The 144,179-nt window shown below is 40.8% G+C and overlaps 1 long non-coding RNA gene across 1 annotated transcript; it reads left to right on the forward strand.

Moving 5' to 3' along the window:
- Positions 1 to 26,202: 26,202 nt before the first annotated feature.
- On the forward strand, positions 26,203 to 76,600 carry LOC115345912. The gene is made up of 3 exons (XR_003924960.2): positions 26,203 to 26,383; positions 51,457 to 51,553; positions 75,199 to 76,600. It is a non-coding gene; the product is annotated as an uncharacterized LOC115345912 (long non-coding RNA).
- Positions 76,601 to 144,179: the final 67,579 nt, after the last annotated feature.

A 144,179-nucleotide genomic window follows, 5' to 3' on the forward strand; every position in this document is an offset into this window, starting at 1 on the left:
GTCTGAGTTGTCTCCTCAACCTGAACCTTTCGCGTCTTCACTTGCATCTTAATCTTGAGCTGATTTGTATGACTGGTAGATAGGTACCACTAAAATGTGGATCGTGAGCTTCATCTGTCATCCCTGCTGCTGTATCATTGACTTCAGTGAGCTTCCAGAGCAATGAGTCTGGCCCACAAGAGGATGTGAACTGTCAAGAAGACAAACCTCTTTCTCATCCATTTGAAATGTTTGTTGGAAAGAATGCCCTAAATATTTAGCAGGTTGTGTAATTTGAGAGGCAATGCAGGGTTTTTTAATTTTATTTTTCTCCCTACCTTTCCATTTTCTTTATTAAATAGAGGAGAACCTTGCCTTAGGCCCAGTGCGCTTATGACAGGGAAAAAATATCTGCCAGAATCTCCATTATTGCTCAGGCCTGTATATATTGTTATTGCTCTTGTATTTGTAATAGCGAAAGGTGACTATGCCTCTTATGAAAAATTCTGCTTGCAGAAAAATACCCTCTTCCCTGCACCTTTTCCAAACCCAGCACGGTGCATAAAGAATCCAGGAGGGTTTCTGTTAGTTAAGTTAATGCAGCAGGGCTCATAGCAGCCTGTACGTAAGGACTGGACATGTGTGCAATAGCTGGGCATTGCAGTGATGTACCTGAGTGATGCAGCTCTTGGAATCAGGAGGGAGCAGAGATGTTTTAAGCCAGTTTAGCTTCCTCTGGCTTGCACCGTTTGGGAGTCAGTGCAGCTGCACGGAGAGCGTCAGTCAAATCTACTACAGCCCACCCTGGTTTCTCGTGGACAGAAGACCTAATGTGGAGCTTCAGTGCTGCAAATTTCAGATGTCCCCACTAAGGTCCTCTATTTCAGCACTTCCGAAAGGCGGCCAACTGATTGCTTGCATCAACCACCAACAGAGATCTTGCCCCTTCATATTTCGACTGCAGGGAGCTGCAGTGAGTCAGGCTTGGGTGGAGGGGGGAGATCCTCCACCCAGATTGCCAGCTCAAGCTTGCCACTGGTTTATCTTGTGGTCTTAGGCAACGTGTTAAGTTCTGCTTCTGGAAGACCTCAGTGTTAAACTCTTAAAGCAAAAGCACAGCCCATCACCATTATATATTAATGGCTTTCTGCTACCTGTCGAAGTCAGGTGTGTACTAGGACCCTGAGAGGCACCCGTGTCGGTATGTTAACTGAGGTGTTTTACATTTGATGTATAAAAAGGCATGGCATAACGCTCATGGATAATGCTGAGTATGGGAATATTTTCGCCGCACTCAGCAGGGCCATGCATATGTGTGTGTAATGGCAAGTTCCCAGTCTAAGTATATATGTAAAAGTTCACGTTTATGCGCCGCTGAATTTGCATAGTACTGTCAACACAAGTCAACATTTTAAGGCTTTTGGAGCGTTCTTAGCATTCCTCCCTTGTGCAGGATGATTCTGAAGCAGATTCTTGTTGACTAGGATAGTCTAGGCTGCAGGTCCCTGGCAGTGGTGTCTTTCTCCAAGTGCCAGCTCCAAGACTGGTTGCTGGTACCTTCAAAGGATGAGAAGTCAGCACCTCCTTTGGCTGGCAAGGCTTCTGCGCAACTGAGTGCTTCTCTTTCCCAGCAAAAGGACTGTGCTTTCTGCCTTTGCCCTTGCCTAAGGGTGAGTTGTCTTTATTACACTTACCCTATGGGCACAGGAAGTGATATTATATAAGAAATTGTTTTGCAACCCTATTTCTACTAATCATTGCCACTCCTACCATAATAACAGACAGATGCAATATACACGATTCATGTTTCTATTATTTTTCTGCTACAGTTTGCATGTGTTTTCCATTTAATTACAGTATATGAATTTCATATCTCTCATTTTTTCCATTCTCGCATTCAAAGTTGAATTTGATATCTGTGATATATAGATAGGCCTGTGGTAAATTGTTTGATGCACTTTACACTCTTAGGTCTGAGTCTCTGCAAATCTCTTAAGTGCTCTGAATATTTTCCAGCTTTGTTGGTGATGCAATAGTATCTGGGATACTATTGTAGTAGTTTCTGCACAAGACATAAGAGTAGCTTGAGCATTTAAAGAAACTTTGCTTAACAACAGTGACAACACCAAAACCGATCATAACCATTGATAGTTGTTAGAGTACTCTTTGCACCGTTATATCTCGAAACAAATTGCAAAGGTCTTTGCAGAGGGAGAAAACTGAGGCGTGATGTTAAGAGGTGACCAGGATTCTACCAACAGAGTAGTGACAGTACAGAAATAAAACCAGACTTTTGCGACTCATCTACTCAATGGGAAGCATGTCTCAAAATAATTTATGCTTGAAGGACTTGTGGTGTGCTACTCATCGGATTCTTTCTTTACCAACATGTATTACCATGTTTGAATTGAGCACATTGTGAAACTTGAGAAAGGAGATTTCAGTTCAAGTTTTACACGTGAGAGGCCAGCTAAAATAGAGAGGAACAGGATTTTCTGAAAGCCTTTACTAAATGTTTGTTCATACTGTATTTTAAACTGAGTTATTGGAAATCTTACTAACAGTGAGGCTCTGCCTCCTCTGTAAATTTCCATGTCTTTCAGAAAGATTTGAATTATGCTGCCACATACCAAGAAGGAAAAAACAGCGTAAAAGCATTGGTTTAATGGACATGCTTTGGATTTACACTGGCATCCTGAAAGCAGAATTGTTCCCTGTGGATGTAGAAGTATCACGGTAACTCTCCCCAGGTAATATTCAAGTCTTATTTTTCCTGCGTGCAGTGTCTGATTGTAATGTCTTCTACAGATCGATCCACTGTGTAAATGACACATTTTTTTAAAAAACTGGGTGAATGCCTACTTAATTCACACATAGCCCACAAAGGTTTTGAGGGCTTGATGTACTCTATTGAGTAAATAACTATAAATAAAACAGACTATTAAAAAAATCTTTAAATGTGCATTATGCCATCAAACTATGCTCTTTGGAAAGAGCTGTGGTGTTTGGGAAAAATTATACATGTTTTTAACAACTGTCCAAACATGTATTTACACATACTTTAAGATGTACACAAAGCTATCTCCATGGCAGCTCTTGGGCCCCAACAAGCTTTATTAATCATTCTTTGAATATAGTATTTTTAGTAGCTTAAATACTACAAGTAGACAGGAGGCAGCTAATCATAGGGAGAAATGCTGATTTCAAGGGATCCAGAAGATGAAGATGTCTTTGAACTTAAAGGTCAGGACATGTAAAGTCAGTTGAACTTACTTCTTCCACAACCCTCAGTAGCAGATGGCAAAATATTGTTACGGGATGTATGGAATATACCTGTGTGGTAAGTGGACAGAGATTTGTAGATCATATAGGCTTTTAGTACCTGGTTGTTCAGCCAGGTGAATAAAGAGACATTTCTCTTGCTGAGAACTCTCCTAGGTCAGTTCCAGCTGGAATTTGCACTAAGGCTATTATCACTGAAGGGTTTTTTTAATTCCTTTTATGTCATCTATGACCTGCAGATATTTTGGGATTCTGGATTCCCTAGACTCAGAGGCATTCAGTGTCCTAATTCCTGTTCAGTCCTTGAGGACCAGGATCTGTGGGCTTCTTTGGGCTTCATTGTTTAATATGGGTATAGTATGATACTTGAAAGACAAAATTTCTTTAGATAAGAAACTTCAGAGTAGAGACCTTACTCTCCTGCTTGCCTGCGATGTTATCAAGCAATAATTCTTGTTAAGTAACAATTAATGTTCAAACATGATCAGGCTGGTGAAATGTCTTTTTGGCTGCAGAGGGGATCTGGCAGTCTCCCTCTGCCTGCCTTTGGATCATTTTATAGACCTCATTTACATAAGCCACTTTACCTGTGATGGGGTGAGGGTTTGTGTATGGGTCATCAGATTCTCCCACTACCACTGAGGAACATGAGACACCATCTCGGACTGAAATCTCGCCTGTGTCCAAGAGTAATGCCCTACAAAAGTATCTTTTAGTTGGAAAGCTCTGGAACCAAGTTCTCTGACTCTGTATCAGCTGGAAAGTTGTTTTGGATTTCACCAGCTTGTTTTATCACATGCTAGAGAGCTCCGGTGTTAAGAAGACTTGTCTTAGGCAATCCTCTTAGTGTTCCCGTGAGAGGTGGTTATATTTTAAATATGGTAGGTCTATCTGTTGTCCATCTCTCATGGGCAACTTGATCAGGCCCCATGGGGCAAAGTTAATAGAATCTTGTAATATCTAAAAAGCCCCTTTACAAGCAGCACCATTTACTTTTTGGTTGTGCTGCTTATTTGCTGATTCCCATCTCCTTTCAAAACTTTCTAGGTACTCCTCTGGCACTCTGATTTCTTTATCTGACTTGTTAGGAGTGAACATGGCCCTTAAGGACTCCTTTATTTTTGGACAGTTGTCAATTTTACCAATTAAAAGAATGTCTTTGGATAGTTATCAGAAGCTGGAGCTGAAAACATGTTTGCAATTACTGATGACATAGCTGTTTCTATTTGCTGCTCTCTCTTTTAATTCCAAAAAGTGATATTTTTTTTGGCAGTAGATATGAGAAAATATGTCACTGTGTATAATTACAAAATGCTGTTCATTTCTGTCTTGTAACTGTGGGGGGTTAGTTGGTACAATACATTTGGTTCATTCTTGGCTCACTCAACTGCATGACACACATTTAAGTGTATTATTAATTGTCATGTTAATACTCATTACCATGTTGATTTCCATAGGATCATATAATTCTGCATGCCTCCAAATTGATGTTCAAGTGTATATGCAAGCATGAAAAAAACCACTGAATGATTTCCTAGGACTTTCTACTAAGCCTTAAGTAAAATCACATTCTGTACATTTTCCTCCGGGAGACTTGGGGTTTTTCAACAGACTTTAACCCCACCATGATATTTGCTACGAAACAAGATTCATCTCTGTGAACGGGCTTTGCACAAAGCTGCTTCAAATGTTCCTTGTGCTTTCAACCAGATTCTAAATACAAATCCTCAGTACTAGCTTTACTTTAATTTCCTAGGTTGCATCTGCCATCTCATCAGAGCAATCTGACTGTACAGCGCACTGAAGAAACTGCATAATATTTCTAGTGGCTTGGATTTTTCACTTCATATATAACAAATATATGAATAATGGCTCTATAAGTATGTGAATTTTTCAGTAGATGGCAGATTGTTTTGCAAGAGAAAATTCTACTAGGAACAGCAACTTGGAAACAGCAAATTTGTGGGATAAGAGGTGAACCTGAATTTAAATGTCTGTTGCCCAGGGATTTAAAAGAAAAGGCTTGATACAAATATTTTGGGCTCAACCTCCTGTAAGCACAGACCATCCTTACCTGAAGCCTAGTGAAATCAGTGGGAATTTTTCATTGTTTTTGAATGAGTATTAGACTTCTAATGCATGTGTCTGTATGAAAACGAGAGGGCATATAGCGCCTGAAATGCTCTTTTTTTTCCAGAAAATGGGCCCATCCAACTCAAACTTGTCCATTTTTGAAAACAGCTTTGATTGTGAGGGACTGCACCTGCTGCAGTTTGCAGATGGTTGGGTTCTTCTCTCTAATCCTGATGAAATTTTAAGAGGTTTCAGAGACATTCATTATTCACTTTTACTTCCCTTATCTTAGAGAACACGCAGCATTTGGGAAAGAGAGAGGGTGGCTTTAGCTTCTTGCCTCAACTGGTGGGTTGTCACTCCAGAGCAGGCATAAGGGCGATGTCACGAAACCAGGGTGGGGTCACAGCATTGAAAATTTTATTGTAGTGTAAGAATAGCTCCCTGCCAACGGCCCTGTAGAGCAATGTATTTCAAGGTCAGGTACGCTCTACAATAATCTCAAAACATGCATGTAAATAAATTGTATGGGCTTAGCTCTGCTGTCATCAACATTTTTCCCCAAGGAAATGCCAGAGCTGCTGTGGAGAAAATGCCACTGACTAAGAAGCCCCACACCTGAACAGACTTAGAGCTACTCTTCTCAGCTGGGATTTGGTAGTCTCGGTTCTAGGTGGCAGCATAGCCCTTCCGAAACCCTCTGCGTTCTGTGGGGTACACTTACCCTCTGTAATTAAGTGCAGAGATACCCGAGTGACTTCTAGATAGGCTGGCTCTGGAAGCGGCGCGGCTGCATCAGCCTGTTCAGAAAGCAGAGCTAGTAAAGCAGGGGCACTGCTGCACCGACACGTCCCTGCTGCTTCTGCGCGTGAGCTGGTGTCCGTGCAAGGCTGTGGAGGCACATCTGCTCGTTCAGAGATAGCTTGTTTATTTGTGCAGAAGTTGCATATTTTTCTGTGCTTCAGCTTCACTTACCTAGGGTAGGACTCTCTGCGCTGTGTCTTTTTGTCTGATAATAGTATAAGCAGTTTCAGGCATAGATGAACTCTTACCAAGCATTTGTGTATTGCCTACGACCATGAGCTCTGCTCTTGTAAGAGACACCAGCATGCTGCTACATTATTATTGTTGTTGTTGTTGTTATTATTATTATTATTATCATCAACACGTTGTATTCAGAAGTCATAAGGCTTATTTTAGGATATCAGACCTATTTGAACACAGCCATTTAGAAGTGTGAGGTCTAAATTAATATATTGATAATATCATGTTAGGAAGGATATTTTGAACTTTGTTTAAGCAGAAATTAACATTTTCTCTGAAAATAGTAATGGAAAGAAAATGGTGTGGTCCACCAAGGTATATAATTTAGACCTGATGATAGAATAATTGTTTTCCATCAAGCAAACCAAAGAAGAATCCATAATAAAATTTTACAAGTTAGCTGCCACCAAGAATAAACTCAAGAGCACTATATGAAATGAACTGGGTGTTTTAACTGAATCTTCTCTCAGGACAATAACTCTAATGTAGAGCCAAGGTCTGAGGAGGTCACCTGCAGAAAACCCTCCTGGGGCATTTCAGAGGAGAAAGGAAATATTCTTCTCCCTGTCAGGTTCACTTCATGTCCTAATACGTCTGGGGATGTGCATTGAAAACGTAATACACAGCCACCATTCTGAATCGGGGTTTAGATAACAAGGGTCATTAAGAAATCTCTGAGGATGACAAACTTAACCCTGTATGAACTTAAAGATCATATCCTGCTACTAATGCGAAGAGTAAGTCTGGTTGATTGTAATTGTGACTGAACTAAAATGTCACTTACCATTAGAATCAATTTCATTTTTTTTTAAATTACAGCTTTTCTCTAAAAATGTATGTGAAAGATCATAACTGGCATCTACTGAATGTAGTCTATAGTGATCTTTTCCAGTACTATATGAGAGAACATCTGGATTTCCATGTATTTCCAAATATTTGCCATATCTAAGATTGTGTTTGCAGGAGTGGGGTGTGGTAATTCAGTGCAGGATCCCAAATTAAAATACCTATTGAGAAATCTCTGCATTTGTCATCACAAGTATGTTTCTAAGTCCACAGCTTCTGCTAAGGCCCTCCAGGTAAACCAGGGTGTATCGCGACTCTTCCTGAGTACAAAGGATGATGCGTGCTTTCCGAAGAATGCGCAATACTCCTCGTTATGAATAATCATAGATACTGCTTTGTTTTCAGCACACTGCCTCACAGCTGGATGCACTAGGGCGAGGTGCTCCAAACGTGTTTTCGAGGATTCCTGTGTTAGCTACGTGCAATATACAGTGGAGAGGGTTTGAAGTTGCCCGGCCAGTGACAGTGTGAAAGATTCCTGACTGTTGGCACTATAAGTATCATTCCTTGAGCATTCTCAGACCTTTATCAAAATGGCCCAGTTTAAGTCTGCCTGTATCAAGCATGGAGGCCACTTTAACTCCCCTTGCCCAAATCCCCACGCTCCATCCTAGAGGCATGCCTTTGAGCCTTGAGCCTCAGCTCATGTAAATTTTTATAGCTCCATTAACTGGGATGTCATCAATTTGAACAATTACAAATTACAATGATATTAAAATACCCAAGCAGCACTTGCCAGAAGTCAGCAAGGACGGGAATTATCACATTCTTTGCTCTCCAGTCATGCTGGGGCTCTTCGCTTGGTTCCTGTGGCTCGTGTCTTGCATCAGGGAGCCGGGTTGTCAAAGATCTGATTTGCATTTTTGCTTCCTTGAACTCCTAAAAGTTGCTCGTATCAGTGAAGGAGCTCAGCTAAGCATAGAGTTTTCAGTATATTGTGTTTACTTAAGGGGATTTAGGTACTTATAGAAAACGCTGTGTAGATAGAGACTAACTACAAGGATTATGGGTGAATTTTTTTTAGCTCTTCTTCTAACTCAGTTCAATTCAGTGAGGCTTTTTGACTTGATAAGCTGTGGAAGTCTTTTGTTCGTAGTAAAAAAAAAAAAAAAAAAGATAGATCCCTTGGGTATCTTTCATGGACAAGAATGATAGAAGGAGCCTTCTTTACTTTACAGCAGATTCAATTCTTTGTGCCCATTTGTCAGTAGTGTCCATCTCTGCATCTCTGAGCTAGTGTCAGGGTGCTGCGTACAACAAAGCCATCGCTTTTCTCCTGGGACCAGGCAGAATTTTTGTCTCATTGGATTTTTTTCCTGAGAAGCCTTTTTTGATTCCTGATGATTGGATGAATCATAGCTTTTCATTTTTCCTTCTTCTTTTTCTCTTGATTTGCTCACAGGACATAATTATATTCATTTTTAGAGTGGTCCAAGCTGTAGTAGCTAACTGAAGGCACTATGCAGCATAGTCTTTTGGGGATGTTAATAGACACATAATCACCAGGGAGGGACAAATTTGAGTCCCTGGGAGATGGTAAGCCCTGCTTTTTGGAGGACTTGTGGTCTTGTGATGAAATAGGCTCGGACTAATTCTCCTCTCAGTACGATAAATCAGGAGTGATTTCCTTGGACTAAAAAAGGGGTTGCAAGGAGATAAAACTTGTGATAAGAGAATCATTGCCCTTCTCTCTTAAGAACAGGCAGTTGGTTAAATTCCTTTGCTCCTCAGATACTGTTGAATGTCATGGAAGCGATCATTCAGTCTGTGGGGAGTGGGATACAATCAGGATGCTAATGTGCTCTGAGTGCAGCTGTTTTTTCCCTCAGTGTCACTGTGCTTTGACTCACCTTTGCTGCCAAAGTATTTGTTCGCTGCTCTTCATTTGTAACTCAGGCCTATACCTACGCACATTTGCAACTGAGATTTGTAAGAGACAATTTTATGCTTGAAAAGGGAGAATTACTTTACAACTATACCTCTTGTCTGTGCAAATGCTTGACAACCTCACAAGAATTCCTTTCACTCTGTGCCTCTGGTTCTCTTTGTCAGTAAGAAACAGAACATGTATAGTTCTAAGTGCTGAAAATCAAATACTGACGTGATGTATTAGCTTCTTTTTTCCCCCCTCAGTGTTCTAAATGTGGCTCTACTTTGAAATTAAGTACACTACAGAATATTCGGTTGCAGCACATTGCTGGCATACAGTTTATAAATTGTTAGTGTTTGGCAGCCCTTGGTTTTTAAATTCCTACTGATCACAAGTAGCTGGCACTAATCAGCTCCAATAGACTTATGGTACTGTGTACCTTCTTAAATGGCTGGAGTGGAGATATACATCTAAAACCCCCATATATAATAGCCACATGCCAGAAACACTTTACTCTGAGCAGGGTTTTTATTTTACTTTTTACATCTCTCACATTTTACATCTGGTTCAACAGTTCTGAAGGAAACTACATCTGATGTGATAGCAGGAGATCTATATCACACATCTCAAAACCTGCCAGAAATGCAATTTAAATATAGTTTTGGACAGAGTAAAAAAGTATTATTGGTATCAGATGTCTGGGCAGTGAGAAGTTGAGCTCCGTCTCTGCTTGATTTTTTTCGTACAGAAGGAAATCATAAGGTGAAATCCTAGTTCTGCTAAAACTAGTGAGAGCTTTGCCGTTGATTTCAGTCATCAGAGTTTCACCTTGCAGCTGTAAAGTAACTGCCAAGTTCAAGCAAAACTGTGTAGCCTGTGTGGCAAAGGCAGACTTAAATGTGGCCTTTTGCAGAGATGAGCAGGTTTTGGACTGGTTTTTCAGTGGGGATAACTACCACCTGTACCGTGTCACAGACTTCAGAGGGATCTTCTCCAGTATTTGGATTCACCAAAAGTTTGGGCAGGGAAGGCTGGTTCTAGTATACATCACTTTATTCCAGTTTATTTTCACGGCGCGAGTGTAGAAATATCTGAAGTTTCAGATAATTTAGTTCAAAACAGTAGGAGTTTTAAGCCTTGGTCATCTGAAAGTGCATATACCACCTGAACTGAGCTTCTGAAGTTTGTGGGAGTCATTCATCAGCAATGGATGGAAAACACAATCTGCTGGCTGTGTCTGTCACAAATTAGCACCTCCTATGGCTCGAGTCTGAAGGGGCTGCCTGCACGTCGTCTGCACATGGCAGTGAGTTTAGTTGCTTGGAAATAAGATAGCCTACGCGTCCAATAGGTATAATTTTGAGACTGTTGGTACTTAGGGTTTGCTGAAAAACAGGCCTCACTGATCCAGGACACTGAAACCTGCTAATAACAGCTGTCAGTCAAAGGTTTGGGAATGTATTCGGCCACTTCTGTGGCAGTGATATGCCAAAGCACCTATGCAAGTAGCCCAAATGCTTTTTGTTCTTGTGCTGGGTACGTAAGACATGTCGTTGTGCAGAGTCTGGGACTGTCTGAACAGGCAAACCAAGATTCACTTTGTTATGAGGATCATAATTGTTATTATTTTATCACTCTGGAGCCCTAATGAAGGACGGGGGCCCCAGCGTGATAGGCTCTGTAAGAAGATGAGCTTCAGCTCTTGCTTTGAAGCACGCTACATTTTTGTCTCATTACTTCTGATCATAATCCAGCACCAAAAGAAATCAAAAGCTGTCTCTGAATTCAGCGAGAGCTGAGGGCACACGAAAGCTCTCAGGAAATGCTCGGTGTGTTGTCAGGATCAGGCCCGTAATGTGTAACTCCAGCCTAGAAAACTCATTTCCTTTGAAGCTCAGTTGAGTGTTACTACTACACATCAGCATGTTGCACCACACAGAGTATATCAAATTTGATGTCATTTTTTTCCTTCCTTTTTCCCTGGGAACCTGTAAATATCCTTTGGTAGCAAAACCAGAGAGGAATAAATTCTCCTCGATGTATTTACAAATGTGAGAAGCTTTTCAAGTTGTATTTGCAATTCTCTTTCTTGCAATGACCTCTATTTTCATAATCCTTCATGGAATATCATGGTTTAAAGAGCTTTCTCTCCCTGCTGTTTTTGTTAAAAGGTTTTTGGTGTGATATTTGGAAAGTCAAATTCTGCATTTAAATGTTGTGTTTTCACAGATATAAATGAAAGAGGCCATATTTATCTTTTTCCCTCTTTTCCCCTTTTCTGAGAACATTAAGCAATTCCCCTCTTCTGCATGTATTGTTACCTAAACTGTGAGAGCAAACAGCAGCTTTAATAGTAAAGCAATTGTGATTACATCTTGCTTGTAATTACATTTATTTCCTCACATATGTCCAAAAAGGCAAGCATTAGTTTGGCCTGTATAGGCATGTGCTAATGGCAGGAAAATCATCTGGCAGCTTGACAGCAAGGAAAATAGCTTACAGTCACTTAAAGTCTTTCATGTCATGGACACTTGCAAAGACTCTGAGCGCTTGGTTTCTTGCTCGCATGCTTTTAAAATCGATTGCATTTTGGGAGAGGGGGAATTTGTTATGTGCTGTGGATTTGCATCTAAATAATCAAAATATGAAGAGATACAAATGGCAAGGTACGGGCGTGTGATCACAAATATGAAAAACCCAGTAATGGCACTCTACGGGGCTGATCTACAAATAGCCGTGGAGCCCATGCTTCGCTGTATGTTAGACTGGCAGAAACACCTGCAGCTGTCTATGGAAAAAAGGTGGACAAATAAGAGTCCCTTGTTACGGGATGGACTCTGAGACTCACTTGTATCCCACGTACAGTCTCATTGATTTAATTGACTCTGTGTGTACAGGCCAGTGCAATTCAGAGCGACCTACAGGGTCACGAGTTGTTCCTGTTAAAACAGGGCTTTGCCAGCCACTGTATTTCTGGCACAAGATGGCCACAGTAGTAAGCATTCTTTTTGCTTTTTAACAAAAGTCTGGCTAGAAATTTTACAGGCTGATTTATGACAAAGCTGAAATCACATGCGTATTCTCAGTGAAAAAAACTTTCTTATTTGAAATGATATGTGTAGTTTTGCTTTTAATTTCAAGCAGAAAGTTTGCAAAGATCTTCAAAAGCTGTATATAACGTTCAAGTGAGCAGTGTCTGTGGTAGATCCCGAATACTCTCCGGGAAGAGTGAGTATTTTTCACTGTTCATATAAGCCACAAACTAGGCCAATTTGCAGCAAGAGCTGAAATTGGAGCTGCATTTGTATCTTCGGTCTGCTCTGCTTGCCTTCCTCTGCTGTGGCTATCAAGAATCTCAACCAATTCACTGGTTTCTCCGTTGGAATAAGCGAGGACCCAGCTAGAACAAGAAAGCTCTCAAAAGGCATGCCTTGATCCCGTGTTAGATCCTTCCCAGATTTGTGGGCGCACACAAGACATTTGACTGCCAACATTCATGGTCTCCGAGTACACAAATTATGGCCACAGCTGTAGAGATCATTATTGAAAATTTGTTCATGAGTAGGTGAATACATGAACAAATGTTAATCTGCACACCCAATTCAGCAACTAATTGCACTGTCTTGCAAATGCGTCCCATTTGATGTTTTTCTAGAGAGGAGATGCTGCATAAATCCCGTAGCCCCGTGCCAGATGATGAGACAGGCTGACAGACAGACAGACGGAGCTCGGCTGGTATAAATACACCTAGCTTCACTGACAGGGGCTGGCAGTCGCTGAGTTACAGTTACCAGATGAGGAATCAGCCCACGGTTTTTTGCTGAGTAATTAGGCTGGGCAGCCAGGGTAGCCAAACAAATACTCATACAAAGCTGGTTCTGCCCTGCAGGCAGCACGGACAAAGAAACAGCAAAATAATAATAGAAGTTGTTTACTGGGTCTGTTACTGCTGTCTACAAGGGTAAGGCATTTTCTAGTTTTCTTGGGGCAATAAAGCTCCTAGCAAATGCTGGGCACACTTCTACTGGCATAGTTCTGGTCGTCTTTGTAGATGTGCCTCATCCTTTAGCTGCTCGCAATATGGGCGGTCATTAAATCTTTTAAAATGGAATTTGTGAGGGTAGCTGAGAGCCACTATAGGACTAAAACCCAGGGGGTTTTTGTTTTGTTTTGGTTTTGGCTACTTTGTAGCTTTATTGTGTTTATTGTTCCCTGTCTCTCAAACCTCCCATTGAGCTAAAAAAATTCAATAGCAGGAGCACAGAGTAACTATCTTTATAGTTACTAAATATCTTTTTCCTCCCAGAGAAAGAGCCTAAGCTTTCTCTTCCAAGCATTATAGGCAACGGTAGGATTATTATTTGCGATGGCAATTTGAGGAGGAGGCAACAGAGGAATTAGTATGGATACAATGAGTAAATAAAGGTGCATGATCTGTGTTACGCTACAGAAGCGAGGCTTCTCTTCTGGCTGGAATCAAGGTCAAATTACAACGTCTGAGCACTGGGTGAGGAAAAGCAGAAGGTTGGGCTGGAGTTATGGTCTGTTCCCCGTGACAGAATTTAGGGAGTGCTGAGAAATCCGGCTTTAGATCTATTTCTGGATTTGTATGCTGTGTCTCTAAGAGTTATGTTAGCTTTTTCCATTCTGCCGTCTGAAAATGTTAATATTAGGGGATTTTTTTCATAAAAACAGCAACAACATGGAAAATATTAACAGGAAACATTTTAGATGCTACAGGAAATTACAGCTGTGAAGAGTGTTTCATACTGCTTTAGCAGAAGATTGAATGAGGCTTCTTCCCATCCAAACTTTTTAAATCTGTGAAGAGGAGGAATGTCTCTGACTCCATGTACCTGCTCCTAAGTGGTATGAAATCTATGAAGAACAGGTATTATTGTCTGCTTTGCTTTCACTGGCCAGGGAATCAACAGCTACACTTAACCTTTTAAGACTGCCGAGTTGCATAGTTCTGGGAACCGTGCATGTAGTGAATGGTAGTTACTAGTCAGAGGTGACGATCTGCTGTCCCAGCCTGAGCACTACGCTGCGAGGGCTGTTCTCAGCGGGACTCAAGTGTCCGGCCGGCAGTACCTGTTTGGTCCTGCCTAGGATCCTGCTTTCCGAAATGGAGGATGGTCTGTCCTCTGTCCCTCACATCAGGAAGGGCAGTCGGTATTTCAGAACTACTCTCGTGGGACAAGTGGGCCGTAGAGCAACCTAAGCCTCCAGCTCACTAGCAGCCTAGACCTGGCAAGTTCAGAGTGAGCAGTGAAGCTGCCTGAGCAGCCGGGTGAATGAAGCTGTGCTGAACATTGTTTTGTTAGCTAGCTAGCAGAAGTCTAGTCTGGTTATTTCAATATTAAATTTGCAGTTTCATAATTTATATCCCTGAAGCATTATTATGACTCATATCGGGTGACTGGTTTACTCTCAGATCCTGCCCATGTTCCTACATATGTGGTTTATTTTCTGACTTGGTTGACCTAGAGAGAACATTGCTGCTGGATGAGCCTTTCCATGAGAAGACGATGTGCTCGCTTCATCCTGTTCAGAAATCTCCCTAGACTTAATGCACAGAAATAGCAACGGAAAAAAAAAAAAAAATCAGGTTATCCTGAGAGAAATCATCTACTTTGGAAAATGCATAAAATCAGAGATAACCTCTGCTGGTGGAGTGCCTGTCCTTGTGCCTGCGTGAATGTAGGGAATCGACAGAAGGGTGCCTGTGAGCTCAATAGCTTTGCTCTATTTGTAGTCTCAGACCAGCCACTGCGCTGGAGAAGTCTACCCTGGCAATGTGGGAGTGTGTACCGTTCTCATCAGGATCGCCTGCCCTCCCTGTATATCCGCTTTCCACACCCACAGGATGGCATCAATTCTACATGTACTCATATCCAGAGAAGTGCTGTGCTCTGCAGTCTGCAAGGGGTGGATATACCTGATCTGCCTCAAACTAACAAATCCCCCTGTGCTTGGAAATAAAGCAAACCTCAGAAGGGGGGAAAGTTCTCTCTTCTGAGATGATCAGATGCTATAATACAGTTTCTTTTGAGCCGTATTCTGTTGGGCAGACAGCTATTGATGTGGTCCCCATTGTCACTTAGGTATTTGGTCTATTCATTATTTTCGTTTATATTGTTTATGTAGAGCACCTAGAGGCCTGTGATAAGCAAATTTCACCGAATAAAATAAGCCAACTTTAGTAGGTCAATTAGCATTCTCCAAAGATCATACATTTTAGCAGGGAGTTTTGCAGTTTACCACTGTTGTCTAAGGAGAAAATGGAAAGTAGACCCCTCCCCTCTTACACAGTGTCAAATATCAACTCTAAATTAGAATGTTTCTTATTCTTACTGAAACTGGGAATTCGTTGTATGAGCTGAGTAATCACAATGCCATGCTCTGATTTCATTTCTGGAGATCATCCAATGAAAACAGCCCGTTTTTACCTACTGGGAAGAAATAGGCAAATACAGTCATGTCTCTAATATGTGTACACAGTATATCAGCGCTTTCCAGGTTGCTTGCTAAATGCAGCTTAAGAATGTTCTAAGATACAGACAGGGAGATTTGTAATGAGACCTATCCAATGTATTTCTAGTGTTCGCTGTTTGCTTTATAGTTGTAAAATCAATAAAACTTAGGTGTACCAAAGAATATAGCTCAGTAATACAGCGATGCAGGCTGATGGAAGTTGTTCTGATGGTGAATTTATTTTAGATTTGAACATTATGAGCTGCCTTCTTTCCCTACTTACACAACTTCTAGCTGTTTTATTGCCCTCTTCCCTTCACTTGGTTGTCCTCTTTAAGGAGTCCTTTGAGATGCTTTTTTCTTCTGCTTAAGTTTTCTTCGGTCCTTTCATGATGCCTCTCTGCTTGAAGCTCTTTCCTCGTTCTAGGTCTCTTTTGACTATGATTTTTTCACTACCGAGAGTCCTAACAAAACCCCAATTATTAATGTAATCCTGCCTCAAGAGAGACAATACAACATTTGTATTTTGTGTGCCACGCTCAGATTGTGTCTTTCATCTCAGTTGACTAAGGTCAACCTGCCTAAAGTTGGGTATTTACCTTTATAACGCTTCATCTGAGTAAGTAGTCTAATTTTTACTCACAGTTTCACTGACTACTAGTTCTTGACTCGAGAGAGCCTATTGATGTGTTTCTGGTTTGCTAATTTAGGCTTAAACTTCATGTCATACTCAGCCAAACCAAGCCATATGAGCTGTCTGTCTTCGTAGTCTGCCTCATGTCTATTCTTCCTGTAGGCTGTATTTGTGAAGCTGACCTTCGTAGGAATCAACCTCAGAAACTCGATTTTATTTTTTTTTTGCCTAAGCTTATTCTGACCAAAAGGCACAGAAGAGGTGTATGAGTGGGCAGGACGGTTGGGCGAGAAGAACAAGGAATAGTAGGATTGCTGCTGTCTGGACCCCTGTGTTCAAGATTCAAGATCCTGGGTGAATTCCAAATATACACAAAAATGGAGTGTGGGAGGATCTATGCTAGGGTATGATCAAATTTGTATGCTGGAGTTCAGAGGTTTAGAGTCTAGAGTTACTGGAGGTTTGCCTTAAGAGGTTTCAGTGTAAGTGGTCAGCAGGTCTGTGCGTTAAGGAGACCTTTATCTTAACTCTGGCACTGCAGAGATGGCCAGTGATTCTGGAGCCTTCAGCCCATGTCCTGAAAGGTATTTAGGTTTCTGACTGCAATTGATTTTGGTGTCTTCAGTGATGATGCAAACATGAATTATTAATGAATCAGTGAAATTAGCACAGCTCTTGTTGGTCAGAGTAGAAAAACAAGCTGAAGGAAGGAAAGCCACTCTTTTAAAGATGTCTAGAATGACTATATTAATGCGGCAATGTGAAATAAGTTTTTCCAAGAAATAAGGGACATAAATACCTAGAGCAGTTCTCACCCCAGCAAAAACATTTGATTATTTTCTCTTGGTTGCTGATGTTGTTCATCAGCCTAGTCATACAGTGACTATTTCTCTAAACCAGAACTTTTCCATTACAGTCATGGATATTTCTGCTTCCTACCTCATTTGTTCACCAGTCATGCAAAAGGCATCATATACTACATTGCAATCCAAATATTCCATCTCTAGTGAGAATACATAAATTGTTTTGATATGTGATCACCTTAGACTCTGAAAGCTTGTCCTTTGCTCATGCCACAGAAATCATCCTTAAAGATATTGCACGTTACATACAGGTTGGAAGGTCAGCTTTGGTGGTGGCTTCAGAACTTAATGATTCTCATCAGTGCTGAGAACCAAACCAAGAAAATCAGATACGTAACAATCAGCTCCAGCCTAACAACATCAGCTACATCCAACTGCTAATACCGTATTGATAGACTTTTAATCCCGGCATGTAAAATACCCAACCCAAGTCAAAACAAAACTGAGAACCAACTACTACCCTAAATCTAGTGAGGTTTTATCTAATTTTTTTTCCTGGGATATAATAAATTAAACATAGTATGAAATGCAAAGAGGTTACATTGAGACATATAATATTTGAAGGTTTAATTCATTTTTCTAGTGTATAAGACACAAGGCTATTAAATTTTTAAAGCGGTGATCTCCTGAAGTCCCTACTTTATGAGGGCTTTCTTCATAAAGATAAATGGTTTCCTTGCCAAATCAAATGCAGATTTGAAACAAATTAAGTTAATGTTCAACGGTACAAGGTAGAATGGATGGGGGAACTGTTTTATTTTGCATTGTAATAACCATATACACCTAAATCAATAGCTGTGGAAAAAAAAGGCAATAATATCACGTAACTGCAGGAAATGAAATATAGTGAGATGAAGGGGGGAGCGGGTTGCAGAATGAAAGGATTTGTATTGGAATAATGACATTTCATTAAAAAGGGAAGGAGTGCTATTGAATAGAAGTCCATACCAGTAAATTCTATTTCTTATAATAACACTTGAGATGAGTTAAAGTTGCCCAAGTATTGTGATAAAGCATCTTGCTGGATTCCTTTCTTATATTATGCTGTAATTTTATGTTAAAAGAAAAATTTGAAATGTTAAAGAGGCAGTGCATGTTTTCTAAAGTGCTTTCTATTTCTCCTAATGTTTCATTTAACTTGTTATATTATCCTGTGCTCCTGCAATCTGAGCAGGAGGAAGTTTATCAGTTTCGTTCTTCTGTAAACTCGTATTAAAGAAACAAAACAAAATGTGAATCTGGCAGTGGTGAAAGGTATTGGATTGAGAGTGCTGGGGATTAAAGTCCTCTCTTTATCTGCAGCACAGGCTCAGGCTGGTGAGTAACAATGCAGACTGATAGCGGGATGAATCTGGCCTCTCTGCAATACCGAGCATCAGATTCTCAGCTGGTGTAAATCATCAGCAGCCAGTGATGATACACTGGTTAACGCTACTGAACAAGACTGGCTGCAATCTTTTTCAAAGTATCTTAGAAAGAAATCCTGGTTCTCCTGGAGTCAATGGCAAAAATCCCATTGATTTCAAGGAGATAGGGATTTTAACCTTGTTTTTTCTGTGTGTCATCCCTGAAATGTCCCTGAAAGACTCACCACGTAGAAAGGAAAATTTCCCATGTGCTGCACTTCAGTCATTTCCCTCAGTTGCTTCATTCTGTTGAGATTGCCCACAAAGGGACCAGTCCCACTGACTGGGCAACTGAGAGACACATGTGACTGCTAGAAATCAAAATGATACCATACCATTTAAGTCACATGTGTCGGATCAAGAGGAGCTCATTAGAGGGACAAATTAATTTTGTTCTTTTGCATGAAGAGTATCTGCCGAAGCAGGAACTTGGGTATCAGTGTGTGGGCATCTCGGTCGAACCTCTGCCAAATGATCATCTGGAAAATCACTTGTAGTATTATTAAGAGGTGTATAGGATCGTAAAGAAAGTAACATTGACGGTTTCATAATACCTCTATATCAGTGATACAAACATTTTGGAATATGGGTGTCAGACAGCTGTCTCAGAACTTCTCTCTACCATTCCTCATATAGTGTGTGCAGACTACATGAAACGGTTATTATCCCTTTCAGGGGTTTTTGAACCCTGTCTTCTTTTGCAAAAAATGTCATAAAAACCCCACGGCAGCAGGGTCTTTATGAGATAGCAATAGGGCTAGACCTGTATTTGTACATTAATGAAGAGAGGTTTTGGAACTCAATTGCCGTTTACGGAGTTGCTCGCTGTTGGGTATAGATTAAAGAGGAGCCCATCGTCATGAGAACATGGTGCCTCTTTGTGTCATTCTCATGCCATATCAAGGCTTCTGTTTCCTGTGGTGTATTTCTGGCAATTACAGAAATCAAGCGATGCTTTACTTAGATTTCCTGGACTAATTATACAAAATTACCGTGGTCAGAAATGCATGAAAATTCAGAGGACATTTGGATAAAACTTGGCTTATCATTTAGGGCCTTAGAAATTGTTGCATCTTGTCTCCCCATCATAAAAGAGGCATTTTCGTGCACATCCTGTGACTTAAACTCTTTTGAGCAGACATCTGAATAATCCCCTGTGCACAGTTAAAGGACAAAACTTGTCCATACGTTCACAGCTCCGCATCATCGTGTCCCCAGTACAATTTGCATCTGTGCTTGTTCCTACTCATACCCTGCGTAACCAATGAGCCGTCCCTTTGTGTTGAGCCAGTGGGGGGGCTTGCTTTGAATTATTTTTATAGTCATAATGAGCTATGTGCTTGACTTGTTGGTTCATTTGTTTCAATAAGGATGGGTCAAGCTTTCTCAAGCAAATTTCAGATCTCATTCAGTTTGAAGAGTCTCGTCCCTAAGAGCACTCTAAAATCGTATGTAACTGTACTTGAGGTTGTCTCAGTTCCTTACCCTGCTTCAAAATAACATCCAAAGAGGAGCTTGCTGAAGCAAATCAACTTTTCAGAACTGCATATTGTGAAATTGGTACCCATCTCTATCAGCAGGAATTGATATCATATCGCTGAATGGTCCAGGGTTCATCTGGATTTGTAGTAATATACTTATTAATATACATAATAATGTGAGCAAAAAGTATCTGTTTCAGGAACATTATTTGTAGTCTCTCCTTTTGTAAGTTCATCAACTAAGGTGTCACTAGATTTTTGCCAAGGGGCTAGGGGTGACTGATAGCATCTAAGGATTTGGCTGTCTCCCACTCAGGAAGGGAGTGAAATGAGTGCTCGGTGGAATTAAATATTTTTGTAAAAATAAAATTAAAAAAAGGCAACCAAATATATCGAGGCTCTCATGTAAAATGCCGCAGGGGGGTTCATTTTAGAATATGTACAACTAATCAACCTCTGATTTGTGCATTGCTATCACATTTTCTGGTCTCTGTTTCTTCTGGATAGGACACTTGGGATGTGATCCTTTCAAATTGCCTTTTAATTTTACTCCCCATGAAATTAATTATTGACAAGTCCTAGAATCTGAGCCACTCTAACCAACTGTTCATGGATTTGTCATGTACGCTTACCAGTAAAATTCACAAGTCACACTGTACTGTAAATTATATAAGTCAATTGGAGAACAGTAACAGTACTGCATGGTTTATCTAAATAATAAACCCAGTTTTAATGGTAAACATTCACTCTGAACTTTCCAAGAACATCTTGTAGCATAAAAAAATTTACTGCAGAAATTCTCAGATAGTGATTTTAGATAATGGTTAAATATAAGAATTTCACTGTGTTGCAGGAACAGTAAAAAAAAGATGAAATATATTGAATAAAGATTTTATTGTGAGTTATTTGCTCAGCTCTGTAGCACCATCAATTTTTTCTCCCTATATAAAAATAATGAAGTCAATAAATGTGTTTAGGTGACCTCTGAGACTTACAAAAAGGATGTTATGAGATGGGTGAATACTGGATACAGTATTTCATTCAGATGCCGAACAGCTGTTGTGGTAGACAATGCTGGCATCCTATTTTTCACCATTGATGCTAATGCAAATTGGTTTTTGATTGTATATATATTCTATTATATTGCGGGAATGTGAAAAACGCTACGAGCCTGTCAACCCTTCTGTCCCACCTGTTTATGCAACTTTCTAATGTGTAATTACAGGTAGTAAATCAGGAAGCTTGGTGACCAGTATGAGAGCCTGCATACAGATTTGCCTAGCCATTGCTGACAGCCAGCCTGGTGGCTGAATTTGGTTGCAGCCTCTTTCGAAAACCCATTGGGCCGTGGTGTTGTCCTGATGATTCCAACGGGCATGCGACAGAAGTATAAATGGTTACCTGTTTTGGTTTTTTTTTCGCTGGAAATGCAGATTTTATTCAAATGCATTGATGAACATCTGGACTCTATCCTGACCCTGTCACCGTGGGCTGTTAATTGTTCCATCTCCTTTCCAAATGAATGATCCCAGTTTTCTGCACATCATGTCAGATACTAGCAAAGATTTGTTGTGGCACTGAATTGCTTGTGTATATTACAGAAAGTCTCCCATGAATCACAAAATGTGAGGGGATGACACTATGTGCTTTCCTTAGATGTGTGGTGCTCCTGTGAAGTTATCTACCTTGGTACCTGTCTTATCGTCAGTGCTGTGTTCACAGGAATGGGAAGCGTATTTTTCAAGTAAATACACAAATTAGCACTTTAGGATTAATTCTTATGCAGATTTAATATTTATACCGGTTGCGCCTCTTTCCTTTAGAGGATGAAGAAAAAGAGAGGAATTATGCGTTAACATTAACAATTAACAGTATGATGAGAATTCTGTGTTAGCTTAACCACATTTTCTATATATTTTCTCTGAGTTCAGTATTTATTTTCTTTTCAGTCGACAGCTATTCAAAAGGAGGTGCACACCTTGTCAATTACGGAATGACCTCCTTTGTAAATTGACTGAGAGTGTGTGATTTGCCCTGGAGCATCTTTTTTAAGTAATTAGTGTAAATCAGTCAATAGATCTGTGTTAGCAACACCTTAAAAATTGCAGTAGTTTGGAAAATGTTGCACTCTATTATATGTTATCTCTTTTAAGTGCCATTGGTTTAAAATGTGAGAAAATTATCCGTTTTTAAAAATAGATCAGTAGTACTTTGATTATGCAGCTTTTGATTTAGAGGGCTTTATGCATTTATTCAGTAGACAGTTGACACTGTACCTGCAGTTTTCTGCTTACTTAAAAAGTACTTTCAAGGTATTGCTCCATAAACTGCTCACGCTGAAAATAAGGATATAGAAGGATCCTTTTGACCTGCATATGTGTGACCCCTTCCAAAACAAAGCTGCCCACACTCTGGGATGTTCCAACAGCTCTGTATGATATGTTCTCTATACATTGATCCTCTGCAGTTGCTGACCTATGGTGGTGGTGACCCAAGGCTCTCTTTTTAGTATGGGAAGCAAGGGAAGGATGCTGGTTGTAGGCAAGGGATTGAGCTGAAGAAGGTGTTGGCTACAGAGGGAGTTTGCTTGGGGGTGAGGGATTTGTTAGTCAAAAGACAAGTTCCAACGTCCATTTTAGCATGTTAGTGAGTCACTCATGACTGTCAGGCTCCAGTGGCTGTTTAGCTTCTTGGGTGCAGCTCTTTCATCCACAATTCATGGATGCTTTTTTGCCCCAACCAGTTCTTTGCCCCCTACTGAATTCTTGCTTGTGGAGTCCAGCCTTTTTTTTTTTTTTTAAGGGAGGGGGATATCATTTCAGTCTCTGCCTTTGTCGGATTTTGTGGTTTTGCAACTCTGTGTTTCTCTTTTCTTTTCAAAGTAAGTCTGCCCTTCAAAACCTCAGGGAGACTGACTCCAGTGAGGCTGACTGCCACGAGAAGTGCTCTCAGAAGTACATCTAGAAGCCTTCACTCCTTCATATTCATATACCAGAGTCCTCTCATTTCTTACTTGTATGGATAATTAAAAATGGGGGTTTTGAGTAGTTTAGAAAATTTAATCAAAACTGAAAATAGTCCGAGACCCTGAGCAGGTGCCAGCTTTGAAAATGCTGACCGCTGTAGGTCCGCCACTCCAAAGATGAATCTTGCCTGCCTATCTAGCTGTGCGCAGAAAACAAGCTGTTTAGAGGAAAAAAGCCAGGGATTTTTTTTTTTTTTTTTTTTTTTTTTTTTAAAGAACAGTAATTAAGCAATCATAACAGCCCTTTAAATAAATACAGCTTAGATTTACATTTTAACATGGACTTCTGGTGTTTGTTTAACTTTATTTCTTTTCCACCCCATTTTAACATAATAGAAAATCTACAGCAGGCTTTCTGAATGCTTCCACTCCTCCAGCCTGTCACAGCCTGTGTGCTGTTCATCGGAGCCCTCCAGACTCAAGCTGGCAGGATGCCTAACGTTGTCACCCGCCTAGGAGAAGCGGGTTTAAGCTGAAAAGCCAGCCATTTAGAAAGATGCATTGTTTTGCCCATCCCCAGATCGGAATCTTTTAAAGCAATTAAAACTTAATTGTGATCAGAAATCATGTATGTTCGTCTCAGGCCTCGGCTGTAGAAAGTTCAGTGTTCTCTGGAGTCAGAGATCTGGGCTGGTTTTTCAGAAGAGCTCAGCATGCACCAACTCTTGTTGAGAGCAACGGGGGTGCTTCTTGAGATTGAATGCCTTTGAAAATCTGATCATGTCACTTTATTTATTTATGTAGATTTGTGTATGCACAAATATATACAACATGCCCAGAAACAAGCACGCACACATACATGACAGCTCTAGGGTCTGGATTTTCAAAGGAGCCTAGGAGAATTCAGGGAGAGATGGGTGCCTAATTAAAATTCATATCGTTCCTGCCTTTGGCATAACCTAAACCTACAGCTAAATTAATACCAAAACATGACTAAAGGGCGGCAGGATAATTCAGTAAAACCCACAAGAAGCAAGCCAGGCAAATTAACCTTCCTTTCACCAGCCTTACGTTTTCCCATTTCTTATTTTCAAAGATGGAAGGAAAATGAGAAATGAATGCCAAATCTCTTTAAAATACTGCCCTTAGATGGCATGCTTTAGATTGTCTGGGGCCAGGACCTATCTCTGGTTATGTGTTTATATAGACAGCAAAAGGGGTCTGATTTTTGTTGAGACTTCACTGTACTGTTGCACTAGTGTACAAAAACCACAGCCAGGTAACAGGGCAGTTTTGGGTACTTGTAAAATCGTACTGTAAGCTGTAAAATCATAGCAGAAACAGTGCATCTTTCCCCTTCAATATACTGCAAAACAAACAAACAAACAAACGAACAAACCCCTTGGTTTAGGATTTCTCAGAATCTTGTTCCTTATCTACATGTACAACAAGAAAATCCCGCATCCTAGGAGATGATTTACCAAAGCAATAGTTTTTGTGATAGTGCACAACACAGTTTACATTCCAGCCTTGGTCCTAGGAGGGAGGAGGGCACCCGAGTTCAGTGCCCAGCATCTCTGCTTTATCTAATGCATATACTCTAGACAGCCCACCAGAGTAGAAAATGGAATACATTCATAAGAAAGGCTTTTACACCACCATGAATCTTTGCTGCCCAGGACATATCCTCAACAGGTAGTTTGGAGAAGGTCTAGAAGATGATAATTTTTGTTCTCTCAAGACCGCTGTGGGGAGGAAGGGATTTGAACGCTGCTCTTTCCTAGCCTGGGTGAGAGCCAAATTAGTTTGTAAACCTAGAACAGAATCGCTCCCCCAGCCGCTGAATTTTGAAAGAAAGTGGCTGCAAATACATTTTGCAAAAGATGCGATCTCGCTCTTTCTGTTTTCCTTAGAAAAAAGGCTGAGAGGATTTGGCCTTTCAGGAATGTACAAGAGGATTTTTAATTCATGTGTCCTGCTCAGATTTAGTAAGAAACCGGTACCAAATCAGTCCTCCTGGGCTGGTGCTTGGGTGTGCACAGAGACAGGAATTGTGGTATGGGGTGACACATGCAGGTAGGTGTGAGTTTGGTACCTCTGACCAGATGTACAGCACCCCTGGAAGGGGTGAGAGTCTGACTCACAGTTTTGCACTTTTCCTCGTGGATTCTGCTTGAGCTGTATTTCACCCGGGGCAGAGCCCTGATGGAGAGCGGTTCGAAACTGTTAGGGCCAAATGTTTTCTTCCCTATTTGTCAGTGTCAACCTGTGCTTTTCTCTGTGAGCTGCTGCTTTATGAAGTTACAGAGAATGAATCCAAACCACTTTCTTTTCCAGAACCGGTCAGATTTGCTGCAGTTCTCTCACTTGTGCTCTCGGATGGTAGTGACAGTGGAGAATGGATTTTTAATTAAAGGGGAAAAAAGTATTAACAAATACCTTACATCAAAGCAACTGGTCTCTAACCTAACTAGCCTAGGATGCTTGCCCCTGCTAGGCTCCTGGACAAACACACTTCACCACTGTGATCTTAAGAGGCTGAAGTATCTTTCAGACAAGCTCATTCCTTAGACTTAATTAAAACCTAGTTCACTCCTTTATTCAATTTATGAGGCCTAGCCAGTAGGATTAAGCGATTACAGGCAAAAAGCCCCATTTGTGAAACACTCATAAGCTCAAGCTGCTAGACTGCTCAGTTGTACTCCATTAAATTAATAAGGAATGAATAGACTGATCCATTATGAATAAAGCTGTGGGGAGCCTCAGCATTGCCTCAGACTCTCTGCACACTCCTTAGAGAACATTTGTGCAAAATGATTATGTTCATATTCATTCAATTGGAATTCTATAAAAGTGGAATGCATAAATTACTCTAAAGATGGGGAGTTTATCTTAAACATTAACTATGTGTGTGAATTAATAAGACTATTATAAAACCATTAGCATTCAGTGTATTTACCTACGTATGCTGCATACCTAAACTAAATTCAACAATTGTTCCTAATTGCTATTCTTGTTGTGTGATCAAGCTGTGGTTCATTTTCCCTTGTAGTCATAATATTTATGAATTACAGTTTTTCCTGTTAAAACTTCTGAATCCCCTTTTCCCCCCCAGCTTTACATTTGCTCCTATAGTTTTTCAGAATATAGTAACATACTGGGCCATTAACGTACTGGGAAGTGAAAGAACAACAGAAGCTTACAGATATGTTAAAATAAAACATCAAATAGCACCTGCAAGTATACATGCTGTCAACCAAACCTTTATCTTTTATGGAGTATTAGGCAAGGGAGGATGGCAGCAACTCCTGGGAGACTCTTCCCTGAATCTACTGCTGTTCTGCAGGACCCAGCAGAATCCCAGTTTTGAAATACAGAGGGGTGCAGAATTCATCCACCGGCCTTTGCCATGTTGTGAACACGCACAGTCTTTCTTCTGGCAGAACTCCAAGTGGCTTGAAAGGTAAAAAAAAAAACCCCAAACAGACCCCCAAACCAAAATGAGGGGGTGGGTTGGTGAAAAAAAAAAAGCTGTTTGTAGAGGACTTGTCAAACAAGGAGTTAAAATCAGCTAACACAGGTTAGTTGATACGGTTATGAAAGCAAGCGCTCAAACAGTGAGTAGTAGGGCTATGCTGCAGGGTGAAAGAAGGGCTCAGGGCTGAGCTGCTAGGGCAGCCACTTTGAGCAGGCAGCTTTTCCTTCTGCCCCGCTTCTCCCTTGCTGTCCTTTGACACTTTCTGACAGAGCGACCAGAGCGGTAGACCCTATGGGGTTGTTGAGTTGATTTGCCGGGGACCGGGCTGACGCAAAAAAGACCGCGTTATTATGACTGATTCGATGTGATCTCAATGAAACGGCAAGGAGGGGTATCTAGGCATGGTGTTATTTTCAATGCCGTTCCTGAGCAGAGCAAGGAAGTTCCGTGTTAACATAGGTTAGCTAGCACGTCTGACCTTCATTGTTCCCAGTGGAAACAGTGACAGTCTATTAGTCCTCCACAAGGGATATCACTGTCTCACAGCAGCTCTGAAAATCCCCCAGGACACTCCTGGAAAACAATAATTCAGCAAGAGTTCACACAATGTTAGAGCTCTGTGAAATGTGTGCAACAAATCTTGCCTGGATGGAGAGGGGGATGTGGTAGGAAGGGGGAGAGGGATCGTTTTGAACTCAGCTGCATTTGAGAGGAGACACTAACCTTGCAGGCAAGTCGGACCAGGTGGGAGTTTTGCAACAGGAAAATCTTGCTAATTCTTTTGAAATGAAAGAGCCAAATAGATAAAAGAAGGTGGAAATTAGTTTTTTAGCTTAATCTTACTTCTGAAGTAGAATATCAACCTCTAAATCTGAATTTTAAAGTGAGAGACAAAGAATTTAAACTAGGAAACGCATAGGGGCTAAAAGCCAAAGAAACCGATTTTCAGCTGAACTCTTAAGAAATGGAGTGACAGAGTTTTAATACAGCTTATAGAAAGTAGTAGTTGAATCAAAGTACGATTGCCTTTGATACAAAAATAATGCTATGCATGGGTAAGTACATCTGTAGATTTTGACACATTGGGGTGGCCGCTAAAATCTTTTCATGGCTGTACCTTTAGAATCAAAGGGTAGGACTGAAGAAACTCTTAGGTTGGCTACTGGATTTCTTAGACCTGATCTTCTCATCTTTGGTTACACTATCCTTTCCGACACATTTTACCTTTCAAATGTTCCTGTACCCTTTGGCCTGCAACACACTTGGGTGGCGTGTCCTGGCCTAAAATGGAGCACAGCCTGTCAGTGCTTGCAAAGGGATGAGTGATGCCTCTACATAGACGTCCTGATCCAGGTGCCCTAGGAGGACTCCGGAATTCAGTAAAGATACGGCATGGGCTACGGGCAGGGATAATCTCTGGTTGCTGTTTTGGAGAGCTTTCGATTGGGAGGCGTATCTCAAGACACAGAGTTACTGGATGTCGCTAGGGCCCCTGGATGGCTTAATCCGGGCTTGATCGAAAGGATTAATAAATGAATTCTTGACTGAGCCTGCATGTGAAGTCTGTATTGGAGAAAGGCTTATTCTTTGGCCCAACTCCAAGAGAAACTAATCATCATGAACTTCATGCAGATTTACGATTATTCTTTCTATAGAAAGGGTTAGGCCAGCACTCTCTGGCAGTAGTGAAAAGCCTGCAGAAAAGGAGAAAGCCAAACATACACAGAACAAACATTGTATATAGGTTTGTTTCCTTGAAATCCTTCCCCTGGATTTTCTACATTTTCACGGAAAACTGATGTACGAGTACTATCAGGTATTAAACCAGATAGAATCGTTATGTTTGTCTCAACTCCAGGAGACAGAAATATCATACAGTCTTATTTTTTCAAGGGAGATGATATCGCAAAATAAAGTGATAAGAAAGAAAGTTACCGTGATAGTATGAAATATGTCCACTGGCTGCCTTCAGCACAGTAATCTTTTATGTTCAAACTATTACTCAAAGTACGGATTATTGAAACGCTGTTCTTCTGTGCTGCTCTCTTGGGTGATCTATGGAAGCTTGTAGAAGTCAGTGAAAAGAATCCTATCATTTGTTTGTTCCTTAAAAAAATGGTAATAAAATAATACATCTATTAAATTTCAGTACACATGTATACATGTATTGGAAATACAGTATGATAGCAGGGGTTTAAAAAGATGCTGTTCAATAATCAGATTTCTGATAAACTTTTAGAATATGCAGAAAAAAAAGAAAAACCGCAACCTGCTCATCCAGGATTTGGGGCTTTCTTTTTTTTATTAAAAGCAGGTTGAAAACGGTTTTGTAATCTATTTCCAACACTGCATTTGCAGATATGCTTGGATTTGTTAGGTTATCTCCTACCCATAGGATTTTGTTAAACAAGGTTGTGGAACAGTCATTAAAGTGAAAACCAAAGCTGGGTCCCAGAGTTTTTCCTTGGCCTTGAGATAGCTTTTTGCTTTTTCTTTTTAATGCTAAATTTTTCACATTAAAACATGATTTTCCTGCCTCTTACACAAAAAGGACATAATGGAGGGACAGAGATAATACAGGGGCTGTAGAATTCTTTCATTTTATAAGGCAACAGACCAGTGGTCTGTAAGATCCAGTATCTATCCCAAAAGAAGATTAAAATCACTTGGCCAGCCAGGCAGTGCAAGATGGCAACAATTCTTCTGTGATCCCTGCACGTGATTAGTGTATTTCTAGAACCATGGGGACTGTTAATCCTTGTGACTTAAGCTAAATAGTCTAACTACAGATGTTACTACTTTGTAGATTCTGCGTTATTTGGATCTCATTAATGTGTGACATGGTTTATGAGGTACATGATGGGTGATGTGTGAATGGGTATACAAGGACAGGGGAGTGCCTCCCACTTGTGGGGCTGTATAAAGGCTGAGTTCATTTTGTGCACGTGCAGTAAGGGTGAGCGTAAATCTCCTTAATGCAGGAGAGTTAGGAAATTGCTTGCTTCTAGCCTGGACTTGCCTTAGAGGCAAAATAGGGTGTGTGGTTAAAGCACAGCAGTAGCTGATTTTCTGTTATTGCTGATGGTACTCCAACTTACTGGAAGATGCCTTGGTTCATGCCAGTGTGGCCATTCTGAGGGCACCAGGCAGCCCTTTTCTCCTGCAAAAGCCCCTACCCCGATGTTGACGTAGCATTCTGTGTAGTCCAGAATACCTGCAAGAGTGTTGAGTAATAACCAGTGGAGGGGAAGGTGCTTAGTAATTGACAGTGGAGGAAGGTGGGCACCTCTCAAGACAAGACTATCAGGACTCTCAACCTAGCGTTCAATGAGATGCTGCAGTGATGCGTCTGTTAGGAACAAGCTCCTTTGTACTCCTTGGGTCCCCTCACCCAAGCGGTCATCCCTGCGCTGACAACTGTGGCAGGTCTTCAGGTCTTGGATGTGTTTGACTGAAAGGGCAAATAGCAATGCCACTGTTCCTCTGTCGCAGACAACAAATACTTCATGGTAGCGTGGGTCATCCCAGCCTGGGTGTCATTTCTCCTTGACATGAAATCTAACATCAACTTTTTGAAAGACAGATTTGATAAATGGTAATGGCAGATACCATGGATAATAGCCACGTGGGCATATATGTTCCAAGATATCCGGTTTTCCCGTGTCGTACTGATATGTATGGGTTTTGTACGCTCAGAACCACTGCTTCCACCATGACATGGAAACAGAAGGAGCCACTGTACGTGGAACTGATGAGTCATTTCCTCCTATACTCAGGATAGGTATTTATTTGACAGCTTGTCACAGAAAATGAAGCAAGGTAATATTTCTAGTGTTGAGAGGAAGGAGAGAGACCTGTTTATTCTGTTATCTTCTATAACCTTTTTGGGCAATATGGATCACTTGCATTTCTTAAGATGCTGTGATAATACATTCCTGTTCACCTTCCTCAAAGAGATTCCTTCCTTGTCTCAGTGAAGCAACAAGTAATGATATGGACACACTTACTAGATTTGTCTTTAGATGTTTGCATTCATTAACATATCACATAGATATCTTCCCCCTTGAAAACAAGCAAAACGCCAAAGAATAGCACCACCCATGCTTTAACAACACAGGAGTCCCAAGGAGGTTTGCTTTCTTGGATGTATACATTTAACTATATGATTAGCCTGGGAAACTATGGGAGGCACAGGAACTCAAACCTCGTGGAATGAACCTCCCTCCTAAATGACAGCCCTCATGAGTGCAGGCTGGAGCTGAGATAGAAGAGGAGGTATTTAATGTGCCAGGAGCCGGCAGGATTACCCCAGGAGCTGGCACCCTTCTTCTCTGTAACGTTCACTGTAGTGCTTGCTGAAATCCAAATCAGTGGGAAGAGGGTATTGACCCCTTTCCTTCTAAAGTGGGGCTTGAGTGGGTCTTCTAATAAATTGACTACTCTGTTAAAAAATAATTCTCATGAAAGCATAACGCTGCCAAGGTTGAGAGGGCTAAAGGTCAACTTGATAATAAATGATAGCTATATAACAGCCTAGGAAGAAGTTCTAAGGTTTTCCAGGGTTTAAATAGGGGTAAGTGGCCTGTTAGGTAATTTTCCATTTCTGGTAATATCTTGTCTTTTTTGGCCAATTTGCCCTCTCCTTACATGTTGTATTTTGGCCAGTTTCCCTAAAAGCCTCCTAGAAACTCAGCATGTACTAAAGGTCTGCAAACCAGATGACCATATAACAATGACTTTCCAGTTTCCATTGCATCTAGCTCTGACTTCCCGTGGTACCAGCAGGATTATACTGGGTACCCAGCATGTCATGCCAGTCCCAGTGCACTGACGTTCTGTTGTCCTGTGGCTGTATCATGAATTAAGGGTTGAAGCTACACTGTCTCTTTTGGTCTGCAAGCATGTAATTCCAATGAGCAGTATCCCCCACAGGGTAATAAACTCTTTAATAACAGTAATGTAGCAACCACAATAATGAAAAAAGTGATTACATTCTACATAAAAATATAAAAGCTCATTTGATCCTAAGGTCTCCAGTGGCGCATTACCTGGACTTTTATTTAAAATATAACATCTCTTACTTACATCTTATTCAGGTCCTTTGTTAACACTAATATAAAACACCAGTAAAATTGTCATTGGAGGAATTTAATAAGGACTGGGTATGGCTCAGTGATCCATGCTGCTAATTCTGAGTCCTTCTGTGAATCTAATCTAGAAAAGCACAAGATGCTCTGCTTGAGTGTTTCATTACTGAACCCCACTTTGCATATGCAAGACAGATAAGAAGACCCCTTCTTTAGAAGCGGGGCTCTTCCCTCTCCTAAAATAGGAATGCTTCTACAAGTACATAAGTTTCATGAAACATGAGAGTCCGTTCTTGTACTTTTACTTGCTCTTCATTCATGATGGTTTCCCTGCAAATCCAGGCTAACTCCAGTGATCCAGAATGACACCAGGGGATTTTCTTCCACGCATATGTCAGGGCATCTGAGAGCAGAAGCTAGCCAAATGCAACTCTATAATCTACCTTGCTTTATTTCTATTATATCTAATACTGGGAGGAAAGCAACCCTGCTAAATGTTGCTTGCCTCCCAGTATAGATAGTATAGACATTACTGAGCCTGTGGGCAGATTTCAAAAGAATCTGAATTTCAGCAGCAATTTTTTGCACCGTCCTTTCTTGTAATCTGTATAGTTGAGCAGAAATATGTTCAGACTTTTTCCATTTCCTCCTTTTTCTGTCAGTACCACATTATTTCCCACTGAAGGCTCTAGCCTTCCCATCATGTCACTGAGGAATTAATCCCCTGCGCTGTAAAGTAAGAACATATGGCAAGCCATTAGTCATCAGCCAATGCTAGGGACATGGTTTTGTTCTAGCAAGTGTGCTGGCCAAGATGGTGAATGGAAGGATGGGGTTTTTAATAGGAGTTACGTTCACAAATCAGAGACGGTTCTGAAGATTCAGAAAGTGCGTTAGCAGGCAAAGTGCATTAGCAAATCCCCCTGTGAGGTTTAGCAAGGGCGTTGTGGTGAACTTTGAGGTTGTGATGTAAAATAAGCTCCTACCTCCCTTTGTAAGGGAGCTTTCTGTGTTCTCAGAAGCCAAGGGCCTACCTTCATTTCTAAGTGTGCAAATTGCTTTCTATCAAATGGAAGCAAACTAATTTAGGTAAAGAAACACATTGCTTCTCATTTTTCAAGTGTATGAATGTAATGACAGTCATCCCAGGATCTCCCTCAAAAATTTGTGTGACCGTTTCACATCATCTATACCTCCCCCTGGCATGACATAGTCCCTCCAGCAGCTGGTGAACACATGGAAAATGTCATCTCTATTGTAACCCTCTCTAACCCTGTTCTTAGATCACATCCCCTTCTTGTCTCACTAGATGCGTATGGTCAGTCACAGCTCTAGGGCAAGGATTGCCTCTTTGTTTTAATATGCACATAGGCATGTAATGCAACAGGGCTGGTGTTTCTAGGTGTTAATGCAAAACAAATACATAACAGTAATCAAGGCAATAGCCTGCCTGAAACGGATGTGATAAAAGGTGACGCCTTTTCAAAATAGTATCTGCCAAAGATCCTTTTACCTGAATAGAAGATGAAAAGTCCCTACAAAGAGAGAAGTCGTGTTGCAAAGCTTTCTTGTGTTCACTTCCGTGGAGCTGACTGCAGCATCAACCAAGATTTTAAAACACCTTTGTTTTTGAAGTGATGAGCCTTTTAAAAATAATATTGCATGGGTAGCCCTAGTGAGTAGGAATTGAGGGAGACATGTACTACCATGCTTGTTCTCTTACTAGTCATTGACTGGAAATGCTCACAAAAGGAATAAAAAGTACATTTGCCTTGTTAATACAATTTGTATTACATATTCATAAACCATTTTATAAAGCTCCCAAGGAAAAATTCAATTGTACTGAAAGCACATAATGGTAGAGCGGCCATACAGAAAACAGGCAGCATGTTACAGAATTAACTGCACAATGAATGAAATGCTATGTCTATAATAAACCCATTCAGATATAAATTATGGGAGAGTAGATGAAATGTTTGTTAAGCAATAAAGCTTGCAACCGTACATGTGAAATTGAATGGGATTTATCATAAAATATTGTGGAGGATACAGGCTGAATATGTGTTACAAATTGACTGAATTAAAAATAATCCAAGGAAAGCAAGCTTTTGGGAGACTGAAAATTTTAGGAAATGAGTTCATAAGCTGTTTAGCTCTGACCCAAAGTCCCCTGGTGCCAAGAAAAAGAGAGGCAAGAAAATAAGAACAGAATAATTTCTTAGAGGACCGCAGCTATGTTGTCTTAATTTTAACCTCCTAAATTTTGTCAAATAATCAGACTCCCTGTTGAACAAACAGCATCTCACTGAAGTGGAGGGTAGAGAATTTGGCCCGGCAGTGTTTGGTTAGTATGATTTACAGTGGAAGATTTTTATTTTCCCCTGAACTATTTATCTCAGTAAGGCTGTTGTACTGAGGGCAGGATAGATGATATTTTGGTTGGACCTTAAAGAGATATGTGGTATGTTTTCCCAAAAGACCTTACCAGATATCTCAATACAAACAACAGAGTTGCTAAAGAACACATTCTGTGGGATCCCATACCAAGCTTGACTGAAGTCCACTTCTCAAAATTACATAGCCTATGCTTTTGCTTTTGTTACTTCCAAAAATTGAAAATACTTACAGTTTTTACAACATGATGGAAATATTGTACACAACAACAACAAATCACTAAAACCTTAGAATTAGATTTAAAATTCAAATAGATGTTTATGGGATAGGGGGATAAAAAGCAGGTGGGATAAAAAGCAGGTGGGATGATTTCCAACCAGAAAGAACATTTGTAGCTATGGAAAAATAGGATAGCCTAAGAAAAAGAGAGAAATCAGAGCTGTAGAATCTGTGCCTGAGAGGGTTAAGAGCATTATCTCTTTTCTTAAGCTTACCTAGATGCTTTTTAGGTCATCTCTCTACTTTTCAAGCAGTGAATAATGGCCATTTCTCAAAGTAGTTAAATATATACAAAGAAGTCTGGAAGCCAGAGTACAAAGTGGTGTTTCTGTAGGGGCTTTAAGATGGTTGTTCTGATTTACAGATGGAGGATCCTGCACGTAGACTGAAGATGAGTGTAGCCAACAGCCGCAGACTTGGTTGACATGGTCTTTATGTGTCTGCTGACCCTAAGATCCCTATTTCTGTGGGTGTGTTTTACTGTGGTGACATTCTGATAGGGTTTGTCAGGCCAAAGGAGTAAATACGTAACTTCCCCCTGATTAACACACCTGACTAACCAGTAGATTTCCTTTAATCTCTTTGACCATGCAGCCTAACAGAATCCTTTTTGGTTTGCCTCTGCTTGCTGTTTAATAAATAAAAGGATTCCCCTCCTCAGAGCCACACGTAAAAAACACTTTGAGTTGTTATCCAGCAGCGTTTTAATTTCAAGAGGTAATGCTGAGCCATTTCAATGGAATGGGAGCTGCTGGACCATTATTGCAGAGCTAAATATAAATAAATGAGGAGAAATTAACTCAAGTAGACTCCATTTTGCTTCCCTGCGGAACGGATGTAGTTTCCCATATATAAGAGAGTCTGTGGATTTTTTTGTTCCCTTTTTTCACTGGAAAAACCACACTGAGTACAAACATACATCGGCATCCCACAGTGTATCAAGAGAGGCTGGTAATCTTATCCTTTCAAGAAACGTGGCATGTGCCCAGCACTTTTGGATTGTATTTTATTCGTAGGAATACAGGCTATGAAACCCCTCTTTTCCTACCAAGGAAGAAAAGCCTGTTAACTTGGCAGCCTGCATCTGAAAGGCTAAGGGTTCAAAGCTGCTCATCAGTGTTGGTTGACATTCCCCCTTAGTGCCTTTGGAAGTATCAAGTTTGCCAGTTATTGACTGCATTGCTGAATTATCTGTTGTATAAGCACAATTTCCATAAAGGACATAAGGCCGGGGACATGTTCGCCATGCGTTTTAAGACATGGTTGATTTGATTTTCTCATTTCTTTTTTTCTCTAAACATATTTCTCTCAAATAGTAAATTGTAACAATATTATTGATTGTGTTCTGCTCATGGAGCAATAGCGTCTATTTGGCTTTTTTTATGTTTTTTTCTTAATGATTTGCTCAGAGGGTGGAAAGAAGTAGAGGAGGTGAAATACCTTTGTCCCCTGGAGATGAGGGCTTTCCAATCGAGACCAGTGACATGACAATACAGGTTCTGTTAGCACCGTAACAGACCAGGCAGAGCCCCTGAACGTGAAATCTTTCTCTGCACCTTCAGTAAGAGATTCAGGACTTCACATCTAGACCTTAATATTGAAATGCTATGTTTTTCTTCTATTAACAACTAAATTCCCACATGATTTGAATAAATCTGGGGGAGAAGTCTCTAGGAGCACAAGAATTGTAAAGTCAGTTGAGGGGAAAAACATGCCATATATAATCTGCCCTGGGCAAAGAAAATGCATCAGGTTTTGAAATGCTGAATGCAGGCAATTCAGCAGAAAGTGAATTGTGGACAGGAACACGGCATTTAGCCGGTAGAACAACAGTGAGGATGTCTCACTCAATTCCTCCTTTTAATGTTTACTATGTTATTGCAAGTGAAGAGGCAATATCACTCAATGAGGCAAATTTCATTCTTAGATACATGCGCATAATTATCAGTGACCTTTTATATCTGAGAGAGAATTGATTCTGATGCTCTACCTCTTGCTTTTAGGGCAGGGTCTTGCCCAATTTGTTTTACATGCGCAACAGTCATTCTTTGGATGAACCAGTCATGGGGATTGGCTATTATTGATAGATCTTCCAGGAAATATGTCAAAGTTAAGTAAAAATAAATAAAACATGAAATTAACATGAACATAGTTTTTTCCTAATCAGATACGTGTTGCAGTAGCTCTTGCTAAAGTGGCAAAATCTAACCAGCAGGATGCAATTGATATGAAAGGTTTATTAAGAAAAGCAATTCAACAAATCTGTTATACACAGGGGAATATTACTCAGGATAAACTAATCTGGAAAATTAAAATTATCCTCCAACAAGTATTTGTCTCTTGCAAGATGCGCAGACCTGAACCAAACCTTGTTCTAAGGTTCATCAAAACGTTACAGTAATTTTTTGCTATTCTGAAACAGATCTTATCCTGAGGAACTGCCAGATTTTCTGACACACCATCATAGGAGGTCAGAGGACTCTTATGACGCATATATAATGCCCATTTAGCAGGTGGGAGAAGCAGGGAGTGCTCAGGCTCATGTGTCCACTAATTTTAGGTGTCATGATTAAATGCTGAGTCCTGCATCTCTGGAATAATCTCTCTTGGGCACAGGAGGAGCTCTCAGCTTTCTGACTCAGATGGAAGAGTGCTTTGTGTCTTCCTAAATGAAGGTCCAGATCATGGTCTGGATGGTTGACAGTGGTGTGGTGTGTGCCAGAATCTCCCTCTGGCGTTATGAAAAGCGGTAGGTGCTCTGCGCCTACATGTCTCTACTTGTTTACGCAAAAAATTTGGCTCCCCAAATTAGCGAATGCTTTTCAAGAATTTTGTCCAAACAGTTTGCTGCAGTGAGTCAGTAGCAGAGGTATGAATAGAGCCCAGGGCTCCTCACTCCTGGCCCCGTGCACTAACCACCAAGACCATTTACTTTTCTAGCCAGGGCCACAGTGAAGATGTGAAAATACCACAGGCAAAATTTTTTTTTTTTTTTTTTTTTCAAATTTTCCACTCAGTTTTGCAGACTCAGGAGGTTTGGTTAGCTCTCCATGTTGAGCAAGAGGATAATATTGGCTTTGCTTCTAGGTATATGAAAGATGAGTCTTTCCTCTTGCTTTCCCCACTGACCTCTGCTTGAAGGTGACTGGAGATGTGTGTTGAGTTATTTTTCCTTTGGAGAAACTGGTACAGAAGGAGGGGTGAGCAAGGAGAACTCAGCCTATCGGGGTACTGGCCTCAACTTCTCACTGGCAAAGAAAGCAAAGAGGATGGGGAGAACGGGGAGGCCAGGAACAGCAAATGGTCGACAGTCCTGGTCTGTGCTGTTGATTAAATCCTCTGGTGATCCAGCCGGGGGATCAACAGGCGAGTTGTGCCCAGTCATTAAGGAAAGGCATGTCTGTAATTAATGGCAAAGGGCCTGATACAATAAAAGGCATGTCTGCCTTCTGCATTGCGAAGCCTGCATAGGGCTGCGAAAGACGCCAAAGAAAATCAATGTTAAGCAGCTTGTATGGATTTGTGCAGACCTATATAGTGCCAAAGTCCAGACATATTTCTCATTGAGCTGAGTCCTCATATGTTTTATTTATAATTTAATGCTAAAATTTATGAAGGAGATGCATGGCAGAGGGAGAACCCATAACCTTGTCATTTCATTTCTTAAAGCAGCAGCTACTAGATGTAGGAAAGAATTACATCCTCCTCCTTCTCTCTGACTCCCCAGCATAAAATGTAACATGATAGAAATTTCTTTCACTCTGAGTTTGTTTTCACTGAATCGGCTGTACAATCGAGTTGCCCGTTGCATATCATGCAGCAAGTGTTTATCAAAATTGCTAACTGCCAATCACTTGCTCTAAACTAAATCACCTCAGATGTTATTCATCAAGCATGCCATGTTACATTATAGACTTCCGTAACTCAGACACTTACAGTAGGAAAAAAATTAATTGCCTGTATTATTTTCCATAAAAACAAATAAACAGCACTAGGTGCCTTTTTAAAGTCAATCGAAGGATTGATTTTAAATCAAATTGTATTTCACGATAGTTCAAGCACTCACCACTAGAAGCTGTAATCTTGGGACTTTAAATGTGGATACTGTAATTTCAGAATGTCACATGCTTTGAACATTTGTATTGAAATTTAAACAATTGCCTTAAGAAAATAAAAGGAGTATACATAAAAATGTATTAAACACGACAGCAACATTAACAGCCCTGTTTGGAAGGAGGAAGGATTTTAACAGAATACATTTATTTATTAGTCTCTTTTATATTGTTCCACCATGATGTCAGGATTACATTTTCCCTGAAACTGTGGCTCAGGCTTTTCCCCTTCTGACATCAGCCACATTGGTATTACGAAGTTCAGATGAGACAACAAGGTGCAGGATTTCTGCTGGCATGCATTCAACCAGATCAGCACTGCAGAGCTAGCAGAGCTTAATTGAATTGTACTGGAAACCTAAAAGAGAAGAGGCTGCCAGGGAAAGAGCACAGGTTCCTGCAATGGAGAAGACCTAATGACAGGAGAACCTCAAAATGTTTTGTTCCGTTAAATTGCCAAGAACAGGTAGGAGTCCAAAACTCACACAAGACTCCTGGGTAAGGATCCAAAAGTTGCATATATTTTCTTGTTCATCTGAGTTACCCAAATGGCCTGGTTCAGCAGAATCTGAGCTGGGAGTCTCAGGGAAAAGGCTGTCACATGAGATGTCTAGTTAAATTTAGTTAAACAGTTAAATATTACCACTTTTATAAGCAAAAGAAAAGAAACTCCACCTAATCCAAAACATCTCACATTTTCTTTAACAAAAACATTTGTTTCCTCTTTTATCTCCCCCGCCCCTTTTTGGTGCCATAAATATGTCAGTTGTTTAAAAGATGTGACTGCCCTTATAAATGTATCGAAGATAAGCTAGGTTGTAAAGGATTCAGGTTCATGAACTGTGTTTATACAGTCTATTGTTTAGTACTCATGAATAATTGATTCTTGTCCTTCCTGCACAAATATTCAATCAGATACCATTCAAATTGATAACAGGTGTCTGATCTAGGAAAAAACCGGCAACGTTCTTTGACTGGAGATGTGATTGTAATACAGCTCAACTTCAGCCATGGAGTACAGAGCGTCACACATTTCAAACAGGACCTGTTGAGAGAGAGAGTTTCTAATTAAAACAGCATACCGTGTAATTGTCTGGTATGGTTTGGGTAAGCAACCATCCCAAAGCACATTTCTTGCATTTTATTTTTATGTGTATAAATGTGAAATGGAGAATGGATCATAATTTTTAAAAATTGCTTGTTCTGATGAGAGGTCAGATTATGCAGAGAGAAGAATACAGTTCTGTGTAGTCTGTAATTCCGTAGGATCCTTACATTCCTGATATTAAAAAACTGACTATGATTTCCCCAGACCATGTGATGACCAGGAGACATAGAATAATTGCATTATGTGATATATTATTTAAGATCCAGTAAGAAGGTGCCTGTTCCTTAAAGCACAGATTCTTTTCAGATGAGTTACAACTTTCCACCACTCGAAGCTTCCTGCGAGTCACTTTTTATATACTGCAGGAAAACAAAATGTGCATAGAAACGGAGCAGTGAGCAGGACCTGCTTGTGTGTCCTTGAACCTTGGAGCGGTGCTCATTTCTTGCTGAGGGAGGTTTGTTGACGTGGGCAAGGTTATGCCTGATAGGGAAAGAGTAGCTGCAGAGTGAATATAGATATATAACTGGAATTTTGCTCCCAGGCACATGAAAATAAGTCTGAGGAGTCAGAGGTCCAATATGTTCCAACTAAAGTGAATACAATTTTCATCATTGCATTAACCAAGACAAAAATCAATTCTTAGTTGGTACTAGGAAATACGGAGTATATTACAAGTGTAATTAACTGATAGTAATAGGAACTCTTTGGAAGAGCCATTGAGCAAATATGTAAATAGGGTTGGGTTTTTTTATGTCGTTGTCATGCTGAAAACGTTCCCGCGGGAGGCCTCAGCCTTGTGAAGGGCGTGGAAGAGCAAGGAAGTCGTGCATCAGTGCTCCTGTGTTTTGTATCAGGGACCCAAAGCACTGTCCTGTGAAGAAGCAAAGTGCTTCAATTCGTTCTCGTTCCTACCCAATGCATGGGCTTCCTTGCTGCATTCTGCAAGGGTATTTTTAGAGTTAGTGTTTTTACTTTGTTGTGCCTCTTCGCCCATGCCCTCCCACCCCTTGAGTTTAAATGCTTAAAGATAGAAAATAGGAAGCTCTGAAAATTATTTTCTTCTGGTTGCCAGTGAAGACAGCTTTCCATATTTCTTTATTTACAGTGCTTTATATTTTCATGCTCTCTTCTATCAAAAGGGCTCTGTAGGTCTAGAAAATAGGTTCTGTTGTATAGCGTTCATGCTCACTCAGTCTTTGACCATATACATTTGACTACCAACATGGAAAGATAATGTTGTTTATAGGTGGGATATGCTCAGACCACAAGCATTAGATCAATGAATGGTTGGTCACGTGAGGATAAGAGTTTTTTATAGTCCTGTTGGATTTATACATTTGAACTAGGCAGCCGTTCCCACTGAACAGTTCTCCCACATCCTTCAGCTCACTAGCTCTCATGTATTTCCAAAAAAATTAATGCAGCATGGAGTGTTAACTCTCATTGTTTATTTGCATCTTAATTACAGCTGGCAATTCTCGAATGGTATCAAGTGCCTGCCCCCCCCCATCTCTCTCAAACCTTCAGACCCATCTTACAACCCTCCGTGCACTTGATCCATCCTTCAGACCCATCTTGCAACCTTCCGTGTGCTTGTTCCATCCAGACCCCCAACACACAAACATTTCAGAAAGTTGCAGCTCTCTGCTTGAAGTGGGGAGAAGGGCCGAGGTTCTGCATCTGCTGTACTAGCTGCCAAAACCAAGGTGTGTTTCAGAGAGCTTTCCTCGTGTTGATTGAAAAGCCCTTTTTGGGTCGCTTATTTGAGTAAAGTGTTTCTGCTCTAGAGTGGCATAAAATATAGAAGTTCTCTTTCTTTTCTTTTTTGAATACTAAGCAACTGTCTGTTTCTGAAGGTTCAAACAAATGCTTTAGTTATACTCTGTCTGCTCAGCTCTCCAGTGCACAAACCCTGGTATTTTTAAGGAGTGCAGACCCTGAAGCCAGTAGCACACTAAAATGCTCAATCTTCCATAAATATTACCCTTCCCCTGACCTTCCTTCATTTTCCATGCTGGATTCCACTTCTGAATCTATTCATTTTGAATAGGCAGCAAAATCCTTCCCTGGAATAGACAACACAGATACACCTTGCCAGCTGTAGCAGTTCGTAATGTATGTATTATTGAAATATTGGCAGTGGTCTCTGAAACCACAAACAGAATTAGTTGTACCCAGAGAAACATACTTTCTTTCAGTGGCTTGAGTAGCCAACAATTACTAAAAATATCCTCCTCCTTTCTATAATTTCAGAAGATAACATAGTATTTAGTGCACAAGTGACATAACACATGAATCAGCTCTTCATAAAGATTTCTTTTTCCCATGGTATGTTAAAAATATTCAGATGGGGCAGCACACAAAGACAGCAATTTCTTTCTGTTCTTTATTACGAGCATTTAATGCTTGCTAAAGGTTTCAAGTTGCCTGCCTTCCACTATTAAAGTTTCTCTTCAGCTAAGCACAAACCTGAAACCCATCCTGCAACCACTTTACTTGCGTGCGTAACCTTTAGCCCAGGAGTGACGGCAGTGATGTTTCTAGCCCACTGCTAGAACCACGGCGGGGAAGTCGTGGCAAGGCTGGGACCAGATCCCTGGCTCTGGTTCTCCGTACTCTCTCCTATTCCTTGGGCCAGCGAAGGAGGGACAGTTGTGTTGACTGAGCTGTGTCCTTAGTGTCCTCACCGTGCTGCCTGGGGGGGACTGCCAGGCAGGTGACACTGTGGGAGGAGTGCCGAAAAGGCTAATTCCCTTGCAACTCAGAAAATGGCATTTACATTATTTTTTTTCTTGCAGTCTCTCCACTCCACCCCAGGAGTGGTCCATAGCTTGTAAATTGTTGCTTGGATCAGTGTGCTTAAAACTTTGAGGACTCTGCACAGCTGTCATACATACCAGTTTTTGAGTGTTTATGAAGTTATTTATAAGTGATCTGTATTTGCAGCAATCAAATGATAGTATGAATGATATGCCATGCTCTCTAGGAGCAGCCAGGCTAGCAAACCGGTGGAAGAGACCTGTTGGATAGAAGAAAGCATCTTGGATCACTGCAGTAATGAGCCTAAAACCCAAAGGTCAAAGCTTTCGGAGATTGGACTCTGCTGGTATTCCTTGGCTTGGAATTCTTCGGGTTTTGTAGCTAATAAGCCAGGATTTGGTGGTGTGTACCTTGCACTTCTTTGGTGAGATACCACTTCATAGGAAAACCAATCTAATAACCAGCAGCTGCTGGAAGGAGTGGCTCTGCTTCTCCATCCCTCGGTATCACTGACATCTCCAGTCCCTTTAAGCTGCACACTCTGGCATCTGTAGAAAACTCTTTCCCCACCACCTATACTTATTTTTCTGACAACTGAACTCCATGAATTTGCTCATTCTTTACTTGGATGTGCAGAGCCAGGAAGCAGAGACGTATGTGACCAAGTATGTGTGGCACTGCCTTACCTATAACGGGAAACTTCACATATAGATTTGCTTGGAGTTGGAAGTTGGGCTGCTCCTGTATATTCAAATTGAATTTTTTAGCTGTTTAGTTCTCTAAGAAGGTCTTAGAATGAGTTCATCAATCTCTTACAAATGAAATAGCAGCATGGATTTCTATTCAGCAAATGCTAAGTGATATTCTGAGAATTTTAGAGGATGAGGGAAGCCCCAAAGTGCGGGAGAAGTGTAAATGTTGTACCTACCTTTTTTAAAGGAGAAAAAGAAGGCATCAGGAATTCATAAGCCAGTCAGCCCAATAGCTATTCCTGGACACACACGGGAACAAATCTTAAAAAAAAATTCTAACTATTCAGATGATAAGAAGGTTGTAAAAGATAGCATGAGATTGAAGTGATTTGTTCTCAGCAAATCCATCTGATTCCTTTCTCTGACAGAATAACTAGCCTGGGGAAAGGGGGAAGATGTTGCTGAATTATCCTGATTTCAGCTTTTGTTTTTGTCTCACATAATGTCCGTGTGAAAAATTAGGAAAAAAAATTGCAGTAGAGAGTGCACAGCTAAAGAACTGCATTGGGCACCATATTTTACATATGAAGAAGGCATATTAAATTGACTGGAGTGTGACAGGAAAATCTGAGATTTATAGAACATGATCTATGAAGAAAAGTTGTGGGAACTGATAAACCTACGGAGAAATCATCGTGATAGTCTCTCCAATATGAGAAAGTTACACAAAGGCTGGGGCTTATTGTTCTCTCTCCACTTGAGGGAATTCAAAAGAAACCAATTTAATTTTCAGCCAAGATGCATTAGGATGACTGGGAGGAAAACTTTCTAACCACAAGGGGAATTGAGTAATGATGCAGACTTCATCAGAGGGTTTCCAGAACAGGGTAGACAGATGTTAAGGGGAGTCTGGCACTGCTAACGATTCAAAGGCTGGGGAGGTCCTATCCAGGCCCATGTTATTACCTGTGAAGAGCAACCCGAGAGGAAAGAGTAAAAGCTACTGCCAAGAGACTATGAATGAACGGTGGGTTTATCAGTTGGTGATAAATAGCTCTTTCTTAAGAGATGGGGATGATATTACTTTCTAAAAAAATAAAGTTCTTCCATCATGAATTGATGGTGATATATACATTTTAATACATACAGGAAAACGCAATGTAAAATGTTATAAAGACATAGCATGCTAGTGCTAGTCTATCACAGACTCTGTTTATATATTGTGATAATAGCCCTAACTTCTTATTTTAAACATCAGTTACATTGTGATGTAATAAAAGATTAGGGTTTTTTAAAGTAACTTTTACTAGACTCACATACAGTTTTAGTTCACATACAAATTTTTGTAGGCCTCCTGAGAACTTATAATAATAGGACAGGAGAGAATGATGCAGAATTCATTTTAATTTGCTTGTCTTGGAATGCCCTTTGCTGTTTATATTACAGATTTCAATATACATCTCAGAGGATCAGAGCAAGTATAAATATCTATACCAATTTAAAAATGTACCATTTTTAGAACTTGTCATATATTTTCTGGTAAAGCATGCTATTCATCATCTTCTGAGGACCATTTTTCTTAGAAATATGTAAAAATATATATACAGCTAATGTACAGGATCCCAAAAGCTGTAGTTGGGAACATAAATTAAGCCCAAAGTGCTCAATTTTAAATGTACCTTGCTTTTCTACAGCACTTGGCTGTCTGGATCTGAGAGTGCTTTCAAATTTGAATGAGATGAGTTTCACAAAGTTCCAAAGAAGGTGATAGTTATTACTGGTTTTTATGCCTATTATTTCATAACATCATCCTCCAGAGAAAATGCTGGTATTATTACCCACCTTGCTTCTGAAGCCCAAACTGAAAATCTGTTTATGTGTCTAAGGTCACTTAAAAGTTTATTCTCTTTCTTTCCCCGCCTTCTTACCTTCCCTCACTTTTAGTACTGATAAAAGAGAAATACAAAAGCAATGGAGGCTGGTCTATAGGCTCAGTTTTCATTGAAAGCCGACGGGCATTAGTTAATTCCTTTTTTATGCCTCTGCCATACGCAGTCCACATATTCAGAAGTGGGCATACTTCACGCATGGTTGTAAAAAGGATATGTGTGTATTGTGTCAGTGCTTGTGGAGGAAGTACCGTTTCAAATACCTGTTTAGATGTCCAGTATTCTTAGCATATGGAAATGATGTGTCTGCTCAGATTTAGAATACTAGAGCTGTAAAGCACACCTTGTCTTTTGGACAGACAGGATAGAGGCACTGCAATCAACACCGCTGGTCTCACCCCTGCCTCCCCACTACCAACAGCAGAATGACGTTAGTAACATAATTTTTGGCGCACTGAGATTTTAACAGTTCTTGGTCACTCTCGATGAGTCTTTAGGTCTTCTCAGAATCATACCCGGACAACATGTACTGAAGAATTACTCAGTTGTAGGATATTACTTTGGTGTGCTGTCACTTGGCTGTTCTCATTTCCACTTACTCGTTGGCAGTGACCTGTCTGCAGTCTCAGCTGAGCTGACTTTAAAACTTCTATCAGTAACAATAAGCAGAAACACATGAAAGGAAGTATAAATTATTGGTAGTGGTGGAGCTCAGGAGTGCTGGACTTTCAGCTCATTTACTTAAACAGTTAAATATTGCCACTTTTGTAAGCTAAAGAAAAGGCAACCTCACCTAATCCAAAACATCTCACATTTTCTTTAATAAAAGCATTTGTTTCCTCTTTTATCCCCGCTTTTTTTGTGTGCCATAAAGGTCATCCTTGGTGTGTCTGTTGAGATCCTCAGCAGCCAAAATGTATTAGAGCTGCCACTAAGTAAATTAAATTGACTAAAATCGTGTCAAAAATGGGCTGGCAGACCACTCCCGTTGGGTTATTTTATGCTATGGCATGGATTTTAAACAGTTAAGAAAACCAATTAGCATCAAGCAAGTGTACAATACCATTTTGTTCTGTAATTCTACCTGTCACTTTTTTATTTCCCATTTCATTCTCATCGTTCTTCATAATTGGATACAAAAATACTAAGCTCTAACTACTTGTGCGAAGAAAGATGAGAGACAGACCCTGAACAGATCAGCATGTGCATTAGAAACTGCGCGTTGTGAAAGTCCAAATTCAGCTGGAAAGTGATGATTCAACCAATAATATACAGTATGATATATGTAACGAACTGGGAAGCTGGAAAGAGCTGAGTTGTGTGGCTTAACTGCTCTAATAGACACTGTGTTTTACAGACCAGTGCTTGAACATCTGTATCGGGTAGTTTCTATTGAGGAAACAGCAATAGCCATAAAATACTCAGCAATATCCTATATATAACAATGAAGGTTTGAAGGCAAGGACACCAGGTTATGTATTTCATTCTTCTGCTTTACTGAGGACTTGAACAACAACAAAAAGCAGGCGGACAAGCAACTGATGTAATGTCTCCTTTGACACAGATTGCATTCCAGCATTTTTAATAACTCATTTTCCCAAGGGTGGGGTGATGGGGATGCTTTAAATATTCCCTGATTTTTTTTTTTTTAAAAAAGACAGGCTCCCAAATTTCTGATAGTCTTAGGCGCTTCTTGCAAACAGTCCCCGGCCCCTAAGGAATTCAGCTTGCGAGTAGATGCTGGCTAGCTGAAGGGCAGCGACTGTCAACGCTACCTTTTCTTAGGACGACGATCTGGAAATGAGCAGATGCTGCTGATGGCACAGGGATGACTGAGTGGTGGAAAAGGGGTGGAGGAGCACCCATCTTCCCCACTTACAGCCTTTCCAGCATACTGTAGACAACATAATTAGGGTGCATAGATGCCTGTCTTTTACAGAGCTGGTTCCTTGGCGCTGAATCCTTGGCTTATTTCTCACTGGCTCGAAGGTTAAAAACCCTGGATGATTTCGGTGGCCACTGCCACTCCAATAACCTACATATTTTTCACTTTTTAGATAAGTTGTCTTCAGAACTCTTTTTTTTTTTTACATGGGGAAAGAGCAGAAAGGAAGAAAGCCCTGTTTGCTTCTCTGATGCACTTTGAAATCCTCAAGAGACATGGCTGAAGGCGCTTGTTTATGGGCATGGTTTTCCAAATACACTTTGCTGTAAGTAATGTTTTCCTAGGAAGTGAAGTATTTTTGTATGGAGTTCTAGTGTTGTGCCTCATTGCTGCAGTATGTAACTGGTGGATTTCTGATTTTTCAAGGAAGGAAAAGTCTTTTCTTATTTCTAATAGAAAAAAAGATATCCAACATTGTGTTTACAAATATTGAAGATTAAAAGGAGTGTTTTGTACCTTGGCCAAACATAATAGGAGCATTTGATAAATTCTTATTATGTCCTTGTACTTTAATCAAATACTTCAACTATTTTTGGCTCCCATTTCCGCAATTTTACTTCTGCTTCAGTAACTTGCACTGCACTGTAAGGAGAAGAACCTTGTCCTTTCCCTGTCTTTGTTAATATCAGCGTTATTAAATCTACACAGCCTACACAGTTCTACAGTCAAAATTATATACATAATCATTAACAACAACAACAAAAAGACTACATAGTTGCAAGTATACTGTGTGCCTTGTGGAAGAGTGGGCACTTGAAAACTGAACAACTCCCACAGCCGCCTTCTGTAGAGCAAAGTCGCTTTCTGCTGCTCCCGAAGGAACAAAAAGCACGTGCAACTCTCCTGTTAGAGATTCCCTGAATGGCAAACCACACATTTCTTCATACAGTGGTATCATGCCACAGACCTGGTCTTCTTCTTGCCCAAACCGGGAGTTCAACCCGTTTCTCATCCCACCCGGGCGTGCGGGTTTCTTTCTGAGAGGGACGGGCTCAGCCAGGGTTTGCTGTGCTGAGGACGGAGGTGGGGTGAGCACGTGGACAGCAGAGCGGGGGGTTGCTCCCGCTCACCCCTCCCCTGGATTCACTGAGATGTCACTGTAGCCGGTAGTATTCAGGAATGGAAGTCAACAGGGAAGTTGTTAGTGCATCCAGAGAAAAGAAATGTGTGTGCCCTATTACACAAATTAAGCGTCTAAATTCCACCCTGTTCCTTTGGTTGCTGCTTGGCTAGTAGGTTCTATGTTTGATATCACAAAGTGTATTGATTTTGGTGGAATAGCTGTTCAGAGAGATTTAGCAGAATTGGAAGTGTTCGAGTTGAATCAATGAGATTTTGAACCCTTCCCCCTCACGTTGTATGGCACTTGGGGGTGTCTTTCTGCATTTTCCATGACATCAGCCTTGACGTTGCTCTTGCTTTCTGGCTTGCAACTATCTCTGGATCATTTCTGCTTTATTTAGAGCACAGAGTTTGTTCCTTCCCATCCATCCTTAAACTTCACCTCTGCCAGGGCACATCATGACACTGAAGGAGGGTATGCTTTCCCACCATCAGTGTGGAAACTGGTTTATCCCAAATCCATCTTTGCCTTTTCACAAACTCTCTTATGGGGTTGAAAGGAACATCCAAATGATGTCTGCTCTTTGGTGATAAGATTTCCTTCTTTGTCTTTTCTTGCATTTTGAAGTGTCTAAACAGATTAAATTGAATTAAAGATAATAAAAATAGACAATAACTTATGACCCACAACCAGATAGTCTGACTCTGCAATTGCTCATGTATTTTTGGAGGTGACTTGCTGCTTCTAGGATTTCTTTGACTCCTGAACCAGTAGTGTAATGAAGGGAGGGACAGACTGACATAGTTGTAGCCACAACTGAAAGTCAGTGTAACTGTTATTTCATATGCAGCTTTTAATTCAAAGAACTTGAAGGGTAGAGTCCCAGTTTAACCAAAGTACATAAATAAGTCCCTAACTTAAGTGTACGAAGTCAGGAGGCAGCTAGCAGAGTTAAGCTTAAGAATATACTTCAGTGTTTTTCTGTACCGGGGAACGCTCTTTTTGCCTCATAATATAATATTTTGCACAACCCAAACACATAGGTCAAGAGGCCAGAAAATTAGCACAAGCTGTAACACTCTTGTAAAGGGGGGGGTGGGTGAAAACAAAACCTAAAACCATTCATACATTTTAAATGGTTTCCCTTCCCTCCATTCATGCAATGATACAGAACAGCTGGTCATGAAACCTGGCTGCATATTTGTTAAATGGGAACAGATTACTAAATCAAATTTGTTGACCAATTTTCAAGTATGTGGCCTTGAGATATTAAAAAAAAAAAAAAAAAAAAGAAAAAGGTTTGCATTGCCTAAAGAGGAGAGGGTAACAGGCCAGTGGTACGAACATTTCATGCTGGTGAGATTTGGCAGGGGGGGGAGGGAATCTAATCGCTAACTTTCGTGTGAGTACCCAGCTAAAACCTCAGGGAATTTTATATAGTGCATGTTGTCAGTATTTTAATCATCCACAGCTGTCAAAACTCTTGTAACCCGCCTCTTCTATTTAAAATGTGTCTTCTAGGCATAAAATAATTAAAGGTGCAGGACCATAAGGTAGGCTCAGAGCCGCTGCAATGTGACAAAACTCCACATATGAAAGGCATTATTTCAGGAAGTTTTAAATATAAATTTTGTTTTGTCAGAAGGCTGCAGGGCACACATTTTCTATACTGTCAAGCTTGATAGTAACAATATTTATATTTCAAATAAAAAGATTAAATTGCAGTCTTATGTGTTTCTGGTTTTCACATAGTTTTTACCAGTGTATCATAGTGTTCCATATCAGTGTGTCATCGAAACTTTTTTTTTTGCTGACACCAGTTTTGCTTTATTGTAATATTAAGTCTTGTACTGTCAGTCCCTGAATTGAAATAATGAGGGCAGACAGTAGTTTAGTTGACTAGCCTATATCTTCCCATTCCTTCCCCCCCCCTAAATAAACCTGAAAACAACACAAAATAAAAATGAATTCATTCAGAAAAGCAATTGTAAAGACAGAGATTTGGAGGCTATTAATATAAAATGTCTTTGTGCGTGCGTGCGCATGCGTGCACTTGTGCGTGCTTGTGCGGTCTCTGTTTGCTGTGTGTCATCCCGCGGTTCAAGACCCCACCTTGCAAACTCGCGTTCATGTGCCTACCAAATGCATGCGTACTTTCCAAAAGGATTAAAGCTTAGTGTGAGAATACAGATGGAAGAGGAGGGGAGGGCAGCGTAATTTATGAAGATTTTGATCTTCTCTATTTGTTTGTTTTTAATATTAAAAGAGCTAACCCAAAGAATGACTGTCTTGGTCATTTTGAGCTGTCTGGTTGGCAAGCCTTTTGTGCCACTGCTTGTTAGCTGTTATTTGTGAACTTTCTGTTAATGCCCATAGGCCCTTCGTTCTTCATTGTTCGGAGCTTTGCAGTCCCATGAGTTTGAGTCCCGGGGTTGGGTTGGTGTCATCTGTGCAGCATCAGGGCTTGACAGAACAATGGGGAGAAATGTGAAGAGGTTCTGACTCACGCTCGTGTTGGAACTGCCAATCGGAGTCACTTACCCTGCCAGCTGGGGCTGGGTTTGCTCTTTTTGGGTTGAAATGTGAACATTTCATCACAACCCTTTTGTGGCAGTTTGGAACCGGCAAAGACTTTCTGTGCAAATTCCCCTGGTTTTACCCTCCGCGTGATGGTGAAGACTTTTCCCTCAGTGTTGGATGGTGCCAGCTGGTGTGTAACAACTTCTCTGACCGTGATGCGTTTGATGAACTGGGTTAATCAGAAAAGCAATTCAAAATTTGGGTGTTACAGAAACTACTCCAGAATTGCTATCAGCTTAGGCGTGATATGGGCTTGATTCTTCTCTCTGTGTTGCTGCTTAATGATGCTCCTTTCTGTCACTTTAAACCTTTGGTCTGTCATTTGGCCGGTCATGATTTTACAATAATGAAAATAAGAGTAAACAGCACTAATAATCATGTGTGTGATGGAAAACGAGGAGGCTGTGTTGCTAAGGAAACTTGTGAGGAACTGAATGCAAAAAGTGCATTTCCATAAAACTTCTTGTGCAGGGAGTATTTACTTCTTTTATATTTACAACAGTTGCCAGCTTAATATAATTTATGTGGTTTTATAACAGGAAAAGTAAACTGCATGCCCCAAATCTGTGAGCTAATAAGTGACAGAACTGACCATGTAATTCTCATGAACATCCTTGTGACTACTCAATGCTCTCCCTGATTTATGCCATAATATCAACTCTAAAACTGCTAGGTTCCTTGTAGAAAGCTGTGCATATTCAAAAGCTATTCAAAGTTATTTGAAAACAAACGTGTTTTGAGTTTGGGGTTTTTTTAATTGCTACTGATATACCTCAGTAAGTAAGTTTTTTTTCATTCTGTAACTGGCCAAGAACTTTCTAGTCCATTGTGGAAACTGGTTAGGAAGCTTCGCGGATTGTATACGTGAGGATAAAATGTTATTGAAAAGATTGTGCTCATCGAAGAACAACCTTGCCTTTTCCATGTATAAGTCCGTGCCTCTGTACATCAAGCTCCTAAACGCTTTGCAAAAGAGGCCACCCCCTGGATTAATCAAAATAGGAACTATAGGGGAAGATATTTAAAAGTAAAGTTATATACAAACGGAAGACTTTTGTATGTAACGGGAGACAACAGGTGGCACTACCCATTCTGTACTCAAAATCTGATCTTGCTTAACACCCCCAACCACTGTTTTTTTTTCAGTTTGAACTGATGGATATACAAATCAGGCTATTGCAGCACACACATCTCAAATGAGGGAGCCCTATTCCGATGGAAACATCTGGTTTCATTACACCAGGTAACACCTGCATGAAATTACATCTGTGCAGAAAGTCCTTTAACAGAATTTAGTAATTAAACTGAGGCAATCTAATCAAAGAAAGGCATGGAGAAGGTGATACATGAAGTTTCATTCTCTGCCATGTAAATAAACTGCATTAGTATATTGGGTCTTTCAAGAAACGGTTAACATCAACAGCTTGCAGTTGAATAGATTTCATGTTAAAAACAGCCTTCCATACTATATCCACAATATATATTCTGATCTTCCAAACAAATCTCCAGGGTGCTGTTTGGATTTATTGCACTTAATAGCATATTGTTTGGAGTGTACAATGTGTGGGTCCAACTGAGTTTTACTAGGATATTCTGTGGCTCAATTTCCTTTCAATGTGTGTCTGTGTCCTTTTGAAATTTTGCTTTAAAGCCTTGTGTAGTCGACTGCTTCGGTGGACAACGTTTGCTCTGTGCCTTATCAACTGGTTTCTAAAATGTCAAGGCTGACCTTGACCTGAGCACCAGCAAGGAGCTCCCTCAGTGCAGGGCCACGCCTGGGGCTCTGTGATAGTTGGGGGTTTCTCTGTGTGTTGTCACTGTGAACTGCACTGTGTCTGAGCCTGGAACCGGCTCAAAGTGGAGCTTCTGGCATCGATTCTTGGTTGTCTTGTGATTCTCACGAAAGGAGATGGTTTCCCCGTCTTTGAGTAGGTTCTGTGTTAGCCCTCTGCAGTGTACAGGCACTTCTGGCTTTGCTTACATGAGATTTTACCATCTGGCAGTGTCACCTGGAAGGCATAAATAAAGCCATTGTTTCACGGATTCTATCGGGGCTGCATATATTTTCCTTGTCAGAAAGTATAGAATAACACATCCAGCAGAAATCACAAAAAAATTGCTACTACTGTTAGAAACTGATAAAGGACAGCAAGGTTAACCCTCCTAGCTTTAGGATGAGTTCCAGCAATTCTTTATGGAGCTGACTGACATTTTTTCCCATACTTTTTTCCTCTGAAAGCTGACTTTTTGGCCACAGTAAAAAATTTACGTGCAAAATTTTCATCTTGGTAATAAATGCCCTTGCCAAGATTAATAATTTTTCCAGACCTTCCCTGGAGAAAGAACAGTCCTCGGAGCATAGCTGGAAGTCAAGGACTTATCTTGGAAACCAGCTTTCTGGTAGACTGTTTCCCTTTCTGCTTTCGAAACAGCGTATTACTAATCAGCTGACCTTTGAACAAACGCAACTTATTTGTTTGGGGCACTTTCATCCATGTTAATCCAGATGTGCCTTTTAAAACCAGATTCCTCCTGTTGATCCATTGATGTTCTCAGAATCCCTTTCCAGGTACATGGCCTCAAGGGTGGGCCACAGAGCAGTGCAGGATTTGGGTGAGCCGTAAGGGAGAGGTAAGCTCCAGAGCTGAAAGGTCACCTTGTCAGAAATAGTCTCCTCTTTGAAAGGGGAATGTTTTAAACCAGTTGCCTCTGCTGATGGCTGCTGGTCTCTCTTGCTACGAGTTGAGGACCAAACAGATCTTTTCACGTAGACTGTGTTTAGAGGTAGAGACTAGAGCCAGGAGCAAGTTGTAAGCGTCCCACTTGTCCTTGGGAGCTCACCTCACATCAAACTCGCTGTGCTTGTCCGTTGTGAGTCCAATGCGTACGATGTCTCTCTTGCAGAAGTGCTTTCAACACGAGGCCATTTGATGTTTTGGTCCGAGAACCAAGTAAGTGTGTGGAATTATGGCTCACACAATACCCCGCAAAAGTCATTCCCTCCTTCTCTAGCATCTGTAAATACAGTTGAGATAGCGTTCCCTTGCTGTTTACAAAGGCCAAAAAAAAAAAGGTAAGAAAAAGAAAAGAAGGCAGTAGCAGTAAACTTTCTGCAAAGCTTTAGTCTACCAAAGATTTAAAGAATTGACATTTGCATTACATTTTTTCCCCACCCAGTCCTCCTCATTAGCTGGATATCTTTATTCTCTAAATATTTACCACCTAAACCAAATTTACAGTTTAATTTGCTGCATAAGATCATTTATTGACTGATAAAGCTCATTACTAAGGCCTAGCCCAAGCTGTAGCCTGCCACGACAGTTTTAATTCTTGTAGCAGCAGGCTACTGCAAGAGAAAAACAATCCTGTCACGTTAACGGCAGGGGTCTAAATTATTCAAATACACTAAATCCTCCCAGAACAGTTCCCCTGTTCATAATTTGTCTTTTCTCGCCAACAATTAACTAGCAATATTCTAAGTTAACAATGCCAACTCTTTTGAAATCTCAAGGAAAATGTAAATATATACATGCAACAAATGTTTTTAGAGAGGAATACGTTAAAAGGCCAATGCTGGGAGACTTCTAGGGAATATAATCAGTTAAATGGACCCACTGCTTTCTCTAGTTGAAAGAATTTGCTGGATATTTGTGTGTGTGTACAGATGGGTTTGATATTGAGTTTTGGTGTCTGGTGGCATAGATTCATGGCTACTTACACCTGCTGATGGCCCGTTCCGTGGCATTCCTAATGGCTGATGTTTGTCAGTTCTATTGAACTCAGAGAAGGAGTGTCCTCTTCCATCTCCTCACTGCTCTCAGAGCTTTTGCTGTTTTAATGATCATGAGTTTTGCAAATAATTGCAATACTAAGTGTAACATACTGGGACAAAACCATGTAATATGCTATGAATACAGTGAAGACTGACAGATATGATTCTGTGATTCTATGAGTCTGTGATGTGGGTGGAGATTGCTGATACAGGCCATCCTGCAGAAGCTGAAGGTCTGAATCTGTCCCGGCTAGGCATCCCAGGGCTTTCTCTCCAAGTCAGCCCACTGAATTTGGGCTGGCAGATAGTCTTTATACAAATCTCTAATTGGAACAATTTACAAAGTCAAGAAAAACCACGGCTGTCTCATCTGCTTTGATTGTTGACCCACTGCTCAGTTTGGTTTTAGTTCTCTGCATATTGCAGAATATGGAGTTGGTGTTTTCATAATTTGTGCTTTATTACCAGCTGTATTAGGTGATGGACCTTGTCCTGTGTCCATGAATAGCCGCACGTATACAGAGGAACAGTGAGCAAAGAGGAGTTTGAGATCACTCCAGGGATAATGAGAAGGAGCTATGATTTCCTGTAAGGGACAAAGAGTTTCATTCTACAGAGGACAATCCAATTCAGGTTTGTCCTTCTGTATGTATGACAACCGCAGCCCATATATCACAGTCAGTGATGGGCAATAGTAAAGTCTTTAGCATCCTGGTGTCTCATATAAATATTGCTTCTACATAGCACTTTACACTGTTTCAGAACTGTAAGTCCATATTTCCCTTGTCCCATTCATTTTCTCCCTTCAATTTTTGTGGCAGTTCCAGTGCAGAATAGCTTCTTGTGCAAGCCTTCAAAGTGAAAATGATGGCTCCAATTTGTGACCAAATAGCTTTGACATTGTCTGTACGTTTGCTTGAGTTTATAAAAGACTTTGGTTTTCTTATTTAATCCTTTGATGTTAGAGCAGTCTGAAAAATCAGTAATTCTTTCTGGTGTGCCCTTAGTGACAATTTTAACTCTCCCATGAAATTCGCAGGTTTTAAACTTATAATGTGTCTTTTTATCCCTTTCTATAGCACACAGAGTACTTTAATGCTGGCAAATCTTAGATCTCTGAAAATGTGCATAAAGATAGGATGAGGTTAAAATATATAAAAAGAATAGAGAAGATTGTGCATTATTTGCCACTCATCTGTACCAGCATTCCACAAGACGTGGGCCATAGTTCCTCTGACGATGATCTGCAAAATGACTGAAATTCCCCCTCATTTCCATTTGCTTCTAAAGGTATCTGTGTTTCTAGTCTACTCCCTGGGTGGTGGTGGAGTGGGCAGTAGTACCTGCTGGAATTCATATGTCTTTATTTGATCTACTATCTATAGTAAGGAATGTATGTGCTGCAGTAACAGAGGGGTACTATAGAAGATTATGTATGTGCTTTCTAAGTAGCCATAACCTTTCCTATTCGTATGCCCATAAAAGTGGAACTGGACTTAGGCATTCATGCTCTAAAAGCATGTTCTGTATTGCTGAAGATAAAAGGGAATTATCAGTAGGAGTGAGGCTCCTACCTAGTTTGCACTGGCAACGTCAGGACTGATCTCCGTGATACGTACTCACGTGCGTGCTCTCCCTGTGTGTGCTGAGATTCAGCCCGGGTACCTGAGAGCAGTGAACGTGACTGTTCATTGTGCTGATTTGCCCCAGAAGCTACGGGCGATGTTAGATTTGCATTTGTATTACGCACTTCTTCCACGCTTGCAGCGTCTCCGTATGTTTTGTTGACCTGCTGCCATTGCAGCTAAAGCCATCCTTCGTGTTTTAAACACAGCTGAGATGGATAATCCACTGCAAACTTTTGTTTTCAAGTTAAGGTAGTTTTAAAGCATCACCTTTCTCTCATAGGAGTTATGCATGTTCATGGAAGATTACTTATCATCTTCATCTCTTTACATTACTTACGTGCTGTATATTGGATGGGTTTCTCATTTCACCTTTCTGGAACACGTGTGGTGGCATCTCTTTCTCCTGCAACAGTTTTATGGTAGCCCTTAGGCATCTCTGAAACCGGGTACCTTCTTCAACCATTTTAGTCAAGGTTTATTAGAAGACATTGTATGCAGAATTTCTGATGTAGCCTTCCGGCTGAAAGTACGCTGGGGTAGCTTGCGTGTAGATCCTAGCTTCTAACTTCCTGTCTCCTTAATTTCTCTTTCTATAGGATCTCGGTCATTTTCTTGTATTTATTTCTGCTTCTGCTATCTCAGACCTCAGGGCATTCACCAGACTCTTTAGTTTGTCCCTGGATGAAAAGAAGCATCTGTATCATGTGCATCTGAGCACTTCACCTGTGCGGTGTCACTGGCCTCCACCGTGTTTGGAATTGATGGATCGGATGCTCACTGGTATGAATCAATGAGACCGCAGTGAGTTCAGTAGAGCAACGCTGATTTACACCGCCTTGAAGACCTGGCGATGCAATCCCAGATTGGTCGTTTCGGGCTCCCTTTGACCGTCTGCCCCTGGTTGTCGTAGGCTGGAACAAAGCCGGGGGGAGCTTGACCTGGGCTTGTTTATTCCAAATGTGCCCACAACTGCAATAAAACCTCGCTGCTTCGAACGTGCTGTTCCAGCTCCTCTGTGTGTATGAGGCTTGGAGACTGAAGCTGGTTAATTGTGGCAAATGTGGTTTTCTGGGACATCTAAGGGTTATGTCACTTTTCTAAAAATCTCTTTGATCTTGAATCAAAAGAAGGGGGTGGGTTTTTAACATCGTCTTAACTGTGTGGCTTTTACAAATTAAAAACCTACTCGAAATTGGTTATACAATATGTGCTTGTGTTTCTCTAAGACTGATGAGACCACCTTTGACTCTAAGCTGCTTTTTCTAGCAGATCATCAGGAAAATTCTGGTAACAAACAGTTAGGAAAAGCTAGAGGGAGCTTTTGAAATAAGAACTGTGCTTTTCTCTGTATTTTGCGAGCCAAGGCTTTAATTCACAATAAGCACAATAAGGGCAGAAATGAAGCAGCTATTGTGCTGTCTCATGTCAGTAAGCAAAGTAGTAGAAAGAAATACGTTTTTATTCTGTCCTTGTCACTAAAATAATCCCAGTCTTAAGTAGTTAGTATCTAAAGTCTGAATCATATCCCACTGATTTGGCTAGAATCTTGGAAATTACAGAACTTTTGATTAAACTGCCTGTGTCTTATTACCTTGTAGCTCTATATGCATTTATATAATCTCAGGACTTTTTTCTCAATTGTTTGCACCTTATACACTCATTTATGTGTGCTGTGAGCTGGGACCATGTGGTTGAGAAGGTTTTTAAATTAATGGAGCCTTTCTTGTAATCTGATAGACTTAAATACAACAAATGTAAGCCTATTGAATACTACTTTTGCCAGATTTCTGTGTAGATTCCTTTGGAGTAGCCTGTGGACTTCAAAATAACTGAAACACAAGCTGAAAGCTACTTCTCTAATTTACGCAACAGATTTTGCATTTTGTAAGCCAATGGGTGAAATGTCTAAAATGTGTTTGTCTTTATCCTGTTTGAAAATCAGGTTTTGTAACTCTACTGTCTGATAGAACAGGCATGAAATAGAGCCTATGTCGCCCAAATTATGCTTTTGCTGTCATAGTTTTATGGTAGCAAGAGTAAAGACATTGATGAATTCCTGTTTTCTGGAAAAATGTGTTGGATGTTTCAAGTAGTTTGACAAATTTATCAGAATTTTGAAAAAAGGAAAAAATACGTAAGCTTTCCTTGAACAATATTACTTATCACTGCCCCTATTGGATGTCTGGATGAAACTAAAGAAAAAGCATTGGTGGTACGCAGCTTTATTTAATTCTTCTTCGTGAAAGAAATGAGATTTCTTATTGTGTATATTCATATGATAATGTGCTAGCGTGTTCTAAGCATAACTGATCATCACTGTTGGTAAGTTACTTGCCAAAATACCTGCATCCAGGAAAGACATTCAAATACCATCACCTTGTTTTATTTGGTTTCCTTGTAGGTATTGTATTCACAACCACTGTGTATATTTAGTTTCTCTTATGTACGTATACATGAGAGAAAGATTACATATTTCCAAAGCGACCAGTTCTTTGGTACAATCAGTTTTTTGAGGGATAACTAAAAACAATTTTAAGGGACCATATTTTCAGGGAGATAACCCCCCCCTGAATTCTGAAAAAATCCATCTTTTCATCAGGTCTTTGGTTTAGCCACCCAAAATCACTAGTTGGTAATGGCAAATTTAAGCAGCTGGATTAAAGAGAAAAGTTCAGAAACCGATGGCAACTAGTATTCTTCTGAGGTCTTTTGAAAATGTGACTGTTTATTTTAATAGCTAAGCAGGAACTGTTTTGAAAATTTGCCTGGTACTTTGCTCCATTTGCTAATGTGGGAAAGTAGACGTCCTGGCTCTGCACCACTTGTAATGCCAAAAACCTCCTGGTCTTCCACTGCTTTGGATCCGTAGGCACAATGTAGTGTTGAGATAAATGCCCGAGAGCAACTGCCATGATCTCATTTTGTCTCCATTCGTATGACATACTCTTGTTGGCTCCTGAAACCCTATTTCACTCAAGGCTACTGTATACATCTCATTTCTTTCATGTGAGCTTTTAAAAGGCTCATCTGATAAGGTCTGAGTAGCTTATGTGCACATCTGCTTTACTACACCTAAAGCTTAATTCTCCCTGTCCTAAATGGAACTTCTCTGCCGTTTAGTTCGAATGATACTTTGTGAGGAAGTTGGTCTTCTGTTCCTATTATTAAATACGCGTGATTCTTTGGGGGCACATCACAGAGATTTGAGTTTTTCTTGGGTTGAATTCTGCCCTTGGATACAAATGTACAATTCCCAGAGTGATCTGCAGAGAATTAATCTGTCATTAGCAATATTGGGTGTAGTGCGGCTAATTCCCATGCACCACCCTGAAAATTTCCACCACCCCCACAAATGGAAAAGAAAAAGAGGACTATTCCATTTATTCTTTTTTATATGTAAATGAGACTTAAAATAATTGTTTGATAATGACATGGGGTTTTTGTTGTTGTTTGGAAATATCTCTTGACAATAATTTATCCTGCAATTATTGTTGCTTAGTCCTATCCTTATAATTAAGGCCAAGAAAGTGTTGTTCATCCCCTCATTAAATGTTTTCTCTTTCAGGATGCCTGACTCTCTTTAACACAGCCAAGAGCTGATAAAGCCACTTGTATGCAGAGCTGGCTGCCTGCAGATCTTTGATCTTTTTTTTCCCCCTTCTTCAAGAATATGACTTTGTGAAGTAGTTGGTGCTGCAGTTTCAGTTTGTTGTTTTAAACAGTTCAGTTGCTATAAATACTCATTCACTTTGATTTTCAATTGCCCTTGTAAGACAATTGTTTTTTTGTTGGATTCCCACTGAATAGATAGCCTGCCTGCCTTTTTCTTTCTTTAAAAGTGATTAAAATATAACCCTCTTTTTAAGCTTTTCCACAGCTCACTTATTCCTGAAAAGGAAAAATTTCAGACCTAACCAGCTCTAACGACTGAAGATTTCTTCCCACTTGTGTTACGCCTTTTCCTTGGTTTTAATGATGGGAAATGGGGTGAGGGAAGTGTCCTGACTGAGGACATGCGGGAAATCAGAAACATCTATCGGATCTTTGTCAGAACTGTTTGACATAAGTCTCACTTCATTCTGTTGTACTTTTCCTCCTCTATGCATTTTTTGCATTGAAAATAGTCTGGTTCCAAAAATCTATTTCTAGAACCTTTTCTGTTGTCTCAGATATCAGTGGCCATGCTCCTGCAGAGTCATGTGAATACCTTTGTGCACCTTGAAAGCTCTATCATCACCGAGGGTAGTGATTGTGGAAACCTTAGCTAAGGGTTGAGGAAGGGAAATTTTAGATATTTTTAAAAGTCAAATACCTTAAAGGTCCTTATGACCTTCCACCCCCCAAAAGCTATCAAGTATGTATCTAGTATTGTAATGCACATCTTTCTAATTATATCAATTTTTTCAATTATATTTTTGATAGTGTTACGTCTTGGGATGAATGAGTTCCGGTTTCTTGGCTCTTTCAGGGCTAAAAATGAGGGACAAAATAAAAACCTTCGTGAAACTCTCCACAGAAGGAGAGAAGGGTGCGTCCTCTTGCTGTTCCCTCCCATGTCTTGCTATTCCTCACGTGTTCACGTTTCTTTTTGTTTCATCCCTTACCCGGTGGCTTTCATACTGGAGCTCCTTTTTGTCCCTTTCTCTACCACTTCTCCCAGATGGAACAAAGACCTTTGCAAGTTTGAGGGACATACAAATAAGGTGACCTGAATTAGGAAGAGCCCGAATCTTCACAGTTGTGTGAACATCCCATTTGTGGACAGAGATAGAGAAGCTTTGAACACATGCCACATAAGGTGTGTATATCTAAATGTGTGTGGGGAATGAAGTGCCCTCCTCTGGGACATTTCCACTTCTAGACAGTTTAATAACAGAAGCTGAGATTACTCCTTACACCTCTGCTCCAGCTTATCCCATGGTAAGATAAAGTAGCAGCCAGTGAATTAATAAGCCCATGGTTCTTCACATACATTTGTTCTAGTTTTTTTCTTAGGGAAGTGCCAGTGTAATACATCAGCAATCGTTGAGTATTATTCAATGCTTTGAGTAACTTTCACGTGCCTCATTAAAATTGCCTATCAATGACCAAGAATACAAAGCTAGCAGCACAGGTTTAAGACCATGAGTCATCCTTCAGTTTTAAAGGGGCTCCTCACCCACGGAAAGTTCACTTTCTGGTTTGGGGATTTTGATGAATTAGGGCCTAATAGCTGGGTGGAGCGGAGGGATTATTTTGGTAGCGATGAGTGCAGGTAGGGAAGCTCCTGGAACCAAAAGGAACAGCAGGCATTGTTGCGCTAAGCCACTTAACTGATTAAAATGACCCAGTGACTCATTTGAATATGAGATTACTTGCTCAGGCTTGAAGCACCTAGTAGTAGTTGATCTTGACTATTTGTTTAATCTAATATAAGTGAATTTCGGTGTTAGCACAGACAGCTGTGTTTATACCTGAAAGACAGTTGTTTAAAATAAGAGTCAAAATAAAACCCCGTAGCTTTCCTTCTTATGTGGAGTAGTCCTCAGGTGGAGATGGCTTAGATGCTTCTTCTCCTGCTTTAATAAAATGCACATTTGGTGGCAGGGAGTAAAATGAGATTGTGGTGAATAAAAGAGAGGTCACTTGTTTTCTGCTGAGGGACAGGAGTGCCCTTACACCAGCTGCTTGTGATCCCACGAGAGGTTTGTGTTCACACATTCTTGTGATGGTCCCGGTGTGCGCTCTGCTGTACAATTAAGAGCAACATCTTCTGCATTCACGCGGCAATTGAAGATGGTCAAGGAGCAAAAGTCTACTGGGAATTATTATTAAATGTGAAGTCACCGCTTCCAGGCCAGGAAGGCAGAGAGTGGAGAAGGCTCTGTGGACGTAGCAGCAGCTGCTTTCCCTGGGCTCCTTCTGGGTGCCACGGGGGCCACTGCTGCACCTGGGGTACAGCGTCACAGGGACCTTCGGTCTTGTGCGGCTGTTCGTATGTTAGACTTCCAATCTAACATCAGCTCATTTAGCTGCGCTGCTCTGGAACACAAAATAGTGAAAATACAGCTCAGGATAGAGTCCCAGAGAGGGAAAAACGTCCCCAGAGACCGTTCAGAGTAAGGCAGACCTCTGCCATCCCAGCTGCCTGGGGTGATGTGCCAACCTGGAGGGAAGCAACCAGAAGTCAAATGCTCTTCCAGACACTGAAGAGTACAAGCGACAGGGCAAACAGCAGGACATTGGTGAGACCCAGCAAAGTAGCAGGAAACACCGTCATTGTTTCTTACCGTGACACCGCTTGGGCAAATAGGGCCGCCCCACGGAGGAGCAGTGGGGCTGTGTCGGTGGGAATTCGTGCATAAGAGACTACATCGGGGTGGATGGGGGAAGAGCGAGGGCTCCACAAAGATAGCTACCCGGGAAACAGAATTAAATCAAAGGCTATAACTGTAGGAAGCAGGAAAGTTTAATCCTCACAGACAAATTGTTGATTAGTTGACCCAAAAGCGGTGTGTATAACTCCTTGTGGAGTGAAGGAAACACCCATTGTAATGAAATAGCGATTAAATATCTCTTTTGGATATGCCAGGGCCTCAGCTGGTGAAACGCTTTAGCCTCCTGACAAAAATTCAGCTAGTCGTGTGTATTCACATGTCTGACCCAGTTTTGCACTGGGTGATGCAGAAACCAATGGCCCACTTAAAAGCAGGCGTTTGCTGCTTAGCCCCAAACCTCATGCCTAATTTCATGGTGTCAACAAGTGAAGAAATTGGATGCTCCCATTTCAGGAAACAGCCTCTAATAGCTGAGACCGAGGGCGACTTAGGCAGTTGTTCAGTGTTGATCCGGTCCCGTAGCCGTCAGCGATCCACATGCTGCCGCTCAGCTCATTACAGTATCCTCTGTCCCAGATATTCCCTGAACTATACAAATGAAAGGATCTTCCAAAACATTGACTGGAGAGCCCGTCTAATTATGTACCGCTTGTAATGTGCAGCTGGCCAACCTTGCTTTTATCACTAAAGCCTCTTAAATGAGTCGCTGGTGCTGCACAACCGTGCGTTTCAGTGGCATACAAATCCTCTAGAACTCATGCGAGCAGCTTTAGTGGGAGCTACCTGGCACCGTAAATCTCTGAGACGTTAGTTAAAAACCACTCCAGAAAAGAGTGGTGAATTCCAGATGCTCAAGTGCACCTTGGCATGGATGTATTGTGCACATAGAAACGGGATTGTGCTCCTAAGAATCTGGTTTTTGTCAGCTCATATGGTCTACACCTGGACTTTGTTGGCAACGCAGCCGGCTGCAGCTTCAGCTATGAAGATTCACAGGAACAAATCTCCGCTGTCACTTTGCTGTTTGCTCGTGTGAATGTGTGAGGGGTACTTTTGTTTCTTACGTTGGGAAACCTAAATGTTCCCTGATGAATTAATCTATTGCATTAACAATCATTTATTAGATTCTTTTTAAAATTTCTCTTTACATATGTAAATTAATAGGTACGGGATAGGAAAAAGCAGAACCTTTTTCAAGATTTGATTTTCCTGGCTGAAACCAAGCTAAATATTGGAAACAGAGTAAAATTTGAAGCATTGCCTCAGTAACTTAAAATTGAAATTTAGGGACTTCAGATCCTCAGACCTTATTCAGGTTCTTTGTTATTCAGGTCGCTGGCCAAGGGATTGTTCAACACTGTCACTTGTGACCTGTCTGTTCAAAGATAAAAGTGACGCTCATTTTTGCTCGTCCTGCATTTGTTGGCTTTCTGGTCTGCACTATCTGATGTAAGAACTGGTAGAATGGTCTGCCTTTTTTTCATAATTGTTTGTAGTCAGGTGATGGCATTAAAAACTGCTTCTGGTTTGGCCTGTGTCTGTTGTAGCCCATGATGAATAGGTTAGCTCAGGAACCATAACTGGAAAAGCCATTTCTAGCTGTTGAGCAACACGGCACTTCCATATCCCATATCCATGAGGGCTAGGCTTCAGCAGTCTGTCCTAACAGGGGAATAGTGTGTTCTGAACGTGATCCTGGGCACTGGAACAGCACATGTGCTTCTGTAATAAAATCAGGTAGTGTCTTCATTTAACCTCTATGAAGCCATAAAAGCGAAAGGGAAATTTTTAGTTCCTTTTGCTACTAAGACTTTGGTTATATTAATGATCAAATACATACCTTGTATTTAGATTATGGTTCGTGCTTGTCTAAACTGGTAATTTCCCCTAAAAGTAAAAGTTGCTCTCCATCAGTCACTTAAGCAGTTGCCCTTTGACCATCAGTTAAGCAAATCTTTTGTGGTCCTGATTGTGATCTTGCCTAAATCAGTCGTACGTAACCTTTGCTTCAGTTACGTTACTCCTGACTTATCCCAGTAGAAATGAGAAGAGGATGTGTCCTGCTTCTATGGTGACCAAGAACTACCTGAGAGATGAGCATGATGCATTTGCTAGGAATTTTTCACTGTTGTAAACACTGGCTTATATTTATTTTTCTGAATGATGGTGGGATCAGGATGAAGCTGTATGCATTCCTCCCTCTGAGATATACCTTTCCATACCGATCTTTAGTTTCATGTATGACATTTTCAGCTTTTGAGCGATTTTGGTTTCAGTAAAATGAAGTGTTGCCAGATGGGCCTTTATCATGTTAAGTTTTATTTATTGACTGCTTGATCCTACTTTCATTGAAGACAGGCGAAGCTCCCATTGACTTTCATGGTGCAGGGTCAAGGCCTTATATATGGCTGGAGTAGTCAGATTTGGTTTTCTTTGCAGGTACATGCATGGCTTTGATTCCCAGGTTATTAGTTATAAGAATTTTCAAAATCTTCTCTCTTTATCAGAAATAGTACAGCTGAAGATGTATTTACCAAGGTTCTGTTTTGAAGCGAGTTTGCTAGCATGGGTGAAGGCAAGATTTAGTCTCCGTGCCAGTCTGTGACTTCCGTAGAAAATGGTATTGTAACAAATACATACGGGTTGTAGGGATACTGATCTCTTATGGATCACTGGTGTTCCAACAACTCATTTTATTTAAACCATTGAAGATTAATAAAAGAGTTGAGGCTTTTAGTTGTGATCACTGTGGACTGCACTGGAGCCAAAATTCTAGTGGCAAAATTCCTGAGCTAACTGGCTTCCACGTTCAAGTTAAATTTTAAAAACCATTATGATGATTAATCCTGGCTAATTATTGTTGTCATGAACACTAAACCAAGTGTGGGGCCTCCAGACTGTCTCATGTCATGCTGCCTTATTGATTATTTTGTTCCCTCCTTGAAATATGTTGTTCTGGGAACAGTAGCAGACTATAGCCTTCATGACATGTCCTCAAGTGCTCCTGAAGTTAAACATCAATTTCTATTTAGATTCAGTGAAAAAAAATATAAAAACCAAAAGGTCCAAAAAGAGAATAAACATAGTCATCTAGGATTCCAAAGTCTGGATCCCATGGTGCTTGTGGCTTACATAGTTTATGGCTTGTAGCATACATGGAGGAAAACAGGTCAAGTATTTCTTTCACCTCTCAGTGCTTAACCAGCGTAACCCATGTTAATCCTGCTGCTCTCAGAGCCGTGTACCTTAATTATACTTCTTTTTTGTAAAGAGTGCTGGATGAGTCTCAAGCTAAAGTCAGAGTTTGCTGTTCCTGACTTGGCCAAAGGAGATGCTGCAGTGGAGGACAAGCCACTCCTTCAGCTGCAGAGATATGCTCCAAGAGCCCCTGGAAGAAGAAATGAGCTGAGCTTTCCCATAATGCACAGCCATTATCCTCATGGACTAATTCCCTGTAATGACTTTGTATTGAGACAGTATTCTTTTCTTACTTCTCTCTTTCCCCTGCCTTCTCCTCCTCCTCATAGCTTTCTGTATTTCTCCCACTGTAATTAGCAGGTATCAGCACTTGGCATCAGACATTGCTCATACTCAGGTGCCCTTCCATTTTGCTGGTATCACCAATGCTTTGTGCAGTTGACTCTGCAACACGATCCTCTACAGCTTCACAGCACTGCTGGCATGTGTGCCTGAGAGTTTAGCTGTGATTAAAGTTGATTTAAAAAATCAGGAGGGAAGGAGGTGATGCACCAGTCCCCCAGCTGTGTCTGGAGCAGGTAGTTTACTCTTGAGAGAGCCTTATGGCTGCAGGAGAGCTGTGTCTCCTGGGGGTGTTGGGTGTTGGTGTCATCAGAAGGGCTAAAATTGTATATTAGGTCGTGGAATTTGATCTTCAACATGCAGGGGCAGATTTTATATGTGGCACACCAAGGAGTATGCCTGTCAGATTTGCATGACAATATTCCATTGCCTGGGAAATGTGTAGGACATGGATTGAAATACAGCCTTGGGGAAAGAGCAGTTTTGTCCAAAGAAATGAAGAGATATTAATTTTGTATAATTGCATAGATCTGTAGTAGGTGCAACTCTGGAACAGGAGCCAGTGTTTTCTTTGTTAGGTCCTGTCGGTGACGGCAAATCAATCACAGTGCACAAACTTGAATTTCAGCTGGTAGATCCAGTCTCCATTGCACCTGTGCTGTTCCTTCATCGCTCGAAGTAGAACATGGCACGTTAGGTTTCTGTTTTTTAAAGGCAAGCATAAAAGATGATACACTTAAGTAAAAAATGAAATTTAAGTAAGTATGAAACTGCAGTTTATAATAATAACTTAGGTGCATATTCTCTCCAAATTAAACATTTGTATGTCCTCTGGGACACCTGTAAAGTAGGTAAACAGCAGAGGTGTATGCCTGCTAGTCTTCCATTAGAAAAAATGGGCGGAAATTCAACCCTGTTACTTAACAGGGTGGCTGGTGCTGCAGGGCATCTTTATTAGTCTGCTACTAATGGGAGCAGTGATGGGAACCGGGGTGGGAAAATGCATTTCTCAGACTAAGTGAAAGATGTAACCTCAACTTTCATATATGGATTATTATAGTGAAGCTGTTAGCTATTTGTCATTAACCAAACAGGTATTTAGCTGATCAGGGAAAAATAATTAAAACATCATGGTGTGGAAACATCTGAAAAAAAAATATGCCTAAAACCTAAAATGTTTTTCTCTAGACAGCAGAGGCTAGGCAGGTAGCGTTTGGGAAGAGTAAATTTTCTTCTCCGTGGTTTTCATGAGAAAGTTGTTGTTACCAATTCTTCTTGCTACTCAGCTCTTTCATTATTAGGACACTTTCCTACAGACTGAGCAGCATATCCTCTGAGCGGAGTCTGTGGCTAAATGCCTGACATTTTCCCCTCCGCACTCAGCTACAACGCTGACGGCCATTCGCAGAGGTTTGGATCTCACCATGATTATCCTCCATGGGTCCAGGGCCTGGACTAGTCAGTGTTCAACCAGATTGTTTCACCCACCAGTGGTACCAGGTAGCCCTAAGTGGCTGTGAAGAGAGAGATCCTGAATTGCCCTGAAGAGATGCCTGCCTTATTTCTCTCATTTCTATAAGCAGCACAGCCGATATACTGAGATATATATAGGCTGTGCTACTCAGAGCTAATTTGTGTGAGGCGAACGAGGCACAAGGCGTATGGCTTTAAGAAATCAGTCTGCGTTGCCTCGAAGGGTGTTACCTGTTGCTGCTTAGTAAGTGTTTGTTTCTTTTCAACACTAATCTCTCACAAAATATTTAACTTAAAAACCTCGGAGGCTTACGGAACAGATAGAAACTGGCAGAGCCAGCTCAGGGCAGGCTTTGCAGCTGCAGCTGCCCTTTCCTGGGGAAGGGGTGCATGGGAAAAAGCTACTTTTGGGAAGACACACAATAGCATATTACTTCATTTCTCTCTGGAACAACTCCTCCTGAATTCGGAGTCTAGTCCAGCTCTGGGTGCTAGAGTCTAAAGGGAAGGAGGAAGCCCTATAAGTTATTCTTTAACTTTGCAGCGGTTGGCTCACCCAGGGTTACATGGTGTTGGTTTGGATTCCCAGTCGGGTAGGTACAGCTTGTCAAACCCAAAGCGAAAGCAGGAACAGAGGATCTGCCTAGCTCCCAGACTAACCCTGCCCATGCCTCACGTCAGCTCTTGCTGCCGAACAGTGAAGCTCGAAGCCATTCGATCCTCGCCTCCCTGTGCCTTTGCACTCCAGCGTCCCCAAACTGCGGACCCCCCCAGCAGCATACGTCCTTTTTGCTGCTGCTTCTGCACAGTCCAACCTCCTCCACCAACAACTTCATCTTCTCTCCTGTTGCCCTCCTACGTCTCCTCCTTGTAACAACTTCAAAACCCTCCTCATGTCTGATTTCTGCCTCTGACGGTCTTCTCACCGCCTCCTCTGTCACCACGTCTTTACATATGATTCAACTATATTTCAGTCCCATGATCTAGCAAAATGGGCAGATGGGGGTACAGAAGAGCTCGTGTCGTGGCTCTGCTCTAATCTTAGGTTTTCCCCGTCTTTGCTCCTTTGTTCATGGTTACCCCTTACTGTGCTCCTGCGATTTCTAACACAGATGATAAATTAGGACAGTGGGGACTGTAAAAGATAAGGTAATAATAGAAATGAAATACCAGGCCAGGTCTTTAGCTGGAGTAAATCAGCTGCTGATCTAAACCAGCTGGGGATTTGGCCCACTCTAAAATGAAACTGTAGGATAGGAAGAATCCATATAATTATTCCCCAAAGAGCACTTTTGTCATGATGCCAGACTGATGTTTCTATTCTTGTTTTTAAAATGATGTATTTTAGAAAGTGCTTGTCTCACTATTGCCCACCTGTGGTCACAATATTGGTTCTTTCAAAAGTGAACATGCCAAGTCCTTCAGGCACTCAGCGGTGGCTCTTAAAATGGCTCCCTTCAGCACCTGGAGTTTCTCTTAAAAACTGCTAATCCAAAAAGAAACAAGACCCACATTAGTTTCACTGCCTAGGTCTCAGCAGCAGCAGAACACTGTACCTCAGAGTCTCACGATCAAATTCTGCCTTAAATTCCAGTTTGTGGTTTTGAGTTATTTACCTACCTGCAAACTCACTTCAGTTTTAGTTTTGAACTGTTACACCCAGCTCTCTACTAGAAAGGGTTTTTTGCGGAGATTAGCAAAGTTTTTAAATTATGGGGCCTAAGCAGTCTATCTCATAACCAGTATCAAAGTATCATCTGTTATATGCTCGGTTTATCGGAGTGGTACTGTGGTGGGAAGATGTTTGGATTTTGTTCATGTGATGCGTTTATGTGCACCCAAGAGATAACATTCGAGATGGGACTCCTGTATTTTTTTTGAAATTTGGTGGAAGGCATCAGGTCACCCACTTTTCCTTTTTCAGGAAAGATGGCATTTAGAATTACATCCAATATCACCCAATTCTTGCTCAGCTTCAGATTATTTCTGTGTTTACTACCTTGCATAACCAGACAAGGAAAGAACCTGAAAGCTTGTCTCCAGAGTGCTATGATAGCTGAGTTTTCTAGATGGCAGTCTGAAGTCTCCTACTGCTTGCGATCTCTATCAACGTATAAACCAAGGAGATGGTTTTTACCAATCATTAACAGCAAGGCTGGCACAAAGGGCTAAGTCTAGAAATTGTACTTAAAAAAAAAAAATTAAAAAAAATAACAAGTCTCACTGTAGGCTCGGTTCAGCCTCACCAGCCGTGACATGTCCTTTCTTGCACACAGCAACAAAAATAGACCCAAGTACTGAAGGAGAAAAAAAAAAAAAAGAAATAAAAGAAAACCCAATTTGTTCCCTATTAAGCTGCTGAAAAGCTTAAACCCATTTCTATTCCAGTTAGTAGCTAAGTGAAAATGTAACTGCTTTATATATTTCACTAGAATTAAACTTAAACCTACAGAATTAGGTTTATTAATTTCTGTCAGTGCTCAATGGGGAAATAAGAGTGCCCATTCATTAAGGATACACAATTACTGCAGACAAAAATGAAGCACAGTGCTATTAACCATAATAAAAATGTTGAACACTGTGGAAATTTTCATTAAATAGAATCTATTCCTTATATGACTCTACTTAATCCTTTCTGTCTTTTTTTTTCCCCTTTGTGTTCTCCAACTCATTTTATTTTATTACTTAGCTTTTATGTATGTTTCTTAATGTAATTATGATTAAATATTTTTTGGTAGTAAACAGTATTATTTCATTTAAAAAAATCTGTCCCCACACTTACTTTAGTGAAAAGTAGTCTTTGGAAAACAATACAAGCATTAAGTAGAGTTTCATTATGATTTTAGCTCATGAACATAAAAGAGAAACCTACAGCAAATAAGGAAGAAGACTGTATCAGCCCATTCACTAAAATGTAATTGACTTCATGGAGCAGATCCGTAGGCAGAGTGTACTGGTGGACCAGAACAAATCTGTTGAAATCAACTGAAAATCAAAATGGTGGTTATGTCAGAAAACAAATAAATATGCTAGAAAAAATGAATGTATTTCGGCTTTGCAAAGAACATTTAAGTCAAAATAATTATTTATGAAGAAAATATTCTCAGATTTTCAGTATCTTCACATAACACCTTGGGAAGTCACTGATCCCCCATGTAGACTGAATTCTTTGTAACAAACTATATGTCATCTGAGGGACACAGCTTTAATTGCTTGAGAAGGATCATCAGTTAGTAACTATGATATGGATTAGCTGATGACTTCAGCTCATGAAACTCTATTGAAGCCAATGGGATTATGATCATTTCCAATAAATAAAGGCTTATCTCCAGATGAGTTAAAAACGAATGTGACAGTGCCTGGTTCAGTGGATGACCTGTATTTCTTGCATAGAAGTAAATGAATAATAAATAACTATGCCCTGTTGATCAAAGATATTTATTTAACCTGAGGGCTACATTATTAAAGACCTCCTTAGGAATGTCAAAGAGGATTTTGCTCACGTTCTTGTACTCCAGGCTCCTGGGCAGTTTTCAGATTGTCAGTGCTGGACCCCCAACTCCAGTGTATGGGTAAGTAAAGCCTGTGGGCTCGGGGAGTATAATCACACAGAGACTTGCTCCGGTGGGGTCCTGGGAAGAAGGGATGAGGTGAACTTCAGTGTTCACGTTAGGCAAAGGAGATGCTGGATTTGAGGCCTCTAGGTTGCACTTTTACTTTGGATGACAAGAACTCACTAAAACCACACACAGCGTTGTCATTATTTTGGATTATCACCGTGCTTCGGAGCCGCGCTCCAGAAGTTGAGAGGCTGCTCTCTAGAGCAGTTGGGCCTTCGTTTTGTCTGGGATCATTTAAATGATACGTCCTCATATAGCAACTCAAGGGGATGGACAGGAAACTATGTGACTCTACTGTATTTGAGTTATGTGCGGCAAGTTACCTCAGGTCTCAGTGAGGGATTGCAGCTGGCTCACTGTAATTTGTTGTTTGTACCATTCTGTGGATGCAGTCAAATGCGAGCGTGAAAGATTTTTGACCAACTAGCTGCTTTATAGGGACAAATGACTCTTGTGCTCACAAATCAGGTGGTCTGAATGCTACCATTTGCACTTATGAAGGATTGTATCAAAAGCCTTTTCAGAGTTGGTCAGATAGGTTATTTATAGATCTTTTTCTTGGATGACCTGATTGATGATATGCAGATGGTCAAGGGGGCATTAGCTTATTCTAAAGCCTTATTGTGTCCAGAGCTGTTTGAAGTCTCGTTGCTTATTTCTCTCTATTAATAGCACCTTTCAGTTTGGGCCTTGGTTGCAGGCTTGGATGTTCTGATAGCTTCTGTTTCTTTATCCCATCTCAGCAGGGAGCTGAATGGGACACTTGTTTGACTTTCTAGCATTTAAATACTGGGAAAAAAGGCACCCTGAGATAGAAAAGATGGGAAACCACCGTATCTGTCCACCTCCACATCCACCAATAACAGAGTACGAAACTCTATTTCCATGATTCGGTCTTGTATTGCTGCTGTAGGACTCGTTTCCACGTGGGGATGTCCTCTGCAGTTGCAGCTCTGAATCAGAGAGAAATTGCCATGACCTTTCTAGTTCTTGGATTTAATAATGGAAGAAGTGAGGTGTGGAAACATATAGATGGATTACAGCCAAAGTAGACTGTTTTCTGAATAGACCTAGACTACTTAGCATTCAGTAAACAGCTTTAATACAGGACAGTAAAAACTGCCTATGCACTTATTACCTTGATATGGTTAACTAGTCAGAGTATAACCACAGAAATATGAGTGCTTTTCAATAAACACACAAAATGGCTTCATTTTCAAAGTACAGTAGTTCCCCTAGGTATTCTAAAATCTATTCTTCTGTAGACAAATATTCATTTTCTTTCAGCATTAATTGTAGCATTGTTGCTGATAATGTTTCCTGCATTATACTCAGCCGCCTCATACTGTGGATAAGAGAAATCAGATTGAGAGCAAGAACAGAAAATACTAAGATTGCAGCTGCATCTCCTGGGGAAATTATTGCCATTTCAAATGTCAGTCAGCCTGATTCATTATTAAGGGGGAGCACAAGACACCTCCTGCTTGAAAATTGGTCTGCACAGAAATGGCAAGCTGGTTTTATTGTTACTATCCTGATGATGTAATCTTATAAAAATATGCGCAGGTTCTATTTTGTCTCCACTATAAGCATAACCTTTGGTATCCTGGGTAGTGGCTAAATTAATCCACTCCTTCAGAACAATGCGATTTCAAACATGACAAAACCCTCCTGTTGTTAAAGAACATTTATCTGCTTTACTTTCATTTGCATTTTCCATAAATTGAGTAGCAGGAAGTGTGAAACACCTGAAGTTCAAAGTCTCTGGAATGCACAGATGTTGATTTTTCATTATAGACTCCAAAGATTGGCTCCTAAGCAACACTGCAGAGATTTTTGTGTAACTTAACCACCTTCCATTGGTGCGCTGGGACTCTGAGAACTCTCCAAAGAGCAATACAGCGGATTCCTGGAGGACTGGGAATGACTAGTATGCCGGAGTGAGAATTGAAGTTATTGTCGAGTAACCTTTTGATTATCTGGTGGGATATTTCCTTAGTTTGATTGGGTTTCTTTTTAAAGATAAAGTTGCAAAATATCGTAATGCTTTTGTTCTTTTAATACACCTCTGTCCAAAGATGTGTAAGTGCGTTGGCCACGCAAACTGTTGGTTGACCTTCTCTTACTTTGGTATCTATATGCACAGCAGTGTGTGTACTCCGTGCTCCCACATGCCTTTGCTTATGCTGCCTGCTCAGATTTTCTCCTCTGACGAAAACAAAAGAATGAAAATGCCTTGATGCACATTCACTGCAATGCGTCCTGGGGTTCTTTCTCTGGGGGTTTCACGAGTATTGCCCTACTAAACATGGTCACACAGCATCTTGTGGCATCTCTGACTACAAATCTATTTGTGAAGCACACTTGTGGCTGGGTGAACCTGAGTGAGGTATTTCATACTTAGTGTTACGTTATGTAGAGCCGTTTTTGTACTGGTATTTACAAGACTGTGTCCCTTTTCTTTTTTACCCAGTGGGGAAAGATGTGTGTTTAACCTGTCACTTCTTGTCTAAATAATCACACGTGATGCTTCCTGTGAGTACCACCCGACGCAGTATTGGCAAAAGATTTGCTTCCCTTCAACAAAGGGAAGTCCATGGCTCAAAATTCCAGCCCTCCCTTTGCCATCTACACCAAAGCAAGCAATTGGTGAACCCCATCTTGGCCAAATGCATATAAAAGTGTATATTATTGTTTATCGCTTACTAAGTGGAAAGATTGTCTTGTCATCCTGCAGTTTTGCCTCTTCTGTTTTCCCCTGCGGAAGGAGACATTTCAGTTGAAACTTTTGGATCGGAGGTCCAGAGGAAATAGAGCAAGTCACCAGTGACACATTTTTGAGCACCTCCATGTGAAGCTTAAACTGTTTCTGATTGCCCAGCACCTTACATGCAGATCTAATGTGAATACTGTGTTTGAATTGACTAATAAGTTTGTAGCAGGGGGAGAAGAAGACAGAACTAAAATCCCGCTCATCCTGTGGTACCATTAATCAGTATTTCCCAATTTTCCATTCTTCTTTCGGTCGGAGACTTCCAAAGGCCAATTTCAAGCAAGATAGATACAGACCTGCTTTGTCACTAATGGCAGTGTAAAATTGTCATCTTCACTCCTCTTATCAAACTCATGCAAATGCTTCTGAAGGATTAACAGAGGTGTGGAATCTCACCTTGCATAAGAAATACATTTTGCTCACTGTGTCACTTCTGTGTGATTTCGTGATTGGGAGTATTGACTTTTCCTGTCAGACATTTAGGCAGTACATGCTGACAGATGTCTGTATCAATCATGGGAGCAGTCTTGAGGATACGACCCATGCACTAAGAGGAGGTATAGTCTTGTATTGAATTATAGCCAGGAAGCACTCAACACAATTGTGGCCAGGTCAACTTTGCACTTCACTGATCCTCAGCAGGTCGTTCAGGCCAATTTAAGTCTACCCAGACGGCCGGCAGTCCCTGGAAACCATTATAGCATACAAGAATTAGTTTATTCTTTAACTCACAAAGCAAGGACAGTATTCCCTTTATTTAGTGTAGCCAGGGTGGAGTTCTATTAAAATTCATAAACACTGATAGATACTTTTCTTTAGCTTGAAAAGATGATAAAAATGGTAAGTGCAAGCAAGGTTGCGTACTTGTCCTTTTCTTTCAAAACCTTGTCGTGATGATCTTGGTTACCTTGCAATGCTGTGCTGTTAAATCATCCAGCAGGGAGTGATGCAACAGCAGACATGTGCAGAACCTGCTTGAGTGGCACACAAAATTGCTGCGCTAGTTTGTGGGGATGAGTCAGAGAAGGAAGTCACTGGAAGAGTATTGCACAAAGCATAAAGAATCTGAGGTAAAAAATGTGAAGAAGAGTGTTAGGGGTGAGGATGCTGGATCTTTATATACAGATAAAGTAGTGCTGAAATGCTGATGAAGTGAACATCATTTCAGAGCACATGAAACCTACAATTTACATCAACTAAATGTGAAGAGGGAAAAGAACAAACACAAACCATTATGGAAACAAGTTCAGCCATATTTGTAAAGAAGCAAATCTTGTGATGGCGCGTGCACATATTTTAGTGCGTGCTCTGCAGTATGAGAACATTTACTTCTCCTCGCAAGTCTGTAATTTGCATAGTCGTTCAAAATAATAATCAAAAAAGAGCTAGCTTATGAAGTATTTGGCCATCTAGTTTTCTCCGTCGATGGCAGTTTGGAATTGGAGGGGCTTCCTGCAGTAAAGGTGTAAATGTAGAGAGTATCTAAGGTCAACTATTGCTACAGCTGAATCTCTCAATTTGGGGCTTTTTGGTAAATAGTGTTCTGAAAGGATTCAACTTGTCCTGAGGAAACTGTTTCAGTCAACTGATTCAGCGGTGTGCATGCAGCCGGCTGCTGGAGATCCAGTTTAAGCGCGCTCTTGCCTGTTGCATATTCCTGTCGTTTCTTGTCTCATTCACATATCAGTTGATTTGCACTAACCTCTAGAGACTGTGCTGACCTGAGCAAAAGTATTATTTGTTTCTCTGCTATCATTTTCTGCAGGGCAGAATCACCTCCTCTTTGATTTTTGTGTTGAAAGGGGTGTTGCTGCGAAAGACTTGTGTTCGCCTGGCAGTGGTTTCAGCACGGGAGTTTGCCTGACCGGACCCGGACCGACGCGGACACGGTGGTGAGGAGAGCGCTGGCAAGGTTTACTTCAGAAGAGCCAGAAAACCTCTCCGTAGAAATTAAGGGGCTTTGTCACCTTTACAAATGTTTAAAAAAATACATGAAAGCTTTGGGTTTTTCTTCTTTTTCTGAAGCAGTGCAAAACAGTCATGAAGGTCTGGGGTCAGTCTTTCCCCTCACACAAGAAGTGAGCGACATTATCGTTAACAAAATGTTTACAAATCCTTCTTTTTCTGATTGAAGGGAACTGAAGACCAGTATCTTCCCAGAGACATCAAGTAGGAAGTAATGTCTTTACGGTGTTGGAGAGAAATAATGAAATGATCAGGATTATAAAAATCTCCTGAGAAGTTTCTTTGTAAAACGGGCCTATTTTATCAATGCAAAACAGTGCATCAAGACAGGATATTTGCAAGAGTCTTACAAAATGTCGATGCAGGTTTTTAATGTGACTGTGTGAAAGCTGAGGCTGGCTTTAATTTCTGCCTGAGAAGGAGGAGATCACAAAGTGGAGAGAGAGCTGCATTTCTGGAAGAATGAGCAGCAGTCATTTTCAGAACCTACTACCAGGTGTTATGAGAACTGTCTGGCTCTGACATATATGTGAATATTGAGTGTAAACTCAGCTTACTTTGGAAGGTTGAGGACAGAAGACAAATCCATTTTTTTACGAGCACCTCAAACAGCTGCTTGGGCTTTACTTCTACAAAGACATTACCAGCAACCTGAGCAATTGCAAGAATAGTGATTCTAAGAGTCTCAGAAAGGGTCTTTATCTGCTTGTTTTCACATCACGCAAGATTAGGCAAAGAGCAAACAGTTAGCAAAATGTTTGCAGGAAACTGAAATAAAAATAATAATAAAAACTTCCCTCCTTTAGCTTGGTTTTCCAGGCAAGTAGGAGAATACAATGAAGAATTTTTTTTGCTGGCTCAAAAATCAGGATTGGAAACAAGAAGTTAGCTAATATTCATGGAACAAATATGAGTGTTTCTTTCAAAACTTAAAAAATAATTTAGGTGTGATACACCTGAAAATAAACTGGTTTTGGGAACTAGGGTGTTTGTGGTATATCAAATAAAATATCTCTCTTGGATTTTTTTTTTTTCCTGTGGTCACATTGTTAAAAAGCTTTTAAATTTATGTTGTTGTTTTGGCAAAAAATATGAAATTGATGAAAAATTATGGCTGACAGTGCAAGTTGGAATGAATAACTACAGATATATGTTGATTTTAGCCGTTGATTTTGAATAGCAATAAATCTTGAATTCTACCAGCCCAACTTATGGGAGGCTTTCAGCACAGTCAACCACAAAATGCAGTTGAACCACTCACATAGCATAATTAGAGCAGATGCTGGTATAACATGCAACTGCTGTTCACGCGTTATTGTGTGAAATCCTGCCTTTCCTGTTTATTTGGGGTTTTTTTTCTTCCTCCCCTAATACTTACCAAGACAGCTTTTAGAAATACTCCACTAAAAGCTCGAAAGGGCCATGCTATTTTATTCCAGGAGCAGCCCAGAACAGTTTTGTGAGCACGTGTATGTGTGTGATCTATTCTGTACAGTGTATTTTAAAAAGGAAAGCAAAATTTTTGCTAGTGATGAGGGACATATAACTGGGCAGCATCAGGAACACTGAGAAGCATCATGATTGAATACAGATTGCACTGAGAAATACAGGTTTTATTCCCAGCTTCTAACTTGCGAATGGGCCTGCCATATTGCTGCTTTTCTACTATTCCCCTTCCCAAACTTCTCTGTTTTGACAGGTTGGACTGTAAACTAAGCTGTGCAGGGGGATGGAAACTCCTTTTCCAGTATCTTGTCAAGCAGAATGGGGCCCCAGTCGTGGTTGAGCCATCGAGTCAGTACTGTGATATAAATAAAAAATAAACAGAATGAACATAAGTCGGGGGGGGGTGTCATAAATTCATCTCACTGAATACAAAGTGGGGTGTTTTTTGCTTTTTTTTTCTTCTGGATTTGTTGCAAATGGTTTGAAATTAAGCTCTCCAGCTGACAGAAGATCATTCAGCGTTAGCTATTTAAAAACTTTCACTGAAATGGAGTGAAATAAGTTTGTTATTTATGAAGTTCATCTCACAAGTTCCCAATTTGGTGAAAACAGTTTTATTTTGCTTCACATTTAAAACCTGCAAATAGCTGAGTTAATTTAACGAAAATGAGCATTCTCAAGATGACCCGTAAAGGGAAAAAAAAAATCCAACCCAACTGTACTTTAATCTAGAAACCATCAAAGCCTTCTTGACACATGTATTATTGTAGGGCTCAGAAAAAATAAACAGTTTATGTAGAAGATTAAGAGACAGTTTGGATTTTGCTTTTGACATATCTTGTCTCCAAATCTTAGCTGAGGATTTATTAGAACACTATCATGTCAAAGCTACCTCATTTATATGATAACACATCTGTAATGTTTTACAAGTGCAGCAGTCCTCGTTCAGAATGTTGCTTTTTAAGTCCTAAATTACAGTACCTGGAGAGGTATGCATAATTATAGTGCATGTTAGCAAATGATAGGATGCATTTTCCCCTAGGCTCTCTGCATTAATCATCAGCAGAGTGGGTGCAATAAAATCATAATTGCTTCTTCAAAAGTTATAATCTAACTTATACAACTTTAAGTTAGTTGTATGGCAATATGATATCGACTGTCATGTAGCAAGCCCGTTCCCTTCATTTCCTTAAAATTAAGGCAGTGTTGCTCGGTGGTGAACTGTAATTAGCATCATTTTCATTTACAGATTTAGGTTTGAGATCCTGCGTGAGTGCATGATGGTGTAAGCTCCAAGCTTGATGAAACGATGCTGATTTACATGCGCTGAGGGCCTCTGGGCTGAACTCTGCTTATTTGTTAGGCTGCTTGCAGTCACTTTGGTGGATGATTAACCTCTTCTATCTCCTTAACTAGCAATTGTATCTGAAAAAAGGACCGGGTTGAGGAAAGGAGGTATTTTACATAAGAATCCTGTTTAGTATCCTTTTGCTTAAATATTTGTTTCAAGAGGGGAAGGTCAGCAGGCAGATTTTGCTGCAGAGGGATGACCCAGTGCCGCCGCTGCGGGAGGTCTGGCACCCTTCCCTTGCTCCCCGTCTGCCTGCTCAGGTAGCTTCCCTGGTGTCAGCACTGCTGATGCTTTGACCTCATGGAGATTCAGTTTGGAGATTTAAACCGGCAGGAAACTGAATCCCACCCCCTCTCCTTGGTTGAATAGTTTCATGCTAGTTTTGCTTCCTGAATTCACTCATTTTCTTGTCAGATGAACGCCAATGACCCTGTGCGAGGCTGTATAATAGGTAAGTGTAGGATGGAACCATTTAAAGATACTTACATTAACTGTCATAAACCCAAGCCTACAATCAAAGATCAAAGCAAACCTTTAATTATTTAGGAAACATCACTGATGTAATCAATACGCCTTACAAAAACAAATGTTTAACTCTAATTCATTGCCTCTTAAGCTGATACATATGCACGCACACATGCATGCATGACATGCATATATACAGTCACACACGTGTGTGTGTGTGTATATATATATATAGATATATATACATATATATATACACACACATAAAATCAAGTTTTTGTTCTTTGAAGTTTGGCCAGCTTTTCAGTGTGGTTGCAACAGCCATGTGTAAAGGCATGTCCACAGGGCCTATTGCAGGGTATGTGTTCCCAAAGGACTCAGAAGGGTAATGGATGTGATAACAAAGCAAGTTTTTTCAGTTTTACACAATCTCATTCCTTAAGATCAGGTCTGTAAATTAAGATCTAAACCTACATATTGAAGGCTGGATCCTGCAAGCGAGGCATTCTGGCTCGAATCCAATAAAGCACTTAAATACGTGTTTTAACATTAGGTGCATGTCTTGTTACGGTATGACTTCAAAGGGACTTCTTTTGCTTAAAATTAAGCACATGCTTAAACGTTAGGTTATATATTTGAATGAGGTTGAGCCACTGCCAGAGAGCTCAGCACCTTGTTTCTTCACTGAGCAAATATAATCATAAAGAAAAGAAAAAACCAAAACAGAAGCCTCCACCTTCTCTAAATAGTGTTTCCATTGTTGTTTTGTGCCTAATTTGCACAGAAACACAGAAGCTTGCGCTTCTTTGCAGCCATCTAAACCCACGGAGGAATGTGCTCAATGTGATAGGAGTTGTAACACCGAGGTCAGTGGAGGGGCTGCCTTCTCATCGCTGCTCTCGGCGCTAGCAGTCTCCTGCTGAATCCCTCCTTTACAGCCTGTTCCTCTGCCGTGGACAGAGAAAATCGAGGCTGTGGCAATTCTGCCCCATATCCAGAGAGGCAGTTGGTATGGAAAGGTATAGCCCCAAGTTGCAAGGCGCCTGCAGGTTATGCTCAACCACTGCTTACCTCCAGTTTTGTCCTTCTGTGATTCTGGTTTTATTAGCATGGCGATTGCATACTTTAATACTTGATTTGCATGAGATTAAGCTGCACACTTGTAAAATGCATACTGTTGCTAAACATCGTCATACCTTAAAAGGGTTTAGAGGCATCCCAAAATAACGTCTTTCGCACCGATTGAAAATATTTGCTGAAATGCAGAAAATTGGAAAAGTTGCTCTCCACAGTTCACTGTCTTCTTCGGTTTGTGAAGGAAACTGTCCTTAAAGATACAAGGCTTTCCACCTTTTATGCCAGAAATACAAAATACAATAAATAGAAAGCACAGTAATATCCTGCTAATCAAGGCATCTTCATTTAATTTTGTAAGGCTTTTAAGTCTCTTGGAAACCTGAATTTTGTTTCGCTCTTTGACTTGCTGGTGTTAATAACCAGTGCTGTTAAGCCACTACATTTCTGAAAGTTAAAAATAGTCTTTCGTTAGCTAAAAAGTACCGTGCAGTTGTGCATTTAAGTACCATGTGCAGTTTGGGGGAAACTAGTCTTAAAAAAAAAGTTGACTTCATTTCTGTAGACTGTAAGATTAGTGTTAGATTATTTTAAAATGAACCCCAAGTCACAGCAAGCTGCTGTGTATCAGGGCCCACTGCCTCCTCAAAAATCATGCTTATCTTTAAATTTTCCTTTCATAAACAGTTGGCAAATACGACATCAATTTAAGCTATAATGACCACATTTAATTTTCATTTTAAATTTATTCTGTTACTATATATTGGTATCCTGCTTGATGCCAAGTCAGCCAGCCACAGGTCTGTTTTTCATTTATGCATTGAACTTCTTTAGGTTAGACATGCTCAAGAGTCCTGGTTTAATGCATAACCCTAATTATAACTTAGAATTAAGCTACTGCTGACTGCAGCATTTTAGGCAGGGGAATCAAAGAATGTATCTAATGAAAAAAACACAACTCCACCCCTCACTAGTGCCTTATCTTTATACATTTTTTTATGTTACTTTTTTTTTTTTAGATTGAGTGCATAATACGGCTATAAAACAGCAGTTTAGATAATATAGTCAGCCTGTCAGTTTATATATGTCTACTCTGAGCTTAAGGGTTTTCTCTTTACTTTGAATTGGGCCTCACTTCTTATTAAAATGCTGCAGGCTTTTAAGAGATTGTAGTATCACAGACCAGTGATAGCTCAACATACTAATATATCATTATGTTGGACCTATATCTGTGCACTATAAAATTGCATTACTGTTTAAGCTGGTTGAAATATTTTTGCAAAATGTTTGGGTTTGGATGAGAAATGCCTTTTCAACCATGTAGAACCTTGATGAGGAAATTCCTAGAATGTGCCGATAAAAATGGCTTTGGTTTGTTAATGGCAAAACTTTGAAAATCCAATTCAGAACACTGTTCAATGAAGATAAAAATATCGGGTTTTCCCCACATTTTTACAGAAAGTGAAATATTTTTAAGGACAAGCTCTTGTGGTCTTTTCAAACTTATCTGAATTTCATATATTGGATTGAATTGTTGGTAACTCAGTGGATGGGAAAGGTAGGGTGGTATCATCTGGGCCTTTACTCCCAGAACAAATCTGTTCTTACTAATAGAAGCAGGTTTTTAGAGGGGGAGATGATTAATTCAGAACTGATGAGCCATGCTGCATAGGTCAGAAGGAAATACGGCCTGGGGAGATGCCACAGCCATGAAAAGTAAGATCATGAAGAAGACTGATGAGCTGGGAGGAGCATCATGCTCCGGTGGGACTCCAGGACAGTGTTACTGAAGCTTGAGTGAATAGCTGAGATCAGAGCAGCATCACACAGGGACACCCTGTATTAATTTGCACAAAGCCAAAACTTTCAGTATGAGATGGAGAGCAAGTGAAAGTCATTGCAAGGTACCTTTGTGCACCAGCCTCTCTGCTCTCCCTTTTCTTACGGTGCCTCTGTGCTGCCACGGGGCCAGGGAATCGCTCACGTGCTCTCCAGGAGCACTTGCAGACGCTGCATCTAATTCTGCTCATTTTCACTGGCTTCACACGAGGGTAACACCTCAATTTCCTTCGAATTAGTCCAGATATATGCTGGGCTGTGTGGTTGGAGATGACGATTCTTTGCCACTGAAATATGAGACTATGTGTTTTCATTCCTGTAATGGTTCTTACGCTTGACTGCTGTCCGTGGGAGGCTAGTCAGTAAGAGTTATACGCTGCGTGATAAAATACTAATGTTTTTCTTCTTTGGGAACAGAAAAATGAAAAAATTCTGGGTTTGTACTAACATTCCACTTGTTCTGCGTGGGCATTCAGCTGTACTGCCAGGAGCTGGTAACGTTTACAGTCCTGGTGTAAATGAAAGCAGACAGAAGCAATGGAGAAACAGGCTGCGCAAGCCTGGGGGCTTGTCCACGCACAATAGTAGCATCAGTTCAGCTGCAAAATCCATTTAGCTAAACCAGTGTATGTCTCTGATTGGACACACTTAAATTGGTTTATAACCAGCTTACATCAAATTAGTTTAAATCAGGAAGTTACCATAATAGCTGCATCAACCAGTAATTGTCTAATTTTTGTATAAGATGGTTGCAAACCAGTAGCCTTTCCTCCGTGCAGGCTTTTGCACTGCTTTAGATCAATTTAAAAACTGTTAAACCGGTGCAACTTTTGTACGTAGGCCAGCCCTAAAGCCCAAAGTTTGTGCGAGCTGGGACGGGGAACGCGCGGGGGCTGTGTGATGGCTGTGCGCTGCAGCACATTTGCTTGAAGCAAGCGGAAAAGAAGACGACAGACGCTTTAAAGCAAGAATGGGACACAAGGCACTAATTTTCCCAAACAGTTTATTGCTCTATATGATGGAAAAATACGAGGTAAAGAAGTTCTGAACTCCTAGCTGTGACCCAGGGGTTTCAATGAGCCACGTTCACAAGCACGGAGAGGTCAAAGACAAGCTGTCCGCGAGCTGGAGCAGCCTTGAGACTTCTCTAGGTTTAATCAAAGGATAACGACACCCAGCAGGCAGTGAGGCCGGTGAGACGTGTTCCATCTCTTGAGCCGCTCAGGATGGAGCTGGAACAGGAAATGTTGCTTTTAATATATGTTCATGGCAGGTCAGAGGCGTTTTGGAAAGGCGAGACCCTCTGGACAGCGAAGACAGGCGGCTTGAAAGCGTGACATTGTGGAAACGAAGGGAACAGGAGAATGACACCGCAAGAGGGGTTATCTCAACATTTCTGCAACTAAAAATGGTCTAAATTGTTTTCCAAAATGAGCTTTTGCAGAGCAGAGAGAAAGCCTCTGATTTCAAGGGTTCCTAAAATACTTTTGGAAAGAAACTCTCTGAAATGTTCTGTGGGTGTTGATCGCTGGAGTGCTCAGTAGTACTCGAGCTCCGAGTTCACACCATTAAAGCTTTGTCGACAGTACTGAAAGCAGTCCTCTAACACACTGAAGCAAGCTCGAGAGGCTGTATTTATGTTCTCAGGCTGACTTTAGGGCTGTTGCTGGCAAGCTGTCAATAAAAAAACTTATTAGGCAGGGAGACAGCTTGGAATGGAGAGTTGTTTAAGCAGCTCGCTTATGAATGGGACACAAAGGTGAACAGAATGAACTTTCTGCTTGTTTAGCAAACGGCAATATAATGGAGCATTTTTATCAAGGTAACTCTGTTCTGGATGCCCAGCAGTAAATGTGCCAGATAGCTTTTTCCTGAGAAATACTCCTTCTCCAGTTCTGCAAGTTTATCTGGTAGAAACTATTTTATCCTTTAAATAAATAGAAGGGAAAATTGGTTTTCTGTTCTTCCCTCTTAATTTTTTTGAATGTGTGGAAGAGCAAGGCAGTACTGTTTTCTCAGCAATAGAAAATGTAACGATGCATTTCCCCTGAGTGAGGCTTCTGGTTATTTTCATACTTCATAAAGTGGGTTGAGATGCCGCGGTGAGGAGTATTGTACCCACCAGATAATCCTACTGAACTTGAGAGCAATGCGTGTTGGAATAATACTTCTGTTAAAGGGTAACTTGCAGAGGAATAGAAATAGCTGTGAGAAACAGTGCAAATCTGATGTCCAAAGGAAGAGCAGTGCTTGGAGAAAGGAGCAGTCTACTTTTGTAAGAAATGTATTTCTTACGGTATGCAAACCATCTTTAAAGACTGAAGCGGTCCAAGTGAAAACCATGTGAAAGGGAAAATGAGTAGAAAACAAATGGACCCCTAAGGGGTCTGACTGAAAACTAAATCACAGTTTGTGGGAATCTTTCCTTCACTCCAGGTGGTTATGTTTTGGGCTAAGAGGAACTTGTGATAAAACAAAGATGAGGAACTGGCCCACCATTTTTCATACTGTGGCTCACACCCAAGGTATAGCTACAGCACCTGATGTATGGGTGGTACCCCATTTATAAGAGATGGATGGCTTTCCAAAAGCCCACTTCGTGTAAATTTTAGTCAACCCACAGCTTTGAGAAGGAAAGCAGATCCGATTATAGACATAAAGTTTCCGGATCACGGTTGTGGTGATTTGTTTCGTTTCAGATTTCGCTAACACCAGTGGGGAGTCAACCCTCCTCGGTTCAAACTAGGAATGGTCTTGGCCCTTTTTGTTTGCAGCAGGAGGGCTGGTTGCCAACGTGCAGTTCTAAAGTCACATTTTCACTTGCATTCTGGGCAATACCTCCCACATTTTGGACTCTGCAGTACTCAGTGTAAATGGTTCCTTAGAGCTACTTTGGCAGCCAAAAAGAGCAATATTGTATTTAATTTCTGGCACTGCCACTTGCTGAATTGTCGACACAGCTGTAGCAGACCTCCAGGTCTGGATATATCTGGCTAAAGCAGAAGATCGCTCTGTTTCCTCATTGGACTTCATGCAATCCATGCCACTCGAGATCTGATCTGGGGCAGCCAAGCAGAAAGGTAACTCCTTTCTGCAAAAGGCATTTCGGCAATGAGTTCAACGTTGTTCTGGAGGAAGGGGGGGACAGAGGTGAATTCCTGGAGAAATTAGCCTTTGTGAGGCATGATGCCTTCTTCCAGTAGGGTCTACCAGAAAGGTCTGCTGTGTACAAGCCAAAGCCTTATTTTTTTACAACACCATCTGCAACTTTTGAAGAACAAAACCATCCCTGCCCCCAGCAACACATTTCTGCTTCCCCCTTGGGGCAGGCACTAGTGTTCATGTGGCTGGGTAGTGTGATGTATCAGGGGACTGATGTGGTTGAGATCTAATTGTGGATTTTTTTAATTTTTTTTTTTTTTTTTTACCGTGCACAAAGGTAGTGGTGTGAACATGTTGGAGGCCTGAGAACCACTTGTTTCAGCAGCAGTAACCCTTATTCACCTTGACTTGGATCATATCCCTACCACAACATTAATAACCTAGCACACTCAAAGAAAGAAAGAAAGAAAGTAATATGAAAAAGTACAGGGCATGTTTGCTATCAAGCTTCAACTTTTGCTTTCCTAGTGGTGCCACCATGGTAGTAGATCTGATTTGTGTCCAAAATGAGCATTTAAGAATTCATCTTCTAGGCAAAAAGGGCCACAGCTTTCAAGAGCATTTTCTGCCCCTAGAAGCCATCCAGGATAATTTGTGCTGGTCCTCAGTAAATTCAACCAGACATGAGAAATCCCTCGAACACAGGAGTCTCCAGGAAGAATGTCTCCCTTGGCTTAGCTTGGCATGGGTGGTGGCAGGCACTGTAATATACTGATGCTGACACTGACAAAAGTTCCTTAGAAGCCTGCTTTAAACTACAGTGCAGCACATGCAAGAAAATTCTTGCTGGTTTAAAAAGTACTGCACTGTTGGCAGTGGGAAAAAAATGGGTCCAAGTGAGTTAAGCTCCATCATCGTGCTGCGATAAAGGAAAAAGATGGAGCTCCATTCCATGCTGGGCTCCATTTCATACAACATCCAAAAGCCTCTAGTTTCCCAGAGCGAATTCTCTCGCGGGGTAGAGTACCCTTCAAGATCAAGCCAAGCTGTCACAGGAAGGTGTTGGTGGGGTTGCCAATGCGTAGTCACCACAGCACGGGAATTTGGGGCAGCAAAGCTGTTGGAGCCAAAGTGTGCTGGAATTGTAGCAGTGATCCAACATGGGGCCACCTATCTGACATCTAAGAGGAACAAGCAGGCTGAAAGAGTCCAGCAAGCCAGCTTGCTCTTACCAGAGGTTATATTTTCTTTTGGACCAAACTATGGTGTATTAAAGTTTCTCTTTACTGTGTCGAGAAGTGACACCGGCACTGACTAAATTGCACTGCAGAACATCCTCGGCCTCATGAATCATCTGCTGTAATGCTTCAGGAATGGACAAGCAAGAGAGGTACTACAAGAAACGGGCATTTTTTTGTGTTGTTCCCATACTTCCCAGCATACTCTGCCATGTGAATCTGCCCTCCTGAAATCCATAAAACCCGCAAGCAGGCTCTCAAACATTTAATTTGAAAGATCTCTGTTTAAATCGTTTTTGACTTGTGCCAGGGCAAGCCTGTCCTCCAGTTAATTATGTTCTAAGCACACAAAGAGAGCTAGTGAAAACAGTCACTTCATAACCATTTTCTTTTTGTAAACTCAGAGTACTTAGATCTGCATCATTTAATCATAATAGAGCCATATGCATGCAGCTTAACTTTGCTGGAAACCAAAATTAGCTAGGAGACATTTTGGCCTATTTCTGAAATGCTTGTGTATGGGGAAAAGCGCTTTGAGTGCTCCAAATGGGTACGAGCTCCCAGACCTTGTAGGAGTGGAGAAAAGTTCATGTCAGGAATGCTCCCCACCTCTGCACTGGCCACACTGCAACAAATACATCCTCGATGCAATTTTACAGTAAAGTTTACTGCCTGGTGGGGTTGTTAGCTAGCACAAAGAAGCTAAACGAGGGACTAACTCAGCTGCTGGATGTAGGGCAAAGATTAATCTCGTTTTCGGGTGTGAATACCTCGTGCACAGAAAGTTATTTTAGTTGTTGCAACATGACTTTAACATAGAGCAGAGGAAAATTCCTTCATTAGATATTTACGTAGTTTGCAGATATTTGAAATAAATGTAATAGCCTTAATGAAATTCAAACCTATTTGCCTAACTAGGCAGTGCTTTAATTTGCTTGTCGGCTTAGATATATCTCTGGGTACCTTGAAAGCAAGCTCTGGATAAGGCACATGCTCAAGTCATTGTCTTAGAAATGATTAGTGACCAGCCACAGAAATGATTACATCCAGAGGAGATCGCTGTAGCGTACCCACCAGAAGCTCTAGGGCTTGGTGCTGAGCTTGCAGTTGTGTTTTGCCAGCAGGACTTTGCAGCAGTCACAGTGGCTTTATTCCAGCGGGAGTAGCGTCTGAGTCAATCCAGCATCCTCTGGTGCCCTTTGATACCCAGCTGTGCTTCTCTGCCAAAATCCCAACTGATGTAGAGAGAGGATGGTGAAACCATAGGGCATTCCAAAAAGTTCCTAAAAAGCTTTGGATAAGCTTAAGGAAACAGCATAATAATCTTTTGATAGATATCTTGCTACCACCCCACTTTCCTGTATTAAAGCTGTCAAAACTTGCTGAGAAAACGTTTAAGAGAATTTACCAATATGGCTTTAGTTTCAAAATAGTAGTTACTAACAGGGCAGATACTCCGAGTGTTACATGGATGAAACTATTAATTAAAGGTCGCTTACAGAACTCTCCGTGGCTACAGAATTGCAACACAAATTTGCAGAGGAAATAAACATTAAAGGCTGCAGCCCATCTTGCAGCCAGCTGTTGGCCACCAGCTGAATACTCCCTCGCGGGGATAATGTGGAACATACCTTGGTAACATTAACAGGCATATTTTCAGGATCCCCTCATTTGGGTGGGATTCTACTAATTTTTACAGTAATTCTTTGCCCAGCTCTCGGTTCAAGACACTTAATAAATTTTCCTCTGGTCACTGTGGCTTTTTGTTATCCAAACAGCCCCCAGCCTGCTAGGCTGAGCTGGTCCTGCCAGAAGCAGGGATTCCTGTATGGTGCCGGTCACACACAGCTCTGGCACAGGGCATCAGTGATAACCGAGGCCCCTTTAAATGAAGAAGGGAAAAGAAGTGAGCGGAGGACGGGAGGATGATGAGGGAGAGGAAGACGGTGAGAGAGGAAGGGAGAGTAAAGCTGGGGAAGCGAAGCTGATTGCAAATGCATTTATCCCTTCTCAGGACGTTCATTCTAGGAGCAGCCCCAGAAGGTAGTGCTGGTAACTGATGCTACCTGGTCTAGGTCTAACTTGCTGTCACGCTGACACGTATCAGGAAATTAAACCCCCTCTCTCTTGCCAGTGCTCCTGAATATTGATTCCTAATTCCACAACCTGGCCATTATTTGAAACTAAAGCTTGCCGCAAAGGAGAGTGTTAAAACACAGGTCAAGGACAAGCTTGCCCTCCGTGCCTGCAGCAACTTACCAAGTGCTTTGTGAAAGCCGTTTTGCCCTGAATGGATGGGGGGAAAAAATAAAGCATATTCAGCATGAATAAAACATGACAGTGATGTGCTAGCAAACTGTGATCTATTTTGACTGTGATAACAGTGTAAACCTCAACGGGTGAGGACAAGATCACAGTGCGCTGAAACCACGAAGTCAGCTTAACGTGACCACGGTCCACTCAGACTTCTCCGTCGCTCCTGCCCGTTCCCCGCGATGTGCTGTGACTGTGATGTGCATCCAGCGAGAGCGAAGTGACGCGTGAGCGTGGCGTGACAGCAATGCCAGAAAAGATTTGGCGCTTGCTGTTTGTGGCCAGTTGGCCATGTGAATGCAAAATGTATGGGGCAGTTTGTAAAGAGCTGGTAGTAATCATTTGTATGAATGAGTTTGACTGAAGAGCATTTGGGTTTGACTATATGATACGGATTCCTCCTGTAGCAAGCCTCGATACCCATTCAGTTACCACAGCTGTTGGCTGGAAGGTTCACCTTATTTAAAGCGTTTTCTGATATTTGATGCTGTCCTTTTTTTGTCTTCACTTTATACCATACAACAGTGACAGATTATTAACTGAGATACGTGTGAAGATCGATATAATATAAAGACCAACACGTCCTTGAGTTTAGTGCACATAATTTTGTAGGGAAGTGTTTTTTCCCCTCTCCATTTGGCTTGATTATTCAAGAGGTCTTTAACCACTACAACAGAATCCTTTTCAGAAGAAGAGCATTTTTCTTTCACCCTAGTTGCTATGAGAACATGAATCATCTCTTTAGCACAATAGCAACAACTGTAGTGCTTAAGTGCATCCACTGATTTTTTACTGTTTGTTCTTTGCTCTCAACAAGATAAGCTGTTGTTATTTCTTTCTTCTTGAACAAGCGTAACATGATTGCTGAAGTAGTGGGAATAATTGGACCAAATAGTGAGGCGGTTAATGTAAACAGAAAGAATTTATCTCTTTCAAGTACAGTAAATTGTCCTCCAAAAATATGGAAATCTTGTCTATTTCTTGTTGTACCCTAGAGCAAATTTTGTTGAGTTTGTTGTCACATCATTATTTTCGGACTCTGTGAAATTGCTAATGAGGAGCAGGCTGCTTTCATTGGAATAGTTGTGCGTGTTTAAGGCTGTGATGAGATGTATATAGACCGGGGCTAAATCACTGGCACAGGAGAGGTTAATACTCTCCTTGAACTAAACATCTACCACAGGTGTCAGTTGTCACCAAAATTGTTGCCAGGGAGCCCGGTTGTGGGAGGATGGCGCTGGCTTCAGCTGCAGTGAATTAGCTTCTAGGAGAGAGGGTATAAACCATGTAATCTGGTACGTGAGGCTCTTTTTTGATAGCTGTGGTGGGAGTGAATTCTGCGGTGGAGGAAGATGCTATCAAGATCTATTTTGCTTGGTCATTAAGACTCTGAGCTGTTGCTTTAGATGACCTGCTTTTGGGAATTGTAAGCATGTTTTTAATTTTCTTAAATAACCAGTAATATTATTTCTTGTCTGTGAGAGGGGAAGGATTTTGGGGTGTGCTTCGTATATTCATTTTCAGGCTACTCTTGTTTGCTCTGCACCCGCTGTTAAAGGCAGTATTTTCACAACATTAAGTATGCTTGAGTAAAATGGCTTCTCTGGAGAAGGAGCCTTGAAAAACAAAGGCCGGTGGACTTACTTTGACAGTCTCTTTGTGTTTGCTAACTGTTGCCTACCTTCCTAAAGCCTTCCTTCCAACCTCCTAATCTTTAACTCCAAAGATGTTTGTGGAAATCAATGTTGTTTGTAGATGAGAAAGATGGGTATCTGTGTCAAGTGGAAATGAAATGTGTTCTAGATGAAATGAGACAAGAGGTTGTGAGAAGTTTGTGGAAGCACTTAAATGATTTGAGGCTAGTGGCTCTTGCTAGGACTTATGTGCCTGGCTGAAGAAAGAAGTTTCTATTCCATCCTCGTTTGGCACCTGTGGTTCATATAATCTATGGCCCCTTTTAAAGATGGGAATAAATGCTATGCAAATATGTCTAGACAGGTGAGATATGGCTAATGATCAGTTGAGACAATTTTCCCAACAGCCCTCTTAGATTTTAGTTATTTATAGATCTATAAGTACACACTATGCACTTCTGTAGCACAGGTGAATTAGAATGAAAAAAAATGAAAGCTTGTATTCAACCAGTGTTTTCAACAGTAGTAAATTATTATGCCAATAAAACATGTAAAATCTCTTCAAGATCAAACAGGTGTTTGGTGTGCTGATTCTGGCTTGGAAAAAATAAATCTGAGTGATTGTTATCTGGTACTGGTAGCTTTGAACAGATAAAAGCAATGGCCCAGACCTTGGCTAAGTAAATTAATACAACTCCATTGACTTCAGGGAAACAATGTGGATTTATACCAAATGAGGGATCTGTTCTTACTGCTTGATAAAAATCTAGAGGTTAGGCTTCTTCATCAATTTTTATCTAAGGACTAAAGAAGGAAAAGATAATAGGGCTACAAGTAGGGATATGATTCAGTATAATTCTGATCTTAAACTTCTAACCTCGGGCAAAGAGGTCTGAATACTTGGCATGGATCTTCCTTAAGTTTGATGAACTGCTTTACCATTGTATTTAGTTGTTTGCAGCTAGTATTATATTGAATTAAACTAAGATTATATGCAATTAAGCAAAAGAAGAGTATTGCATTGACTGTTGTTTATAATGCCTCATTAATTTGTATTATGTTGTTAATGTAGGGTAATCCACCAACATCATTTAAACATGAAAATACCTAGGTAATCTGGTCAACCACACTAAGCTTCTAATCGCTCTTTTTGGATACTTCCTGAAAATAACTAGGACCCGATTATGCTATTTTTATATGTCATGTTTTCCTACTGGGAGAAAAAAAAAATCTTGAGGCTCCTGTTGCCTCAACAGCAAGAAGACAGCAGAAGCTCTAAATGCAGAAGCAACCAGTGCTATTAATAGAAATAAAACCTTAAAGATATATATTAAGAAATAATTCATTTGTAGTAGTAAAACCAATTTCTTGGAATGAACTAGATTTTGATGGCTTAATTGTAATTTGTGAAAGTTGACCTCAAATAAGTACAGAATCATGATGAAATTTATAGATAATATAGTGAAATCTGACATTGTTACTTGTGACTGATTATGAATCACAATTTACTGTCAGGGATATGTGTGTTCTGTTCTTGGATGTAGTGAAAACTAGGTGTTGGGAACTAAGTATATTGCTTTGAGTGTGGGCCTCGTTTTGTTTCATCAAAATGAACAGTAAAACTCCAGCCCGTTTCCAAGGCAGTGGGACTTATCTTGATTGTCCTCTTTGCAGGCAAATTCTTTGGGGCAGGTCACATTTTATGCAGTTATAGGGAAATTTATGTTGGTAACTTGTAGGCAAAGACCGTTTCACAAAGCTGCGATAACCTTTCCTTATGGCAAATGAAGATCTGTGATTGACTGCTACAAAAAATATTTTAAGGAAATGGTGAAATCCTGCAACTGTTTTGTTTTATAAAAATCTAGTGTCTCCCATAATTTAAGATTTATTTTCAGAAAAAAATCGATTTAAAATTAGCCATTAAGAATGTTGTTTCAGGCCTAAACCTTACTTGAGTGAATATTAACTGCTAGTGATGACCATTTTTTTTTCAAGAATTATGTTTTAAATTATGGACATATTATGACTTATCTGATGTGTAGTTTATATATCTGGATCATTAGTAAAAACAAATATCTTAACACTTGTTTGAAATCTTAAATGCAATCTAGAAATACTGTTATTTCACCTACTTTTCAGTTAATATTATTTCCTTATGTTTGAATGCATTACCCTTATAGTGTTCCTGAGGTCTGATGCGAAGACCTTTAATCCAAGGAATGGCTTCAATAGTGGTGGGTCTTGGAGCGAGCCGTGGTTGTTTCTAGGTCCTTAGTGTCCCTTGTGCAAATCGATGGGTAATTCCCCACTGACCCAAGAACAATTTCCTAAGATAGCAGGGCTGTTGGAGCCTGTAGGACATAGGTTCAAGCTCCAAGATACGTGGTTCGAACCTGCTTTTCCCTGGGAGGCTTGCTTGGTTTTTTTAAATACTTTGCAGGAAAGCAAAAGGTGGAGAGTGGGATCTCTTTACTGCCTGACTCGGCAGTGCTTTTGCCAGTGGGTGCAACTGCTTGATTCACAGAGGACAGCACTCCAACCGTGTGAGATCGCAGAAGCGTCTTTTCGAGTCCTTCAGATGCCTATGCACATTGAGTTCATTGCACGTGGCTCTTGTGATATCACTGAGCAAGAGAGATATAAAATGTCTTAAAGGCTCCAACTGTTATAAAAATAAATCTTGCTGATTCTGATTCAAGCGAAACATAAAAATTAACATAAACTCGCTATCAGCAGGATCTTAATTTGATTTTTCTTTTTTTTTTTTCCTTCCAACTTTTTAAGATGTGTTCTTCTTTAAAATCTCCGCATAATAATAGAGAACTGGTTTTCCCACCCCTCGTACACAGCATCATCAAGACATAAAATATGTTTCTGGCCATCTGAGTATAATAATGAAGCAGCTGTACAGCTCACTTTGGTTGTTTATACCTATTTGGGCTCAGACCTGTTGCAGTGTCCTCTGGATGAACCTTTCTCATCTCAGACCCTGCAATTTGATGTCTGCTCCAAGCATTGGTTAAAGACCAAGTTTCAGCAGTTCATTTACTCTGTGTGAAATTTAGTGGATTTAAATCATCACCTTTCTGGTGAAACATGCCAGTTTGAGGCTTGGAGATCTCGTGGCTTTGTTTTAAATAATGTCTGGGGCTGGGCTTCAGCCTTTTCCTTTGAAACCTGTCAGTATGTTGCATAGACTCGCAAAGTAAATCAGTGCAATTTATGTTATCATAAACCATTGCATGTGGCATTTTTTTGAAAGAACTAAGAAAATTGGTTATACATAGTGGCTGTATATATGTACAAGCACGGCGAGGTGAAGTATCTCTAATTGTTTGAATTGGTACTAGCTTATTTAAATGGCTTTCATGCACACCTCGGCTAGTTTATTTTAGTTTAGCTGTCAGTCCTTCCAGTTCCAGAACTAGGAAGGGGATTTTGTCCTACTCCAGATCTCATGCTCATGTGTTTCTGATGAGTGTGCATCCTGTGCAACACCTTCAACTGTAATTAATTAATGGATGTTCACGTAGCAATTCTTTTTGCTGTGAAACTGTTCCCTACCAAACTGTCTTTAAATCTTCTGTGATGCTCCTTTTCCTCTTAAAACTGAAAGTCACCTTCATTCGGTATGGAAACTGGTCTAGGTACTCAGCCCTTTTTTCTTTTTTCTTTTTTGTTTTTTTTTTTTTAGGGTCAGAACGGCCCCTCGCTGGGATTGCTGTCAGCCAGCATGACAACCAGGGAGTTCTGCTGGAGAAGTACTTTGAGGTATGTGAAATTACTATCAGAGATTTGCCACTGACCATGTCACTTTGCATGCAACATATCCAGCAAAAACATTCATATGCTGAAATAACTGTGAACTTACAGGATGTTAGCCCAGGATAACTACAGCTTTACTGTGATACAATCTGGCTTGTAAATTTTTATCCTGCGTACAAGCCCCCAAATACATGCATAACACAACTTGAACCGTGTTATCACTACTACACAAGCTAGTGCTGTAAAAATGCAACCGAAGCTAAATTTAAATACATGTGTAAGTGCAAAGCACTCAGCTTCTGTAACAAAGGTAAAATTGGGCTCCTGTGATAAAGATATATGTCCTTAATTTAGCCTGAGAAATCACCAAACTCATTGTGTTGATGGTATGACCTGAACTAATCTTCTGTCCAGATTTTCAAAGATGAAAAAATTCAGAAAACTAATCTAGTGCAATGCTGATAGCGTATGATGGTTGAGAGGTTGTAACATTATTTTAAAATATTATAATGTAGCTGATGTGGGATTTTCTGTAATGTAACATCAGTTGTCTGTTATTTGCTTCAGACTATATTTACATGGGAGAATAAGACTAAAAAACCTCAGCAGGTCTGTTAATACTCAAGGTACAGGTTATCATAAATGCTGGTAATGTTTTTCTATTCCTGTTTTTTTCCTGTTATTACAGGGTTTTATGAAACTTTAGATATGTGGCAACATGAAACGTAATGTAACCTGGTATTTTCCTTGTTTGATGTTGCTTGTCATTTCTCTAAATCAAATGCGAGTGCTACCAGGTGCCCAGGCCCTTTAATATTCTGTTATACACAGTAGTCTACATAAACAGAGTAAACTCCTAGAGCACACTATACCTTCCATCTACACTAGTAAGTGATTTTATTCATAAAGCAAATTCAACACATCAAAACAATTCTGGGTGAAGAGCACTGGAACGAAAGCCTGGTACGTTGGTAAAGATGCTGTACTCGGTTTAAATTGGTTAAAATCTCAGTTCACCAGTTCTAAAAACATTTATTTCTCTTGGAGGGTTTTGGGGTCTGAAGCTTCTCCTGTGCTCAAGAGCTGCCTCTGGCTGGTCTTATGCCTGAAGAAGGGATTTGTTAGTGAGGAACAATCTGAGAAACTACTGGGTGGAGGGGCTGAAACCATCCTGCTTTGAAGCAGGAAAAACCTTGAGGTGTGACAGTGCGGACAAGAGTTTGTTTTGTTTCCTTGAGTGTAATTTTCCTTGCTTTGAGAACCTGGGCTACAACTCCTATTTTCAAAAGATTCTAAAGGCTGTTTTTCTTTTTTGTGTAAAGGACTTTTTTTTTTTTTTGGTATTATCTACCTAGTAACTCTGGCCAAATATTTACATCACCCCATGAATGTGCTATATAGAGAAGTTGCAAAGAAAGTTGTTCCAGCCCTGGGAATCTTATGATACAGATATAAAATATAACAAGCCAGATAAGTGTGGTGGGGGGAGAATGAAAGAATGAAATGGCAGTAGCAGAGAGAGTATCAGAGTGGAAATAAAAGTTTCATGCTCAGTCCCTGCCTATAGGATATCTTGGACAAGTTTCCAGTACTGAAATCTCTACTATTATCCAAAACTTGGCCACAATTGATTGCTGTAGTTTCCAGACTCATCCTGCATGCATCATAAGAAACCAAACTACCAAGTTATTTTAAAATAATAGTATAGCATTTGCAAGATTCCAAATTTTCCCAAATAGCATCTTGGGTGAACTGCAAGAGATGCATCTCACAGGACCACAGCCTGCTCTAGCAAACCTAGAGAAACTCCACTGACTCAAATGGAAAAATGAAAGGATCCAGAAACTTTGAACCTTTTTCCCCCCTTTAAACTTTTGGACTGTTTTATTAAGATGGTAAAGAATTAGAAAAATATTTCTAGCTAATGTGTAGATTGAGAATATGTTAGGGAGATGGACGATGAAAGCCAAGTCATAGCCTGTTTTGCAGGCAGGGTATTTTGTACAGCTTAATCTGCCACTAAAAAGTTGTCATTCAGCAATGGTTACCCCAGTATCAACAACTGAAATACCACAGCTGGTGTAGGAAATATAATAAGTAGTTGTCACAGGAGATTCAGGGTAGGAAATAAGTGTGCTATCTCCAAGGATAGTCTTTTTAATGCCTATTTTTATAGGCAAGGTTCATCTCTGTACTCTTAGTAACTCCAGATGTTGCTTCCAGCAGGGCATAGCAAAGCAGAATCCAATGGGGAAAGCAGGCAAATGAATTATGATATAAAGCACTTCTGTTCAAACTTATTCTGGAACAAGATAGCCATATGACGGAGTCTGTTACTGTAGTCTTTAACTCAAGCTTGGATACCTTTAAAGAAGTTGTGTTCCCATGTTTTTTAGACTTAAGGATCATTATGAATATTGAATTAGGATACTAATGACCTTGATGGTTACTCCCTCCTTGTTGGGGTAGTTTTTGTTAGTGACTGTGTATCATACAAGAGCTCTTTAATAAATCAGTAAGTAGGAGCTTGATCTAGCTGTGTTTTTAATGACTACAAGCTCAGTGAGTTAAATCTCAGTCCACCAGGACAGTGAAGTTATCTGAAAATGTTCCCCATCTTTGTGCCTAACACACTCCTTGTAATAAATGCTTACTTGTCTTTTCACAGATCAAATTAGTAGGATACTTACTCAAATACTACTCCAAACAGAAGAAAGTTCATTTAACTTCCTTTCTCTTGTCACACAACTTTACTTCCAGTAACAAAAAAACCAACAACAGCAACAACCCCCAAAACACAAACTAAAATACCTACTCTACTAGTTTGAGACTATCAAAATTTCAAACCCTGAAAACAGATGGAATAAGGCTATGCTACACACACAACTATGACAGTGGAGTAGAAAGGTAGCGTTTTAAGAAAGCCTGCCCAAATTAAGAAAAGTTTTCTATTCTGTGCTGAATTTCAAGGATCCTTTTTTTACTTAGATCTTTGTAGGGTTTTTTTTTCCTTCTGCAAAGGCAGAAGCTCAATTGCTTGGTCCCCCAACTTTGTTCGAAGATACGGGCAATCTGAAAGACTTTAATATGAAATGCCACATGAAGCACTACAGCTAGGATTTAACCACTTACATCACAATGTTCCAAAACCTGATACAAACTAGTTGTCTAGTGTCTAATTTCCACAGGTCTAGCGATAAAGATTGAAAGGAGTAATTCCTGGATTGTACCAACGAGAGGTCAAAATCCCATTCTTGGGATTGCTACAAAAATTAGATCCAGATTCTTTTTCCTGTGGCTGAAAGGAGACTTCAGGCTATCTAACTTCACGTGCTGTTGTACAGCTTCTAACAAAACATTTTACTCTAAAAGTGTTAGATGTTAAAATTCCCAACAATACTCACAAAATATGGCTCCTATGCTGAGCTTAATTGAATCTGGTTATTTATTACGCAACATAAAACACTTATTATATGGGATGTGTTCAAGAACGTCTCCATTTACCATATGTTTTCAAAAGTGCTTTACGCAGTGCAAATTGAAAAGATAAATCTGGGCAGTGAAACCACCAAGGGTCAGGTAGTCCAACCTAAGGCTTCAGAGCCAACTGTGGACTAATCCCTCTTGAGGTACCTGGGATGCCTACTGCTTACATCGGGCTGTCCTTTTTCTTTCTCCAAAATTGTCTGTGTCCCTTCTGTGGTTTTTGTTTATCTGGTTTTTACAGACTTCGTCAAGTATAACCACCCGGATTTTGTTCACAGTTGCACATGATTTTCCATTTCTTCCCTCTCCTTTTTTCTTGCTTGTCTGTTATGAAATGTTAGGGTCAGTGCTGTCCTGGCATAGTCCAGCTGTGTAAAAGGCACTATCCAATCACTGTCCATTTATTTTCTTGACAGCATGTGAATGGCAGGAAAACTTGTGTGTGGCATAATGTTGGCTGAAACCGGTGTTTAGGAAGCACAGGAAAATGGTTTTACTGTTGTTTCAGATTCTGCAAAGCTATTTACTGTTCTGTGCAATTTTGCAATTCCTGGCAAGTCACCATAAATGTATGGTCTCACTCTGTTATGAGTCCAAGACCATAAGTATTAACATTTCTTTAAATACTTTTTCTGCTTTTCCATTATCTTTCTTAACACTAGTTAAGATGAATTTTTGAGTGAAGGGGAAGGAGGTGGTAACTGTGTTTTGCTCTTTTGCAATAAGCTGTGCATATAAAATCATACCAATTAGATCCTAGGGCTTCTTTTAAATCTGTCTGGCCTTTTATGTTGTCTTGTGATGGGTAACAGAATTCAAGCTTCTGAGGCATTCTCTTAAGGACGTTGTAAACTTTTTCCAATGTATTTCCACTTAGATGTAAAACAGTGACTCTTCCGTATTTATTTAGCAAATACTTTCTTGTAAATGCAAATAATTTGATCTTGTTAATTTACTTGATCTTACATAAATGCACACATGACCTGCTTATTTCAACAATGCTTGAAAGGAGACTGCCTGGATAGGGGGAAAATCATATGCAAGATTTGTCTTCCATCTCAGATTAAGGTCAGTCAGTTCCTAGTGAAGTAAAGAATGGGAAGATGCACATGCCTGAGCAAAATGTGACACAACAGATGATAGAATCCTTCCCAGACATTGGCACGTCTTCTGTTTAGATTAGCATAGTTAAACTTGAGGACTAAACCTTGCTGAAAGTTTTCCATTAAGTTTTTGTTTATGCCTGTGCTAAGAGTCATTTGGGTCAAAAGATGTTTGCTATGTTGCTATATAAGTAGAAAAAAAACTTTGAATATTTGTGATGAATCCAGATGAAAAATAATTCAAGTGATCTCTGTAACTGAAAATGACCTATTTGTCTGACCTGAAGAATTTTTGTAGCTGTAACAGTAACTTCTGGTAAGGTTGTTTGATAATGGCTGTTGAATCATGTGGAACTTGTGCTGCTTAAACCAGAGACCAAGATGTTGGTGCCTGAAGTTTGATTCTCATGTTTCCTACTGAAGTATTTAATGCAACAACTGCTCGGTACAACTTCAGTTGAGCTGCTGACCCTGTACAGTTGTGTCAGATGAACTTCAGATGGTGAAATCCATGTTTAATTTGTTTTGTTTATTTCCCAGCCGCATGGCAACATTACATTGACACGGTGATAGTTGTTGACTCACAGCTACTGTGGTTTTGAGCAGTGGGGTTCTGGCCTCTGCATACTATCATGAGACTCTTCCAGTTGTTGCTTGGAAAATAATTGTGCGTCAAGGCAAAAGGTCAGTTTTGGCTCTATGACCCAAGTGGGAAAGGCATATGGCTTTATGCCATGCTGTGCTACTAAGCAGACGTTTAGTCAACTTTGCCATGGGGTTCCTAATATCAGGAGAGTAACTTGCTGTAGAGAATATTCACACGTTCAATTTATAGAAAACTTATAGGAAACTTAAAAACTGTATTCGGTAATATACTTGTTCCCATAAAACTTAGATTGGACCGAGCCAAAACTGAAATATACTGCTGTTTAAACAGAAACAGGAATAAGTATCCCACACTAGGTTAATTTCATATTACATTCAGATGTTCTGGAATTGAGTGATGGAGCAGATAGGACAGTGATGACCAATTCCTAATAAAATAAAAAGGCAGATGATACTTTTTAGCTTATTTATTCTTAAGAGCCATCAGGAATGGCTATGGATAATAGGAAAAGCCCATTTTTACTCTGATTCTTCTAAGAGTTAGGATTATACTTGTGCATATGTCAACCCCCCTCCCCATAATGTCTCTGTTTATAGTACTCAAGTATCCACATTAATTTAATTCACTGCTAATAAAAGTAATACTCCTTACTTTCTGATAGGGTTAGGGGAGTAGCGTAGTTCTAGTCTACAGTAAAATTCTGTGGACTGTGCTTTCCCAGTACGTAGAGGATGAACCTGTTTGGCAACAGGGAAAGGCACATATGTATAAAGGCTGCATCAGCTATTAGGTAAGCTTGGTAAATGCTCCACTATTTACTGATTGAACACATTTATACAAATAAGTTATTTAAAATGGCTGTAATTTTTTTCTTGAAGCTTGAATTAGCCATACCCCAGATGTCCCTCACCCTTTCTCTCCTCGGTTTTCTCTTTGTATAGCCTCTAGATGACCAAACATGTTCTTTATGCTTCTCAAATTCCTAGACTTACTAAATATCTGGAGGCAGCCATGTCTGCAGTCCTATCTAATCATGGATTTGAGGGTGAGGATAACAGAACCAAATTAACAAAGAGCCATCATTAGGAAAGCCACTGATGGTCAACCATGATTGAAATAGGCCCAGTTTTTAGGCATATGCTGGTGTTTCAGGATCACCATACCCACGACTAGTTCTTTTCCTGAAGGCTGGCTTTAAATTTAAAAGCATGGAGACACTTTGTAATACAAGCCAGAATAAGATAGATAGTGGCAAATCCAGTTTAGTGAAGCTTGGAGCAAAGCAATGATTAACAGAAGACAAAACAGCATGCAGGAAAGTTGGATTTCAAGGAAAAAACCCTATCTGGAAGTAGGGGAAACAAAGCAGAAGCTTTTCCATATAAAGTGACAATGGAGAATAAAGATCAGAAAGTAAAGATAAATCTGTTTTACTGTTCCTCAGGGGAAAGGATGAAAAGCAAGCAAAATGCTGTTGACACGAATAATGCCTTAAACACTGGAGTAGCTGATAAATGTTCAAGTTCTGTGAGCTCGAACAGAATGCACTTGTGAAGTATGTTTCTTTTCTAACCTAAACCCAAGATGTTGAAGAAAGAATAGAAGTTGATAGTGGAGAGCATTGGTGTGGGGGGTTGGGAACTTTAAAGATGGTCTCATTAGAGACGAAACCATTTGTGAAATGAGTTTCTTACTGATTCTTGCTAAAGAGCTGCAGCTAGGGAATGACTGTGGCTGGTGCAGAAGCCTTCAGTGCGTTTCCACCAGGGAAGGCTGGTGATCAGGTTGCTGGTTTTGCACTGTGCTCTTAGTTCGCTAATGGACTAGTTTCCAATGGACTGTAGGGCCCGGAGCAACTGTATCTGAACAATGCTGGCAGACTGCAGAAATATAAGCATGTGTTATGCCATTTTGTGTCCACTGGCTGCTTGGTTAGGGACTGTCAGCAAAGAAATCTGTAAGCTGAGAAATAGTGTTACTCGGATTGTGTCTAGTTGACAGACTGAAGTACCGCTGAGCGATCAGAAAAATCCTTACGTTGCTAATGACGTTAAAGGTTAAAATATCAGAGCATATTTCTGAAAGATTGACATTTCAAGGAGGTTAGTTTTAGGCATCTAATATAGATGTGTACATTGTTTGACTCTTTCAATGCCAGAGGTGCATCTCTGCTGTCTAGGTAGAGAACATGAGCTCTAACCAGACACTTAGATTAAATACTTAAAATTAGGCAGTGCAAATATGCACTTGGGACATGGTTTTGCATTTGAATGTCTGTGCAGCAGAATGAGGCGACCATCTAGGAAGACTTTACTTGAGTTGTTTTTTAAATGGAAAGTTCACTTATGCTTAGTATAGACCAGCTGAAGCTGAAAAGAGCTGAGATACTCTCAGACACTGGGTGGCCTGTGAAGGTTTCCAGCCATACCATAAGACCTGTCTGCAATGCGTGGTTACCTTGAACTATAACTTCAGCTTTGGCATTAGTCCACCTCCCATCCATATATTGTATCCGTATGAAAATTGTTCAGAGAAAGGATGAAGTAACTTCCACGAACCAGCAAGGAGGAGCAGAGGAGAGCTGCAAGAGGCGGTGGAAAGTAAATCCTTGTGCTGGAAGGGTTGCTACTTCGGAGGCATATCTGTTAACAGCTCTCTTAAAAGACAGTCTGTTAGTTATGGAGACACAATATTGCCTTGTGTTATTACCATGCAGAGACTCAACAGAATGTATTTCAGCCTTTATTTTGAAGGATATATGTGTATTCTGCTTGAAACAATTCCTAATTTGAAAGAAATGAAGGTTATGTAGTTCTTCCTAATCCAAATTCTCTTTAAAGAAATAGCTTCCCTGTTGCTTTTTGCTTCTATCCCCATAACTAAATGAAAGAAGTTAAGTCATTAGTACGCTCTGCTGGTCTTCAATATTCTTTGTACAAAGTTATGGGGAAAGTAATCGATAAACATTTTTGTTTCTTTTAGTCTCATGGTTGTAGTGTGATTGCAGTGGAACTGAGAGCAGAGATCCATCTTTAATGCTGCTTTTTTCCCAATAGAGCTTATGAGCCAATACATGTTGTTTACTCAAGGGGCCATATGCAGCTAATCTTTATGGAAATAAAGGACGAAAATATTCATATCTAGTAACATTTAGCTAACTTGTTTTCTCCCATCTAAGTAGGGCAGGTAAACATATCCCTGATATGGAGTAAATCACTTGTTTGAAGGATTTTATTATTTTCCCTATTCTTTTCTGCGTGTCTTGAACTAAGAAAAATAAATCCATAAAAAGAATACATTAACCTAATATAGGTGCATTGAATATCTGCTGCTACTTTCTGCACGGTATAATTCTCATCTGATTTACTTCAAAACATTGTGATCCCAGCTGTAGAATAGCAACAAACGCAAACTAAAAATACTTAGAATTACTGAGTAAAAAAGCTGTCTCTTTAATAGCATAAAATCAGCTGGAACCAGATGGTATAGCACAATCTCTATCCATATCCTTCAGCAGGAGAGCAATTGATGGTTTTTAAATTCACCTTTTCAAAAGTGAGATCCTTAAAAGCCAGGTGAAGGCCACAGCTATAGGTAAGATTCAGGAGTTCAGGCAGGCAGGGACCAGAAAAGCTCAGACAGTCACCAAATAGAGCAGTAAAAAAATGTGTGACTTCAGGATGTGGAATCCTATATGGTTCCTCACCACCAGCACCATCCCAAAAGGAAAAGGTGAATATATTTTTGTAGTACTAGGGGACTTCCTGCATGTGAGCTGAAAACCAAGTGCTATTTCTGGAAGGATATCACCAAATATTTACTGAGTCAATAGGAGGTGATGCTTTTTTTCAGTCTTAATGTCAATAAATAGTGAGGATGTTCTGAAGGAGCTACTTTTTTTTTTTAAAGGTTTGGACGAATGACCAGAAAGGTGATTTACTTGAATTTAAAAGGAAAGATAAATAAGGGGAAGTCTCTCTAAAGTACTAGACTTCCAAAGGACAGGCACTGATAAGTTAATGAAACCGATGAAGTCTGCTGGACTGAGGAGCTATTTGAGCTGTAAGTGGAGGAGGCAGGGAATTTGTCACAAAATCTCTGGAACTTGTGTCCCAAAACCATATGAGGATGGGCTGCAGCTCTCCCTGGAGCTATGACCCTTGCCTTACGGGCTTCCCTGCTTATTTGTTTTCCCTCCTCCCTTCACTTTAAGGTAATGTGCTTTTTGTAGGTAAGGCAAAAACTTTTAAAAAGCCTTATTAGAGCATGCCAAATGCCTGCAAGGAAAATTCAAAATCAAACAAAAAAACCAAAGGCCCCAAACAAATGGCTGAAGAGAAAACACAATTCTGCCTTAGAGGTAAAGTTATAAATAAGCAAGGAGCAGGTGAACTTCACCCTCCTCACAGAGGACCTCTAGACAAGCCCTTCTTTGCCCAACTGACTGCTGCTCCACCATCATTTTGAGACAACACAGCTGCCCAGTGGGGTGGCTTTCCTTCCCTCCTGCTGTTCTCCTTTTGTGCCTGGCTGCACGTTCCTGTCACCTCTCCCAGAGCAGCACTAGCATTCATTGATCTGGTTAGCCCAGCAGTAATAGTAAAAGATTAGCCTGCAGCTGAATTCCTTCCCTGCCATTGCTCACCCTGCGGCCATCAAATGCTAATGCCCATGGGGGCGAAGAGAGGAAACCTGCGCCCAGAGTGAAGGGGGTATCTCTTCCAAAGAGGGCATCTGCTGATGGAAAGTGTTCACAGACCCATCCCTTCGGATGAGCAGGGTAGGTCAACTGCTCTGTAGGTGCGTGATCCGAAAGGGTGGTGAGAAAATCACCTGCCTGCCGCTGGAGAGGTAGCAATTATGAGAAGATGTGCAGCTCTGTTTGTTCTAGGCTGACACAACTGCTCTGCATCTCATCCAGCCTCTTCAGAGAGTGAAGTTATTCACTTGCAAATGACTGCAAGAACAGAAAATAACGAAAGGAACAAAATTGGGTTTAGCTGAGTAATGAGGAGGGTGGAGAGAATCCTGCCTGTAACACCATGGAAGACAGTCTTGCTTTTTTTGCCTTTATCAGATGGATGATGATGAAATGCATACTAATCTATCAGAAGGCTAGGAAATAGGTGAATGGTTTTAAGACCTCATTTGGTTAATGAATTAAAATGCAGAAGAAAAAGAATCCATGTAGATATACCCACTTGGTCATTTATCATTGCAAGCACTCCTAACAACCATGCCAAATTCAGGCTTCAGGTTATTCACTAATAGCCATAGGCAAATGAAATTAACATACTGGTGAATAAATTAATCCTAGTCCAGGAGGAAACTTCTGTATCCTTATGAAGTGCTGAAGTACAGTGCAAAACTATTGTTTTGGGTTTTTTCCCCACAGGGTGTGAATAATACACCAGAGATAAACTGACCATGTAGAATGAGCAGAATGTCATCTAGGTGACACCTGTAGGCTGAGAAATGGGAACCTGGGGAGAGTATAGGGTTGGAAAGGCCAAGGAAGATGCTCAGCAGCATTCCTTTTAAAGTGCTCAGCAACTGTTTGGATCTAACACAGAAAAGTACATTATCATACTAAAAAAAACCAAACTCAAAAACCCAACAATAAAAAAAAAAAATTCACCTGAAAGTGCGGGAGCTGGGGAAATAAGGAGAGAATTCTATAAGCTGCCTGTTTCTTCATGGCTCTCCTGTTGGTAGCATTTGACCTGGTTTTCAGCTGTAGATAAAAAGTGACTCCAAATATTTGGGGGGGGGGGGGGGGGGGGGGGGGGGGGGGGAAGAACTCTCATTAATGCTGTGTTTTTGTTGTTTTGGTTTTTTTTTTAACTTGCATTTTTGAGAAGCAGTCCCAAAAAGAATATGCTCTGTAGTATCACATTATAATGTAGTTGCCCATTATAATGCCCAAATTGTAGTGATGGTGAAAAGATGATGACATGCCTCCCTGAAAGGTCTGATGTAACACTGTGCCTAACAGGTAAAAGAGGAGGAAGAAGAAAAAGAGGGGAAGGAGAGGGATAAAGCAATGACGTGATGCAGTTAGCCCTTGCAAGTACCTCTTGAAGACAGTACTATTCAGAAATTATTCTCCTGTTGCAAGTATTTGTCAACTGAAGTATTTTTAAAAAAGAAGAGATGACTGTATCCATTCTGTTGGGAAACATGTTGGATGTTTGCTAACAAGTGAGGTAAAACAAGGTAATGTGTTTGACAGCTGTAATTCTTCAAATAGTCACGGTGGCATTACTCTGCCCACGCGTGGTATTCCCTTGACTTTAAAGGCACTTCCTATTACTCATTGGCACTGGTCCCTGCTGGCACATCTGCTGCAGGGCAAAAGACTAAAATAAAGGAATACATGTAAGGGATAGGTATCTTCCTTTTACTAGACACTGGTCCAAGAGGATGGATAAAGCTTCCTGTTTCTTCCTTAATTGCCAGAACTATGCATTTGGTTGTTAATGGGTTGGGTTTTTTTTTTTTTAGTACTTAGAAGACAGAGAAGAAGAGTGCCAGTCAAAGATTGCTAGACTGGATGACTATGGTACAATCTTACACATAACAATTTTTTGCATCTAGTGTCTCTGATTTCTGTTTGAGCTACCAGATATCCAGAAAGATACTGCTGCGCTCACTTGATGTACCATGAAGAGTTGCTTTGCTATTACATTGAAGAGCTGGGTACAAAAAGGGACTGGTGTAGCACTCATGGTGTGGGGGAGACCGTCTGCATTGTATAGGGCCCTGAGAAAATTTGTTCTAGCATGTTTATGAGTACTGAGACTATAGGACACTGGAGTTTTTATCTTTGCCCCACAGTGTGTTCTTACTGGTCTTCCCCCCCCCCCCCCCCCCCCCCCCCCCCTTTAAAATCACTTCTAATTGGGGATATCTTGAATTTTCATTTTGCTGGGCATGCGGTGACAGCTCTGCTGCAAAAACAAACATTCCCTGTGCAGTGTAGTCCATCACTGTAAGCCACTCAGCACTGTTGTTGCAGTGATATAAATGGATCTCCATGCAATGAGATAGTGATTAATAGCAGGTAGAGCACAGTGCGCAGAGATGTGGTACTGTATTCTTCACCCCCCCAGCAGTTGTCATTTAATGCACTCTATCAGGAGCAGTTTTATATAATAGACATGGGAAGATCCATAAAAGTAACATCTGAGACTGCAGTAGGGCAAGTATTGATTTACTTGTTACAATAAAATTTTTGTCATTACGATGCAATTGCTCTATCTCTGGAAGAATTGATATATGTTGTTGGAAGCTACAACCCACTACGCAAAACTTTTTTTTTTTTTTTGTCTTCCATAATTTCCTGTAACTCTTCTAAAGAATCATTATTCCTTATTACATAGGCCTGGCATGCCACCTATTTAGATAAATGCCTGAACAAGTGTGCAGTAAATATTCACAGCAGCTCATGTTTCAACTATATATGCCACTAATTAGATAATTTAGTGGCTCAAATAAACAAACACAAAAATAGAAGCAGACCTGAGAAAACAGTGGAGTAAAATGTACTGTCACTGTCATTCTGTGGACCAGGATACCAACTTTTAGTCTGTATTAAGTGGCTCTAACATACTATAGATGTGAAAAATAAAGAAGGAAAACCAATGAGAGCGGAAAGAAAACCCTAGCTTACACTCAGTTACCCAGGTAGAGTAACAAATGATCAGGGAATAGTCAAAATATTGACTGCCCCGCATCACGTTTGTTTATCCATATGTTTTTGGCACCTTTCTTGCCAAAAGCTCAGGGAACATGCCATGCTGAGCGTACCCAGGATTTCAATATCTAGAGTCCTTTGTTTACAGATCTCAAAGCACTTGTCAGAGGGGAGAAGCATCATTGTCTTTCATTTGACAGAGGAGAAATATAATGTGGCTCACCCAAGGTCATGGCGGAAAGCTCCCATGCAAATAAGCTGCTGGGTTTTTCTGCCCGTGTTTGCCTTTTAAGGTAGATAATACAGTGCTTAAAAGTGCTGGCAGGAGTCCTGGCCTCGCTGTGCTGGGGACTCTCACGTGCTAACTCAGATGATGTGGAATTGATGCAAGAAACACAGCAAGTGCTTTTTCCATATCAGTGACTTTTTTTTTTTTTTTGCAGAATTTTGACCTGTTGACAGGTTTACAGTTTTCCTTATGACTTCCTTACAACTTCATTTATCAGCCCTGTGGAATCTTTAAATTAGATTCTCCTTAGATTAAACCCATAGATCCTGAAACTGTTAAGCAATTGAATTAAGCAGGATGGAGACAATAGATGGAAGTTTTCTTTGGAATATCAGCATGAACCATTGCAGTCAACGGTGATAGTACCTGTGCGAAGGCACCTTAGATCCTCAGGTTGGCACAGTTCAGTCTTGTTTGTTATCTGAACACCGTGTCTGATGTGGCACATGTATAATTAGTCATGTACTGGCTGTCATTTTCATTGCTATTCCTGATACTAGTAAGGTCTGGTTTTGTTCTTGCAAATTTTCAGAAGCGAGTGTCAGGCAGGAAGGAATCATAGGTTTTCCAAACTGGTTTATTTTTAATCTCCCTTACCTCGTAATTGGCAGGGAGCTCCTAATTTGCTGTTTTCTTCTTGATTGTAGTTTTTGATAAAAACAGCTAGCGATTCTATTGGTCCTAGCACGCTCTCTGGCTAGACTGTGGATTTCCTTGTTTTCTTTCATCAAAACTTACCCAGTGCTTTAAAAAGAGCCCATGACGCTTTTTTCCTAAGCCCTTGCTTCAAAAGTTAGTTGTGTGGCTGGCATATTGCGTGTCAGTCGCCGAAACATTCGGTGATACAGAGAAGATACATCACCCGTTTAACAGTGACGCGGTTCGCTCCTTTTTATCAGTTAGCACAAAGACGGGGTTCAAAATCTGCTCTAACATATTTCCCAAGGCTCCGAGCTTCCCTTTCAGGTAACCCCTTCGTTCAGTGCAGAGGGTTCAGATACTGAGGTCTCACAGTCTGATACTGAAAGTTTTGATGGTAAAAGCAGTGTTCACATCGCTCGGTTGAAGCACTGGGTTTAGGACGCTCTGTGGTCAGCAGAGATGGGGATGAGCTTGCTTGGGGGGGGGGCTGAGGGCATGGGAGTTAGACTGGAAGAAACCCAAGTGGAGAGTGGCTTTAATATAACAAGGGACTGCTTTGGCCGGTAAGAGGTGAAGAAGCGGTCGCGGTGCTGTGTGAGCAGATCTTGCCACGTGCTGTTCTGTGCTAAGGCAGAGAAGCTGCTCTTGGAAGATCCTTGCATTGAGCTAGTAAAAATGGGGTGCTTTAAGGACAGTGTTCCAGGCTTGACTCTGCCTTTTATCATCTTAAGGGTTTTAAGGTGGTTTCAACATTGATTTTCATGTCTGAGTTTTTCCATGCTGGATTTTCATTATTGCTCAGATAACACAAACGACAAATATTTGTGGTTACCAATCAGCTGATGAAAATATGAGGATTGCGTGACTTTGTAGTCGGATAATTCAGTATCAGCTAAGGTTAGTATCCAACAACAGCCAAATGAACACTCAAGAGAGGTCAATAAACTGCAAATAAGATCTCTTCTGGATTATTCTTTTTCCATCGTCAAGCTGTTTGAAATGAACTTCACGTTTTACACAAAGAGGCTTGCTAGCACTTTGTGGTCATTTGTAAACTGATCAAGACTGAATCATTTACCAGTCTATAATGTTCATGCCTGTGCTGCTTGATATAAAAACACAAAAATATGTAATAAATAAATAAAAGATACCATTTTGGCATTAATTCTCAGCATCCAAGGAATATACTGCTTTTCAGTAGTAAGATAATTTCCAGCTATTCAGGGCTAAGCAGAAATATCATACCACATTGCTAAACATCCGTGGTTTATATAAAAATATAGATTTCCTTTAAGTGCTTTGCTTAAGTCTTTGGTAAGTCGTATTTATGTTATTATTGTTTATGTTCCGAGAAGTCAGTAGAAGGACAGCATTGTTGCAGTTTATGTGGTTTCATGATTCACACTTGATGAGGTCACTATCAAATGAGGGAAAAGCAACCACTGACAAGTTTATAGCCATGCTGTACCCTAGGACACATGGCGAGAACACAATAGCACAGGCAGGTTGCTGTGGTTTCAGAATTGGTATTTTATTTTCACAAACATATTTTTGTTTTGATCTGCTAAAATCAGCCCACCCAAAAAGGCATCCTTTTTACCTGAAGTTTGACTTTGCCATGGCTCGAATATATTCATCTGGTTAAATATCACCACCTCACAGCTAATGACACTTGGGATTTGCAAGGTTCAGCATTTTGCAGAGACTTCAGTCGAATCCTCAGTAGAGTGCAACCAACCCTAAATTAAAGTGCAAGTGGAAGAAAAGGGGACAGTAAAAAGTAATGATGGTGAATGGTGCAAGAGGCAAGTGTCTGGTTCTTATGATGATGTAATTGGGCAGATCCAGACTACAAAGGTTTTGACTGCGACATTCCTGATGCAGACTTTTCCCCCTGCAATGTCAGGAGTTTATTTATTGCATTGTCACATTCTGCTTTGTCCAAATTTCAAGGAAGTACTTAGGAATCTCAAGGGGGACAAACGAGTGATGCAGTGGATGTAGTCAGAAAGGACAGATGACGCTGGCACAGCAGCAATCCTTATGTACAACAACTTTTTTTGGATCAAAGTTGTTTCTGCCAATTAGAACTACTTTCATTTATGCTACCTATCTGTTACCTGTTACCCTGTTTAAGGCACCAGTTTGGATATCTGGGTGCTGGTTTGGGGGTTGTGTTGGCCTGTGTGTCAGTGTGACAGTTGTATTTCTGTTTCTTCATCTGCCCAAGGTCGATAGGAACCAACTGTGCTGGTGGGTGAAGGATATAGTAGATGATGATCGTTTCATGGAGATGGCTGTGGTGAATCTCTCATTTATCTATGGGTTGTTAAGCATGATCTGCTGATGTTTCTCAGCCTTTTTTGATGTCTTGATTGGGCAGTGCTGGGTTACAGGGGAAACTTGTAGCATGTCCAGCTGTACTGCAGTGTTCTACCCGTCAGTCTGTCCAGCTTTAGGCTTTTAGGTAACACACACCAACAGGAAAGGCAGAGTGGTGGTTAAATGCTGGCCAGAGGTTAGACTTACACTGAGCTGTGGGAAGGGAAAGAAGAGCATTTGCTTGTCTGGCTTTTGTTGTAACATTTGAGAGAGAGGCAGGCAGGGTCATTCAGCCCTCCTTTGCTAGACCTAAAGCTGAAGGGATGTGAAAGCAAGCCAGTTCTTGAAAACATCTTCCTCTTGGCTCTTTCCAACAAGATTCTTCAATGTGTTTATTATCGTTTGGATGCTTAGGGATCACTGAGTAGGGAGTTTTATCTTAGACTGAGTTTGCAGGGCTTGGACTTTGCTCTTCGAAGCTGGTGTCAGAAGCACTGTGCAGAGCTCAAGTGAACCATGATTGTTTCAATGTTTTTCAACTTTCCCATTTGATATCTCCCTCTCATCTTTGAGATCTTTTCCTTCACTCCATATAGAGAAAAACTTAAATACATATTTTTCTAAGAGATTGCTGTCTAAATTTTCCTTAAGTTAAACCATGTGTTTCGTTGGAAACTTTAGATGTTTATCTGTGTTTTCTGAGGTTTTTTTCCCCTTTTATACTTTTACCCTCTCCTTAGGGAGCAGCAAGGCAAAACACCAATGTCTCATCCGGAGAATGTTAGAAGGACAAGAGATAAAGCAGGGTTATATTTGCTCTCGGAACAGTTTAAGACTCCTGCTTGCGAAGCGCTTTCTGCGTGGATGAAGAGCAGCGAATGCAGAGCCGTGCACATTGGCTCCCCGGGGACCACCGAAGTGAAGCTCCTCTTTCTTGTTCCTCTAGGGAAAGTGGACAAACTGGGTGTAGACGGTAGCAGAAGTACTTGCCATCTCTAAAAGGATTAGAGCTCTTAAAGTCTTTAGCAAATGCTTGCCTTTCTACCACTGGAAATAAAGGGCCCTATTCATGTTCTTGGTGGCTATGAACTTGGCACCTTCCAAGAGCATTACATAATTTCTATTTTTAATAGCTGGGTGCATTATTAGAACAAGGAGGAATATACAGTATGCAACAGACCAAGAATAGAGCAACAGATATTTTCAGATTGAATTTCTCATTTCCAGGCACAAAATTTCTGGGAGTTATGAGCATCATCTGCATAGCTGTTCAGGGACGGGCCTTCCCCAGGGGGAAAGTGCCAGGTCTCTGCTAGTGGAGACTATCTCCCTGCCCCGTGAAGGGTATTTATGAATCGGAAAAGAAATCCACTCTGTCTCACTAGTGTGTGTCAGGAGGAAGTCAGCAATTGTAAACCAGTCCTATCTTGGGCTGTTGCCTGTCATCCGAAGTTTCTTATGCTCTAAAAGCAACACTGCAGTTCTATCCAATTTTTTAGCCTAAGACTCATCCAGGAATCCTAAATCATGGTAAGTGATAAATGTAAAAAAATGGCTGCATAATTGAGTGACTGTTTCATCTTTCTTCTTGTGTTTCAAGATTAAACAGCCCTCCTTCCCCAGCAACACAAACACCATATTCTTGGCTTTTAAGAAAATTGTTATTTTGGGAAAATTCAGTTTCTCAGCTGTGTATACACCCAGCCGGTAAGCTCTGTCTGTGCAGCTTTTATAAGCAGGTACGCATGGATTTCCAGAACAAAACAACCATAAACCGCAGCGACGCTGTGGCAACAACACAGAACAAGACCTAAATTTAGACCCTGGGTAAATGGGTGACGCTCAGCTCAGTGGCATGGTTTGCATTGGGTTGGAATATTGAAAGTTAATTTATGAGAAACATGTAGTTCACTAGCAGTGTAGCTTTGGGGATTATTAGGGAGGATATTAATTTAAGTAGCTCAGGACTTAATCCAGGGAGGTAACTTAAAAGGAGGTGGGAACAGAGCAAGCAGGAACCTAGCACTGCTGGAGAAAATGAAGAAAGAGCTGGAGAACAGGCCCAGCCTCGCATTTATTGTGCGTGGCAGCGAGCAGCACCAGGACTAAGTTGGGCACTGGTCTCCTCTTCAGCCTGTGGGATGTATTTCCTACTCCCGAAACCCGTGTTGTGGTTTGTCACTGAAATGATAGTTCTTGTACAATAGATAATCCTGCGGTTTGGGTGGCAGAAACTTTTACTCTCCTTTGGAAGATAGAAATAGCAGAGTGAAACTAAACTTCACTGCAAAAAAGAAAGGGTTCGGGGGGGAGGGGGGGATAAATTAGTCTCACTTCACTGAAGCAAGTCATGCTACAGAGCTTTACACTATGTGAGGGATGGGCTTCTGTGGGGATGAAATGATGGGACTGTTGTCATTCTGCCTTAAACTGCTGTAAAAGGAAGATTTTGTTCATTGGAAATTTATGGTGGCATATAGGAGTGTTTATGTGAACAACACAAAGAAGAAAGGTGTTCTGTAATATCCTGACCATGTGTGCTTGCTAGGCTTAGCTTAATTTTCCTGTAACTGAATTTTAATTTCAGTCTATTCCCCTTCCAAATACCTGTTTTATTCTCCCTCATTTCTGCTTGTTACTGTTAACAGTGTTGTGATGCATTGCAAGAAATGCCTTTTAACTAGTCTGTCTGTGAAGGACCACATCCAAAAGAACAGCGCAAGTGATAGGCAGAGCATAAAAATGCTGTGGAGATTGATGAACTGTATGTACACCAACACATGGAGATGTGTATATATATAAAGAGAGGAAAAGGGAAGCAGAGCAAAAAGTTTCGAACTTTGGTCAGTTAGGACAACTGACCCTGTAGTGCCTTTTGAAGCTTCTTGCATCTGTATCTTCTTTGATTCGCTCTAATGAGTAATGTGCTTATAATGGATTATTTCGTCTCCCAGGGCACAGTCTGACCCTTCTTACCTCTTGTTATCATAGGTGTAAGTACCCACGGCGGAGGCAAATTGTGTTTCGCCCTTCCCCAAAGGGTGTGTGCGGGGACGGAGTCTGGCAGCCTGCAAAAAGTCTTACAAAAATTAATTTACTGGCCCTCTCTGTGGCTGTCAAGGCTTTCACCTCTGCTGCATGGCTGTGGATGGTGCACCTTGCATGTAGCCTGGGCTCAGAAGAGGGGCATGGCTGGAGGCTGAGCTCCCTCCCTGCAGGGTGAAGCAAGGCGATGTTACCTATAGCGCTTTTAACGTACTGGATTAAACTCAAACCCATAGGTACTTTGTTGAAATGTGTACACATTTATTACCAAATCCTTATGTATATTTTACACCTCTTCCCCTTGATTTAAATGTCCTGATGAATATTTATTACATCCAATTAAATTTCAGTAGCATATTTGGTTGTCTGAAATAAAATCTTTTATTTACATATTCTTTTTTATTTACATATCCTTATTTACATAGGCAGCTTTATTGTATGCAGCTTTATTATTAATGCACACATACAACTTTTAAAGTAAAGACAAAATCTTTGACTAGAAGGATGCTTAAATGCAAGTGTTTACGCCGCTAATACCTGCCAGAGAACGTATAGAACAGAAACTTATGTCTATAAACTGGCATGTTCAGGAAAAGACATATTTCTAATGCCCTATTGCTATTTTTTTTTTACTCATGATTAATTTAAAATATAGAAGGTTGGCATGTGGAAAAAAGATGTGAATTTCTGCATCTGATCTAGATCTACACAATGAATATCTAAGAAGCAAGCAATTTGTCAGGAGTTTTCAGACTAAAGTTCCTATAGCACATGGCTTGTAGGGAACAGTGATTTACAATTCCCTGTGAAAGCTTTTCTGGGCTGAAAAGCTAATAGATGATGTTGCTGTTTAAGTGCTAAGAGAATGTTTTCAGCTCTCAAAGGTTAGGATCAAATAAAAAGTTGTGTTCTCTGGAACACACAAGAGAGGTTATATCCTGAACTGATGCGTCCATGTTATTTATCTGTTTGAATTAATTGAAAAATAAATGTTTTCACCAGGGAAGTATTTTATTTTAGTATGAAGAGTCTTTGAACACATACACCTGCCTTAGAACAAAATTAGCTGTGATATTAAACTCGTGTTCAAAGGTATATTGGCAAACATTCGTGTGGAGTCCAAAACTGCTCATTACTCTTCTTTGATTCTGCAAAGCTGACACAGGTTTTCTGTATTAATACCCACACAGCTACCTGGTGAATGAGAGGTGGATTTAATGCCTTAGAGATGTGACAATTCCTTGAGGACTTTTGGAGCCTGTCTTGATGTGGGTGGTCTCAAGTCCATTTTATGAATTCTGGTTGAAGTTATGAAGTTGCTGTTATGAAAAATGGTAGCATGTTGGATTGCTGCAGATAGTGAATCCATCATTTTCTCAGGTCTGTCACATACTCCAGTATAATGACAACGGAGAGTTCACTCATCCTAATGCCTGGGTTCTGAACGACGAGTCAGGAGAACAGATTTTCTCCCACAGTGTCAGGAGAGGGGAAATAAGGGGTCTGGTAATTTCTTGGACGGAAGCGAGGGGATGAAACATTCTTTGAAAAAGAAGTCATGGAGGAACAAGAAACACAGATGTAGCTCTGAGGAAGGAGAAGATGATTTCTTAAGAGGAAAAAGCCAACCTAATGGCAGGATCCAAAGTAGGCCAGGGAAAGTTGGCAAGTTGGGCTGAAAAACTATTTCTGAAAAGAAGCCATGAGACAGCAGAAAAAAAATCCTCATCAGCTAATGAGCTGAGATTCCTGTCCAAGGAATTCTCCAAAGTGCTGAGGAACCCAAGAAGGAAATAAATACAGGCATTGTTATTTTTGTTTATGTAGCTTTGACTTCATGATAAGTGAGAGGGATATTTTGTACTTGGACACACATGCAGATACGTAAAGGATCCTTGTGTTTAGAGTTTGCAACTTCCAGTATTAAAACCCTCTGTCTGGAGAGGATCCCCCTGATTAATGACCACCTGCAGATGACACTTTGCTTTCTCCCCCAGCAGTGAGTTTATGTTCTTTTTTTCACTGTTAGTGTAAAGGTGACCACTTTTTGCCAGTGTGTCTAGTTTTCTGTCAACATTGAAGGAGCACTTAACCAGAGGACAGAGAGCAACGGAGTACGCTTTGGGTTTGCTTTGCTGAATGCCCCTTGGTACAAATTCTTTTTAAGCCTGGTCTGAACCATGCCTTTTGCATCTGAAATAGAAGAGTTTCCCCATGCTTTAGAGGTGTTTGGGTTTTGTTTTCCATATCTGTCCGTTTAACCCAGACTGTGTAGGTTTGCATTGTTTGGACGTGAACTTTCCCCAAATTCAAAACCTCTGCAGAAGTGGGGGAGGTGGAGTGGGGTGAGAGGAGGATGAGGAAAGGAGGCAGATGGAGTGTTTGCTCTGTCTTGGGTCCTGTACCAGCTCCTCTTCTGTTACACCGTGGTATCTTGTCCAAATATTTTAAATAAAGAAGCTACCATTTTCCTGGAGTATACAGCGTGCAGGCTCTGCTGCCTCCCTCTCTGCTTCTGCGCACTCAGATCCCACTTTGCTCCTTAGCCTTACGGTCCAGATAGCAATTTTCAGCCTGAATTTATATTTTGTAAAGCAATAAAGGACCAGGCCTTCCATTCCTGCTTATCCACGTGTTTCAGGGTGGGAAAGGCTTTGTGAAGATGGGCTTTGCTGCCTTTCCAGCCCCCGTGCCGAGGGGCGCACGGACAGGAGAGCTTTGCCTCGCCTTGCTGCTCGCCCGGGGCACTTGTCCGTGCCCGTTCTCCTGGCACCGGGGCCAAGCACAGCTCCTGCTCTGCATCAGCTGCTGCGGGAAATGACGTGCTGAAACCGCTCGCTGACCGCTGAGGGATGGCTGATGGGCAGAGGTCGCTTCCGAGAGGATGGGTCGGTGATGCGGCTGCGCTTGGAGATGCTGGAGTCATTGGGTCTTTTTGCTAACGGAGGCTGGGTCGTGGCTATCTGTCCTCGTGTCCCCCGGGACCGCGTGTGCAAAAGTGGAGTTGTTCACGGAGCAGCACGGCCTGAGACTGCTGAGACGGGGAGAGCCTCTGTTACACAAGTAGCTTCATTTTGTCACGTTGGAGCTGCCGTTCCTTTTCCTTGCAAGCCGAACCGCATCGAGCCCTGGCAAGAGGACTTGCAATTTGTGTTTGAACTTGAGACGTGACAAACACCTCCAGCATAGGGTGTAAAACGTAATTCCTGCCACTTCATTTCTTTTCAGCGACAGCCTAGTGGAAAGCAGAGCTGACCACACAATGCAGGATCACTTTTTTCTGTCTCTGCAAGATATTGCTTTAAAATTAGGTGAGATGCATTGATTTGAGAAAGCCAGGGGTGGGGGCCAGAGGAGGTGGAAGAAGAGATGCCACTTGCTCTCTTACAGAACTATTTACTGACCAGCTATTATTTTTGTCTTTTGTATTACTGAGAAATTCATACATTGTATTTCCCTTTTGTATACAGCTCAACAAGTATCTCTTTGTCAGCCTTACAAAGGGCAATAAACTCTGTGTTGCAAATAAGCCTCAGTAACTGCTGGACATTATGACTAATTGTAATGCAGCATATATCCTTGAGGACTATAAACCTATATTAAAAGACAATGGTTGAGAGAAAAGCTATTGAATTGAGATAGTACTCATGTAACCCCATGGGGGCTCAACAGACAACAAGGAGGCCATTGATACAAGCTCTAATACAAAAAGCCACATAGACAGAGAGTCATCCAAACCAGTATGGTGTGTGGATGACCACATAGTTCAGTTTAATGCTGCTTTTGTTTTGTTCTCACTTAGAGGCAGACAACACACACTGGAACATCAGAATTAGTTCTGTTTAGGTTGCTGCAGAGGGAACAAAGGGGCAAACGAGAAAATTAATGGAGCAGTGCCCCCCTCACCTTCTCTTGTTGTGTACTAACGCTTCTGAAATCTGTCCCAGGGTAAATTCTGTAATGCAAGTGAAAGAAAGCAGACTATTGTCTTTTTTTTTTTTCCTAAAAGACTGAGCAATGTTGAAATTTCCTTTACAATTTCTCTCTGTTTTGTTTTGGTGGGTTTTTTGGGTTTTTTTTGGTTTTTTTTTCTCTCCTCGCATGTCCTAAATAAGTTCAGGTCTGGTACTATAACTGATCTTCTGCAGCCACCAGCTGAATTTTCAGTTAGGACATTAAAATGTAAGCAGTGAATGTTTAAAATGCATTGCCACTGAGGGCAGAATTGACTCAGAAGTTGGGAGCAATTTCAGGTTGAGGAATCCTGGTCTTGGTTCTTATCTCTTGGGGTGGTCGTGTCTTGGGTTTTGGTGTGTCTTTGTACCCCAATATTGTATTAGGCACAAAGTTGCACTAAAAATCAGTTCCATCTCTGGAGTGATACTTTTTCTCCTTTGTGTGGCTAGAATTACTTGGTTTGTAACCTGTGTCTCTGTGCACAAAGCCAGTTTTTTACTGAGACCACTCTGAGATACAGCTGATTCTTGAAGTTATGTGTTTATCTCTGCCTTTGTCCCAGTATAAGGAGCAAGAGCAGCCCTGTAATTTAAAGATGACCAAACCTGTAGTTAGAGCCTACTTGATATGTTAATTAATGATAAACTCCACCCAGAAGAATCCCAATCTATTGCTTTTCTAGCTTTTTCAGAAAAGCGGAGGAAGGATTTATGAGCATTTGATCCTTAAGCGGGAAAAGAGCAAGGGACTACCTTCCTTTCATCTTTTAATTGTTTTAATTACAGATAACATCCTCTGCTAAATATTCAGTTTATTTTGTTTTCCTAGGTCTCACCTCTGAATCACTCAGAAATCCTTTAAATTCCTTGTAAACTTCCTGCTTCTGAGAATGCCACCTCAGTCTGTCCCTGGGACATTTTCCCTCTTCTCCATGTCCTGTATATGCTTTTCTCCACGCCAATGGCAGATGAAGTTTTGTCAGTTTGGTTGCGTGCTGTCCTGCTGTTGGAGACCTATGTTTTGTTTAAATATTTTCCACTTCTCCAGCAAGTCTTCCATCTCCAAACTTTTCTTAGATAAATGTGTGCTGGTCGCATCTTCATGGCTTCATTAGAAATGCAATATTAGCTGCAGTGAGAATGAAAACTCTTCACGTTACCACTTCTGTTAAATGGGACCAGTCTTCATTTAAAGTCAGTAAGGCTGTGTCTACAGCAGTAAACGAAGCAGGACTGAAAGACTTGTTATACTTGTTCTTAAAAACAGTGTTTTGTGTGCAGAACCCACTGCACTGAAAACAGCTTTCAAAAGTTTGAGATTTTTTTTTTTTTATTTCAGATATGGGATAGGGATTGTTTTCATTATTGGTGATGTACCTAACCCCTATCTGTTAATGCATTTCAAGCAGGGGAGATACAGATGTGCGCCCTTACCCTGGCAGTACTGCTATTTTGGATTTTGTCCTCAAAAGGGAGCTCACCGTGACAAGCTAACTGTCGTAGAAATGAAACTAGGCAAGTGTCACTTACAAATACCCCAATAACTTTGATTTTCAACATGTTACACGCGCTTCAGAGCATTTGGTGAAACGGTCAGGAGTTCAGCAGCTTGTAGTGTCTGTTCAGGAACACGTTTCCTCCCATGGCCTGCATGCAAAAGAAAACAACCACCTTTTTGTGCTTGTTGCTTTTTTTTTTTTTTTTTTTTTTTTTTTAAGAGAATAGACAGTTTCGTACAAAGCCTGAGGATGGGATTTGAGAGGTTTAGGCACGGTGCCTGGCTGGGCTGTTGTATACTTGCTCTGTCCCCAGGCAGATGATTCCCACCCGGCCGTTTCCATAGTGCTGCTCGGCGTAACGGGTCAGGGACGGAGCCGCAGCCCCGTGGCACGGGCTCTGCCGCCTGCCTGCCCGTCTCCCCTCTGACCTGGGCAGGGCAGCCGTGTCCAGCCTTCCTCCTCCTCCTCCTCCTCCTCTCCTCGCAAGGCGTTTGCGGCCATGGTGGGGCGCGGGGCCAGCTGGCACCCACCCAAACCTTGGCACAAGGCGAGCGCAGTGGAGCTCGGCGAGATCCAGCGCTTGAGCCTGTTTCCTGACCCAGAGCTGGAGGTGGCTGTGTCCTACCCTCAGTTTGGAACGTGGGGAAGGTCATAGTTCTTTTTCCTCAGTTGTCGTTGTCTCATCTGTTTAGATTTAAAAATTTCGGGGCCTTTGTAAATACAGTTGCTATCACGGTGAGTGTCTACCCACTGCGCCAGGACAGTTAAATACGCTTCTTCAAGTAGGTTTGCTCAAGCCTCATGCAGGACCCCATTTTTCCTCACTCTTTTCTAGTACCTTTTCTCTATCACCAGATGCCTCTCAGACTTTTCTGCAGACTGTTCTTTTTAACTTCCCCCAAATGTGATTTTATTCCTTCTTTCATATGATGATTTTTTGCCTGATCTCAGTTTCTCAGCGACGTCTGCCTGGCACCTCCATCTGCTTTCGCCCTGTGAAGGAATCTGCTCTAAAGAAACACCCTAAGTGGGAGTTATACTTTTATTGGAGCCAATATTTTACCCAGTGAATTAGTCCTAGTGGAATGAATGGGACAATTTGCATGCTTAACATTAGGCGCACTGAAGTCCTTCACTAAATCAGGTCTAATGTGCACATTGAACTTCCCTTGACTTAGTAGAAATTCTGCAGTCCCAAAAACCTGCAATTTAAAGTCGCCGTGTGAAAACCTGGCTTTGTTGTGGCCAGTGCTCAAGCTGTCTGCAATGTCTGTGCAAGTGGGATGTCACCTCAGCTGTTAAGCCCTCAGACAAATACCCCAAGAAACAAAACCTGCAGCAAAGAGTCTTGCAGCAAACGAACCCTGTCTTGTATTGAAGGATTAGGTATTATAGGAGTTAACCTAAAACTTTAAACACAGTAATTCCATATGAATCTCACTGCCTTCTTTTTCCTGTTTAAATAAATTTGTTTCTTCCTAAACTGACTTCAAGAAAGGCTAAGAGGAAAAAAAAAAAAAAAACCTCCTATTTGTTAAATTAGCCTAAAGCAAACAAACTAAAACTTCTTGATGTTGTCCACTGTAATTCATTATTCTGGTGCAGTACTCTTTTTTTTTTTTTTCCTTCTCTTTTTTTTTTCCTTTCTATTGCCTGAATAATGTTCTTTGAAGACTACATCATCAATAAACCACTCTGGTGAGGTTTAGAGGGCCTAGAATAATGAATAACAATTAGGGGCATTTAAAAGGTAATATTTTTTCCTGCAATTTGGGAATTGATTTATGAAGTTGGGGATCCTCCAATTTCATCAAATAAATGGTTTCTTAAACCAATTCTTCTTACCGTCATGGTAACACCTTTAGATCTGGCACAGTTAGCGAGCTTTCTTGCCAACTTATTGTTTTTGATGCAAATGAAGCATCTTTCAACTTGCGCAATTAACAGAATTCTTGTCTAAAAACATTGTAAGTTTTCAACAGCCCAGTTAAACTAGTGCAATATCAGTTTTACAGTGAGAACCATCCTGTTGAGCTTCATCTGTGCGATGTTACGTTTATTTTTTAAAATTAAAGCCATGGACATTTTTCCCCATGACATTTCTTGACAACGCGTTGGAGTTTAAAGGCCTGGTGAGCACACCTCACAACTGGAACTGTGTCGTTAGCTTAGATAAGCGACTAAAAGGTCAAAGGCCCGCTTAGCGGCTCAGAGGAACAGATCATAATGCCACAACCAGTCAGTGAAATCAATAAGCGGATGTGTCAAACACATGGAACAAATGAGAGAATTTGGAGTGAGGGGTAGGATTTTCATAATCACCCCAGTGACAAAGTGTCCGTGTCCTTAAAAATAGCTTTTGAGAAGCCCAACTTGGATGGTCACTGAATCTCGTGATGCGTAACTGACCTTCATCTCCAGCTCAGTGCCAGCGAGCTTTCTGATTCACCTTTAAACCACCAGCACCTGGGATGTTTCCAGTATTCTGCTGGTGGGTCTCCTAATGGAATTAAACTATAATACCTTGCACGCTGCTAGGGATGAATGTATGGATAAAAAGATGCTGAGGCAATAGTCTTTTTCACAGATCCTTAACCCTCTTTGGAAGTACAAGCCAGAATAATAATTTCCTGGAGGCTCTAGGTAGAGCAAAACCCCAAGGCAGAGTATGTAAAATTTTGAAAAGTATGAGAATTTCCTTATCAGCTTCAAAAAGGATAAACAATACAACTTGTAGCAAACAAATATTTAATGCAGCCAAAAATATTGCTAATAGTATGTTGCAAATAATATTTGAAAAATGGGAATTAACTTGTAACTAAAATCTATTTCTTCCCCAGACTTCTCCTTTTTGTGTTGGGTGGCGTATTGAACAGTAACGCTTGTACTTAACATCACACCTCTGATGTTCTTCCAGAGGGGATTTTGCAGCCTAAGTAGTGTATGTGTAATGCAGAGGAGGAAAGATGATCCTGGAATTTTTCAGGAGTGAGGGCAGCATCTCCCCAAATCCTTTCAGTGAACACGTGCTCAGGGATAACCTCGTGTAATGTTGTTCCTGGCTTTGGGCTAATGGCTGACTGCTTCTCTGTATCCAGTGTAGAAGAGCGTGAAAAGCATCGCCTCTAAACATCTGCAGGGCTCTGAGTGTGGATGTCCATGGCTTTTCTCCCTAAAGCTGACTCACACAAGGATTTACAAGACTTCACGTACTTCCTTTCCTGTTGTTGGGGGTTTTGGGGGGGTTTTTGGGTTTTTTTGTTGGTGGTTTTTTTTTTTGTTTTTTTTTTTTTTGTTGTTGGTTTTTTTTTTGTTGTTGTTGTTTTTGTTTTTTATTTGGGAGAAAACATCAGCTTAAAGTTAGGTATTCCATGTGTTACATTAGCTCTGTCCCAGCTACCAGGACAACTCAGCTGCTCCTGAAGCAGTCGCCCTCCTGCTGTTGCTGTACGCTGTGGGTTAGGGAAGGCAGCGTTAATTCATTTTGCAGGCTGTATTTGGTGGCAATTTGATAGCCACTGCGAGAATCCTTTGAATCATTCTGGTGATGGGTGTAGAGTAGGTGGCTGGTCAGGGGGTGAAACACAGACAGGGGGTTCTGCCTTGCCTTTTTGAGGGTTTAGGTACACCTTGACCAGGCTGAACTGAACCAGGTGGCTCCCACCTTTCTGCTTAGTAGGATACAAGGAGCCACTCCCAGAAATTTGATGGTAAGCATAAAAGCGATAGAAAATAGAAATATTTCTTACCCAGTCAGGACTCTGTCAGTGTGTCTCGGAGAAAGCTGGACAAAAGGTGGGAGATGCCCAGTAGGAGAGGTGTGCGGAATTGTTAAATCAGATTTTTCAGTGGTCTGGAGGATAAATAACTTCATGCTGGCTTGGACTGTTTTCACACATTCAAGCATGTGTTTTCAGAAAGAGGAAAAAAAAATTAGCTTAAAACAGTTAGTTTTTCTAATTTAGGAGATCTTTCTAAATGCTGTCACACAGAGAAATGGTATGGATATCACAGTATTTATGAATCAACAACTTTTATGGAGCTTAAATGTGAAAACCAATTTCTTTTTCTACTTCTGAAGTATACAGTTTGAAAAGCAAAAGGTTGATGTTTTCCCCACTGCAATTCTATAGGCTGAATATCTGTCACTCCTTTTCATGAGATCAGCCTGTAGCTACTAAACCCTAATTCCGTCAACAGGCAACAGCCACAGTGCCAGGGAGGGATTGCCTGGGCTGCAGCTTCCAGAAACATGTGAATCACCCCAGCACTGAGCAGCTTTTTGTGCCTCTTGCAATTTCAGCAGGAAAATAAAAGTAATTAGAAAGCTCCATTTGGCACCAATGCTGCTAGTTTGAAAGTGACCTGCTAAGCTGCAAACCGTTTTCCCCCTCTCATTTCTTCTCCACCCCGCTCGCAATCTAAATCTAAAATCTGGTCGTCACTAACATGGTGCTGTTTGGAACGGAGCTGCTGCAGTTCATGCACATTCCTGTTATGTTTAGAAACTGTTGATAAAAGATCTCGAAATATTTATGTTGGACATCTCTATGTATGTCAATACTGCCATGTCCTCACTGTTGCCAAATTCTGTCTCTTTTTATTATTTTGATATATGGTGGGTTATTGTAGAGCACTTGCTTCTGTACTCCTTCAAATGCTTGAGTTATTCCATAGTTCCTCTCTGAGAGTCATTTGCTGCAGCTGTGACATTACTCATGGTTATCCCTTAACCTAATTAGTTCGGTTTATTTATTCTGGGAGAAGGGAAGCGCATTGTGATACAACCCATACTGCAAACTGTGCAGCAGAGGTGGGCCAGAAGAGTTTTCATGAATCTGAGAGGTCTTTGCTGCTGGAAGGGGGTGGGTGTTTTAGCTGCTGCTCTTTAGAGGATTGTCCAACATCTAATTGATATAAATAGAGCCACTGGGAGAGACAGAAAAAGATGAACTAGTTGACTCAATGTTTGACTGATTGGCCAACATAATGAAAGTTGTGCAATCCTTTGTAAGCGGGAGTAATATGATAGCAAAGGAACAGTAGGGGATCCATTAATTTGCATACTAATAATCCATCACAGTGATGAAATTAATTCAGTTGCATCTTATTGCATACTCCGTATGATGCAAGAGCAGTAAAAATGCGTCTAAAATACGTATTCCTCCACATTTCAAGGATATTATATGTAGTAGCTATGCAAAGCAGTTGAATATAGAAGTGATTGTTTAACCAGTAAAAAATGGAAAGATGTCTTTCCTAAAAAGAAGTAATACTTTGATTTAATCCTGTCTGTTCAACACAACAGTTTTTAAATGTAAAGATTGGAAGTCATCTAAATATCCATTTTCAGGACCTACATATTGATTTAGATGTGCAAATGTACCCAGCTCCTCCAGTCAAACTTTTGTTGATGAGAATGACATAAATTTTTTCTAGCTATAATTACAATATTTGTTTATTTTGAGGTAGATTTAATGTGCCATATAATTAACTGGTGCAGAGAATTAAGCTATAAAGCATACTATTATCTCTCAGGCTTTTTTCAGGGCTATATGAGATTGTCACATATGGCACTGGTTGTTGATAACTAACCTAATGAAATGATACCATCGCACAGAGGCTGTTTCTCAGTATCCGTTCCTACTGATAAGAAGTTATCTGTCTTGATATTGATTTGACATCTATCTGCTCCATATGTGACTTTGGAAACTAATGACTGAGGTTGTACTGAATATTCAGAGATAAATTTTCAGATGAGCAGAGGGCCAGCCTTCCTATTTCTCAGAAGCTTTTTTTTTTCTGCCCGCTAATGAACCGTGGGTGCAGGCATTAGCTCTGAGACAGCTTTTTGTGATTGAAGATCAGATCAGCTAAGGGCTAATATTTGTGCTTGCAATGCATTGTATAGAGGGAACCAGGAGTGTAAGTGTCGGTGGAATTCTGGCAAAATGAAGGGCAGCTTTCTTAAAATGTCAGACTCGCGATACTACTCCTTTCCTTAAATTGGAGCTTGATTTCAGCTGAGCAACTCGACGAGCTGAAAATTATGAGAGAAATGCATTGCTGTCATTGACCACCCCACTAGGGATCTGGAACATTTGGAAAGGAAAGAACCGGTCTGATTTTGCAGGACTAGCAGGCCATTCATATGGGTACATGCCAAAACGGCAGCGGAGGGAAAACAGAACATCTAGGCCCACGATCGCGTGCGAATGGGGCTGGGATAGGGGAAAATATGTCATTCGGTGGTCTTGGTGTCCTCGCTAGCTTTACTGGCCTGATGCTACCTGCTGCAGAAGCGGGGACAGGAGAGGTGTGCTAGGGCACAGCCAGGCTGCCTGGCCTGCCGCTTCGCTGCTGCCTGTGCTGCGGCCAAGGGACGACAGTGTGGGGATTTTTGTTGCGAATCCAGCGCACAGAGAAGAATTCATTTTTTTTGTGATAGCCCTGTGGGCTGGGTAGGAATTCGGTTGCATTGCTTCCCCTGAATTTGCCCAAAGTGACTTTGGAGAGTATCAGAGGGTGACAGCGGGTACTTTCACTCCTGACATGCAGTCGTATCTCTCGAACAACCCGGGACATCCTTGATTCTGTTCTGGCACGTCTCAGGAGCGCGGGGTGTCCCACAAGGCAGAGCTTTAAGAAAAACACCGGTCACGTGAAACCCCCTAAGTCAGTCAAGGTGATTTTCACACGTATTTATGCCGTCGAACAGCCGGCACTGAAAGAGAACGAGAGCGGAAAAAATCCTACCGAGGGCAGTACAGAGGGAACAGCATCCCCGTTGAGGTGAGTTGCCCCCGGAGAAGCCGACATAAAAACTCTCTCCCGCCTCGGGTACTTACAGGAGGGTCTGTCTGTGTCAGCGAGGGCACTTGGTGCAGTAGGAGCAGAACACTCAGTGCTGAGTACCCAGTGTCCGCAGGGCTCATTAACGAGGATTTTAGTTTGGATTGTCACTAGTCTGAGCCCAAGAACTCGTTAGTGATTGTGGCACTTCAGGTGCATCCCTGGAGTACGAACTCTGGTTTCCAAAAGGGTTTGCGTGCTCCAAGACCACCCGTGCTGCGAGCCAAAGCATGGTAGGTGAGGACAGTTGGGAGAAGGGCTTCAAAAGTGCTCCCTTGACACAACCTAAAATCCTAAATTAGGGCATGTTGTTCGGTGTTGGACAAAGGGGATAGGAATACTTTCCTTTGGGTTCATATGCAGTGTCAACGAAATCCGGAGGGGTGAATAGGTGACGAATGTTTGCATCAGCTTCCATGGAGCTGGTGCCACGTTAGAAAGCTCTGCTCTTCAGTGCTCTTGTTAGCTATTTAACCTTTCTGAACTGCCTTTGCCCAGCCTGCTGCATGCTGCATTCTTTTCTCAGTCCATTGCATTTTGTTTCTGTATTACACCATTTTTTAGTGTTTCCATATTTATGAATTCATCCATCTACAATAACAATTACAGTTGGAATGTTTACTTTGCCTGATAACATTTACAGTTCATCTACTGGGCAAATACTTGTTATTCTTTGCTTATTTTTTTAAATATATATTATTAGAAGAGCTTTTGTAAAATTTAATTCATTCCTCCCAAATATGTTCCATTTCACACAATTGGCAGGAACAAAAAACCAAATCAGAACAAAACAAAGCAGCCCCATCTTCCCCAAAGAAAACCTAAAAAAAGGGAGTTGAGAAAGGTACCGCGTTGACAAAGATAAAACCAAGGTCTAGCATTTAATTTTAGTGGGGTTTTTCTGGCGGTTTTACAACACGGGGTGCAATTACGGGTGCCTTAGGACCCCGTTTTCTTTTATGTAAAAAACCACACAGGGCTGACGTTCCCCCATACGCCGGATCGAGTGCTTGATGCCCACGGGTTGTTCAGCAGCGATACTCGTTACAGGGAGCTCCTGATCCCTGACGTGAATTACAGCAGGCTCAGAGAGGCTTTTTTTTATGTTGACATATAGGTGTTTGGACAGCTAGGCTGAGCGCAGCTGGGAGAGGAGAGAGGTGGGCACTGGCTGCCGGTGCCCACGGAGGCATCCCGCTTCCAGCCACCGCAGTAAATGCCGGTGAGATTCCTCGGAGCTGCGCGAAGGCTTCTCCGCTAGCCCTGGCTGGGGTTAACCCCGACCCACGCAGCGCCGTCTCCCAAAGCGCCAGGCAAAGACCGCGCTGTCGCAGAGGCGAGCGCGGGCATTTCGGTGCCCGCGGAGGGGCGGGATGCGTGGCGGACTTTTCCAGCTGCGGACCAGCTCCCCGGAGCAGAGGGTGCCCTGCCCCGTCCACCCCGGTGCATTAAAGTGGTTAACGCTCTGTGCAGCGCATGGGAGTTAATTTAGCGCAGAGAGCTGAGAGACTCGGTTTTAATGCGCGCTGGAAGGATGTTGGCACGCGTTTTTGGACCGCGTGTTGCTCTCTGCCTTGATGAACTAAGCAGATACTGTACCATGAAAGGGAAGAGGAAGCTGAAACTTGGAATAATGTCCCTGTTTGTCTCACAGCGTGCTGCTGCTCATGATGTTGAGTTGGCGACAGTCCTGCTCTGCTTGGAGAACGCAGCCCTAGGCTCTGGTTGCGGGAGGATGAGCCCGTTGTTATCTGGCAGGGTTGGTGAGAAAGGAAAGGAAGGTTGATTCTGGCCAGATGGGAGAGACTTTCTCGGTGTGAGAAAAGCGTGCGTGGAAGCAGATGATGTTCTGACAAAAGAAGCAAGCGAGAGCCCTACAGTAGGTGTCGCGGCGCGAGGAGCGGCCAGGCAGGCAGGACAATAGGTATTGTCAGGAAACACCTGGCTCCGAGAGGAAGCTGAGGGGACCTCTCGGTGCAGGAACGCGCTCGTCGTAAAATGTGCGCATTGACAGGTTCTGCGAATGTATCGGGCAAAGAGAATCCAGCCCTTTGTGAGGAGGCAGGAAAGTCCTTCAGCTGAACTGTGGTTTAATTTCAAACAGTTTCATATACGTATTCTCCGGGGTTAGATCAATCAAGATACTTTCCATGTGTTAAGACTGAGTATTTGGGGGAACCAGCTCATAGGGAGGAGCCCAAGGCCTGTACATTTTGAATGCTGGAAAGAGTCTGCTCGATACCTTGGAAGTGGGGTTTTACTAATAGGAGAGAACAAGACCTGAATGTTCCTTTTCCCTGAAATGTTACTGCCCTTATGAGCAGACGGGTACTAACAGATGAGTAACCTAGTTAAACACAGGCTGAGAAGTTATGTATTAAACTTCTAGAGAATAGTAACAGTAGTGAAGAAAACCTCTTTAAATAAAAAGATGTGAAAGAATGCAGATAAGAGGGTGTAAAAATAAGATAAGAAAAGTAAAAGTGGAGAACAAAAGGAAGGATTGCCCAAGAGGTTAAAATAATAGTAAAGCCTTCCAAGTACACGCAGAGTACCGAAAGGTCAGCAGAGGAGCCGTCAGGGCTCTGACTGCTACTGAGCAAACGCTGTTTGCCTGCCGATGGGGCAGGTGGGTGTCACTGTGGGTGCTGCGCGGACGCACACCCTCAACAGTGCGTTAGCGGTGGAATCCATCTCCCGGATTTCTTGAACTTCTGTTTTTTTTTCTTTTGCTAAAATTTGTCCGTGCTGTTGTAAATGGAGGGAATTAGCCCAAATGCCTAAAGGCAGGTATCTGAAAATGTTATAGATCGTGATAAATCACAGATCAATTAGGGACAGGGAGCAGAGGCAGGGCAGCATCGCTGTTGTGAGAGCAAACCCAAATCTGGGACAGGATGTTTGTTGCTCCACACTTGGGACCACATGAATTCAGCCCTGCTGTTCGCAGATCTGAACTCGTATCGCTTCACCGGGCTCGTGGGGACATGACGAGGACAATATCAGGTCAGCAGAAGTCAGCTTAACCGTTTTATTATTGTGCTCTAGTGGATTTAATGAGGAAGAAATAAACTGTACGGAGAAAAAAGCAGAGAAAAAGGAAGACGTGAAACAGAAGGGTGAGGGGAGGTCACAGAGAACAGGCTGAGAGGGTTAAGCACAGATTGAATATGAAGCAAGGAGAAGGTGAGGGGACTGGAAAGAGAAGGTTACTGCAACCACTGAGTGACACGGGCAGAGAAGGCGCAGGGCTGCCTGCACAAATATCTGCAAGTCCAAAGTGACTGGAGCCAGCCTTGAGGTGGGGACATTGGATACAGGAATTGTCTGTGAACCTTTTTTTTTTTTTTTTCCCCTCTCTTGAGTCATGGATTGAAGTTTTCACTTTCCCATTTTTACCTTTCCCTGCGTCTCTGTTGCTGTGATAATTTCTGGTGGTTTACATTTGCACTGCTTTTATGTGAAAATGAGCAAGGAAACAGAAGGGGAAACAATTTTCATTTCCCATTGCATTTTGACAGAACAGTGAGGTAGGTGTGGAATGGGCTACCTCCTCATCTGTATCACGATTTTCCTTTCAAACTGAAAGGGCTCTTCCTACACCTCTATGTAGAAGTATAATCCAGAATCAATTAATCTGAAGATCATAGGCAATGCAAATCATCTCCATCCGGTCCTGGATGAATGAATTTTCCTACTCTGCCTGCACTGTCAGATCTATATTGGTGGGCATTGCCACAATCCACACGGTTTTCATCACTGCTAAGAAGTTAAATCCACCATGTCTTTACCATGCCAAATAATAACAAGAAATCATGCTTTAAGTATGCACCTGTGTAAGCTATTTTTATGAGACAAAAAGCCTTCCTGGTCCCTCGTGGGATCATTTATATGATGGAAATAAGAAATATGGTATTGTTTGGCTGGGGGGGTATAATTCCTTAATTACCTGAGGCATGTCTGAGTTATTTTGGAAAGGTTGTTATGAACAGCATGGTATCAGCTCTGTGACTGTAAAGAACGAGAACCAATAATGTAAGACCCAATTTGTTCTGGCAAATAACGACCTGGGTCAAAGGGGTTGGGGGGGGGGGGGGGGGGGGGCAGTAAATTGAAGAATTTACCCAATGGCAAAGTACTCAGATTTTCTTTCCAAAAATACAATTTCAGCAGTTTTTGATGCTGAGGTGCCAGAGGTAATAAACTGGGGGATAAAACAATGGAGGTAAATGAAGTGGTGGGCCTGGCTGCAGGCAGGGAGAGGAGTGCTGCCTCTCTCCCAGCAGGACGGCTGGGCTGCTGGAGAAGGGCTAGTAAGAAAAGACTTCTTCCCTCTGCTTTTGGGCATCTTTTTCTTAGTTGGCTTTTTTGTTCTTTGGTTTTTGGAGGGGTGTGTTTGCTACTCAAATGTCTTCGTTCATTGATAAATCATACCTGTCGGGGGGCAGATGTTACCTTCTTCAGGGGTTTCTGATAGTCCCACAAAGCCTCTGTAGAAATTGGCTTAATTCATTTTAGGGCCTGTATGGGTTTTGCACCTTCCATGCTTGCTGCTGGTTGAGATCTTGAGAAAGGTGGGTTTGGGAGAGCTTGGCCGTGCCGTCCTTTTCTGGTACCGGGGCAACATTCCTGCTGGGTTTGCCCAAACAGCTTTACCCTTCCTACCTCTCGTTATTTTGTATTTCTTTCTATCGGCTCATTCTAAGACAAACCTTACTTGTCTGTGCAGCGGTAACTTCACCGTCACCGTTACATTTTGTGCAGAAAAACAGTGAAAAATAAAATCACCTTTGGTCAAAATATGATTATTTTCTAATGGGACTTCAAAATGAGGTTTCAAAATCGTGGTAGAGGACTGTGGACAGAAGAGTTTGTTTCAAGTGTTTCCAGTGATAGTATGACCGAATATATATGATTTATTTCTTTTTTTTTTTAAGAATTACAAAACTATGAATTTGTGATGAAAGGCTTGATGGCTTTATGAATAAGTGCTAGTTGATGCTATTTAAGTAGGATTCAATTAAATCTTCATAAAATGAACAGAGTGAAAAGGCTTGACATGAACTGAGGCCCAGGAAGGCAAATTGCCATGTATGAACTATTCCATGGAAATCAGATTACTTTTCATAGCTGCAAAAATGTGCTTAGCTTAAACATATTGGGCCAAATTCTGTTCTCATTTATGCATGTGTAATATGGAACTAAGTGCAATATTTGGGTAAATCTATTTCAAATAATTAGTTGATAGTCTTGGAGGGAAAAGAAGCCATTGCTAATTTAAATATTGGCGTATTCTATTTTTCAAACAGATGTTCAGACTCTTATATTTTGGCATCCCGAGATGAAAAGATAGTGGAGTTGCACAAGAGGGTTTTTATGGAGACTGTCAAAGGAAATGAGAAAACTCTTGGGCCAAAATTCAAACAAGTTCTATACATAGTTTCCCACAAATTTCTGATCCTGAGAGCTGTGGGGAATCCCACTGACTTTAGAAATTCCCTTCTCCATCACACAGTTTGCAGGATTGGGGCCCTACAAAACACAACACTGTTGTCCTGGCTCTGTGGAGGTAGATGGCAAAATGCCCGTGGAATAAACAAAGTCAGGCTTTTCACTGTTATCTTTTTCAGAGACTGCATTAAACCTGCCTCCCCTCTTCTTTTTTTCCCCCCAGGCTAGTTCAATCTCTTGTTATTTTAGTTATTTTACCAAGGTTTTAATTTGAAATCTGAAGTAATTTTTTACCTTGATATGCTTCTATAGCTTTCAAATGTACAATAAAGTAGAGTAGATGCGTTATTGCCAGAGTATGGATCCATGGTAACTGATTTGCTTAAAAACAAATCTAAAATCTTCCTTTTATTTATTTATTTTTTTAAAACCAGTGCATACCTTTGTTCTGCATTTACTCCCAACACTTTTTTAATACAATAAAAACCCCTGACAGTAGCATTAAAATTATCTCACTCTTCTGAATTTGCTTGTAAAACTGCATTGGTATTACTAGAAAAACAATTTCCCTGGTTGCTTTTAGAGTTTCTAACTTTATTTTTCCCCCCTTTACAAAAATCCATGAGCCAGCTTCATGGGATGCTGAGATACAATAATGCTTACTGATTTGCGCAAATTATAGTGCCAAAAGTCTGTGGCAGAATGGGGAGAAGAGTTGCTCTCTGGTACCTTCAGTCCAGCCTCTTAGACCATTTTCCCCTTTTCATCTGTGCTTCACATGAGAATATGTACTGACCCAGAACCACTCCTGCTTAAAATAGTAGCTGTAATTCTGCTTTCACCCCAGTTATACAGTGATACAACAATACTGACATCAACAAAGTGTCTTTTGATTTACTGCAGAGTAAGAGAGAAGACCCATGGATTAAAAAAAAAAAAAAAAAAAGAAATCCATTCATGTCAATTAAAGATATTTACACTATCAAGCACGTTACCAGCATGTAGTAATAATGGAAAATGAAATCTCACCACCATTCTCTCTCCCTGTGGAAATAATTCATATTCAAATCTCTATTTATACAATGTCTTGACTTAAGATATCACCAGCCTTTGCTTTCTCTGCAGCCTGCCAGTGAACACATGTTTTTCTCTAAGTATGGTGTAATCATAAATGAATATAATAAGGTAAGGGACGTGCAGGATTAAATTGCATGACTTCAGCTTGCCTGATGTGACTTCCATTTGCTTCAACTGTTGCTCAGAACTCTTGTGTTTTACCCTTCAGGAAAAAATGGCCTGGAAACGGCCCCAAATGGTTCAGAGAGTCTGGGGGCTCAAAATATTTTCAACCCGTTTCTGTCACCTTGACTTTTATCGTACCACCCACCTGTATGTATAGACTAGAAGCTGTGCTTCTCTGCTTTTAGTCTTCCTCTGTATACTTTTGTCTTCAATACCTAAACTGCCTCCTTTTTAATGCTCAATATTTGACTTTTCTCCTCAAATAGAGTGAACATATGCTTTACTAGCTCTTCCTAAATGCTATATATTTCCAGAGTATTTTATGGATTGTGGTAAGGTTTCGGGTCATATAAAATGTCTGGTTAGTTCACCGCTAATCAAGGTAGTTAAGATAAAGTCAAGGTGTGCGGCTCCCAGTCTTTCATTGCCTTTTTGGAGTATTTATAGCCTTTCTGGAGCCAGATTTTCAGAGGACTCCACGTTTCAGAGTTCTCAATTTGGGCTGAATTTTTTATCAGTTCCCACATACGAAGTATTGCGAGGTTCTTCAGAAGATCTTAGACCAGATCTTGAAAAGTTCACTTGACCTTCTAAGGTGAACTATACAAGGTTTGGATTTTCATTGCTAATCCTGCCAAGTTTACTGTGCTTTATCTGGTGCAACGGACAACACAGAAGAGTGGACAATTGATGATTAATATAAGTTTGAGGATGGGTTTATCTCCTATAAAAAAAGCTGGTCCCTGCTGAGTGGCCAAATCCAATTTTAGAACTAGTAATAATAAAAATAATGCCGGTTTGGCAGCCCAGCATTGCACCAATTAATTCATGTTGACTTCCCTGAATTACTTGTGTCCAATCAAAATTTAAAAGCTAAAAAAGTCAATATTTAATTTCAGCATTCTCAGCTGAAAGGACTTTTTCTGCAATTTTTACATGAAATGTAATCCAAATCTTTTGTTCAGATTGAGTGAATATTTTTTTTCCCTCGGCCAAGCAAAAAAAAAAAAAAAAAACCCGCACCAAACAAAAAACCCAAACCAAAACCCTCAGCTACTTTTGCATGTTCACAACCGGATAACGCTCGTAGATTTGCAAGTTCCATAGCGCTGACCCCAACAGCAATTAGAGTAGGTTAGGTGCTGGGTGCCAGCCGTGAAGTGGTTTAGCAGAGCTCTCTGGTGTGCTTGAAGTCCTTCCTCTGCAATCGAAGTGTAAGAAGAGATTCCAGTGATTCAAAGCACTTGGAGACTTCTCCATAGTTGGGGGAATTCTCAAACGTGCAGTTGTGGCCATCTTCCATCCCCTTCACAGGACTCAGCCAGTGTAAAAGGGCAGCTAACTGGGGAAAAAAAAATCTGGCTCAGGCTTGGTGTGAAGAACTCTTGAGAGTAGATGCTTGTATGAAGTTAATCTGAACCATCCTCATTTCTTGGACCTACGAATCTGGGCAGTAAATTGTTTAAGAACGGGTTTCTTTATAAGATCTCCAGGACTTATTACTTCTCAGTGGGATGGAAATTGCGTGAAAAAACTGCTTTGTTTAGGTATTTTGGCACTCCTCCATCTTGTTTTAGAAAATATAATGGGTAGAATTTAATGGAATTTTTCTGATCTGCAGTGCTTTCTGAATTCCTTTTATGTTTTGGGCAGTGGCTTGGGGAAGTCGTATTTGCTTCTGAACAATTTTCACATTCCCATGCCGCTTTTCTTTCTGCACAGGTTGTGAGTGTAGAGAACGCGTTCATAGGTGGGCATTTGATACGCACAATAACTAAATAACTAACAATTCTAGCACTTCAAAATGCTCCTGTTGTTCAGCAAGAGAGAAGTCTCTACTGATAAGGATCAGACCAGTCCGTGACAAAGTTCATGAGTAGCCTTTCATGGGAATACATTAGTCAATATAATGCTAAAGGCCTCAGCCCAAATAGTGGCGAAACTGTATCAAGGCAGAGGAAAATGTTAAAAGAGTTTTTTGCTCCTCTGTAGACTAGATCATATTCCACTCTCTTCTATAGACTACTTGGCTACCACAGTCCGTCTAGCTCTGCGCCGTTGCCAGATCTCTGCTTCCCTATCTGCAGCGAGTGACGAGTCACTGATTTGCTGTCTCTGCAGTTTTAGGACCCCATGAATTCTTGGGTGCACATTGCCTAATACTCAGAACTAAGTAACTTGTTGGCACAATGGCATCTCTTGTGCTGTTCCTTCACCTGCCAACTTTTCCCTAGCACAGGCAAATTCTCTCTCTCCTTCCATTAATGCACAAAACAAGACTTTTAGAAGCTGCCAGGAGTCCGCTATAGGACTGAAGGACTTGGATGTCACGCAGCGTGCTCTCCGGCTGCCTGAGATCAACAGTAACCTTACTGTATTTCCCCACCTTGATGAAAGGCAGCTCACAAGATTAAAATAACAGGCTGCAAAAGCAAATGCGGTATTATACCACATTAATCCTCTGACACAACATTCATCTAAATGCCACAATGGCTGTGATACTCCTGTACAGGCATGTGATTCATTCACCATTATTTGCCATAATTATCTTGCTCAGAATTAGAAAGGATTAAATGAAACTTGGTGGTCCATGGACTTAAGAGAAGCAATGGAAAAGAATTTTAAAATAAGTGGTCCTAATCACGTTTGTTAAGCATTTTCCCATAATATCTGTTTTTAAGAACAATTTATTGCAGTAAATGTTTGTTAGTAGCCATTTGTCATCAAACATTAAACACGCCTTTGATTTTCTCATGATTTATCTTGATGTTTTGAAAGAATGGCCATGTGGTTAGTTGTGTACTACAAATTATAATGGTTATAAAAATTGTAAATTACCTCCCTCTGTGATGTAAGTTACTGTTCAGTGGAACTAATGGAGCTTGGTCATAATGGAGGCGGTTGGACCAAATTCTGATCACCATCGGTTTTGATGTAAACCTGGAGTGGTCTCAGTGAACTCAAGAATGTAAGCTAGTCAACTTTTGGTTTTGCTCAAAAAAAAAAAAAAAAAAAAAGAAAAAGAAAAAAAAAGAGATTTGCACTGTGCATCTTCCTCAGAACTTGCATTCTTTCTTTTCTGATTCACATTTTAAAAATATTTTTTCTACCTGAAATGACATTTAGAAAGCAAGAGGATTTGAGATGAATATAGTAAATTTGCTTAAGAACTGGGTAGATCAGAGGATTTGAAGAAAATAATTCTTAAGTCTATATAAACAGTGATTATGATAATAATAAAAGTGAAATGGATGTTCAAATGTGGAGATTGAAAATATGTTAGGACCTAATTTCTCATTTCACATATCAGTTTTGTATTAGAGATACAAGTTTCTGAAGTACAGCTCTGAGGAGGTTTGGGGACCAATTCTAAACCAGTAGTCAAGTACTAATAATCTCTCTGAGCCACTTTTCACAGCTAAACTACGGCATGCAGTCTCCACTCTGTAAAACAGATGCGGACATATTATACTTGGACATTTGCTCTTTGGAAGAAAAAATAAAAAATCAGTTGTGGTCAAAAGGGGAATAAAGAATCTGATCTATTTCCCGTCTTCGCTCTGGTGAGAAGAGGCGACAACTGTGGTATCGCAGGTCCCTCTCTGTGGTACCTCTTGAACTGTAATGGTCATTGCAGTGAAAGACAGGAACAGTCTCATTCTCCACTGGTCTTTCTAAGAAGTCACTCGCACCTAGGCAAAATGGTAAAAAAATATGCTCCCCAGGACAGCAGTGACTCAGGTCCAGGCCGCTGAGAACAGAAACAACGTATTTCACTTATACCTTGAGAATAATTATTCAAGGCAGGGGTTAGGTTTGCAAAAGTCCGCACACAACAGTTTCAGAAATCACACCAAAAATGCCTATGGTGCGATCCAAAGAGAGGAAAGATTGACCGTTACTTAATAAAGGCATAAGATAACACCTTGCCTTAAGGTGGGCACCTGAAAAAGGTGAAATAGTGTCATTAAAAACAAATAAACAAGAACAAGTTGTTCCATAAGAAAAATAAATTCTCCCCTAAAAAGGAGCAAAATTTGCAGAGTCAAATAAATCAAAATTGTTTTTCATTGGGGCCGTATTGTCCCAAACTTTTGCTTCTCAATAAAATATTTTATGTACGTTTGTGATCAAAGAGCCACCAGCATCATTAAGTTTTAAGTCATGCCTTGTAGTGACCTTGATAAAAAATGTTAAGATCGTATAGTATCATAGTTATTCAGTCTTCCATATGGCAACACCTCCGTCTCAGGAATGAGTTTATGACAGTAATATATCTTGGGAAGAGATGCAAGGATGTCCTCTTTACAGAGGATTAGCAAAATTGCGAAGTCATTACTTTTGTAGAGCACCAAATATAGTGTTGACAATTAAATATTTCCCCCCCTCTGTATTGTTACGTATCCACATGAAATTAAAAAAAAAAAAATTAACGGAGCAGGAATGAGCATTGCAAATTTCCTGCGTTACATACTTTCAAAACTGCGCACTACAGATCTGGTGATGTAGTTTAAAAACTTATTTTAAATTATTTATGGTGATCTTGCCAGGCCTCTGCATGAACACTTCTCCAGAAGTAATCTCGCGTGTCTTAATGATACTACTAAGAGTGAAGCAAGGCATCAGAATCTGGCCTTAAATTAGCTGTATTAGGGAATTGATTCGGTGGTTTTGAACGCAGATGAGGGGAATCTGGCCTCCTCTAAACTTTGCAAACTAGCAGAGCACAGCACTGGTGCTGGTACTGCAGAAGTACTGCTGGGAGGAACAGAGGAACCTGTGGGGATTAGAGGTTTGTGAATTTACCCTTTCTGCAGAAAGCTGGCAAAGCTGCACTGCCTCAAGAAAGTGGTGCTACAAAGCCTTGCATGGAGACACCAAAGATTTATTTTTTTTTTTTTAAATCATTCTATTTTGAATTAGTTAAAATACTGTTAGGATCGATTATGCTGCCTGCATTAGGATAATAAACTAAGATGAACTTAGATATCGTTGGGATCCCTCAGGTGAATAAATGCTTCAGCAACATGCATAGATGTTGCACGATTTATATGATAATTAATATGCCTTTTATTTCTCAATTCTGGCATCTCTGTACTGTTTTATGAATCAGACCTTATTGATTAAGAAAAAGGAAACTTAGAAGAGGAGCAAAGAAGCCCTGTAAATTCGGAAGCCAGGCATAATTAGTTTGCACAGGTTTTGTTGTTAGAGTTTCAGGTATCAAATCAATAGAGTAACATTAATAATTAAGGACTTGGATAAATATACCAAGTCCTAGATTAGAGCTTTGAGCTTTAAAATGCTCGCATAAAAGGTTTTCCTTAGGCTCTAAATGTTCTTAAGTGCTATAATGTGACTTCTCAGCTACAGATACTGTTAAGAAATACCAGGCTGCTGTACCGGGAGAGATTTGGATATCTCCAGGTTGGGGAGTACCTGCTGTATGTGCAGGGAAAGAGCTGGCATCACTTTTGCATGGTTTGTCTTTCCTCGGCTGCAACTGGGAAAAAAAAAAAGAAATAAATAATAGCAAACAGAAATGTTAGGAATGTTTCAAGTCAAAGTGGAGAATGTTGCCAGGTTTTTGGTTTTTTTTTTTTTTGTACTTTTTCCTTGTGAAAATACCCTGAACATGGCAGGACATCAGAAAGCCGCATGGATTCCAAAGGATCCACAAGAGACAAAGATTAGCCTGGTACCTCCGGCATCCCCCAGCATTGCAGTCCCTCTGTGACTGTCATCCTACAGCTTGCTCGGAACAGGGCAGGGAGAGCTCCTCGTTTTTCCTAGTTTGGTGTGACGGCAAGTGGACTCCTTACTTTGCTGAGTTCCCTCTTTGTATGTCATATGAAGATACAAAAATAATAATAATAATAATAAGGTATTTGTTTTCTGTCGTGACTGTCTGTAAGTCAGGAATGATGTTAATACTTCCTCTCCAAGTGGTTTACTTTTCACTGTACTATTTTTCAGCAGATAATCTAAACCAGATGTTTCAGTTTTGGTGTAATTAAGTGGCTTTTGGGGTAAGCTTGCTCACTTCAGATTATCAAAACATATGTATCTCTTACTCCTCTTGAATCCCTTCTGTTAAGACTTCCATCTGGAAGCCCATCCAAACCACTTTTGAGTAACTTTAATTATTATTTAATTTCGTGTAAAGACATAAACTACCCAAAAAGCTGTGCTGTAGAGAAGCTGATAATACACTGACTGACATCACTGGAACGTTTTCCATTGGCATCATTTGTACGAAGAGTGCAGAGAATTTTCTGTAGGACTTGCCGGGAAGGAACATAATATTTCTAATTGCTTTAATAGTTGCTAAGTAAGTAGGAAGATGAGTGGGGAGAACACAAAGTATGTGTGATAATATGATGACCTGCACAGCTATACTGACGTGGTAGTCTGTGTGGATAAGAAAGAAAACGTTCAATATTTTCCGTCTGGAAACACAGGGGATGAAATTAGGCTAGACTGCAAATTCTGCTGGAGGAAATGGAAAGGTCTGTATGGCTGTTGCCCTGTTCATGTCGATGCAAAGTCAGTCAAATTTTGACTGACTTTGCAAAGACGGTCAAGGATCTGACTTTGCATTGAGGCAGCCAGAGAAGACGTGATTCCTCGTGCTGGCTGGGCTGCAGGATGGTAACCTCTGCCTGAGGAGCGGTCTTCCAGCTCCTGCAGCTGGATCTGGAAAAGATCACTGGTTTGCACCTGGAGTTATACGTGTGCTGCTTCAGACTGGAAGCATGGAGCTAAACTACAACCAAGACCTCAGACTGCTATTTATTCTGCTAAATACCTGATAACTGACTTAAAAATAGAGGGACGCTAATGTAGGCATACATTTAAACAACTTCACAAAGGTGCCTGGAAATACTTCTAATTCAGAGCTAAAAGGTTGGTGTACCTTTCCTGCACAGGGATGGGGTGACTTTTTTTTTAAACCTATTGCTTAATATTTTGCATTAGTTGGAATAATGTTTCTCATTTCCCAGCAGAAACGGTCTTTAATTTGTACGAAACAATTTTGCTTTCTTTGAAAGAGTAAGAGAGGTCAAATTACTGAAGTTGTTATTCTGGAATGATTCTCTCTGGTTTTGTTTGTTATGAAAATTGCAAGGAATTTATTTGTTTCTCCCTGTGTGCCTGTTTGAAAGTCATCTGTTGCAGGCATAGACTTATTGGAGGAAGGTTTTGGAGGCTCGCATCACTCCCAGTAGCTTACATCTCTCATTCCTGTGCAGGCAGTGGCACTGGCTCCTTCATATCACAGCCCAGGTTGTAGGGAGCCCCAAAAGCACAACAGAGCTGCGCAGCAGCTGCCAACGTGGCCAAGATACCGGCAAAAGTTCCCAACTCAAGGTGTGTAACAGGGCTGGGAAAGATGTTCCAGAAGCTGGTTTCCACTGGGCTGTGGCCTCGTGTGAGTGGTATAAGTGAATAAATGAGCCATGTGGCTCCACCAGATTCTTGAGGAGACTTTACTAATTACTTGTATTGTGATTACAGATGGAAAATGTGTTTCAACAGAATTTTGTGTGATTGCAATCTCTTAAAAAGTCAATCGGAAACCAAGAGATATGTCTGCAGGACAGCCTCCGTAGTATCAAAGTGCTGTAAATCTGCACAAACTACCCAATGTGAGTAGGCTGTGAGGGTTTAACTGGTAGCAACTTTTCATTCTGTGATCACAAAAAACTTTACAATCCCCAAATTAGGCTTGGAATCCCACTACCCAGCGTAATAAGCAAATGCTCTTTTTCTTCAGTCTCAGTGGCTCATGGCCTTCCATCATATGAAAAATAGTAGGAAGGTATTCCTTTCATTAAATGGATAAACCAAAACTAGAGGGAGCAAAACTGGGACTCTAGGTAGGGTTTCACCTTCTTGGCTTGTGTAAGTAATACATATACACATTGGCTTCTGCACTGTAATGTGTAGATATCACAGTACGATATCCATATATTCCACTTAGTTCATCTGTGTCTATGTGGAGAGTTAGATGGAAATGCCAATTCCTACCGTCTGTTATGGGAATCTCCCCTATGAAGTGCGGCTCTAAGCCAGGAGGTCAGAGGCTATGAAGAACGTAGTCGTCGTCTTAACCTGTTCTCTCTGTATTTTCAGTGGTATTTTTTTAAACAAAAGTCCTTCATGCAAAAGAAGTCTTTTCTTCATCATCTTAGTAGCAGAATCTGAAAATCCTTCACCAAGGCCACCCAAGCTCAGGGGTTTGAGCAAAGCAAAACAAACACTTAGAAAAGGCTCTGCACAGACTGCAAATGGATCAAAAAAATCCCCTGTCAGACTTCCAGGCTACATGACAAGTCCAGCAAAACAGTAGCTGTTATCTACAGAGTTGGGGCAGCACAAGATAGCAGCTGTGAATACTTGTGCAGGAATGGATTTTTTTCATGTCAAAGTCTGGTTTTTACGTGCATCTTTATTTCTCATCTGAACGTGGTAAAGTTGGAACTAATAAAACATAATGGCTAGTTTAATTAAAACAATTTAGTGGAGACTCCTAGATGCCTTCTGATAGAAAAGATACAATTTAAACAAAACATAAGAAGCTGGTCATTACTATCCCAGCTTAAATTTAGAAGAGTCTGTGGATATTCAGTGGATTTAGGCTCAGCCAGTACACACTGGAAATTTCCATTCCAAGCCTTTATTAATTACGTTTAGACAATTTACTTTCATTATCCATATTTTTGACATCAGATTCCTTCATTTATTTGTACTGTGTATTTTTATTGTGGATTGTTGGCACGGTAATTCCATATATTATCCAAGTCTATAATTTTGGCTTGAATTAGTGTTTTATATACTGTATTTTAATGGCAAAACTTAATCACAAATCCACAGTGGACAGAACTGGCACTCTCAGCCTGCTTCTATCTTCAGCTCTGTACTTTACATTAAGGACCGCGAGCCAAATGCTCAATGGCACACGATTGTAGCCTGTGTGCGAGGTTGTGGTGGGATCAAGCGACCTAGTTATTAGTCCCTGATGCTGGCCTGCGGGTCTAGAATCCGCCAAACCCAACAAGGAGGAGAAGGAACAGCGTAAGAGTGGTCAGTGAAGAGGCAGGGATGCAGCATCCTCTGGCTGTACCTACCACAGCTACCCTGCTCCCGAAAGACAAGAGGGGAAAAGGAGTGCTGGAGTTTGCCGTATTGGCTCTGCGCTGGCTGGAGACTCCACCGTACAGCAGAACAACAAAGAGAAGAGGGGCGGGGGGGGGGAAAAAAGAAATGGACCTTTTTTGCCTTGGGATGAATAGACATTCAATCCCATACAAAATTGATTTTCCTCCCATTTTGGTTTTATGCTGTTGTTATGCCGTTGGCTTCCATGGAGTTACTGCTGATTCACGTTGGCGTAAAGGGAGGATTAGGCCTATGATGTGTTAAACTTAAGGGTCAGAAGCACTTGTAAATCACAATTCTGATGTCTCCTGTTTGTCCGCAGAAGAGTTACTGATGGGCAGCAGCAGTGCAGATGACCCTGCCTGACCTAACCCTTACTTTGCCACATCAGTTTAGACTGGGAAAGAAACTTTGCTGTACGGACTCCCCCTTTGACCTCTCAGATGAGCCTTGATTCCTTCCGGCTTCTTAACTTGCAATGATAAAGCTATTTCGCATATTTTTGACCAAATCCTCTTTGACAAACGTAACTATTTTGGCAAAACCATTCAGATTTTCCTCATAGCATTGGCCTGACGGAGTTCAGTACAACTATTTGAGTAAGGAAAGGAGCTTTGGAAGCTTTGTACTCCCTAAAGTATTTGAATAAGCAATATATTCTGGCTGAAATAATGTGCAGCAACCTGTTTAAGATGATGTATTTGCAATTAACCCCTAGTTGATAGCTCCTGATGCAAAGCAACCTCTTTTTAACAGTGCTCTGTATAGTTACTTTTTGATAGCAAAAGATTGTTCTCTCGCGGAGGCACAGTTGTTTGAATATTGGAAATGAACTGCTCGTCCCTGATAACCCACCACCTCTCAGAATCTTAGCAAAAAAATAACTTTGTCTGTATGATTGCTTTGGCTGTATTCAAAATCCTCCCCGGAGCTTGTTGTTGCAGTATCAATGTATCAGATGAATCGATGCTGTCGGTGCAATAATTTTAGGCAGAAGACAAAACCACTTCAAAGAGTATAATGACTTGAGAGTTTGTCAATAAGATGTCTTAATGTTTTTGACAACACCCATTTTGTTGACACAGTGGGTGAGGAAGCCTGACATCATTTATTGTGTCAAGTGAACAGATTTAGCTGCTGGTGAACCACATGGTAAATTACACTTTTCCCCCTTCCTGTTTGAGCTATCAATCCTGTTTTCCTTTTGGAAGCTGATGATTACTTTTTTCCCCATCAACTAAAAGACAATTTCATTATTTCTCAGGAAAGAAAAGGAGTGTAATTTCTGAATCCCTCTGGAAGTAGTCTCTGAAGTGTCATTAATTCGTATTTAGCAAACTAGTTGAATAAGATATCTCATCCCGTTGCTAAAAGAAAAAGTGAGATAGCTTTATTTATAAGCATGGATCTTTTATAAGCTAAAATCTGTTTTACCATGCATGGCAAGTTCCCAGCTAATTTAAAACATTTAAAGTTATGCAAAACCACTTAGAGAGTTGAAAAATATGTAAAGATATGTAAAGACACTAAGTATCTTGTTCACTACTATAATAACAGAAAAATCAAGACCATGTTTTGACTTGGGATTTTATCTTTAGAGCTCTCTGCAGAGAGGCTTTTTTCTATACCTGTGTGTGGGTTTAGTTTCTTCTTCAAATGTTTTCCCTTCTTGTCTACTTAATCCTTATAAAGTTTGATAGTCTTTCATAATGATTAATATTATTCATACAGGGAAGTCCATAAAGATTGTTGTTCATCAGTATTTGTCTTCAAACTTTGAAGTCTCCTAATTGCACGAAGATAGGTACATTAAACAATTACCTAAATGCTCAAAAGAGAAAGAACAAAGGAAATAAGAAATGATGTAATCCCCGAGGGAATCGTGTTTCTCTCTCCAGGAGGAAGCTGTTCTCTTAAAGTTGGCACAACTGTTGGGATGCTCAGCTGTCACTTTCTTCTCACATTTATTCTGAATGAACACAATCCATCCATCAGTGCTTAAGGAGTTTTCTAACAGTACATTGACCTTGAATGCGGCACATTGATTTTCAGTAACGCATCACAAATAGGGTCGTTACTGAGTCATCCAGCAGTGGATGTGATTGGGAACAGATTTCTGAAATTCCAATACTGTGCCACCTGCCTCCGATGATGGATCATTCTACCGCTCCCCATCAATCCTCACCTCCTGCTAAAAAGTGTGACACCTGTATGAAATTTATCATTATGTACAACACAAGGCAAAAACAAACTGTTACAGCGGGGGCTTTCCAACAGCCTCCGCTCCTCTTGTAAGGATGGTTTACAGTGGCATTTATTTAGAGAGGTGCTTCTTGTAAAAGGGCTGGGTGGCGGTGGTGACAGAGACGTAAGCACTATAGGGAATTAATGCTGCAGCCGGGACTGAGCAACAGAAAAAAACAGTCTGGATCTTAAGCTGTTAGAGGTTAACGCTAGATCAATTAGGGTGATTGTTCTGTAGATTGTAATGGACAAATATACGTATACAAAAAGGGCATTAGTGAAATTGGGGAGGAAGAACAAATAGAAATTAACTGATGTTAAAGTAAAAATCAAACTGGGAAAGATTTTGTGTTCTTCTAAAATGCCTGACAGTCTCACTGAGGCTGGGAAAGGGATCTTTCAAAATGATTCTTTAAAAGTACAATTGAAAGAAAGGTGCTTGCATTTCTTCTGGAGTTTGGAAGGGTCAAGTAAATTAATGACTTCTTTCCCCCATTATGCATATAAATGAAAGGGTAAGAACAAAGGCCGGGATCCTCAGAAGTTTTTAGGTCCCTGGTGTCCACTGAGATCAAGAAGGATTTGGACACCCTTTAGATTTCAGGTTTATGACTTCTGAAGCACTAAAGGAGGGATAATTCTTCCTTTTCTTGAAATTGGCATTTTTTTGGTGGTACACTGGTTCTGTAACCAAGCTGATGCGTCGATGTTTGTGTTTTCATTTAAAATGGTTAAGAATTAACTGCTGCATTGAGCGGGCTGGGAGAATAAATGGCCAGTGGTTTGTAAAGTGGCAAATTTTACATTCCTCCTTATTTCACTCAGTTGCAGCTGACGCTAAGAATCTTGAAAAGAACTCGGTTAAGTAGCCTGTTAATTTATTCTCTCTTTGCCTGTGGGTAATTTTGCAATGATTTTCTTAAAAATATGTATAATATGTACTCCACAAGCAGTA

Source organism: Aquila chrysaetos, chromosome 9, assembly GCF_900496995.4.
Source record: "Aquila chrysaetos chrysaetos chromosome 9, bAquChr1.4, whole genome shotgun sequence".
Taxonomy (NCBI): Eukaryota; Metazoa; Chordata; class Aves; order Accipitriformes; family Accipitridae; genus Aquila; species Aquila chrysaetos.